General features: G+C 33.9%; 5 protein-coding genes and 1 long non-coding RNA gene across 10 annotated transcripts; 2 read left to right on the plus strand and 4 right to left on the minus strand.

Moving 5' to 3' along the window:
- Window positions 1-2,389: 2,389 nt before the first annotated feature.
- Window positions 2,390-13,211, minus strand: LOC132943931 (uncharacterized). Of its 2 annotated transcripts, none has more exons than XR_009664392.1 (3): window positions 12,319-13,211; window positions 11,126-11,583; window positions 2,390-3,758 (listed from the first exon to the last, which is right to left on the minus strand). It is a non-coding gene; the product is annotated as an uncharacterized LOC132943931 (long non-coding RNA). The 2 variants fall into 2 exon arrangements; XR_009664391.1 differs by having other exon boundaries at window positions 11,763-13,211.
- Window positions 13,212-14,357: 1,146 nt separating this feature from the next.
- Window positions 14,358-69,686, plus strand: LOC132943929 (ski oncogene-like). Its single transcript, XM_061013098.1, has 6 exons — window positions 14,358-16,181; window positions 64,273-64,526; window positions 64,626-64,917; window positions 65,053-65,140; window positions 65,252-65,430; window positions 66,118-69,686. The coding sequence occupies exons 1-6, from the start codon at window positions 15,249-15,251 to the stop codon at window positions 66,388-66,390; spliced, it is 2,019 nt and encodes a 672-aa protein (XP_060869081.1). The 5' UTR covers window positions 14,358-15,248; the 3' UTR covers window positions 66,391-69,686.
- On the minus strand, window positions 35,063-36,490 carry LOC132943930 (52 kDa repressor of the inhibitor of the protein kinase-like). The gene is made up of 2 exons (XM_061013099.1): window positions 35,354-36,490; window positions 35,063-35,271 (listed from the first exon to the last, which is right to left on the minus strand). The coding sequence occupies exons 1-2, from the start codon at window positions 36,464-36,466 to the stop codon at window positions 35,158-35,160; spliced, it is 1,227 nt and encodes a 408-aa protein (XP_060869082.1). The 5' UTR covers window positions 36,467-36,490; the 3' UTR covers window positions 35,063-35,157.
- An 11,624-nt stretch (window positions 69,687-81,310) lies between the features above and the next one.
- On the minus strand, window positions 81,311-91,627 carry LOC132942437 (uncharacterized). Its single transcript, XM_061010809.1, has 2 exons — window positions 89,653-91,627; window positions 81,311-82,128 (listed from the first exon to the last, which is right to left on the minus strand). The coding sequence occupies exons 1-2, from the start codon at window positions 89,716-89,718 to the stop codon at window positions 81,514-81,516; spliced, it is 681 nt and encodes a 226-aa protein (XP_060866792.1). The 5' UTR covers window positions 89,719-91,627; the 3' UTR covers window positions 81,311-81,513.
- Window positions 91,628-91,782: 155 nt separating this feature from the next.
- On the minus strand, window positions 91,783-102,645 carry LOC132942438 (uncharacterized). Of its 2 annotated transcripts, none has more exons than XM_061010810.1 (2): window positions 102,281-102,478; window positions 91,783-92,680 (listed from the first exon to the last, which is right to left on the minus strand). In XM_061010810.1, exons 1-2 carry the CDS (start codon window positions 102,338-102,340, stop codon window positions 92,279-92,281), a joined length of 462 nt encoding a protein of 153 aa, XP_060866793.1. In that variant the 5' UTR covers window positions 102,341-102,478; the 3' UTR covers window positions 91,783-92,278. The 2 variants fall into 2 exon arrangements, with proteins under 2 accessions (XP_060866793.1, XP_060866794.1); XM_061010811.1 differs by lacking the exon at window positions 91,783-92,680 and adding an exon at window positions 96,112-96,770 and having other exon boundaries at window positions 102,281-102,645.
- A 1,686-nt stretch (window positions 102,646-104,331) lies between these two features.
- LOC132943830 (growth/differentiation factor 8-like) lies at window positions 104,332-121,333 on the plus strand. Of its 3 annotated transcripts, none has more exons than XM_061012951.1 (5): window positions 104,332-104,444; window positions 115,534-116,056; window positions 117,584-117,786; window positions 118,469-118,660; window positions 120,550-121,333. In XM_061012951.1, exons 2-5 carry the CDS (start codon window positions 115,615-115,617, stop codon window positions 120,946-120,948), a joined length of 1,236 nt encoding a protein of 411 aa, XP_060868934.1. In that variant the 5' UTR covers window positions 104,332-104,444; window positions 115,534-115,614; the 3' UTR covers window positions 120,949-121,333. The 3 variants fall into 3 exon arrangements, with proteins under 3 accessions (XP_060868934.1, XP_060868933.1, XP_060868932.1); XM_061012950.1 differs by lacking the exon at window positions 104,332-104,444 and adding an exon at window positions 111,319-111,428; XM_061012949.1 differs by lacking the exon at window positions 104,332-104,444 and adding an exon at window positions 111,329-111,513.
- The last annotated feature ends 563 nt before the right edge of the window (window positions 121,334-121,896 follow it).

A 121,896-nucleotide genomic window follows, 5' to 3' on the forward strand; every position in this document is an offset into this window, starting at 1 on the left:
AAAGCATTAATAAAATTAGATCTACACAAGTATTGTACGTGTATTGACGTACTTACCTACATTATAATATTGTTTTACATTTCATCTCAAAAAGTTTTATCAGTTCGTTGCGTTCAACTATCTCAGCAGCAACAATATTGAGTCAAGTAACGCATTGTCCGACATAAATTACTAACCAGGTTTTTTATCTACTCACACTGCTATAATAATAATAATACGACGTGGACGTGATAACAAAAGTAGCGTAGGTACTGTTGTTATTTTTCGGAGAATTAAACACGTTCGACGGTGTTTTTTCCGTACTTAATAGACGTTTAATTTATTTAGGTTTTTTTTCATTGTTATGATATTTTGATAACGCATGTCTTGTACACAATAATAATATATAATATGATATAGTAGTGTTGTACTTGTACCAATGAGCACACGCGAACCTATATAATATGCAGTGTCATAAACGTATCTGTAGTATATTATCGTAATGAATAAAAAAAAACGAAAATTCAAAGTGAAAAAGAAGAACACAATGCACTTATTTTTTTTTTATCAGACGATAAAACGTTTAAGCGGACGTTTGTGCCTCGTTGTCGTCTGCCGCTGTGGACGACTCCGTGCGCATCTCGTGAAATATTTTCGGGGTGCATAATTTATCGCGAATCGCCGAAACCAGCCGTACCCGAGGTAACTACTACCTAGGTATATATTTACGACTTCTACTTTTTTACCTGTTTGGTACATATTATACATACAATCTATGTATACACACACCGCCGCGACTATCCGTGCCGTGTAGTATAATACCTTCGCGCTTATACAAATAATAATAATAATTTAAACTATATAGGGGTTTCGCACGTACATTCGGCATGCATGACGATAAACATCGCAGGTCGTCAATCCTCCACGGTGTGCTGATTGCTATCTCCACCGGTCCATATTTTTAGACCGTTCAAAATAGCGTTATGAAAAAAATAAAATGATAAAATCGAGTCGGGTTACACATCATCACGAGTGCAACGTCGGCGTTTATTATTCGTTGGACATATTTTTTCAATGATATAGAATATTAAGTGTGTTGCATAAATTAATCTAAATTTTTAAATTAATTTAAATGTTATTTATACACCACATTAAAACTATTAAAAAGTATTATGAATACAGGTATAAATGCATTACGTACACGACTATGAGTGTGCGTGCATTAAAATGCATTGGCAATTAAAACGACCGTTCAAGGTTAAACTGCGTTACGACGAATTCATAGACGCTTTACTCGTATAAATTAGCGTACTCGTTGCACGTACCTACGTAAAATATATTATGTTATCATAATAATAATAATTTATAGCTTTGCGATTCGGCTATTCGTTCGTGCTGTCTCGGGACGAGATATTATATTCAAGCACAAACGCATTTTGTCTACTGCAACGGAAGGCCGCCGTAAGCGTCCGAGTGCATATTATTATTACTATGATTATTATTACTATCATTATTATCATACCTGTTGCCTGTTGGCTATGTCGTTCGAACGGCGCAATATCACGGACGCTCGTTAAACAGAAAAATTTTAAATAAAAAAAACGGACATTGCATTACAACGACAGAATCTTATGGGAGAGGCTCACATTTAGGTGGCCTTGGCTTCGCTGCACCGACGCTGTTGCATCATGCGGTGTTGCACCGGCCACCGGGCATAATATTATATACGTTTAATCGGAACAAACAAACCACGGTTAGAATCAAGGCCATAACGGAAAAAAAAATTCGGGGGGGGGGGGGGGGTTCAACATTTTTTTATTATGGATTATACTGTTCGCTTATCATTTTTACGTTCAAAATATAATTACTCTTGTTCTACTTAAAAAGTTCAAGGGGGGTCCGAATCCCTTGTGCCCCCTCACCCCTTAGATACGGCCTTATTACTATATATTTTGTCTTATAAATTTAATATTATTACATATTTTAGAATGATATTAATAAGGCTTGGATTTTATAGCATTAAAAAATAAAATGATTGAAAATTAATGCTATAAAAACATAACATTAGCAACGAAATAAAGTTTATTTATTATCTTACAAAAAAATCAAAAATTAATTAATGTTAAAAAATTTATAAATTAAAAAAAACTAAAATGGACTTGAATGACATCGATTGAATACTATTCAAAATTATCTAGAAAAAATAAATAAATAGATTTATGGTATTTTTCTTATCTATAGGTATTCACAATAACTATTGTTTCCTACGATGTATGAAAAACATAAAATAAATCAAATTTAATGCATTATTAGGCAAAAAATAACACCAACCTAGGAAAATAAAAATAAAAATCTAAAACACTTAAAAAATATGCAGAAATTGTGTAATATACAATTTTAAAATTGAAATCTTATTAATGCACAAAGCACAAGACACGTGTAAAGCATATAGGTATTCTGCTATTTTAGCCTGTATCATATTGAATAGTATTCGCCATTCGGAGTAATATTCTATGCGATATATCAATTACAATTATATCCTACTGTCTGAGCCCTGAATATTAATATAGTAGGTATAAGTATAATATTATTTTACACACGGTAATAATAATAATAAAAATAAGAAGAAGAAAAATAAAATGAATAATTTATAATAAACACTGCATATGTAAGTAGAAAAAACATCGATCACGGTTTGATTATGGCCGGCTTATCACTTAGAGTTTTTTTGTAATTAATTGCACTCATTGCAATAGCAGCTATGCAGACGCAAAGTCACGGTTTGTGGCACGCGTTATATGAGTTATAACTTATATGACTGATAAATCGTGTTAATTTAATAATATTATAAACATATTGATAAATGCTGTAGTTTTACGTCAGCTACCGATATAAGTTTTGGCTCAACCTACGGTCTATAGACATATAGCATAATAAATTTATCATAAAATTTGTATATTACCTACGCATAACAAATTAACATTGTGGGTATAACCTAAACTGTTGGCCGTTTATTATTATTACGTGTTGTTTGCAGTCATATATTATTATCTTTCGCAATAATGATGATATTATAGACGGTTAGGAGTCCGGAGAGTCGTCCCAACAGACATAAAATGCAATATAATAACGAGTGATAGAAAAAATAATAATATATAATATTATTATTATAGACAACGGTGCGATTGATATATTATTATATAATGTTGCGGTATTTTACGTACATTATAATATTATATTATATATAGGTAGGTCGTGGGTGTACACCTTTATGTACAAAATGTTTTCAAGGATTTTGCACGCGCAAACAGAATGGTATATAGGTATACATTATTATAATGATGGCGTATTGGCGTGTGCAGTGTAATAATAATAATATCATGCATAGGTATAGTGGTTAGTAATTTGCAACCTAGGTATATATAATAGAATAAACACTAGCTGCAAGTGCATCGTCTGTGCGGCGCGTCGTCTAGCGTCGACGGAACGCTCACACGCCCAGTTGAACTTGAACGATGGCGGTTTTATTTTTCCTCGTACACTGAAGCCATACCGCGATTTCCGGAAAGGTCATCATTGCATTATTATTACCATTCCGACACGCCGTCGCCCGTCGCACCCGATACACTGACCGTGGCCTGTATACTTACCCCACGTGTGTCTGTGTTCACGTCCGTTAATCCTCCATGATATACACACCCGCGGTCCGTCCGTCCGGCTCGGTCGTCACACGTCAGTTGAAATTATGGGCGTTTGTAAGTTGAGCCCACGGCGAACAACTGGAAAATAAAAAGTATATGGTTGATTTCATCGAGCAATTTTCAATTTCCAAAATGCGGGAGATAAATTTTAAACGCCTGCAGCAGTGATAATGTGGCATACATAAATTAGTATATGGTAGGTATACATATTGGTGTAAGAGCGGAACGTTTATATTCGAGTGAATCTAAGTTTAATATAAAATATTGCGTTAATGTTTTGATTTAGTTATTTTTATAATGTCTTAAATTTAACTTCATGAGAATTTTATAAAAATGTTAATATTTTAACTTCAAGTAATAGGTATATTGTTGGTAATATATCTTTTAAATATTTTTAATTGGTTGAATTTTTAATATTCAAATTTGAATTTGTTGCAAAGATTTTGAAAATATTCAATTAAAAATGATGTTATTCCATGGTATATTCTGAACGTGATCCCGACTGATTATACGAATCGATTTCAAGTACAAACGGCACACCGCACACGCGCTGCTTTTAAACGATAACTAAATTAGTAATTATAGGTACTACGGGATTCGGACACAAACTGTATATAAAAACACAAAACGTATCGAAAAAAACATCCGACGGTCGGCCAGTCAGCGCCATTATTTCTAAACGCGTTTGTGACCGACCGCTACGAACCGATTTCGAGTACAAACCACATACTTATGGCTTTTAAACTTCATTAGCTACGCGAATATATACCAAACGGGGCTTTAAAGTAATACAATTACAATGAGGCCAAGAAAGACTCAAAAATCCCAAAAGTAAAAACTACAACACCTAGTAATCATAAGAACTAATTGATAACCTGCGAGTGATAACGGGACTAAAGCATCTATGAGTAGCAAACCTGAAGTCTCAAGATGTTTAATACTTTCAACAATAATCGAAAAATTTGTTTTAATATAAGTTAAATCAGTAATGAGTTTTTACTATTTTATGAATATTCAAAATATTTTATTATTGATTCAAAATCAACAATAATAAACATTAATCAACATCAATAATTATTTAACAAAATATAAAATATATTTTCATTATATTTTTAATTTTATAACCAAACATGTAAAAATACATTTTTGGAAGATAATTATAGTCACAATTAGGTAATCACAAAAATATTATTACTTAAAAATAACTTATGGGTGCGCAATTTACTACATAGATATGGGTTAAGTACCTCAAAATATATTGCGTGCCATTTACCACTAGAAATGTATACCTAAAATGTATTGTCGCAATTTACGTTTGTCAAAAACTCATAAATTATTTATTTTCTAATCTCGCCACCCCACCCATGGGAAATCGGAACGTAAAACTTATATATGCGCTTCAATCAACCAGCATTTATATGTAAAGCACACTATTACACTCAATACTCTAAACGATTATATAGTTACTTATTAGCTAATAATGTAAATTTCGCGAATTTTTCGTATTTGAAGGTGTATAATAAATAATAATACTTATCTAGGTAGTTACTATCTGCATTGTGTATCACCGACACGAAGATTTTACGGTTAAGTTAGACGATAAGATAGTCGTTATAATAATAAACGTCTTTACTCTTATATATCACGGGTTAGTCGGGCGTATAATGCCCAGTCCAGATTTTAGAATTTTTTTAAATAATTCGATCCTGGCACAATTTATTTGTATAGATTATATACACCTGCAACTTTGTGGGTGTGTTTGATATATTACATACCTATATATATACATATATATGTAATTATTCAGGAAATTTGCAATACTATTCGCCAACTATTTAATTAAATTAAACCTAACCCTATAGTTTATAATAATATTTTATATACATAGGTACTGAACCGGAGAACGCTGCAGAATACATTCAACGCGATATTCAAGTGTACTTTACACATTATATTATACTAGGTATAATATTATGGATAGGTTGGGAGTCTGCAGTCATATTAAACGTGTAACACGATATAGATATATACGAGTTTTCGAGATTTGTACACCACGAGGACACGCATCTCTTATTGCTCATAATATTATATTTTATTGTTGTTATTAAATGCGAGTAAGCCTGTCTGTTTGTATGGAGATAGAGAGAGAGGACGCAGTCAGTCATCCGTAACAATATATACCTACATAGCAATATATAATATTATTTTTTTTTTATTAGATTTAAGGCTTTGACGACTGAGGTTACAGGTCATTACCCCGTAGGGTTGGTACGGTCGGTTAGGAACACATGTTTGTGTGGCAAGGTTTTTGCGCACTACGATTCCGGGTGGTCACCCATCCGAGAACTAGTGGTAGCGGCTGTTGCTCACTCTCAATCACGTAGTGTGATTACTTTTAGCCACTGCATCGCACCGAGCCACATATATTATAATATTATGTACGTACATTATATATTATTGTATAGATATGTGATATTGATGTGGACCGAAACGGCTCCATATCATCCGGCGGATCCACAACAACGTGCAAGTATCTAGGTACTGAATATTAAAATAAATCCAGTGTATGATAGTTATATTATAATATACAATATATTAAATTGTTTGATAATTTGATTTATATTTTATCGTTTTGAATCATAATAGGGTTGTCACAGGGGCGCATTAATGGGGGGGGGGGGAAGGGGCATTTGCCCAGGGCGGAAGTTTTTTGGGGGCGTTAAATTTTTTGTAATTTTTTTTTTTTGTACCTCAGAGTCAAAGAGAAAACATACAAATTGTATGATATAATGGAAAATTCTGAATTAAGAAACAACTAATAATAATTAGTATTATTATACAAATGTACTATTACACGTTATATTTTATGTATATAAAATTATGTCATAGTATAATAATATGGACATTTATGTATAACAATATATTATACATGTATGTCATACAGATAATTATATTTATACATTTTGTGGTAGCGTGGACGTGTGGTTTTAGTAATAATCGAATAGTATTTCAGTTAGGTTAGGTATTTGCTATTATAGTTGTCACAGTCATTATACTTATTGATAATGATAAATTATACGTTTGGTTTTTTGTTTGACTTGAATCGTTTGGATACTTTAAGTGTACGTCAAAGTGCATTGAACATTGTAAGTATATATACTGAAGATTTTAACACATCATTTGTTGAAGAAGTTATTGAATTTAAAAAAAAATACTGAATCATTTGATAATAATGATTTATCAATGAATGGGCTGTTCAAAAAAATTTCCATTAAAAGCTACCTTCCCTAATATTCTTATAATTTTAAGAATCTTTGCTTGTATGCCTTACACTAACTTAACCAATGTGAGTGGTGAACGATCATTTTCAGTGCTTCGACGTGTTAAAAATAATTTAAGATCCACCTTATCTCAAGATAAAACATCTTCCTTTTCATTGTTGTCAATAGAAAATGAGATGCTTAGAAGTATTGATTGGTCAAGTATTATAAAAGAGTTTGTAAACAAAAAAATATATTTTAATTACTATTGTTCAATATTTGTCATTTAAATAGTATTATAATATTTAATAATATTTTATTGTTAATAAAGATACATTTATTATTACAAGTCAATGCATAGGCACTCCATAAATAACTAAAAATTAAGTTACTTACTAGGTATTTATTAGTTAATGAAATATAAACATTTTACATAATAAATATTCCAATTTCCAGTACTATTAAAAAGAAAGGGTTATTGTTCCACGTTCCAAATAGATATTTACCAATTAGTTTAATAAGATTTCTATGTAGGTATAATAATTATATGAAATGTAAATTACTAACTTAAACTCCGAGCGTAGCGAACAAATTCTTTTTAAGTTTTTTATACTTTCATATATATTCATAAAATACACCAGGGGCGCAAAATAATTTTGACCCCCACTTATATATGAACCCTTAATGCGCCCCTGGGTTGTCATCGAATGTTGTCCGACGCGATTGTTCGTAGTAAATGTATTATAGGTAATATATTTTTATTTATTTACGCTCACGTGTTCCTAATACAAATAATATAGTTACAATTATATCCAGAGCAGGAACAGACTGGTTAGGGTGGCGGGTGGGTGTTCTCTACCTGAGCCAGGCAAAAATTTGGGCTGCTTGAACAAATTTGAGCCGATAACTAATAAATAGTTTATTATTAGCCCACAATTGGGCTGAATTTTCTGTTTCCCAGGGTCAACTATTATTCCCAGTCCACCCCTGATCAAGGGACGTATTAAGGGGGAAAGACGGTAGTAACTATAGTGAGGGCTGACTTGTATGAATTATTTTAACATTATTATTAAATCTCATTTCCAGTTTTGTTGTGATTTATGGTTTATAGCTGTAGATTATTCAGATTGTTGTATATTCATTGTTTCGGACTTTGGTTGATAGGTAGGTACAATCTGATAATTTTTTATATTATTAAAACAATAAGACTATTTAGTAATATTTTAAAAAGACTACAGTGGCAAAAAAAAATTCAATTATGTGGCGTCTCCTCTAGAAAATTAGCTATAAAAAAAAAACAAAATGGCAATGGTATTTTTAAAGTTTCTAAATCGGACAATTATTTTATAACAAAGAAACCTGAAGTTTTGACACATGTGTATCACATATTATAATACGTATACAAATGTTAAGTGTAATAGGGGTGGTATCGAAGCTCTGAATACGTCATATACGCGTAGGTCACGCGTACAATATAGGCGTCCGCGTCCTTGATATGTACTTAATATAATAATAATATACAATTTTATACAATATTCATTATAAATTATAATATTAAACTTGATTTTGCGTATCTGTGTTCCTAACGATTATAAATGTATACAGATACATCATATTATTTCTAATAGGTTTTCGTTATACATACTAAATGTTCTATTGTCCAATGGGCACATAAGCCGTGCGCTCATGTATAAAATATTAGATTGTATGCATGTACGGATAAAAGAAACCGATTAGTAATAAATTAACTGGCGCGCGAATCGTGCGTTTTTGTGTGTGAGTATATTATGTATATTATATTATTTTTATTGCTTTTTTACCATGCACGTGGTTTCGCCAATATAAAATATCGAATAAGATTTTATTTATCGATATTTTATACGCTCACAATTTATTTTTTATGTTATTTCTTCGCTACGCAGAGCACACAGCGTGTGTACCAGTGATATCAGTATATTATAATCGTATATAATATATTATGTTATAATGGCGGCAATGTCGCATAAAATTACAATTCGAATTAACATTTAATAGTATTGAGTTTGTACAGATCCAAGCGCCGAACGTCGAGTTAATGTTTTTTTTCCGTTGGCCCGCTATGAAAAAATACACTAATAAATAACACTGATTTGGTGCAAGTTTTTTTGGTAAGTGCAAGTAGCTTGGTTACATTAGGTTACGATGCAGTTTATGCGTTGTGTAACGACATCACCACGTAACGGGATGTATATTCGTGTGATCAAAAACTGAAATAAAAAATGTCAACAAACCATCGAGTTACGAGTTAAAGGTACGTTGTCCCTGCAGCGTCATAAACAGGAGAACCGCACGGTGTAATGACGCCACGTCTAGCCGCTGACCGGACCGGACCAGTATAGTCGACGCTGAAGGAAAAACGTACCTTTGTTACACTTTATTTTAAATTTTTACTAGACCATCGACTTTTATTTTGGCACCACTAATGTACTAATGTAATATTAAGCCTGTACCTAAGTACCTATTTGTTGAAGGTTTCCTGTGAACAATTCTAGAGGTTATCGATAGATAGTAAAAATGGGAAAAAAGTATATGGCACGTAAGGATATGTTTAATCATTAATAAGTGTTGAAAAAGTAAGAAAATAACCATATATCCTAAAACTTAAAAAAATAAAATGATTTACCAAATCTTAACTAGGCACATTTTCCGATAAACATCACATGTATGATACATTACATATTATATTCATAAATGTATGAATCATATGAGTACCTAAATAATATAATCAGCAGTACAGGTCAAATCGAAATAATCCGCTTGGGGCTTCGGGTGCCCAAGACCCAAGTTCACTAAAACCTTGTCAATAGAGGAGTGTGCAAAATTAATCTCACCACTTCTATTTTACACCCTAGTCACTCACTCCCAACCGTCTTATTATTAATAATTATATATAATTATTATATTGGCGTATTATAGGTGTCAACAAATGTAAACTATGGTTTTTTTAAGCCTAAATCGACCCAACAGTCTCTCATTACGCTGTTATTGGAGTTTATAACTATAAAAGTATATTATCACGGATAAGAATAAAGAAAACATCATTTAGATATTTGACGGATAGAGTATTATAATATATATTATACAACGGGAACATTGAATATTATTAATCATTATATTAAGATGACGCTATAAATGTTAGCTATTTAAACCACCGAATAAACAGCGCATTAAGTTGCTTTATTTCACCATGATATAATATTATATGTTATACATTACATTAGGGGAAGGACGCTCTCTGTCTCTATCTTACATACGCGTAACATAATATAACAAATCTAATTAGCGGATTCTCCCTATAGTTTATTTATAGAGTATAGTTAATATTAGAGCAAATTTACATGTTATCGAATTTGGGAATGAGAAATGTGGTTTTTTCATATTTTAGCTACACCGTTGGTAATCCATAACAAGGTTATCACTGGTAATCCATCCTCACCATTTAATATTCAATAATAATTTATCTATTCAAATTCTAATTTTTAAATACTTAGGTTTCTTATAAAATTTAAGGAGCATCCTGAGCTGCTCAATTTCTACAATTTCTTTTTTCCAAATGAGAACTACCCCACAATGATTTGATTTAAAATATTGATGCACTTAAATTGTTTTTTGATTAAGTGGTTTTATAGATATGACATTTTTAATCTTTATGTAAGTACTATAGATAAAAATCCTTAACAATATGGTTTTACAAACACATACAATACAGACCATAACATAGACTAGTATTTTTGAAAATTTTGAAAATTTTGAAAAAATTATAAAATGTTTAATAACTCACAAACTGTTTTTTCAAATTTAAATTTATTTACTTACATCAAAATTTAAAAAAAAAATATCGGCTTAAAGATGTACAGTAAAAAAGGGCGTCCTTCATTTGAGAAAAAGAAATTGAAGTGTTTGAAAATATGGTCATTCAAAGTAGGTATAATATTAATTATTATAAGCTTAAACAATTTGAAAAAATAAGAATTCCAATAAATGTAAAAATGGGGGTGAGTACTGTACATGCTCGGTGAATCACTCCGTACATCGTCCGAGTAAGTATTATGCGGGCATTAATGTAACGACGTTACAAAATGTACGGAGATAAATGGACGAGTGGAACGTCGCATTCTATTATTGTTGTTAATGTTGTTGTTATACCATTATATCGTTTTGCCGGCGGCGGAGCGTTAAGACATTTGGCCGCAGTGCTCCACGTCTCGGCCACTCTCTCCGCGGTGGCGACAGCGGCGATGCGCCCGTCGTCGGCGGCCGCTGCCGACGTTTTTCGCGGTGCAGCTCGCCGCAATCGGTGCCGCTGATGGATGCAGTCGTCGTCCCGCAATACCGCGGCCACAGCAGTTGGCGGAGCGCACGCGGCACGGCGATACGGCGGGCGGCGAAACGACCGCGTTGGCAACCTTCTTGGCACAATCCACCTCGACCGACGATGTGGACTGCGGAGAGTCCCTCAGCCGCAGTCTTGTATTTTCGTTCGCATTCCATTCCGACGATCTATCTTCGCGTGCGCGCGCCCGAGACCAGTGTGACCAGTTTCCGCGCGTTCTTCCCGGAACGCCGCCGCTAATTGCGTACTAATTCAAGTATTCGACTGCGGCCTGCAATAAATATGAAAACAATAAGACAATGATAATTGGACGACGGGCGAGAGAGAGATATAAACAAAAACAAAACCAAAAAAAATAAAAATAAACGCATAAGAAATTATTTTTACACACGCACATGCGCCGTCGCGTATACGAAATAATAATAGTAATGAGGTAGGTTGAATACCTACCGTATAGGTATTTCGCAATTGTCACTGCGCGCGGTGCACTTGGCGCGTCGTGTCCTCGGCCCGATGACGACGAGGAGGAGGATGTGTATTATTATTATTATTATTATTACTGGTTTGTCAGGCCGAGCCGCAGGTAGATGCACGTGTAATACACCTTTATGTGTCGGTCGTGCGCGCGTGTGTACGTATATTACACAGTATAAGGCTGTGTAAGGCTGCACTCATATACGAGTAGGATATTATGCATTATGCATTATGCATGTATGCGCGCGCGCGCGAAAAGTAAAATAAAAAATTAATAATCGTCGCGTCGTCCGTCCGGAGACCGTCCGACGGTAACGGCGGTAATGTTATTGTAATGCATTCGAAACGAGTTGAACCGGCGCACATGTTATTAGTTATTAGTTATTACTATCGTTATCGGAAAATATAATATAGCTACAGATACAATAACTTGCTCGCGGGCGTTTTTATATTTTACATATTTCTTACATTCCAGTTAATTAAAAATTACGCGCTTCTATAGAGATGACATTCAGCACAATAATAATATTACCATGGACATCGTCGTCGCATAATCGTTACATATTGCTGTTTGTTGTGTAACTGCGGCCGCGGCGATTGGCGGCTGCGGATGGTGAGCTAGTTAAAATCGCTTCGCGCGCGTAATATTTTATAAAAATAATAATAATCTCGCGTGGACGCGTGGTTGGTGTACCTCCGTGACACGGCCGCGCGCCGCGGGTAACAGTACATTTCGGTCGGAAGAACAATATCGCTTTCGGCGATTCTAAAAATAAGAGAAAAAATATAACAAACCGTCGGCAACGGTTGGAGAAATATAAAGATAAACATTACACAGTTTGGCATAATATAATAATATGTGCATAGTAAAAATATATACACCGTGCACGCGCTTGCATTACTGTAACAAAATATAATAATAATAGCGATAGTTGTTGTACTCGACACACGTTACCGTATCAAAGTTGAGTGTATACAGCGTGCCCGCGGTCGCAGTAAAATAATAACATTATGTTCGTTATAGTATTATTATTTATTAATATTGTAGATGAGTGTGTGTGTGTGTGCATTTGGTATATTCGTATATTATTATTATCGTCATTATAACACATCATAATAATAATAATATTATTATAGTAAGTTGTTATGCATGTGCCTTCGGCCGTCGCCACCGCCGGACAAGATGACGAGAGGTCAACGTTCGGTAATATTTTTTCGCCGACGTCTGCGTCTGGCGGTTCGGTAGTAGTAGTCGCGCACGCACACACACACAGGCACCATTTCACATGCACACACGAGCGCGCGCTACGGCCACACAACGGTGTGTGTGCGCGTGTGAGAACCGCTCACGACACACCCAAAACACGTCTGTGTCTCACTTTCGGTCCACCGACCGCGTGCGATCTTCTGCGTACCGACGATACCGGTCGAGTTGTCCGATAAGTCTCCTCCACGGGGAGAAGTGCCGACAAAAGAAAAACGACGCACAGAGATTTTGGACATCAATATAATATCATACTACTGTTGTTGATAATATGAAAACTGAAAAGTACCCAATGGCTATAAAATGGCAATTGCCATAAAAAAATTCATTACGTATAGTAAGCTTTTGGTTTCGTAGATGGGCTATTATATTGGGGCGGTGGAGGCCCGATAAACCTATCCGTAAGTCGACAAACCCACCCCTAGCCACGTCCAATTACAAATTATTATTGCCCGATTATACACGATTACATAGCTTTTACATATTGAAAAAAGGTAATAAGAACCATAAAATTAAGAATTTATCCTAATGAAAGATGACTTCTAGTCTTTAGGTCCTGGGACCCTCCCAACCGTAAACACGCAGTAGATCGTATTGCCGTCGAAAACAAGTCGTAGTTACATTGAGTACGACACATGCCGACTAATATTATACGTGTTTAGAAAACGCACTTTTCCAGAACAACAAAACAAAAAACATAATATTATGACGTCGGTGTGCGTCACGTTCGTGTGCGTGAAAACGTGAGAGCTCGTATGTGTCGGTGCTTGGTCTATAAAATAATAATAATAATAATAATAATAATGTGACGCGGTGAATAATTTCGGGTTTTGGCGACTAGACGGTTGCGCGCGCACAAGCACACATACAACAAGGATCCGCCGCCGCCGCCCCTTGTCTGGTCTCGACGTCTGCCAACGTCGACGTCTGCCAACGTCGCCGCCGCCACCGCTACCGTTCCGCCCGGCCCATCGTCGCACACACTGGTAACCGCGGTATGAGTGTGTGTGCGTCTGTGTGCTCGCACCGCTCCACTCCTCCCACCACGCCACACGTTCTATCGCAACACTCTGTGTGTTCTTCCCACTCTATTTTCCGATGCGTGTGCGTCGCCGCCGCCGTCTGCGTGTCCGACCACCGCCGCCGCCGATCGGGGGCCAGCAGCGCTATTACGTTCGACTCGGTCACGGCACCTCCACCTCCACCGCTGCCGCCGACGCCAACACCGCCGCCGTCACCACTACCACCGCCACCACCACCATCACCGCCGCCACGCACCGCCGCCTCTACTACTACTACTACGCTACTACTGCCGCCGCAGTCGCACACAGTCATTCGTGTAGTGTACGCGCGCCCGTTAGCGAGTCTGTTCGTTTTGTTGTTCTCGTCCGCGACGTGTTTTTTGTTTTTGTTTTATCGTAACCATCCATAAATACATATGGTTAATATATATAAATACTATATAAATGTATGATATTAATTTATAATATATTGAAATAAAATCGTTAAATTTTTTTTGTTTGTCCGACTGTTTTACGTGCGTGTACCGTGTGTTCCGAGTGTGCGTATTCCGTGTGATATCGTTTTGTGTGCGCGCACGTTCTTCTCATACCAAAGTTATTACAATAATAATCGTATAGTATGCTTTTTGCGCGCGCCATGGTACGCGTTTAAACGCAATTTTATATTTTGTAAATAATATTCGAATTTTTTTTTTACATTGAATACGTTTAATCGTTTTGGACTCGAGCCGGTGTTTGATCCGTTTCCGCGAGTGTTTCCGTAGCATGCGCGATTTCCACAGAGCTTCTAACGACCCATACCGGTGTATACCGGTTGATGCTGTTGTCGTCGACGTGGTCCCGCCGCGACACATGCCGTCGCCGACACGGCCACTGCGGCCACCGGTGATTGTTGTCGCGCAATTGTCCGCGGACTGCGGGCATGACGTGTCCGCATTCGCCGTGGCGATATGAGTGCCGTCGTCGCAGTCGAGCAGTGACAGGAGCATCACCGAAATCGGTAGCACCAGTAGTAGTAGTAGCAGTAGTAGTAGAAGTAGCAGCAACAACAAAAGAAGTAGTGCGGGGGACAAACATCCGTGCGTAAAACACGAGCACTTGATTGTGTGGGCACGAAGAAGACGACGACGACGACGAAAACGACTACTGACGGACGACTCGACCCGAACGGTCGAGATGGAAGACGACCACCACAACGATCAGCAGGTGAACAACCCGCACATAAACAAAGTGCTCAAAACATACCAGATGAGTGCGCCCAGGAGCCTGCAGGGACCGAACTTGGTTCTGGACGAACCGTCCGGCGCTGCTGTGGCTGTGTGCTCGCCCAAGGCGCCCATGCCCACCGCGACCAGCGGCGACTCTGAGTCCGGTGGCGGTAGGAAGACACCGGCCCCGGCGCCCCCACCGCCGCCACCCCTGCACCCGGTGCTGTACGTGCCTGACCAGTCTGGATGCGAACTGTTTGAGACGGAGCTGGAATGGGAGAAGATCGCGTGCTTCATGGTGGGCGGCGAGATGCGGTTGTGCCTGCCGCAGATCCTCAATACGGTGCTCCGGGATTTTACGCTCACCCAGATTAACCAGGTGTGCGACGAGCTGCGCATCTACTGTTCTCGGTGTACGCCCGAACAGCTGGATATGCTCAAGCACTGCCAGATACTGCCGGTGACGGCGCCGTCATGCGGACTTATGACCAAGACGAATGCCGAGCGGCTGTGCTTCGCACTGCTCCACCGGATCCCGCCACCCGCGGCCCCGGTGCCCGACGACGTCGTCACGTTCTCATTCGAGGTGTTCCACGATGTGTTCGGCAAGACCCGGGGTGTGTGTATGCCCGAACTGTACACCGAGAAGTTCTCGGCGTGCATACAGTGCGTCGAGTGCAAGGCGCTGTTCGCGCCTCAGCGGTTCGTTAACCACATACATCGGTTCACGGGCACCAATTCGTGCCACTGGGGCTACAAGCGCGAGAACTGGAAAGCGTACGTCAAGGTGTCGCATGGGCACCCGGACTACGCGCAAGTGGTCAACCTGTTTGAGACGTTTAAGGAGCAGATCGACGAGTCGGCGGCCACTGCGCACTTTTCCTCTCGGAAACGAAAACAGGTAAGGCAATAATAATAATAACAAAATTTAATCTATGATAAAGCTCGCAGTCGTTATTATTAATTGTATCATTACTATCGCGATCGTAGTAAACGTTTTCGAAAATAAACGCCAAGTATGGTCGGACTAATAATATACCGATATGGCTATATATAGATAGATTCCAAGTACTAATCCATTTCCGCCAAGATAACGTTATGTAATGATTATGATAACTGTGTAAACCTTATTCGCCGATTAGTTGTAAAGACCCTATTGCGAATTATCATCATTTTTGGGAACAACATTGCGTATAATATGGTCGAATGACAAGGGAATCTTAAAATACGACAGGATTGCATTATAAATTATTTCCAACGTTGTCAAATTTTTAATGAGGTATACTATTTTCCAAATACATGTTTAAAAATATAAAATCAAATGATTTTTTTGTCTTCTCAAATAAATCTAAATAACGGTTTATGGTTAAAAATTGATTTATGGTAATTTTAAATAATAATCAGTCATAAGTCATAATATTATAGTAATCATCATAAAAATGAATGTTAAAAGAAATTCAGTTGAATAAAAAAAAAATTACGTCATGAAATATTTAAAAATAAACATGTCAACAAATTGTTATTAATTTTCAAACTATTATTATTTTAATTACGGTTTGATTTCAATTTAAGTCGGACGGAACCATTGATCATAGCCCTCTTTTGAGATAAGACATTTTTTTGTCATTGTTTCGACTTTGATCTTCTTTAATTTGGAAATTTACGATGTTAGTATACTTTTACCATAGACCTATTTGTTTATACTTTTTAACCTATGACTATAATTGACTACTACGCGTAGGCGTACACTGAACACCACTTATCAGTTATCGCATAACGTGGTCGGGCCAAACGCGGTCTATAATCCCACTGCACCGGCCGTATGTTAGCGGGCCAGTCAGTGCAACAGCAGGCACGTTGTTGACGACCGTTGTGATCTCAGACTCTGTTATTAGCCATTGGCCAGTGCCCATTGGTGCCGTTGAGTGTTTCGCACGCTACTCTAGATAATAATATTATAGTTTCCATTTTCTCAGTCGTCTGCGTACTGCAATATCGTGTCATATACAAAACGGTTTGTTGACGCAACAATAACTCATTCTGCGGTGGGTCACCTGCGCCCGTCGTCTTGTCAAAAACGAGTATTTGCAAGTACAACTTATCGTCTATACGTAATCGTCGTGACCGTGTGAAATCCGCGTACGGAAACGTATGTCGGACAACTTGTCGGAAAGGCGGAACGGGACACGGCCGCTGCAGCAGCGTTGGGCTCGTCTGATTTTTTCCGTCTCAAAATGTTATATTTTAGAGTTATCCGTTTATATTTTCGCGGACGGCGTCGGTGGAGACTGGTTTTTATCGGATAATACGCGCAACAGTTCTCATCGGGAGTGTATAAAAAACCGAATGAAAATATCAACTTGTACGGTACGACAACAACATTTTGACAATAATATTGTAGACGACGTGCTATATCGTCGTCAGAGGAATAGGATCAGACCCGTATTCCCGTCGGTCGGCGTTTTCACACGACTTCGCGTGTATAATTCATATTTCATAGCGTATACCTCTGCTGGTTGTCTGTTGGTTACGACCTACGAGTCGTTGAGCCGATTAAATCGCGATTTAAAATCCTACAGCAGCCACGTACGTCAAACGGACCGTGCGCCGCAAAACGAGCGCGCGCGCCCGACAGATTTGCAGAAACCGACGCAAATTTAATATTATTGCGCGCATGGAGGTACACGATAATAATAATAATATATTAATATAATCATGATAATGGCAATAACGTTGTGCACGCGCGCTATTCGAATCGTCCAGAAGTATAATGTGTGTGTTTTTATAATATCATGCGGAGTGAGTGAGACAGAGTGACGGACACGACGAGGTCACATATTATTATTATTGTGGCGCTCGCGCATGTGTGTGCGTTGACGTTAGGCTTGTTCGTCGTTAGGTGGATGCGGCGGCGGCGGGAATGGTGTGCGGCAGCGGCACACACATACACGGTCGTCGTCAGGACAGCGGCGCGCAATAACAAACCGTACGAACGAAAAACAAAATCAAATCGTGCCCTCGTGCGTATGTGTGTCGCGAACAAGACGATGTTCGTATGCATTTGTGTGCGCGTGTGTGTGTGCGTGTTCGGCGAGTGCTGTCTATGTATATAATATTGTTATATTATATTTTTTAGCCAAGGACACGGCGACGACGACGCTGCTCGTTCTCGAAGCTCTAAACCACACTCACGTCCGACTCGCCCACCCACCCACCCATCCATAAAATATACGCGAACGGTCGACGGAACGAACGTAATATTATTACATATTATTATTATCATTATAAAATGCATCTCCTACATTCGCTGCGTGCAATAATAATGCGCGCGCGCCATCCGTCTCCGACTGCGACTTTCGTTATCGTCGAAAAACATCGGTTCGTGTGTCGTGTGTGTGTGTGTGCAACGTGTCCCCCGCCCACCCGTGCGTCTTTTATCTTTCCGGCTCGCGTACTACGACGACGACTAGACTATTTGATATTTTATTGTTGTCGCGTTATTGACCGCCGCCGCCGATGTACACAGGTGGTTCGTCGGGTTCGATTTTTCGAATTATTATTGCAAATTTGTGTATTTTATTTCATATACTATTATTTATTATTGATTATGTACACGACGCGGACCGAATGCGACTTGTGAACGTGAATTCGCCGCCGATTAGGGACTGGGGAGTAGGGACGACAACCGATATTATTATTGTGTTTTTGATCGGCCGCCAGGGGAACTGGTCGGTTATTTCATCGCGGCCGCGGTCGGTGTCAGTTGACGGCGATGAGAAAACGTTTTCTATAATGATACCTACGCACAATAATATTATAATGACCGCCGGCCGAACGCGTTATCCGTTTCTCTCGAGTATTTTTTTTTCCAACGGAATTCCGCAGTAAATGTTTTTATTTTTTTTTAAATTTAATTTATAGTTTTAGCATACCAAATGTTTTTACGAAGTTATAAATTTACAATAAATACAATTAATATAAATTCATGGGTAAACAAAGAAATCTTCGTGCCACTGCCTTGTTGGTCTTCTAGGAAGGTGGTAGGCGTGGTTTTAGTTTAGGTTGGATGTTTTTTCACCGATTTTGTAATGAAGAGATCTTTCAATAATTAATTTTATTTAGATTATTATTGGAGGTTTTGTATGTTAATTATCCATTTTTACAGGTAGGGGTATCCCTTGCTGATGTTGAGTTATATTCTTAGAAATTTGTTTTGTAGAGTTGGCAATTTTTTAATTTTCGTTGGCGTAGCGGCGCTTATACTGGGCATGTATAAGTTAGTAGTGGGCATACTTATGTACTTATTATGGACGTATTGTTGAGGGACAGGTTGAGGTGAGTTTAGTAGAGGGTATAGGATTTTGTCATTCTTGCTGTTGACTGGATTTTTTGGTTGTTGATTTGTACTAAGGCTGGGTTCACGTATTTTTTCAAGGTAAATACTTTGGCTTTACTTTTGGTGGGATTAAATTGGGTTTAGCAGTAAACGTTTTGACTTACCGAAAGTACTTCTCACGTCGACTCGGGCGTACGAGAAACTATAATTATGGTTTTTCCTAGAAATCAAAACGAAATCAATAAAAACACATAATAATCATTAAATGTATAGGCATTCATATATTATTATAAAATATTATGTACTGTAGTATATTATTATCGGTGTTTGGCGTCAAGGGCCTGAGTTGTAGTAAGTAATAATTGTGCCTTTATTATACCGCTGCCGCCGTAACTAGTTTTTACTGTAAATCGGAAACTATAAAAACGTTAATCGTCCCATTCATATAAATCCGACAATATTACCGCGGTTGGTAGGTATATTATAATATTACGTAGTACGTACACGATTATACGCACGCTTTTATGTTAATTATACAATAATGACGATATTTTGTATAACAGTGGTGCGCACAACAGGTTGGATCGGATGAACATTTTTAAATGCTTAGACCGCACCGTCGTCGTGTTTGGCCGCATGGCGTGCGTGTTTTCTTTTGAACAGAAACGTGGTTTTTGCGAAAACGAAAAGAGATTATAACAAGACGACGATCGCGTGTACGGATCGTCGTCGACGCGGATAAACAGAAGATAATTATTATACCGGTGGCGGGGACTATAGGTGTAAAATATCGGTTTTCGCAGCCCGTCAGGAGTATACGTGAGTGAACGCATATGTGCGGTGTCGCTACCGCTGACATTTAAGTAGCATTAGTGGTCACTGGTCAGTCATTGTGGCGGCAGTGATTTTATAACGTTATTATATTATATTATAATAACGTTATAAAATAAAATAAATTGCGTTTGGTGGCTAGACCTGTAGCATCCCACGCGCGTGCTAGACGGATCTTGTATTATATTATTTAGGGATAAAAACAGTTTTTAAAAACATTGAAAACTAAAAACGTAGATTAAAAATGTTTAAAAACAATATCAGAATATTAGAAAACTATATCTTTCATTTGCATGGGAAATTGGGCTGCTTAGTCAATGTTTTAATTCATTGTTTTGTTATTTGCATTTAACATGAATAATGAATATAATATGTATTACATTAAATAGGTTTCTGATAAGTTAAATTTTTTCAAAACACTTTATTTTCTAAGTATAAACCATAGTTAAATCTTCAAATAAATATTTTTTTTGTCGTTGGAAATTCGTTATCCCGTTGACTGAAGAAATTTGGCGACGGCGCAATGTTACGGTACGAAGCGTTCACTCGCGAGTCGAATAGGTAGGGAGGAACTGCGTATAGCTTAAAAACGTCCGGTAGAGCCTCGCGCACAAAATATCTTCTTGTGACGGAAAACGATGGTCGGTGAAGAACTGAAGAAATCATATCCGTCCCGGGCGAGGGTGTCTAAGACCATAGGATATATTATTTCCATCATCTTTTTTATTTATTTCTTGAATTGTTTTTTTTCTGTTGTTTACGGTTTCTATATTATTTGGTATTATTGTTATTATTTCCGTCGCCGGGCACGGTTATGACAGGTTGATTGTATGGGCCATTGTTATTGCGTGCGACGGCTACGGGTCGTCCTCGTGTGTTGTGTTTTCGTTTTGTTGCTGTCGTAGTTGTTGTTGTTGTTGTTGTTGTTGTTGTTGCTGTTGTTGCTACGTTTTTGCGACGAATCGAATGAAAAACGCGTTGAAAACAAAGAAAACCGGCCTCGCTTAACCCTGCGCCGCGCCGTCGTCGATGACTTCGAGTGTCTTCGCCCGGGCCGCGTTGATCCGGCGGCGGTGGACAATGGAAACAGGAATCGCAGTAAAAATAGTAATATAATAGGGAGTGAGTGAGTCGGGATGACGATGACGGCGCGAGATGAAACAGCGAGTGAGAGAGACGTGGACACGTGGAGAGTAGTATGCGTGTGTGGTTATGGCAGGGGGTGAAGAACAGGTCTAACGAGCTCAGGTGAATGGCCAGTGGGAAAAATTACGGAAAAATATCCTTTTTAGGAACGTACAACGATCGTATTACTTTAATATCCATATAAAATATACGTACTATATGTGTATTTACCTCTTACATAGAGGTGTTTAACATATAAACATTTTATAAATCTTTTGGTGCAGCGCATATTGTATTATGTAAATGCGTTGTCGTTTGTGTGCGATTTTGGAGGTCTCTTCTGTAAACGCTGTCGGTCTCCCGCAGCAGATCTGAGTCCGCCAATAACCGACCGCGATCGGGGATATGATTGAAGAATATACCCACGTGTATCGGGTTACCACGCGTATTTTCTTGGTACACCCCGTCGTTGTACCACTTGTATCAGCATTTATACAATAAATTTCGGTAGACGGTGGCCAGGTTAGACGTTTTTGGTTTTTCTATATTATTATTATTTTTTTTTATTGTTCTTTATTATAACATCGGCGACATTGGCCTTTAGTTACAATTTTTTTTTTTGTTAAATTATATTATATTATATTTATGAACATTAAAATTGGTGTAGTGGTGTCCGCGTCGGGTCCGAGTGCTGCGTCTAGGGTTGGGTATGTTGAGGTTGTTGAGTTCATCTGCGTGTTGGAGGCATTCTGTGATTATGTGGCTGATTGAGTGTTCGGTTCTCAAGAATACCACATTGGTTTTTCCACGAGGTATCCATGTGTAAGACGGATGTGCCGATGCGGAGTCTCTTGATAATTACCTTATCCCTTCTAATATATATATATATTATTATTGATATTATAATAAATGACACGCGTAAGTACAATATTATTATCACGACGATTATTCCCTTTTTTTCAACATATATTTATATATTATCAATATATATTTACATACCTATCATCTGCAATCGATATTTTTTTCTCGACTGGATCCGGTGACCTGTTATCGTCTGTCTCGAAGGGTTTGTCAGCGACAGGCTCTCTCGTATACCTAATATATTGTGGGTTATGTATAGTACCTACCTATGTGTAGGAATTTTCGGAACGTGAATTGTCTAACGCGCTACCCCGAGTTGGGGTCGCGCATATCCGCATAATATGATAAACCGATCCGGACGTCTAATGTGTATGTAATATGGATATTATATTATATAACCACGCTCGCCGGTTACTTCCGTCCGTTCACCATTTTTGTGGTCGGCATAACATCGGGTATAACATGTATACGCCGAACGTGCCGCGACGACCCGCGCGCATTTATATGTGTCGCCCCGGAAATCCTCGAGCTTATATCGATTAGGTAGGCACATTTCGTTTTATTTTTCCGGTGTTTTCGAATGTCCGGTGACTCGTATACGTATGTTCTCAAAATACAAGTCGCAGTTATATATTATGTAACAGCCGTACGTTTTCCCAAGTTTGTGTACATAGTAGTATGTATGTAAGTTTTCCCACGCACGAACACGATACCGAATTTCCCTCGCGAATACCCCCTAAACGAGTCTGTTATGGACATACGTTTATAATATACATGCGTATACACACTCGCATAGTGTCTGCTCGTTGATGCAGGTCCGTCGTCACCACAACGATTCAGAGGCAACCCAGCCCAGAATAAGCGGACAGCTAGCCCACTGATGAAAGGTTGTCGGCATAATATTATATCAAATGGTCACCCATTATACCACAATGTTCTTGTTCAAGTGTCACTATAATCATTTTTGTACTGTTATTATTTTAAAATTTTTTTATTATATATATATGGTGCGTTACAACATACTGCATGGGTGATTGGTATGTATTTATATTTTGATATTCTGTAACGTTTTACAAACACAATGGCCGTAATAGTAATTAAAAAAATGATGTGTAAGTACTCCATTACTACAATGCATAAATATGACTGAATATATTGCTTGAGACCCACCAGTTACAACCAAGTATCGGATCTTGTGGTCTTAATCCAAGCTTGGTGGCAGCAATGCCGATTTCCATCGGAAACCGCCGGTGTTCAAATATTATATAAAATACACTGTTATTGTATTTTTATAATAATATAAATTATACAATGATAATTGGATGTATTATATATGTTTTTGATTTTCACAATCGGAATCCTGCTCGCATAATGGCGAACAACCGGTTATCGCCTGTGCAGTAATAATAATAATAATAATAATAATAATATACACGCGGTGTACGTTTTCATAATCTTCCCTTGTCGTGTGCCGTGTTGTTTGAATAAAAAAAGTAGAAAAAAAAACCTAACCGTAAGTCATAACAATAAATTCGTAGACGCGTTCATGTATAGGTTTTACATAAATTCTATGGATTTCTGGTAATAGTGTAAAATGCGACGGTAGAAGAAACGGCTGTGCAAAACAAAAATTTAAAATAATAATATATTCTTCGCTGGCTTACACGACGACGACGAGTGCGGTGTACAATATAATATAATCTGTTCTCGCGTTCTGGTTCTTGCGCGCCAATACGAGGACGGAGGTGAGCGCGCGCGGCCAAGGAGCAGCGGCCAGCGCGATCCGCACCGGCAGAAATAGCCGCGATCCAAAATTAGACGCGCTCGGACGTAGCCCGTGTTGCCCGCCGCCGTGTCCCGCACCTGCCAGAAAATTAAATGGATAAACGCGAGGAAAAATAAAACAGTTTCTCTTGTGTGCAGCAGTATATTTCACTATTATACACACGTACGATGAATATTTGTGTGCCTTCTTCGTTTTAGCAGACTTTCGCTTTTCCGAGGACCCGCGACCGCGGCGTGTCGTTGGCGCGCACTAAAGCACTCGCTCCGCGAAGACCTGTGACTATGCAACGCCACCGGTGTATGATAGAATATTTCACATGTTATTCTGATAACGATAATATTATTATATTAATATGATTAACCTAACCTCCTCCCGACCACTAATTCGTCACCAATTAACGCGCGCGCACGCATCAATTATTGTTGTGTAATACGAGACGCGGCGGCGACGGCGGAGTGTTTTTACACGTTTTTTTCAACACACAGTACATCTACGATAACCTACCGCGTGGTGGCTAATGATGTGATATTTTCGTCCCACGCACACCTCTGCCACCGCCGCCGCTCCGGGATCCGCGGGAGACTGTTTGAAATATTATTTTTACGCGCACACGAGTCGTCGCCGTCTCGTCGCGCGCGTGTCTACGTGGACGGATCCGACGTCATAAGATAATGATAATCGCAATAATAACGAGTACGTTAACATGTTATTATTTTTATTATATTATTATTTCGTTGGCACTAATTATTTTTTATTACAAATTATTGTATCAGGCGGAGATTGCAAACGTATAATGGAGCGTACGATTTGATTTGTTATGTTTTGTTTTTATATAATAATAGGTATAACTAGGGCTGGGAATTTAATGTTCTAAACATTAAGAAAATAACTTTAAAATTGAAAATTGCCAAAAAATGCAAAACAATGCGAAATAAAATCTTCTATAAAACCTTTATGTTATACAACGAGCTAGTTTTAGAAATCAGTGCAACTTCAGTTGAATGTTGAACGTTGTAAATTAACCAAGTTCCCGGACAAAACAAACACTCATAATCATAACGTTATTGATTCATATTACATTCTGGAACTTAATACACTGTCGCCGCCCACCAACATTATTTTGAACATATATTATGTTTGATTCGGTAACGTAAAAGCAGATCCAATAATGGATGTTAATTGTTAAACATTATTATGTAGTTTGTTGTCATTAGGAACGCGAAATTATTTTATACATTACGCGACCCCTGGTGGTCTCTGACAATCGCGCTACAGCACTATTGCTGTACAAAGTATGCGGAGAGAGGGGAAGGCGCGCGAGAGAGCTGAAAAAAAGTTGATAAACAATTGTCGGCACTGTCGGCGGCCGAGGATAGTCCTATAGAGGTATTGTGCAACCATCGTCTCTCGGTGTAAACGCCGAATGGAATAACACCGACGATAGAGAGAACCGGTTGTTGACCCTTAGCGCGCCAACGCCAGCTGACCTTCTCCGCACGCACGCACGCATGCACGCACGCACATGCGTACGCCAGACCGAACTCAAGCCGCCGCCAGTCGTCCGCGCGCGCTGCCGCTCGCCCTGCTGCTGTCGCGTCGCGGATCGTTCGCGGCTTCGCGCCAATGCCGCTGCCATTGCAACACGTTCACGAGCTTCCCGCCTGCCCGCCCATCCTACCACCACAGGTCTACTATTGCTGCAGCCAGCCGACGCCGTTATCAACAAAAAAAACACAACAACGCCAATACTAATATTATTATTGCCTCTACCTCTCACTCAATGTCTGTCTGTCTCTGTCTCTGTCCCAAACGTGCTTTTTTCAAACGATGATGGATCGATAAAGTATAATATTATTATTAAAATTTATAATAATACTATAGCCATAATGGGTTAGGCTAGTATTATTATTGTCTTATATTGTATGTCATTATATATTTTATGTTTTATGTAAACTTCGTACGATGCTCTTTCGGCGATTTCATATTTCATGTTGCATGCCTCACACGATCGTTGTCGTTTACTCGGTAAGATAACAATACGTGTGCTGTATGGTTTGCGTTGATTTGCGACGAGTTCGGACGTTGTTTTAGATGTTTTTTTTATTTCGTTGATGCGGTGGCAGGGCGAGAAAATCGAATGGGTGATCAACAATGTCTCGCGATTTCCTAAATTTTTTTAACATGGACGTGTATCCGACGGCGACCGTCCTAAACACTTGTTGTGACCATTGGCGCAACTAGAGTTAAAATTCTGGGGGGGGCTAAAGTCCACCTAACAAAACTATTTATTTAAAATATCCCAAGAGGTTTATATCTAAATCAATAAGGGATATTTTTTTTTTGTGAGAGGGGCTAAATCGTAGTCAGGGGAGGGGGTTAGCCCCCCCCCCCCTCACAGTTGGGCCGACGGTTGTGACGTGCATTATACTGTGGTGCATTTCATTATTTTACTACTGCGTGTAATGAGCGCCCAACGCTAAGATTCGATATCAGTTACAGTGACTATACAATTATTATAAGGAAAAATTACGTTATTGGCCAGGGGATAACCGTCAAACATACGGCACTCGGCGATACTACTATAATATAGTGGTTCACAAAAAAATTATCCGAGGTCGTTCCATCAGTTCGGTAGACGATGCATAGAGTATTAATGCACGACGATATACGTCACTGCAGTTCGGTCATTACTTATTTTTGATTTAAGCCCGATTTTCTCATTTAGTTTACTCTCTTGCTCAGCGCTCTATGTAGTACTTACAGAACAACTTGTGCCTTATACGACGGGCGACATAACGTCCCGATTGTCCCATTAAACTTGTATAATAATTTGTCTCGTAGACCAAATGTGTTCTGTATACTTAAACCGTTATTATTATTGTTATTACTGTTCTTATTATTGCTATGTGTATTATGTATGGTCTACACTCAACAGTCTGCAGAATGCGGTTTTCGGTTTACTATCGTTTTATGTTGTCGGATTTGATCCATTTTATAGTTTCTCGTCTGTAGCACACACACTAGGCCCTTGATTACGTTATTATTTTGTTGTTTCTCAGGACGTACGATCGGTATTTATTTTTCTATACATATATGATCGTCTGTCGTGATATATTTTCATTGTATTTAATGTATAAATTACATTTCGTTCTAGTTGCACAAATTTGTCTGTCACGAGGATTTGGAACAAGACGTTTCCGTTCTCTATAGCTATATATATTATATACATACATATAAATAAATATTAATACTATCGTCGTCCCGGATAATATGTCACCCAATCCCTTCACGTCCTATCTTAGTGTAATCCACTTTTATGCTTCTTCTCGTCGTGTATAACGCTGCCGAAAAAGACTGTTGGATATCGTCGCATTTGAACTTTATTTTATCTTGATGTATATATGATTAGAATAAACGATTACAACGTTATACCTATATCTCCGTTCTGATTAGAATTCTATTGATTTAGTATAAGAATATATTTACACTCCATTTGGCCTAGGATTTGTTTTCTTCATTTTAAGTACAAAGATTCTCGCAATGTGTATAATATCCGTCTGAGCGATTCCTCAGACGCTTAGAGGATATACTATTCGAAAACGAAAAAAAAAAATTATAACACCAGACCGACGATAAACGTTTTCTTCCATAATACATAATATTATATTATACCCGTCGTCCAGGCGTCCTCCACGCCGACCTCGTAGTATTTTGATGAATTTTTTCACATTCAACTGTGTTTGTTGATCAAAGTCGATCGTATATTATATTATTATAGTTCCAACTAAGTGTGACCCTCGGAAGGTCTCGTCCAGTGGGTTACTATACATTGTTACAGCCGCTAACGACGAACCCACGCTAACTATAATATTATACCAACGTATACACTAGTGTACACGTGCCAGACAATAACGGCAGCAACCGCAGCTTTGATGGCGTCGTTGTGTTATTTGACCTTGTACGAGAGTATATAATATTATGTACGTAGTGTATATGGCATGTGTGTATGTGAAACGTTAATGCAGTTGTTACTGCACTCGGTGCAAGCGAAACCTTTCAAGGATGACTGCAGTTTTTTTCTCTTCTTCGTGTAGCAACCGTAAAATTAAGAAACAATAAGTAATGCTTTTATAATAATGACGCCACCACTGACGCAGCCGCCGCCATCGTCGTTCGGTGTATTAAATTGAGATCCAACGAGTAAAATTGATTTTTCGGTTATTATCCCAAACTATAAAACAAAGTTATGAACTCTGGCGTTGCAAAAAAAAAAAAAAATCAAATACATAAATCCATTTAATAAATGGCGGGGTTTCTGTCTACTGTAATAAGGATGACAATTTTTCATTTATTTTCGCGTTTTACGATAGGGAGTGAAGTGCGCGCTCACTAACCTAATGCATTTTTTATTTTCTTCCGCTTCGCTTTATCATGAGATTATAACCACTATACACTGTGGCTGGTGTACCGTCATAGTTCGTCTGTGAAAATAGAATTGGTTTAAAATGGATTTTTTTTTAATATAAACTTTATTAAACTTAGTTTAACATTTTGAAGAAAATAATATAGTTTTGTTATATATTATACATATGCATAATACTCTGGATTATTACTTATTAGTTATTTGAATGAGAAATTATATTAAAGGAGAGCGGCGCTCTCTACGAATAACTGTCTTAAGGTGATTATTTTTTGAGAATAAAATTCAGAGAGTCAAAAATACTTCAAGGACTCTATGTCTCTATATGGCAGCTGCAGTATAGTAATTTTCGGTTCCGTGCCAGAACTTTTTTTTAAAATTATATACTGTTCGGGGAGACCATAGGGTTATAGAAAAGCTACAACTATTTTCTCGTGTAATATACGAAATGAATAAAAAAATTGTTCACGAGTTTTTGTGCAAGAATGTAGCAAAACGTGATTAAAAATTGATAATGTACTAGTGTTTACATTATTACAGTGTGACTAGTGCAACATATTATCTACTGTTCTGATTTTTAATTAACGTACATATTAATTGCTTTAATTTTAATTAATACGGAAAAACGGTTGAAAAAACATAATATTAAATAAATACTGATTAAACTCTCGTAATTAATAATATTGTATGTGCTTACATTATCACTCACCACGTGCAAGAAGATTAGTAAAATCAATAATAATATTATTACAACCCGGCGGGCTATAGTCGCATTGGAAGAGAGCGGCGGGCCATCCGATAACAGACCAGATGTAAGATTGCATATAGGTACACCTAGTACCTGTAGGCTGTAACTCAGTGGTGGTATGCCATAATAAATTATAGGTTATAACTAATAAATATAGTTTTACTGCGGCTACCGTGTAATACGTTAATTATTTACTTAATAATTATTATGTCGAGCAGATAAACCAAGCCAGTTATATTTTGTTCTAGGCAAATAATAATCGGTATACACTCGGCGAGGAGTTAGATCATGCCCTGTGGCGTCGTAAACAATCAATCTTTTCGATTAAGAAAATAACTCACAGTTTCTAAACGTGGTTAGGAATTTAGAATGAGTAAATTGGTGATTGTTTATTATTATAATATTTTGTTACAATACCGAACAGAATTAACACATTTTACAAGTACACACACTATATAATACTTTTGTCGGAATTCATGCGAGCTACAGTCCTAGTTTATTTTATTTGTTTAGACTCTTTGTGGTTTCTTCGAAGGAATTATTGTTGATTATTGACAAATAACATGTCCACTGTTGTTAAAAATCCAGATAATAAAGACAAGCATTTTTTTTTTTATCAATGGTTTATTTATTTATTTTTTGTGGCCTTTATTATTATTTACATAGAAACATTACCGCCGTTGGCCCAACAACTAGCTCGATATATTATAATTTATGTGCAAGTAAAATGTATACCTTCGTTTGTTGTTTAAATTATGAATTGACGACGTCGTTGTTCCTCGTTTCTTATCCGTTGACCGAAAGTGCTTTAAGTGTTAATAATGTTTTAAAATTTCGGTAGTAGGTATTAGAGATCCTATATAATCTATATATATATAGGCTCTCTCTAGCATAGGTAGGTACTAATTACGTTTGCTTTGCGTAACGATTTGTTTTTTACTGTCCGTTAAAAGTATACTACCCACTTTAAATTAATAATTTATTATATTAGTTATAATATGTTACCACGAGTCCGCTGGACGTGTCACAGAGACGACCCGATGAGTGTTAATTATTGACTCGTCTCTCAAGAACGTTTTCCTACGACTTTTTTTGATAGTTATACGAATGATTGCAGAATTACTTGCACGCATGTTCGAAAGTCGTACTAAATTCGTACGCTGAAATCGTTTTCGTTTCCCCGCGTATAATATAATGTCACGCGATTCGGCACGGGATAGATTCGTTTGGTCACCGGCGTATCCCAGAAAATGTATATCGATAAATTATATCGCAGTCACTCGCTAATAATATAAATTTAATGTCACATATAATAATACTATGAATTATAGAACAAGATTCGGTTGGTTACCTACCCCATCCAGGTGTCAACTCAAATAAATATATTATAATATTATGATTAAGATAATGATAACTGAGAAGCGACTAATACAAATCTATAATCGAATTGTGTTCGAGCTTTGAGGACCTTATATTGATTAGTAGTGGCTGTTGATATAGGTGTATAATACACTGTAAAGCCCCGCATCCAATAATCGTTTCGGACTCCGAAGGTATCGCTGGCGCTCGCTATACAATATTGAATATTATTATATGCGAGAGTTGCTGCCACTGATTATTAAATGTATGTTATTATAATATTATAAATCGTGTATATTCGTGTTATTGAATAATTAATGGATAGTCGCGCACGGGCGCATTCACACTTTATAATATAGGACCCGCCGCTGATCGGAGCCGATGAAAACCGGTGCGAAATAATGATTTATGGCGTGTGTATGTGCACTACCTCCAGGAGGGGGGTTAAACAGCGGTATAGCGACTGTGACATCTGTATTTGTTTCTTTATTTTTTTTTTCGTCTGAGGGACGCCTGATCTTTCCCCTCTTAGTCTTACCCCTCGCTTTGTTCTGATGTTCTAGTCATTACCCCGGAGCCAAAATATGTAAACTGTGCGCTGGGCGCTGAAGGTGGCCCATTGAATTGAACCTAGAGGTGTGCGTGTATATAAATAATTATTATAATATTACATATACTATACTCCTATATACATATATAATATATTATATTAGACGCGCATACAAGGTGTGGAAAACACGGGCGAAAGGAATCGAAAGAAAGGACGACCGCGACGATGAAATAGGGTTATCGGCGAGAAAGAAAAATTATTATAGAAATTTATGATTATTTATTTATATAATATACGGGAGCAATAACAAAAAAAACGTGTTTTGGGGTTATTGTTGGGTAAACATTTCTTTATTGTTAACAAGTTTCCACACGGGGCAGCACCCGTGATATTATTATTATTATTATTATTCTCCACCGCCGTCGCGGCATTTAATAGCAATTGATTTGCGTGGTGGAGAAAAACGGGGGCTTTTTATTTCGCCAACCGACCAACCCCGTGTGACGGCGCCTCATGAATACGTAACGATGTTCCAGACAAAAAACAAAAAAAGCACCGAAATATTGCTTCTTGTGTGCCGCTGTATGTGTGTGTGCAGTATTTCTAAAAATTGCCCTCTGACTCGGCACCGTAGGAATGCAATTGGGAATTTATACAAAATGTGTGCGAGAGCGTGCAGCAGCGTGCTACAGCCGGGGCCACGCTAATAAAAAGAGGAATTCTCGATTTTATATTTATAGCCGTATTATGTGTGCGCGTGTGTTGTGCCCGTAGTGTGTATATTATAATATATATACTATTATGCTTTGCGCCAGCGTGAGCATTTCGTTTTTCGTCATGTTATTATATATTTTTTACGCTTTAAATTCTGTCCGTACACCGACCACCGTCCATCGTCCATTGGAACTTTTGTAGCCTTAATTTAATAGATCACGGTCGTCGTCGTATGCGCGTGCGTCTATATATTATATACGCGATCGTATGAGATTGCACATGTCTGTAGGAAACGCCGGGCGAACACGACGACGACGACGACGCGGGGTGAGATCTAAGGCTTTTTTTTATAACAATGACAGACATTTTAAGTACGGAAGCTTAATATCTTTGAAAAAAGTCAACGGATAAGAGTAAAATACTGGAGTAATGGTTTTATCCTTAATGCAACTTGAATTATAAAATATATGGGATACGTGGAGTATTATATAGTGCAGGGTTCAGCAATTAATATTTTTGGAGAGTACTTAAGGAATTCAGGAAATTTTTGGTATACCTACAACCTACATCAAAATGTAATGTTCATGTTTATCCAAAGATATCAAAGGCCAAATCAAAAAATAAAATACAAAAATAATGAATAACCTCATTTAATTCACTATAAAAAAGTGTATCATTTAAAAAATACATTTCTTGACCTTGGGCCAGATAAAATTTGTCGATGGGCTGCCATAAAATCGGTGACTTCTGATATATATATAGTGCAACATGATTTCGAGGTGTCACTAAGTGATTTTTCGTATCGTTGTGCGACGACGCTCCCGAAATTAAAACTGTTGTGGTATATAATATGTATCGTTTTTATGGATGTGTCGGTCTTTATATATATATATATATACGCATCGCGGCATCGGATTTCACGCACTGCAAAGCTCGCGGCGTGTGATTTTCTCACGGAAAACCGTCGAAATCTCGCTCTCGGTATTATTGGACTTATCCGGAAAGCAAACAACCGCGGCGCCGATGGTCACCGGTTTTTTTTCCATATCCCCCTGTCTATCTCTCTCTCTCTCACTCTGTCAGATTTCGGGAGGGTCGGTAATGCAGCAGAAAAGCGGTTGACAGCTGATGACGGACAGACGGCCAGTGCAGTCGGCGGTTACAAAGGTGGGGGGTAGGGGGGCACGTCGTGCGGGCCCAGCAGGAGCGTATTCACGCACAGAAGCGCGAACACGAATCTACGTGTGTGTACACATTCACTGGCTGTAATGTTATATAATATACATATTACTATAATTATGTATATGTATATTAACGTGTTCACCGTGTGCACACTGTACACGGGTAACAAACACATTATATGATACGTAAAAAAAAAAAAAAAACGAAACGATCAATAACGTGTTTTTTCACAGTTCTCACATGGCGATGATGACTTTTTTCTTGCCGAAAAGGCGAAAACCTCTCATCATCTTCGTCGTGGACTCGGACCAAGCTTTATCTAATAGTATATATTATATTAAATTGTTATCTACCTATACCAACCTATATATTGCACTGGCGCACTGCACCCACCAACGTGTGAAAATGCCACTAGGATTTTTTACCCCTATATAGGTATAATACCAGGCCCGTTCAGAGCTATTCTGTTAGGTTTTATTTTCCCGGGGAAAAATCGTGCATATCTTTTCTCAAAAACGTGCTGAGTATAGCTACAGTCGTTATCCATTTAGGTATGCTGGTGGATTTCCATTAAGAATGATACATTTTACATGTTGTCCGACATTATATTGTATAGTAACATTAGTATGCATATATTTTGAATACAACATCATTATAAAGGTAAAACATTAATGTGTATAGTATATTTTTTTAGGAACAAGTTTAATTTATTAGTTAGGTGTTTGGTAATTATTATTAATTATATAATAATAATTATGTAATACAAAATAATTATAATTGGTATTTTTCTTGATGTTGTCGTCGTCAATATTATTTACGCTCATATTTTCACATGTGTTTTGCCACAACGAATTTGGAGTGCATTTTCCGTCAATGTTTGTCCGAACGACCGTCTTGTACTCAACGGAACGAGTCGTGTAGTGTGTGTCATCTCGAGCGAGTTTCTAAAACATGTCTTTTCCTTGCCCGACTGCAGTCAGCCCCCGCGAGCGTAGTCGTTGCGCTTCCACTTCTGAGCCGGCAGTTGGTTGGCGGCGAGTGGTGACGCTATTACATTTTTCCGTCACTTTTTCTTATATTCCCTTCTGTCGTTTTATTCTTTCTTTATTTTTTCCTCTTTTTTTTTTTAATGACATACGACTTGACGTCATGGTCGGACGCAAATATTTGACGGCGACAGTTGGCGAAATAAGGACTTACTTCTTTCCCCTCGTCGTCCGATACTCCGATGCAAATCCTTCTGTCAGGTACGGTGCTCGTTCTACTTTTTATACTTTTTTTTATTTTAAGTAAATATACAATGGCAAATATTTGACGAGTTACTGGGAAAAAAGGCATTAATATTCCCTTGTCAGTTTTATTTTTTTTTCAACGATACATCTCTCTGACATGTTGAAAACAATATTTACAATTCTTCTAATTATTTGTCCTGTATTTCTTTTCTGTTTCATTGATGTGTCAAGTAAAAAAAAAAGTGTTATATTATATAATTATGATATATTTTTGATATAGAACTTCAACGCAATAATACAAATATGATTACGAACTGCAGCATTCTATCGTCGTTTGTTGTACTATATACATTATTATAATATGTAGGTATATTTTTCTCTGGAACCATTCAAATCCTATGAAAAAACAATTCCCAGATTCAACCATTTTGATTTTCAAACATATATTTTGTAAATTTTCTTCGGAAACCAAAACGATTAAAAGTGGGAATCGTATTTTCATTATAGGTATCCAAAGATATTCTTAGTTGGTTAATCAACACTTGGCAAGTAAATTGTAAATCCCCAATTCGCAGTGGCGTAGATACGATTTTTTTCTGGGGGGGGTTTTAAAATATATTTATGATACAAATTACAAGTTATTAGTTTTTTACGTACGTTATTTTTATTTTGTTTCAAATTTGTATTAATTATAAATAGTTTTTATAGTTTTATATTAGTTTATTATAATAATTCATAAAATAAAATCCACTCGACGTTTGTTAATAGATAATTCGTCCAACACTTCCTTTGCATCTACTGATATTGAACGATGAATGGAGAGCATTGCCAAACCATTTAATCTTTTCTAAAAATGTAAAATATCATTCATATTTATTATTTTTATTTAATTAGTTCTTATATATTATATTATACAATTTTATAAATACCTCTGACATTGTATTCCTTAGGTACGTCTTAATTCTCTTTAATGATGAAAAAGATCTTTCGGATGAAGCTGTTGAAACAGGTAGTGTTGCTAAAATTTGTAGTAATTTGTATATATTTGGATACATGTTATTGCAGATAACTAAAGCATCCATAGCATTTGTAGGTTGTTTATCTAGTGCAAGTATTTTACGTCGCCAAAGTTTTAACTCAGATACCAAAATATCTTTATTGTTATCTGCCAAATCATCATTATAAAAATCTATCAAACTAATAAATTCATCTTTTTCAAGTGTTGTCATTTCTGACGTTTTTGGAAATAAGTTTTGAAATCCTTTTAATGTTTTCTGATGTTCAATAAATCTCGATTCAATTTCGTTAATAAACAATTCTAAATAAGGTATGAATATTGTTATTTTAAAATATTCTTCAGGCGTGTTCACTGAATAGTTATCTCTGTTTTTTTGTTTACGTGCAATTCGAGGTAATGATATTGAAAAACACAACTCCTGAGCTAGAACAGATGCTTTTGTATAGATTTCATGAAAATATTCATCAATGTTACTTCGAATTGTTTTTAATTCAGACAGTGTCGCATTAGCTAATATCATAGCTTCTCTTAAATCAATGGCAACGCTTTGGAATTGTTTAGATAGTGGCAATCCAACTGCAAATATTTTCGATAAAACCAAAAGTGATATGATAAACTCTCCTTGTAAGATTGAATTTTTTAAATTATTTGCTTGACTTGAGGTATCACCATCGGCCCAACTACTAATAGTGTCTAAGGAATCAACGACACATTCCAAAAGTTCGATAAAATCGTGAACTGAATGAAAACGTTCGATCCATCTTGTAGCACAGTTGCGTTTTAATGTTTTTGCATTAATTGTTCCATTAAAGTCTTCGATTGCTTGTGAAAGTATATTTTTTCGTTTGGGGTATACAAAGAAATCTCGTGATTTTCCAATCGTACCCAAGCAGTTTCTAATTGGTTGTATTGTACAAGATTTAGATACTGCCAAGTTAAGGGTGTGTGCTGTACAGTGAACATAAGTTGCCATCGGATACAATTGAGAAATATGTGACCTAACACCATTAAATTGTCCAGACATAGCTGCAGCCCCATCGTACCCCTGTCCACGTAAATACTTAAGTTCTATCCCGAACGCCTTTAAATTTTCAACAATGCTCGTGTTGTTACGTGTTGGACGTCGGAGGTCGTTATCGCTGTTTTCGTCGATTTTATAATTGATTTTCTTAAAATAAAACTCAGAAGTGTAAACACTCGAATAATTTCTATAACTATATTAATATAATATATAGTAATAATAATATTACACATGTTAATTTGTACTAGTATTATTTACCTATCTATTATTTAAAATTCTAACCAATATAAAAAAGATTTGTTTTTTTTTTTGGTGTAGGGGGGGGGGGTGGAAACCCCTTACACCCCCCCCGTAACTACGCCACTGCCAATTCGAACCTTAAACAACTATCTTATTGTTACCATAAAATCTGGGTTAAATGCTGTATACATTTATTACTGTTTTTATCCATTCGCCAGGCCCTTATCATACCATATAATTTACTTAATATGTATATTGTTTCTATTTTAACAAATATTAAATGTACGATAAATATAATATAATATCATACGAGTATATAATACGGTTTTAAAATATATTTAATAATTCGATTATTTATTTATGTTTTTATATTTTGTACTATCAGTCATTAGATAAAATACTTTTCTCTTATCACGAATCAACAATTTAAATTTTAATGTAATCTTAGTAATTCATAATTTATTTAGTTGTAAATTATAATTATATCTATTCAATATAAGTCTGTATAAATTCGTGTATATACATATACTTATTTATTTTCATGTTGTTTAAATGTTAATTTCACACGTTATAATATTAATCTCCCATTAACCATCGTCCAACTTTCGTAGGCTGGGAAGGAACGAGGGTTATTAATAGTTGTATATATCCATGTACTCATAGTTTGTATTCCTATTTCCTACGAGTTTAGTTGTCAGCCGGGCACATTATTTTTCAGATAGCTTTTAACCCTGATTTACTGTATTACAAGACGTAGTGTTATCATATATTTCATCGTGTAGTTAAAAAGCCCATTAGAAATTATTCCATAAATAAACAAAAGGAGGTAACCGAGTTCACCGATAAGTATATCAACAAATTCGATTACTTTTTGTAAAAAAATGAAAATAGGACCTACATCTAAAATGTTATTCTGTCACATTCTTATGGATAGATTTTTTTTCCGATTTCAGGTTATCTGTATAGCAATACTGTGCGAAGTTTTAATTTTTATTCCATACATTTTCATATTAGGTATATTAGGCCTATTGACTATTTTTCAGTTCAGATCGCATCGCTCTAACGAATATTACAAGGGCTTTACTGGTTATATTTTGAAAATAATGTTTGTACTGTTGTAGGACCCTATATCTATAGAAATACAAAATAATATACATATAAGGACTATATAATATGTGCGTGTGTATTTGTCTGGGAAAACGGAACACGAATAATACAATTTGCAAGCTCGACCGCTATTAACCCTGTATAAATTATTGCATTAGTTATTATAATCGAGCGATAAGAAAACGTTTTTGGTATTTTACATTGTACCATTCAAAATGTTTATTTATTTTGATATTAATTAGTGGAGAATATTAGCTCTGCCGTTTAGGATTTTAAACAATGCAGAAAATTCCAAAAATCTCGTTTCCGTTGAATGTTTTTTAGAAAATAATCTTTATTGTTAGGTATAGATACTACTCGTATTGGCATAATATTTTCACATATTTTCTTCATGTTATCAACGTTTTTTAACAATGCTAATAGTATAATAATCAATATTCGCAAAGCCGCAAAGGTCATATTTTTCTATGTACAAGTATGTATTTATTATTTAAGTTTTTTTTTTGATCGTGCACATTCGACAGTGTTGTCGAACTGTGTACCTGAAGTCGTTGCACTTTGAACTTGATTATAAAATATCGGTCATAATTATTACTGTGCGCTTATAACCTATATAATATAATAACTTTTTACCCATGGTACATACATGACAAACATTGTTGTTCATATTATGTAAACTGCATAATTTTTAGCTGCCAAAGTTCATCAAACATTTTGTTCATATCAGGGAACATTCTCCGATTGTATAGCATCTCGGCTTACGGTTAATTGATCCTTTTAATACCTATTAATATATGAATTATGATATTATATAATAATATTGTATGTATGTGTTTGCGTGTTGTCTAATAATCGTTGACCGTCTAACTCTATAGAAATTATTATATACGGCGGTATACTGTACACCGTATGGTATTTACTATTTTGTGTACGGGCCTGTATATTATTTGTATATGCATGTATATTGTCTCCAATCAGAGATCCATTTGATTGTTATTGCGGACACGGAGAGACTATAAACAGCCATGTAATTGCCGGACACAATATATGTAATTTTTTTTTTCTTCTTTCGACCCGTCAATGCCACGCATGTATATTATATATTATAATATACATAATAATAAAATATATGCAACATTATTTTTACAAAAAAAAACTGGTTATACGTGTACACTATAAAGCTGATCGTCGCCGCGACATTGTAACAATTTTCTGTCTACTTTAGCTGACCGGTTTTTTAACATAAGTTTTTTTTTTGGAATATACCATCAATTGTACCGTGTGTATATGTTCTTGGGGGAATTCGCGCCTCGTTCGGTCCTTTTGTTCGCGAACGATTATTATTATTTTCCGAGATGTGTGTGCGCACGACCCTTGGCCACGTCAAAATCTAACCGGACGTATTCGTGTATTTACATACACATAGACCTAACTAACCAAAATTGGCCGGTATGTTCGCGCGAGAAGAAGCCACAAACAATAAATATATATAAAAATCATGAAAGGAACCCGTGGAGAGAAAGAACGAGAATGAGTAAGAGAGAGAAAAAATGATGCGAAAACGTTTAAAAAACATATAATATACGGGAGAGTTCTTTTGTGCGTCGTATTGTTGGAATAAAAAAGCGGAGGGATTCTGAATAATAACAACAACGAAAGGGGTAAAACGGTGGCGCGTCTTGTTGGTCAGTCACCGGCGGCGACGACGACAACGTCGTCTACGACACAGAAAATGGACCTCCTGCGGTGTCCGAGCTCAGCGCATTGTTCGTCGTCGAGCTTCTGCAGCCGTTTCAACACACAGAACGAATCGTGGTTTGCCACTGTTTTTCCGGTCGGTAGGTAGGTAGATATACTTACATCATGACGTGCTCTATCGCGGCAACCTCGAAAACCACTCTCCCTATCTCTGTCTTTCCGTGCGGTAAATGTGCATAATATATATAATAAGATATTATATATGTATATACTAGGTACATGGTATATACCACGCTAATATTATACAATAATATTTATTTAATATTTATTTATTATAGTAAGACAATTCCAACCCGAGTATCTCGTTGTGGACATTGGAAATAATAGTATATGGTGATGGGACGATATACGTAGTTGCTTCCTTGTCGCTTTTTGGTTTTTCAGCTTTAAGTACGCTCGTATACTTTTATTGCAGACGAGAGTATACGGCCGTCGTCTCCCCAATACACGATATTATAATCGGCTTTTTTTGTAACATAAAACTGTCATGATCCGCCTTCAAAACGAATATCGTAAAACGAGATTTATAATCTGTTTGTGAACGTGTTTGTGTGAGCACAGTTACTTGTATTACAGTAAAATGTGTATGGTGTGTCTGCCTAGCCCTCTGAAGCGTAAACGAATTTTATAACTCAATGAAAACGATTTCGGTTTTTAAATTTTTTTGTATAATTTATATGGTTTGTTATTGCTATTTATAAAATTATTATTATGTATTACATTGATGTTATTTGGTAATTGGTTTTATGTAAAAAAAAAAATACCACCAGCCAGACGCAATACAGTTAATATTATATACTTTTTATACACAACAATGACGACTGATGAATGATAATTATATCATGCTCTATATGACTATATATGGAAAAATCACTTTTTTTTTGAGGGGTAGTGAAAAATTAAATAAATTCAGTAGCATAGTATGTATAGTATACAATTATTGTATACACTCTGATTATTCAGATTTTTATTCGATTACGGTACATTTCAATATGCACAAGCATACACGCGCGTTCACGGTTTTCATGAAGTGTTCTTCCTCAGCCACCCTTTTTACGTACATATGTGTGTGCGTGTATAATATGTACTGTTTAATGCGGACCGCTCATGAAAAAAGAAACAGACCCTTTAACCTTTGCAACGGTCAAGATGTGTTCACACAATGGAACCACTTAATAGAAATAATGCACGGCAGCGAATAATAATAATGAAATATAATAATATATATATATTTATTTAAAAAAATAATCCATTGTTATTCGCAAAACACTCGTTATTTAACAACAAATCACGGGCGTGTATTTTTAAGTATAGAAATAAAATTATTGCTTTTGTGCCGTTGTTGCTATGAGCTCGCAGACGTGTGTACGTGTGTCGTTAATGTGTGGTGGCAGCGGCTGTGGCGTCGTATGGGTATATTATACGGGTTTCAACGAAAATAAATAGGTCAATTCCATGTCTAGGAGACGGGCTATAAATCTCGAGGCGCCGAATTTCGGTAGGTGAAACTACTATATCTTAACCGAATATAGCTGTATATATAATACACGATATATTATACACTATGCGTCAATACACATATACATTATAATATATATAGGTATACACATAACCGACTATATATATTATTGTCACCGCGTGTCGCCTATAGCTGCCAGACGTCGTCGCACCAGAAAGTGAAAACGAATCGCAGGCGCGTCACTTTGAAGGGTCCTCTTCCGTATAAATTTACGGGCACGCACGCACGCATATGTATATTCATTATTGTGTATGCGTTAAGCTCCCGAGGATTTGTAATCCTGTCAAATGTATAATATATATACCGTTCTTGGTTATAAGTTTTCAAAATATTTACCCGAATTTTCATTCTACTGCAGTATTATATAAAACGCGTAATTGTTATTATGTTATTACTTATTACTATATAAAATATAATACATGTGGCTTGGTTTGGCGCGATCCGTACACTCAACTGCGGAAACGCTTTGAGTGTATGTATCAGCCGGTGTTGCTAGCTCCCGGATGGGTGACCACCCGGGATTTTTAGCAACAAATCCTTGGTACACATACAAACGTGTTTCAACCAACCGTTCCCCCTACAAACAACCTACAAACAAAAAACAGCTAATGGCCATAGTCGCCAGACTTAAGCTCAAAAAAAAATATACAATATGTATACCACGCACGTATGGAAGGACACGACGAGATGATTCGAGAGGAATGCGCTTCATCTGCAATAAATTAAGCCCAACGTTTTTATTCGTTTCTTTAACTCGATTTCTCGTGAGATGTCAAAGTATTCCTTCGCTCCTAGTAGGTACGTACTAGTACGTCTGCTTGGGATACAATCCTGTCAAATGCCAAACTCAATGTGTTCGAAAATCGGCTGCGCATATCACAAATATTTGTCGTTATAAATTGATCCGTACATAATCTGATGATGACGATGTTTTTAAATTGTATTTGGTGTTGGAATTGCAGTATCAAGGCTTTTTTATAGATTGTACAGCGATAGCCGATCGCAATGCAAGTGATTTTGATTATTCTGTGGCATAATATGTACCAATAGAGATATTAAAACTATGTCATGCTGAGTTCATATCGTTATAGTCTTAAAAAAATAATAATCCCTATGGAAAAAACGAACGCAGCCCGCGAATTTTGGCAAAACTATCGTCGGCTACTGGCGGACCACCAACGGACATCATCACGTGCTCGGGGTCGTTGCACTTGATTTTTTTTTAATTTTGCACAGACGAAAAAAATAAAACTTTGAGAAAACAAAGCTATAAGTAGCCCATCTCGGACGAGCCCCGTGGACCACGTCGTGTCAGTCAACGCGTTTTGGCAATGCTGATCAAAAGCTTCACGCGCGTATATATTATAATATATAATACACAAATTGTCTGTTTGCGTTGTAGCTCGTCCGTGACAAACCACAGTAACCCAGTATGTACCAATATAGTTGTATTGTATTAGGTATATATTATACATAATACCAATAACGTTTTCTGAGCGAAAATGTAAATATATTGTTAAATGAGGAGGGTGCGCGCTGCTGCAGACACAGACGCCGATGAAAACAGGTTGAAGTGCGTAAGACTTTTCTCATTATTTTTTTCTTCGATGGAAACCGAATAGGGACCAGAGGGGTTATCCTCCTCATCCCACCATGCTATTATAAAGCATACACGCATTGCATGTACATTGTACATAACTATACATTTATTTCTGCAGCACCGCGATACCATACCGTCGTAGCGTCTGTGTATAGTGTATACACATTATCATACATATATAATATATATATAGTTCATTGTGTTCGCCCCCGCTTTCACAAAATCCCGTTTATCGGCTCGAGAAAAACCTATTACACGGTCGTTTATTTGGCGTGGTACGTATTTATTTTTTTCTTCGTGCGCTACTCGTTGCGAAAAACCACCCTTGCGCCCACCATCACCGCCCTTCCGGTACGTCTTCTTCCGTTGACCCCCTCCAAAAATATATAGGTATTATATTATAAATGTGGTCGTGTGTGCGCAGGCGGTGGCACATCACAGCTGCGTTTCATTACACATGCAAAAATGATTGTGTGCAAAGAATATACACGCGCATATGTATATTATTATATATATTAAATTATATACATATAGTATTTTTCCGAGTATAACCGCCTTTTGCACACCCGATATCACACACATACCGTACCGGTAAAAAGAGTGCGGAGAGTTTGGCGCTAACATGTGCTGCTCACACGGCCGTGAAAACGACCACGACCTTTCTCACGTGGATGTCGAACACCGCCTCGTCTATATTATACGTGTTGTTTTTAGATCCGACCGGATAGATACGCGTATAGTATAGGTCGAGAAAAATAAAATCCCCATTTAAGACCTTTGAAGTCGTCGTCGCCATCGTCGTAGTTACATACGCAAGGAGTTAATCCTCTTGATTCTAACAATGACGTCGACGTCGCGGCAGCAGCAGATTTCCGACGTACAGCAGAGACCCCTTCACTCGGCCGTCGGCCACCCAGCGTTATCCACACACACGAGCGCGCGAGAGCTCTCGCTAGCATATTCCCAAACGCGACGGCGAATGAGCGCCAACAATGACTCGGCCCGTTCACAAAGACGGACTTACGACGAGGAGTGGTCCCTTTTTTCCTTTCATTTCTTTATTGCTCCTGACAGTCATTTGATTCCAACTGTATATACATACATAATAATATATACACCATCATAACTCGATTAACCGTTACGCCAACAGTAGGTATTAACTGTTTATAGCATATGTACACACGACCGGGTCTGCTCAATAATAAGTTATAGACTTATATTTAATATGATGTGTACCTACTTAATGAAGCCGTTGTTACACACACACACACACACACACACGTGTCTTGCTCGACAGCACAAATGTCGTTTTATTCACTGGGTTTAAACGTTTCTTTTTCTTTCAAACATTATACACAATCGTCAGTCTGTGTTTAAAAGTAAAACCCACAAAAATCGTGATGACAAAATAAAACCGGATGAGGTATAAATAACACTAATGAAATATTAAAATATTTTATGCATTATTTTATAAGCCGAGTACTTTTACTACCTAGTGATATATAGTATACTGGGCACTGATATACTATATAGTCAACGTTATCAACCAACCAAGTTATATATTATATATAAATACGGCTTCTAATGCCGTTTTTTGTCCGGCCTGGGGGCTTATATTTAGGTGCTTTCTAGTTTTTAATTTGACATTTGTATCTAGCGTGTTACCGAGTAATTTCATGGTTTTGGTCCCGCGAACTGTGCACACCAGGCATAATGTTTTGACAACGACAACAATATAATAACTGTAGGTATACCTGCTCCGAAGCAAAAAAAAATTAGCTTAACGATAAGGAAAAAATATGCGATATTTGATACAAACACGCCATGTGCCGCGTGGAAGTTTCAATAAAACTGTATATATAGTATATTATTTTGATATAGGTACATATGACATATTATGCCGTGTACTACCACCAAACAATACCACCACAATACAATTTTGTATTTTACCAACGGTTTTTATATGTTTATATTTATAAGTTGCGCCTTCTGAAAACGTTTTAAATAAATATATATAAATTACGCGATGAAAACACGTCTCTATGCACGTGCACTGTTGATTTGATAAACCTGCGACGTGTGTACGAAGCCAAAACAACGAGATGAACAAACAAAATTGATAGGTCGAGATTGTGATGGAGAGAGATAAAGAGGGGACGACACGACACGGCCGAGAAACAGAAGAGACGAGAGCATAAAAGAGCAATGACACGGACCTACTGCGCGATTCACTCAGAAGTTAGAATTTTTGTCATGAGAAATGTACAATGAAATAATTGGTAAACCAGAACAGTGATTATCCCCAGTGTACTTGCACCAAAACAAGAATGCTATAGGCATCTGCAACGAAGTGTTTATTATTACGCTTTATTTTTTTAACATTGGCGTACAAGATAATATACTTTATATACCGTTGGGCTGTGTTATCATATAATTACTATTTCTACAGCTATAGGTCCCAGGACTACAAAATATACTCCCATCAGAGATGTTCACTTTTAATCAAATGTTTAATTTGTAATGTATAATTTCGACAATGGAAATGAGTAAAATATTTTTCCTACAGACAATATATGTTACAAAAAAATTTCGATACAGTAGTAATCCGAAGAACTGTATCATTATAACATGTCATGTATAGTCATGTGTAATTTTTAAAACAATACGGCTGTCTATACGTCTGCACTGTTTTATAATATCATATTTTTTACGAACAGCAGTCGCAGTGATACAAATAAAAAATTGTTCTTTTCTATTTATCGGCATCGCAGTTGTTTCACACGGTAGTTCAGTATAAAAAATACTTCTTAGTTGATATTTATAGAACTTAGTGTGAATGTTATGAGAAAATAATTTCGATATTATATAAAACTATCGGATTTGTTATGTAGGTGGACGAGACGAGAGATATTTACAGAATCTTTATTGCGATACATCGACAGAAAACGACTTTGATACATAACATAATAATATTATGGCCAACAGTCAGCACCCACTCGGGCCCAATGAGCATATTTTTAATAATAATAATATAAACACGTCTAGGTTGCAGTCATGGGCTTTCGCGCGCAGATGTATTTTATGCGGACGACAAGTCACTATAGTTAGCCGTGTTTTGCGCGCATATTACGTTCTTCCGTTTCTTCTATTTCTTCTTCTTCTTCTTCTTCTTCGTCGTTTTCTACTCGTTATTTTCCTGAAACTATTTCTACCGTTTCGTCCACGCCAGAGAGACCGCCTAGTGCGTATGTCTTGAGCGCTGGAAACGTAAAAAATGACTCGACAAGGACATAATAATATGATAATAATAAGGATACGCGCTGGACCTATTCGTGATATGTACATGAGTTCATTGTACATAACATATTATATTGCATTATAATATTATTATATTTATATCTTGTGCGTGCGTAACAATAAAACATATTATACGACCTACGCGACTGTAACTGCAGTAGAACAGTATAGCCCATCGCCCATGCTTAAACCTACTACATAGTATTATATTCAGTGATATATTGTAGCCTGCAGTAGGTATATATTAATTAACGTATACATATATATTATTTTTATTCGCTCAGCCAGTGGTATCTCGTGAAAACCGTGTTTTTCCGTGACTGCAACGATCCTGGCTGTATTGCCATGGTCAGATTTTATGTCCGATTAAACACGATGTAACGGATTTTCGATTTTTTTCACCGTTCCCACCTAAAGGTTATTTGCCACACATCTACATAATCCGTATGGATGATCGCCGCGTTGTATAAAATAATTTAGTACTGCAGTGTGCATTACTGCATTATATATAGCTCGTCTATAATATATACGTGACAGTGGGCGAAAAGACAAAACGGAAAAAAAAACTGTGAATACAATATTATAATACTTACCTAATATAAGGGGTGCACAACCGAAATGAAAGAATATACGATAAGAAAACTCTCGGACCGGAAGGAATCATCGGCAGCGGGGGTGTACGTGCGTTAATAGACGTGTCAATCACGTGGCTAATATCATAATGTATAGGTGTACAAACCCTCTTTGCGTAACCAGGTGACTGCCCTAGGGGTGGGGGATTGGTGGGCGTCGGGCGCGGGCGTGTGGGAAAAATACGAGCGTATAATATAGGTACGCATAATACGAAGAGGATTGCGATTACGACGACGTTGATTATAATATTATAGTATGGTATATAATATGCATAATATAATATGTGCGCGTATGTGTGCAAGGAATTTTACACGGACAAAAATATGCCCGTTCATTGTTTAAATCGGAAACCGGACCTGTCGTTTTGTGTTCGGGTAATGGCCCGTGAACCCTTTCCGTTGTGAAGGGTATTTAAACGACTCCCTCGTCACCGCTGCCGCCGCGTCTCGTTGCCCCTTGTTGACGGTTGTTAATAATAATCCTTTACCCGCGCGCGCACTCGAACGTACAGCAGACAGCTTATATATTTGGATTTTTATTCCAATCTTCATATTATAAGTTGTTTCGCGTCGATAAGACGGACGCCGCCATCGTGACTTGCACAACAACAATATCGTATTATATTTCCGAAAGATGAAAAATAACCCGGCCAAATCTCGTCATTCTCCGGTCGTAATATTATGTAATACTCGCCGCCGTTCACGCGAAACGTCTGTTGCCATTTTATATGTACAATAACCGTACCGCTGGTGAATATATTTATTTTAACTTCCATGGCGCCGCCGTCCGTCCTGCAGTGCGGTCGTGGTGGCAGCAGGCACGGTCTGACGGGTCGGCGGAAACGGTTTATTGATTTAAGGGGCGCATTTGTAGAATATATAGGTACGTATAGCTATTTTGGTCCTGCGTCCCTTGACAGAGGTTTCACCGTTCGCCGTTGTTACAGCAGGTCATAAACGCTCGTTAGACGGAATGTTCACTCTTTTAACTGTTACTGTTATAACCCCGCAGTCACAGTATTCTCGATCCTTGTGCAACAGTGGTGATATGGTATATCTATATGGTATATCTATATTGAATGTCACAGTATAACTATACTATACATATAGTATATACCTCTACCTATACTCTATATATCCTTTCCGGGAGCGATACTACGGTGTCCACACGGGAGCTTTCGTATTCACTTGGTGGATGATTTGGTCAAGTACACGATTCTGATGAGGGATGGACCACATAATAGAAGACTTGCAAGTCTTCAGATCACATGTGATCTGTATTTCGGAAGTATAGTGGAATAAAAAATGAGTATTAAATTTTGCTTCGTTATATACTTATTTATAATAGTTTGCGCTACTCGAATGTATTATATTGATCATAATTCATAATAATTTATAGGTATTATTATTTATTTATTACGCATGTACATTTTGTAGAGTGGGTATGAGCGCCTGCTGAACTACAACTGCATTGAAATAGTTGAGTATAAAATGCAAAGTTATTAAAGTATTTGTATAATATCTAAAATATGTAGTAAACGTCTGTCACGCCAACGCACTTGCATATTATAAGATGCTGTGGCATATATATATATGCGTAACGAATTACGTCACGTTTACGGTATTATTAAAGTTCGCTCTACGTAAAAACTTTTAAATAAAAATATACTCTGTATAGATAGAGGCGGAAAAACACGCTAGACTTGAGGCGTCTACAGTACTGCAGCCGCCACCCTCTGCAGCTCACGTCGTAACGACAAGCCCTTCCGGGGTGACTCTTTGTCCTGTCACAACTGCAAAAGCATTATTCGTTTTATTATTATCGTAGTCGCCGCTAACAGAAAGTGTGAAATCAACAAATAAGAGCCGAAACGAACACAAAGCGTCGAGAGAATATACATATATTACTATAATATGTAGTATACATCTATAATATAGTAAATGTCTGCTGTACCTTTATAGTGGAGTATAATATTTCTATGTGATTGTATACATACACACACTAGTGTGAACGCCTATCACGTATTTAATTATTTTTCTACCAACATGTTGGTAACGTGCACAGCGTTTGATGTACAGAGTGATCCGTTTAACGAGCAACACTCATTTTCATTATTGACTTTTTGATAAAATAACTTGTACATAGTTCGAAGGCACTTATTAATATAGAAGATACTTTAAACTTTTGAAGAAAAACGTTATTTGATCCCTATAAAATTAATTTTTTCTTAAACCATTTTTATCATATTATTTACTTTCTGAAACTTTTTTAGACTAACATTTTTATTTCTTCATCCTTAGATGCGTGTTTTTTGCTGAATATTTTGATGCATAAATATTAAATAGTTATCGTATAGGTATAGTGAACATGCAATTGTTTATTGTTTCTAAGCGATTACATTCTAATACTACCCCTGCTACTATCAGTACATCTAACTATAGAAACAAAATATTTATATTTTTGTCTGAGAAAATTAATTTCACATAATAAATATTATATCACCATAATATATATTATATTATATATTGAAACACATCACATATCACATATTATATTATATTTACAGTATCACAAAAAGGTTTTTTTCTTAATATCTTTCATATTTTATTTATTAAATTTACGCACCGTTGCACTTTATTGGTCGTTTATGTGTAATGTGATTTAATGTCTCTAGTATTTTATGGAGTATATAATATAATAATATATAAGCACGTGTATTATTCATAGCTCATGCAGTATTCACTATCGTCGAACGCATCTTAATGAAATATGTTCGACACGACAACACGAGATGCAATTACTTATATTATTGTCATAACATATTCGACGGAAGCCTTAAATTTTTTTTTATTAAGTGGCTCGGCTCGTACACATTCACACATCATATATTACACGCATATATTATTATGTTTATGTTTGTATTTATATTGCTTTATAAATAATAATTGCCTGGCTGTCGTTCATTAGACGCGTCTTTAAGACTTTTTATTTTTTTAATTATGTGTAATGTTCACTTAACGTATGTTAATTATACTGCGGTATTATCACTCACAATAACCATTAACCGAAAAAAAGTTTTTAATATTAAATCCCTTTCGATACAGTTCCTATGTTGTGTAGGGTTACCTCTAATATAGTAATCGTATACCTAATAATTAATACCTATGGATTTGCTTAGTTGTTGTGCATTATCGTACAATTATGCACCTTCCGTCCATCTACATTCTTCCCCTACCTATCCAACATGGCAACGTATCATTAGGCTGCTCTAATATAGTGCAGTGGATAATTTATTATTATTATTGAGTATTAACTTCGTAATATAATCATTCAACAAACTACGTTTGACGATACCAATATAATATACGAGTAGATATAAATATATACATATATATATTAATAGACACAATGTCTGCAGTTGTAGTTTTAACCCTGTGAAAAAAGTACACAATATAGTATTATATTGCCTTATTTTTAATGTTCAAAAACGACCGCATAAGTAGATATTATGTCTAAATGATATAGATCTGGTGTGTGTATGATTAACTGTGTCATTACATAAATTATACATTTCCAGTTGTTGACACAGGTGCGTCACGACGACGACACACACTCACATACACACGTCAAACATCTGTGTTATATTTCGCAAAATCATTCACGTGGATATTTTTCCTCCCGGAAATATTTTATATAGGTATATTAATAATTACGGTTGACATAAAATTGTCCATAAAAAGTTCTGTCGTTGTCGTATGTAATAATACGTATATTGTATAATTTTATATAAACCTTACAATGCAATTATTTCGCGTACCTATAGGTACCAATTATATAAAATATTAAAATGTTAAAATACAATTTTATAATATCGTGTTATTGTGATGGATCGCGCGCGCATTCGTTGCTTGAGTGGAATTTCCCTAAAACTCCAATTAACTTTATCGATCGTACATGGCGCATGTACGTACGAACGGTTACACGCTTATACCTATACATATATAATACACATATGAACAATATTCCTACCGACCTGGCAAACTCGGCGTCGCAGCAATGTTAATCGCCGTGCATCATGTACATCATCGCCAGCACGTTTCGTTCAAAAATCATATCGACGGCGGTGTTCGGTCTCGTATAATCATTATCATTCAGCGCGTTCCTCAGAGTCGTCTTTTTTTCACCGTAGGTACAATAATAGAGCCAGATTTCGATAGTTATTTTTTACGATTTCCCCATCCGATCCGCCGTCGACCCTATAATACGCCACCGGCGCAGTAAAAAAAAGATTTTCGGAAATCTAAGCACACGCGGGTAATAAAACGGCGACCAGAATTTATATGACATAATATGATATTATGTAAAAGCTATGTGTGAAGAGCCGCATATTCTAATATTGTGCCACGTTGGAGTAAAATCGATGGTGGTGGGTGGTTATGGTTGGAAGTGTTTACCGTCAAAAAACGTGATAATTTAATAAATAATAGATGTAACCTGTACTTGGTGAAAAAAAAAAATACCAAAAAACAATGATCGATGGCCGTACCAAATTATTGTTACCGATCCGCGTCGACGACGACGGCCAACGTCCCAAATTCTCGACGTGAAAAATCTGTTCAAATGATCGAATTACACACAGACACACGCACGGAATATTTTTTAATTCTATGTACCTATATATATAAACCATTTTTATATTATTTTTCCTTACGAGTCTCGTGATAATGATTGTTGGAATTTTTGTTACTGATTTTAGCCGGTTATTACTTATTGTGACCGACGACGGGCGTCGGGCGTGCTATATATTATGTCGATGTCGTGCGTATACGCGTGTATGTACAGCGGGACGTGTAAGTTCAAGGTTGGTGGAAATCGATCGCGCAACCACAATGTTTTGAACATTTCGTCGTGGCCCGGTGGGGGGGAGGAGGGGTGAGGCGGCGGTGATGCAGTCGTGGCACTCCACCGCGTCGGCTGCCTACGAGGGGTGTACAATGTACATTCATATATATTATATAATATATAGTAGGTGTATAGTACATTCGACCCAGTTAATAGCGACGGCAGCGGAAAATTCGTGGTCTCTTTATATATATTTTTTTATTTTCACGCGTACCGGCACGTAGCCAAACCTTCCCTCTCTCCCTAGACCCGCCAAATCAAGTCGCCACCCCCGTTAGAAATTGTTGTGCACGTACTTATACTTTCTTGCCCTTCTCCCGTATCAGCAGAACAGTGGCAGTAATATACAGAATATCACAGTACAGTATATAGTACGTTCGCCATCCCCTCCTTGCACTCTGACGTTCACCCTTTTGAGCCACGCGAGCAAAAATTCGCAGTTCTGTTTTCTCTCTGCGAGCAAATTTATATAGTCATTGGACTCCGTCTTCGGTCGCGCCGGTGTCATTGGTTTTTTCATTTTGTATACGCGTATAATTATACTGCATTCTGTTTCATCTTACGATTTGTATTACTTCCATTTAACAGTTGCAGCCTACAGGAAACGACGACGTGATCGTACTCTGCAATACACAACAACCATAATTAACAAAAAAACGTCGATGTATGGCACATATGATTATTGTCAAACTGTATTATAATACGAGAACATGCCCGCGGTTTTTGCACATGTTAATTACACATATAATTGCCAATCGATATTACACGACATACGCCCGCATCTGGTTTATAACGCAGAGGTGTTTTCCTATACTTTGGTCTTGGTGTTTTATATTTCCATCATCAAAATTCGATATAACCGATCGGGGAAAAAATTAAATGTCTACATCAGCTACAAGCGTGTGTGTTACGGGTGGGGCCGGAAAATTCAAATGAAAACACTGCAATGTGTATGTATATTGTGTGTGTGTATCAAATATTATAACGATCGCGACTATTCTTCGTTGTCTTTCGTATAACACTATAATATACGGCCGACTCGAGCACAATAATCTGATGCACTCGCCCGTGTGCGGGCGCTAGTGCGTATAAACCGGCAATAAAATATCAGGTTTAAACCAAGGGCGATTATTCGAACGAGAGGAATTGGCCTCTGGAATAACTGGGGCTGCGTATGCTAGTCGAAGCGCGCATATTCGGTATGTGGTGCGTATAGCCCGTATGGGGGGTAGTTTATCGCTGTGGAAAATCGGGCAGCCCTTGTCGCGTATTCAAGGGTGTTTTTATTTTCCCCGAGATATCGGCTGCAGTTGTTATATTATTACTATTATTTTTACGGATATGCGCGATCGTATATTTCTGATTTTTCTTTAGGTACCACCAATATCGCGACGCGACGTCATCGCGTTACACTTTTGGCATACCTATCCCTAAATTCTCATCACAATTGACGATTGGCGAAGAACATTCGGACATTATGAAGTTATCACAACATGTACATACCTAATACAGTTACACTTTTACTCAATACAAATTACAACTTTCTGCTGGTTTGACGGAACTGCACTTGCGTCTGTGTTGAGCAGGGAGAGAAAGAGAGCAGCACCGTCGATCGTGCCAGTCTCTCGCTCCTTCCGACTATGTGTCGGATCGCTTGCACACGCACAGCCTTGTCCGTCAGACGTCGACTGAAACAGCGCACGCGGAACGATATTATAATATTATTATAGGTTAGATTACAATAACATTAATGATATGATCCATCAAAAATATTGCCACTGCATCCAGTATCCACAATGAAAATTATACGACACCGCCACTAACACTTTCCGGCTGGTTGGTTTTTCAATTTTTATTTTTTCATCCCCATTATAATATAATTGTGTAATACTTTTGTACACTAGCTTCTGCTGTATTAATTTATATTTTATAGTAATCATAAACTCTTGGAACATTTTATATAGAATAATACTGCGTTGTGGTTTCTATGTTATCTTTGACGACTTCGTCTGTCTATGCGTTGTCGACATCAGAAAAAAAAATGCTTTAAATACTGAAAATATAAACTAGATAATTGGAACACGTGGACAAGTTTTTTTAAACTCCAGACCTTTAAAAAACAACATCATCTACCAATCATCGCTTTCTAAAAATAATGTCCTGTGCAACCGTTATATTTATTAATTATACTGATTGACAAATCTCGTTAGTGTTAAGACTTTAAACATAAACACTAAAAACTAATTCTAAAAATAATGCTTAATTGTAGAAACAATAACATTTTCCGATGGTGGTTCCTTTTAGAAACTCCGGAGTTCGGAGAACAAATTATTTTGATCTATTTTTGCGAGTAAAATGGCGAAAAATCAATTTCTACGTCTTAGTCGTTGTACGCGAAATTATCATTCATAATTCTGTTATGAATTTAATTTCAAAATTTTTATTTTCCTTGAACAATGTCAACATTTACGACGTATCTATATTATTTTTCCATTCAACAGAAATCGTGATACGTTCGTTGAAAATTATTACTTAGGATTCAGGAACTATACATTTTTGACTGTCTACCTATCACAATATAATAATATAATTCATAATTAACTGTTTTAAGTAACGGTTGATGACGACTTATTTACGTCGTAACTTATTTTCCTTTGAATATAAGCTATTATATAGCATATTATAGTAATCAAATCATCAGTCGGACACGACTGGTTTTTGTTGAGCGCAGTATAGATAGATGCGGCATAGGCTTGGAACGGTTTATCGTATACCGTATTTTTAAGACATAATATGCATGTGTTCATCTAATATGTAAAACTGCATCCAATACTAAACATAAATAATATGAATATTATAAATTATATAATATACAGTTAACATTATATAAAATAGTATATGATATATTTTTTTTTGATACGATATAAACGAAACAATATGGCGTATTATGGTATTATATTATGTAAAAGTTCTTGAATGTTGCAATTTCGGTTCCATATTTTCAATCGTTTCCATAATTTTTCAATTTTTTTATCGATAAAAATAAATTCCTAATAATTTCGTATATTGACGTTTGAAAAATACATAACAGAAGAAATATATATATATATATATTAGAATGTTATTATACCGTCTAATTTGTGTGTACGCGTTCGATCTTAATATCGTTTCGGTCGACTTTGCCGTTCATTTATACCTTAGGTACTATATTATACCAGATGCCTTAATAGAACAAATAATATTGAATAATGCCCGGAATATTATCATGTACCTATATGAGGGATAAGAAAACCTCTGCACAGCGTCATCTTTAATTGTGAAAAAAACGAACTGATACGTGTTTTGTTTATTGTTCAATGTTTTGGTGTGACTGCGGTTACAGGATAAAGGGTAGAGCTGGTCATTGGTGGTTGGGCGGGGATGTTAGCGGGGTATTATTACAGCATAGTACCTAGTTATAAATTTCTTTAAAACGACAACGGCGACGAAGATTATATACAAAGAGTAATCAAGTAGCTATTGAGTGTGCCGCGCTCACCCGGCGTAATTGAATTCGTTTCTGTTGGCCGATGGCGGCGGTGGCGGGCACGAAGCGGGACGGGACTAAACGAGAATCCAATTTCGGGTGGGCGTTATATTCCGCGGCCGTCACCGCCGCCGTAATATATTGCGACATCTCTCCCCGTTTAAGGGTCCTTGTCGTGTCGCCTCCGCCACAACCCTTTGATGAGCAGCGCGCGTGCGCACAAACTATAATCCGCGGGTTTTATACCTAACCTATATACCAAACAGTTCGATCTCCTTCACGAGCTTAATTATCACCACGTCGTTCCTTGCAGTCGGTGCTTGTTCCGCCCTGCTCGACTGAAGCAGGGTTACGTTATCTCACGGGGCGCCTATACACGTAGTTATATTATTATCATTAGCGTTTGACTTTTGTGCGCCGGTGTAAGGGGTGCCGGGTGGGATGACATTTGTGTGGAATCCACCGGAAACAATCGAAACCTCTGTATATAGGACGCCCTATATATTCGCCTAAAACATTGTACAAAGAAACGTTATTAGAGCCACACATGACGTAGGTAAATGTATATACCTACTGCGCGTGCACTCGACCTTTTTTTCCGTAAAAAAAAGAAACGAGAGAAAGAAAACAAGTATAGGGTCTTGCGCACGCGCCACTGCTGCAGTAGGTATACCGTATCGCCGGCCGCCGCCGTTCGCTGTTACCCCCGCGGTCGCTATGACACAGAATAAAAATAAGGGTCCTCCTCAATGTTATTTTATTCAGACGGTTTTCGCGCGCGCGCTTGAAGACGTTTTGTTTCTTACTCGATGCACCTATAATATGTTATATTGTATATCTTACAAGAGTGTATTTACCATATTATATTATCAATGATTATTATTCATTGCATGTATTATATGTTATACTATAACGGCTAACCTTGAAAACTGCATATTAACATTATTGTTTTACCGTCGGTAACGAAACTTGTACACTTACCGATTTTGAATTCGACTCTGATAATTACTTTCGATTCGGTAATCGTGTTTAGTATCTTTGCACTAGGCGGTATACCGGTCGTTTTGCCGCCATACCGTCGGCTGGAGTTGATTGGCACTTAACAAAAAAAATTTGCTAGGTATATAATATAATATTATATAATACCTATATACTGCAACTCGAGATTATCGAAAATTAAAACCCGGTTCAACCGCAACCGCCTCCTACTCGTTTGCTGCTGTCGAATTAATGGTTTTCGGACACATAGCTGCGATTTTTTTTTGCGAATCGATTGCTCCGCGTTCGGATTAATTGCGTATAACCACCCGTGTCGTTGCCGACCATCGGCGGCGTTTCTTTTTGTATCTCTGATTTTTTTTTTTTAATTTTTTCTCGTTTCTGCGGGTTATAGGTATACCCTACCCTACGCACCTATATAAAGCGCGTTCTATTTGATTTTATTGCGTTGTTTTGTGTATCCATAAATTATATATATATATAATAATACCTATGTATAAAGATATTCATTATTAAACGTATGAGAAAGACTAGATTTTGTTTTGTATTCAATAGCTTACATTTTTGTAAATATTAAAATAAAGTTGCTTCTATTTGTCGTAGGACATATATAAAAAAAATTACCTTTGAATACATAATTATAATATTATACATACCTATCATAATTTAGACCCCTATTTCCACCGTTGTATATCTTTTACGAGTTATTTATAAATGATAATTAGTATTTTATTACTAGTATTCTCCTAAATTCCCCTTGTTCGTTTAGTCATTTCAACCCATGTATATAGACGACGAGAAAACGAATGAGCTAGGTATTTTATAATGTCAATAATATTATTATTTCGTTCAATGTTAAACAAAAGATTTAGACTAACGGTTTTCTGAAATTTATTGTTAGTTTCTCGAAATCACAATAGGTACTATGAAAAAATATAAATGAGGGATAATAAACAAGCAAATCGGTCGCCACAGTTTCCTCACGTGTTACATCATCTCTGTCTTTCCCACGTTGATCACGGTATGATATCTGCAGATGTACTCGAAGTTCTGCGTACATTTAACGATTTAACAGTCACATTATGAGACTTACAGCAACTGTAATAAATCGTATACAACCGTTTACGAAGGATCTCCGTCTGATAACTGATAATTGCTATAGGGATTTTATTCAAAAAATTACAAACTATTTGGTGTGACGTCCTCTTAAAATCTTAAATAGGTACACTAGGTATTGTTTTCTATTGCCAGATTCGAACGATTAGTTTTTAAACCGTATACAATAATTATCATCCACTAATTTTTTTTTCTTGGGCCTTTGGGCTGTTCTGTATACGCGTATTACGTGGCTATAGGTATCATATCTGCAAGGTGTTGTCATTACTATATACGCTTCGTGTTGTAATCGAATCGTATAACTGTAATAATAATAATAATAATAAATAAATGCCAACGGTTCGGCGGCCTTGATAATGGGACGTATAGTCCGTAGTATACGATTAACGTACATGCGGACACACACGGAAAACATGGCAAACTACGTTGCAGCAGTGGCGTTCGGGGCTGAGACGGCTGCAGCAGCAGCGGTGGCAGACAATGGTCTTAGCGCGCGCGGATATCATAATATAATATTATATAAAAGTGTGTGCCAGTATAACAAAAATGCTCTCGTCGGGGCCGAACAACAGCTGTCGAACAGATGCGGGACGTGATGCTGTGGCCGCCGGTACAATAATATATAATCGCGCCGCCGCCGTCACTGCAACCGTCCGAGACTCGAGTGCATGGCTGCGGCCCGTCATGTTTGCAGGCGTCGGCCAAAGGTACGCGTCTCTGGGGTACCCGCGATATATATTATTGCGCGCCGCGAAGGAGGAGACCAGACCATCCGGTGCGCAGGTATCGGGACCTTACACGATAAGCGAGCGTGTGTGTGTGTGTGTGTAGTGTGCAAAGAGAGAATATCACGATTCACGAGTATAGTATACATAATAATATATACAGGAAGATTCTCAAGGCAGGCGCTCACCCCATTTTTTCATTTTTTCCATTTAATACCCATTGGATTTATTTAAATTCTGATTTTTTGAACCATAAATTATAGGCACCTCCTTAAGACTATTTTTTCGGTATGCCTAATTCAAAATTTAAACCAGTAGTTTCTCAGTTGTTAAAATGTTAATATTAAAGATAATAGTCCATAAAAATGGTTTTACAAAAATATAAAATAGATGTTACATATTTGAATATATATATTATAGTACTTGGACCATTTTTACAAATTATAAGTGTTGGTCGATTAAAAATAATAATTACAACTTTCAAATCACCATATTCTCCATGATATTATTATCTTCTAAACCCATTTTCATGGACCTATAGTTATCCATAGTAAACTGCAAATGTAAATAATTCAAATATTATACTTGATCGAATTTTTATCTTAATATTCTTCGAAAAATGATCTGCTAAATAACATATAATAGAAATGGGGTGTTCTTATTTGAAAATCTGAAGTTTGTATCTCCACAGGATACTCCTCAAGTAATAAAAAGAAATCTCATTAATTTTAAAATGTCTTTAAGTATAGGTATTTAAAAATTCCAAAAATCAGATTTTGAATAAGTCCATTATTAAAGGAAAAAAAGGGGGTGCATGCTTAGTGAATCATCCTGTATATGGTACAAAGTATAGAAGGCGGTGGAATGAGAGGAAAACGAAAAATAAACCGGTTTGTAACCTGTGTTATTGCGCATCCCGCAATCTGCAGGCAGCAGCAGGATGACAGGGAAATATATTATGGGTGTGTGTGTGTGTGTGTGCGAGCGCTGTTCGTCGTGGTAAGGATTTTTAAGGGAATAAATAAATTACAATTCTTTTGGATGGAATGAAAACGGGATTGGCCTTGTGAATTATAATATTATATTATATTATGCTTAGCTATTATAATATTATTGAATACGCGAGAAATATATAAAATAATAAATAACATAGAACAATATTGTCGTTGTCCACGTCTTGTCGGCAAAAACCGACCGACTACAAAAGAGGTCCACCGAATCCTCCGTGAAATAGATACGCCGATGATATTACTATATATATATATATAATATTATTTTAAGTATGTATTATATGACTATTCCGCGTGTCCCTCTATTCTATTGTTTCGCCGAATGGTATAAGTTATTCGGTCAATGTATAAATACGTGTAAAAAAAACGACTTGAAAAAACACGACTGTGTTGTAATAATTGCCCTTGGATATATGATTTTTTTCTCTTTTATCCCGATATGTATACCTAACAGTGATTATTTAAATCATATTACCCGTGGAAAGGGAATGTAATAATCGTATATCTATAAGTTTACGCTAAAATACGATATACAAGGTGATCCGTTTAAATGTTCACTCATTATTATCCATAATTCGATGTCATTCCTAAAAAACCTTTATTACGATTTTTATCATTATATAATTTTTTTACTTTTTAAAAACAAAATACAGTTATAACTTCATATTCATAAACAAAATATTTATTGGAGTACTTTGGCGCCTAAAAATGAAATTTCAAACGTGTATAGTTAATATATAGTCATAAGTATTAAAAAAAAAACTTGTGAAAATATAAGTTTTTCAAAACAATTAAACATTATCGAAATAATGGGTGTAGACATTTAAATGGATCACCTTGTATACCGTGATTTAATATAGGTAATATTGTGTTACATCCGGCGCCAAAAAAAACTCGTTTGCGACGACAATGAGATAAGTAGGTATATACTTTTTTTTCTATACGCTTGAATTATGTGTAACTGTGTAAGTATTTAGAGAGATTTCAATAATTCGTCGTGAATGGTTTACTAACAACAATATTGACGGATTATATAAATAATCCTTTGTTCTGCGTTTGGAAAAAAATACGGTGGTGTTATCGCGCAGTAAAATCTCGACGTGGCCGCCACACGCACACACGCATTCGTTATTATAAAAATAAATGTGGTGGCTGCCGAGGTGCGTAGGCCGAATAACTATATAGGTAAATCGTAAATGTATGTGCGATATTGTATTATATATTGTTGGGTGACTTGGGCGGCACGCACCCGAAAAGCAAGTCGCATTTCCACTGGTGCTAATAGGAGGGAGGCTTGAAGGGACTTGGTCGCCATTCCGAATTCAAAATATAGCATGTTATATAATTTTTAGAAAATATTATTAGGGGGGGGGAATTTTGTTATTTGCTCATTTAGCCTTATATAGGTATAGTCATAAACACAATATCATAACATATATTATATATTTATATTACCTATCTTCTTTCCAACCTAAATACCGCGTAAAAACCTGACGTGTCCGTATACCACCTATATAAATATTTTATTATTATTATTATTACCAACCACCCATTCCACCACGTCATAGTACCGGACCCGATCCTCGTCGCGCTTTACTGGCACCAGACCACTGTCCAGCGATTGGCGGTGGTGAATGCGGTGAAATTTACGAGTATATACGACCGCCCGGTAACATGATAAAATAAAATATTATTTTGTATTATCATCGCAGGCGTACGTTGTATATGTTTATCATCGTCGTCGTAACGACCTACTGCATCGGGCCATCATACGCCGTATGTGCATTCCGGAACCCTGTTTAACAGGGATTCATATTTTTTTTCGCCCCGTCTAAAGATCCATACGCGTTTAGTTCGACTCGGTTTTTATACATAATTTATAATATATTATATTATGTTCTGTTCGTATTATGCGTATAATACACACGTATCGTATATAACAATATAATATATTAGTGATATAACCCATTGACGTTTTACGGTTTACACGTTTCGTGCACTGTCCGAACTGGGATCGGTCGACGCTCGGTCGGTGGTAGTATAATATGAGATTTTTGTTCTTCTTGATCTTTGTTCTGAAAACGTATACCTATGCTTATATGATAATATCAAATATAATACAATATATTATATTGTATTATATTATCTTGCGCGTCCCGCGGCGAATCCGCCCCGTCATCTACGCGCCACACACTGCAGTATACATATATATATTATATCCAGCATACTCACACACACTCGGATTATTATATTTTTCGCGCTCGTATCTCTCCGTGCACGCTCTGTATGTATAGTATAATGATAATAATAATAATATTTTATTACAATATCATATATATATATACTCATTGCTCACCATATAAACGTATACTTTGCGGGGCGCCGTCGCCAGACGCGATGCGCTCGGGTTCGATCCGCCGCCGGCTCCGCGTGTCCCGACGCCCCCGCGCTCCCGACGATTTTATACTGCCCTTTGTCTCACACACACATACACATACACCCCCGTGAGCCGTTGCAACCGCGCACCCTCGTCCGGCGCGCGGCAGCTTCACGTCGCCGCCGCCGCCGCCGCCGTCTGCAAGGGACGTCTGGACGTGACGTCACCGCCAGACGGATCAATACGCCACCCCCGGGGTTCGATTTCGATCATCATCGTATTATTATTCGCTCGCGTGATTGTATTTAGGTAAATAAGTATAATAATTTTATATTATACAATAGGCTGGGCGACAAACATACGTGCACAGTGTACCTGATTAACGTGTCGTAGTAGTTTTCTCGATCAAAATGGTTTTCATCCGACCTAACTATGTAAGTGTGGTGCTTGCTGTCACGGTTAGCTCGGAGCCGCGTGTTTACGAAAATACCTCCCTACCCCTCCTACCACCCCAACACGTCAACCTATACACGTTCTGTACGTTTGCACCCGCGGAAATGGGGTAGCCCGGACGACGTCGGGCATTTGAAGCATATCGAACCCCATCGCCGCCGCCGCTTCCGTCTATGTTATCGGTCTTCCCGGTTGACTTTTCGTCCCGCGTAATATCGTTTACTTCGGTATAATAAATTAATTTTATCTAATTTTGGATTTTGGATTTCGCATTCGCATTTCGCAAATTATACGTCTTTGTGTGTGAACTGTGTGCAGTGTACTTGTGCACAGTTTTATTAATATGCGACATGTAGTGTAATGCGTGCCGCCCTCCAAACCACGCCCCTTATCGATTATATTCCTCAACGTGCCGCCAAGCCAATTTTTCTCTCTTTAGTCGAGTTTGTGGTGATGCCGCCGCCGCAACCACGCTATATACGACACGACGGTGTATTTCACCGAAATCGATTTTCTCGCTCAGACCGCCGCTGCCGCAGTGTTTGACCTGTTTTCGATGAGATGTTGATGATACGCATATATACATGTATATGGTATATCATACTATACCTATCTATAATAATATTCGATCGGAAAACAAACGGAATTTACGAAAATATACCATTGTTTATTATCCGCTGTACATATTCTGTACCTGTAATATTATACAGGGACTTACGGCCCTTTTGTTGTTGTTTTAGTCCGTAGCGCTAAGTACGTTGTCGCATTTATAAAAACTGCAAATTATTGTAAAAAGAATTACTCGGTTATTCTATTACAAATACTTGAAATACTTGTATTTTTATTCTGTGTTACATGTATAATTATTAATTATTAATTTTGAATTAATAATTATATAATGATAGGCAGTAGGGTCTAAAAACAAAATACGATTCAATATTTAAAATGCACCCACCTAAATGGTTTCGATTTGTTATCCCAGAGTATATTATAATATATTCTATGTATAGAGTTTGAAATGTTTAAAATAATTTTGATAACTGTGATGTACCCACGACATAAATCCCAGACCTTTACCGTATTCGTAACCATTACACTTTTATTTGATATCCATTTATTTTGTAAAAACTTGCTCGTACAATTCTTTTTTCAACATTATTATTATATTCTGCGTCGCATATATTCTATGAAAGGAGAAGGGTGCTTTGTGCTTACAACAATCGATTTAAACGTTCGCGTTGAAATAAATATACATACCTCAGACCCGGGTAATACGTGCGTTTATATATTATATTTCTGTATATTATACTACAAAATGTTTTTTATATTTTTGAACTTTCACATGAAAATTTTTAGGAATAAAAAAATGTATATAAACACCGACATCTATAAATATAGAGTTTTTTTTAATGTTGATTTTAATATTATAAATTATAATATATGAATATTATATATAAATGTAATTCCGACGAAGGCTGTTATGCTTTCTGTTGCCGCGAATTTCTGTGTAAGTAAGTTTTACGATTTTGAAAACGTTGAGAATCGGTAAGTTCAAAACACCTACCATCATCTTCGTTTTTATTATATTATGATAGTACTATAATAATGGGCCATTAACACAATTCGATTCCGGTCCTAATTGCGCACGCGACGACGTGTTTCGTGGTCACAGTCACACGGCAGAAGAAATATTACGACGAGCAATGAACGCGTATATTTCGCTTCTAAAAAAGAAAATAACATGTATATAATATATAAATAATTGATCATAAAAAATAGGCATCGCGTCTAATTAACCATTACCGTCGACTCCATCTCCTCCTCTCACGATCTAGGCAAGGCAACAACAACGGGTTTTGCGGGTACAGAGTTTCCCCATCTCTCACGAGAGAAATCTGCCGAACTCGTATTATTATGTTATTATTATCAACGAAGCCGACGCGTAGGCCGTGGTTTGCGGTCGTCAAAAGTTAAATTGTTTAATATATTATATATAGGTGCTCTTTCGCAACCGCGACTTTTGCAGCTCGTGCGTTGCTCCGCGCACGTACTTGCCGAATCGATATTATCCGAAATTGTGGTTCATCTGCCTATGTGCGCGTAACAAATTGCTCAGCTATGTGGTTAAATCCATAGTTCCGAGTATAAATCGATAATGGATGGGGGTGCAGCAACAAATATAATTTAATAAACGATTCAAAGAGATATTGAAAATTCCTTTCAATTTTCATTTGAAATTCTTTGTATAATTTAGTCGTTGATATATCAGCGGACAGGGAGACATTTTGTAACGACATTACTGAAGTAGCGCCTATATATAGACAGTATACACAAAGAGGTTTCTATGTCGCTGACTAGTAAAGACCACCGAAATGACAACCGCCAAAAATCCGTTTCTATACTCGCACTTTACCGCTACTCTACACGCGCATACCTATTACGCCATCATATTAAAATTTTAATCGGTCGACGGTTATATAAAACAAAAAATCACCAATAAACAACATTTGCGTTTGATGGCTAATCGGTATATTTTGTCTGTTTCAGTTGATGGAACTGGTGCCCGTCTCGTGCACGGTCCGCCCGTCCAGGGCTGAGACGCCGCCACCGTCGCTGAAGAGGACCAAGCTCGAGGACGCACCGCCAGCTGTGCCCACGGCGGCTTACTACTCGGCGCTGGGCATGGCGCCCACGCTGCCTAACTATATGGTGGACCCATTCCACTATTTTTACGGTGCATGGGTGCCGCCACCCGCGGCCATGTACATGAATAATACGCATCACCTGTACAGAAACGACAGGTTAGACACATCGCCGCATTTTTGTTGTTTGTTTACTGCAGATATGCATTTTATTCAACGTTTCACTAATTTCAAATTGTTTTTTGTGTCGTACCGCAGTATGATCAAGAGGGAAAGACCGCCGAGGCTAGTGGACCCGCAAAAAGTCATATCGCACACGCAGTCTGAACAGTTCAGCCGGAGTTTTCAACCGAACGTCGCGCTGGCACCGCCTACCAAACATAACGGCAACGCTAACGCATCCAATCTCTTGGGCCTTCACCACAACCATCACCACCAAAACGCTAACAGTGCCAATATCATCATCAACAACAACAACAACAACAATAATAATAATAATAATAACAGCAGCAATAATAACAACAACAACAACAACACTGCCAAACCGACGGTAAGTAAACGTTGTCACGCCTTGTGCGTATGCAGCACATTGAACACCAATGTGTTCTTATAGTCTGCTATTGATTCTCGTGTTATTATATTATTAATATTACCTATATTATAATATTCGGATGATCTTTTTCAGGTGAAATTCAAATACAAAGACGACGGAGAACAGGAAAACAAGGACATTGTCCCAACTCAAGAGTCCGATAGGAGATATAACAGTGTCGGTGAGTAGACCTACCATCAATCTATCGAGTAGATTTGTTGTCTGTTCAGATTTTCATGCATGAAGAATTTTATTAGTTGTTTATTATAATTGTCAATCGTCATTTTTACAGCTGCCAGTGTCATGGAGCAAGTTGCCGCTGTTTTAGACGCCTTGAGCGACGCTAAGGAGACGACGCGACAGCAAGTGATTGGATTGGTTGAGCGGATCGCTCTGCGGCTTGAAAAAGTCGAGTCAAAAAATCAGCAACTCGTCCGGGAGAACGAATTACTTAAAAACCAATTGAACATGGTGCGTGCATGTTATTACTCAGAATTGATAAACATTAATTGGTCAACTTAAACATTTATACTGCAGCTGCTCATTTGGGGAGGGGGGGTGGGGGGGTAGCGGCGAATGGAATAAAATGCCCCAAACGTCAAATTTTTCGGGGCTGCAAAAAATTATAGCTTTTGCTTTTAAGAAGTGTTCATGATTTTTTAATTTTTTACCCTTTTCGGTGTTATTATTTATACAAAAATGAAAATTCGTTCAATTCGCCGCGGCAGTATATCACAACATTATGCGCATGCGTAAAAACAGAAAATGGCAATCTTCGGAAGGATATCACTTCCAGAATAATGATTTCTGCAAATTTTGTTTTGCACCTTAGTTCTTAACTAGCTAAGATATATGTTAAAAAAATAAAAAAAATAAAAAAAATCAGAAAACGAGTGGAAACTAAACTTCTTTTATTTAAAATACAAGTGATGTGTTATAATTTTTTGTAGGTATTTATTATTTTCATTTTTAACACTGGACATCCTACCTACTGCCTGCCCAAAAGAGTGGTGAAATTTTATAAGTGCTCTATATAAGCGCATCATTTCTAAATATGGCCCTGTTTATGCTATTACATTAGTGCCTAACCTAACCTAACCTAACCCTTTAAACTTTTGAAAATTATTTTATGTATGATTATTTTTTCGTTTCCTACAGAAGAGGCATACGAACAAAGAAGATCCATTGTTAGTAGACGACTGTACGATGATCAAATGGGAAGACGGCGGTGGTATCGATCAAGAACATTGCAAATCAAACAGTTTGCCATTGATGAACAAGAGGTTTAGTCCAGTGTCCGTGATAACCTCACCACCGTGTCAGCCCAAAACACCTCCACCTCATAATCTACAGTCCACTACAATGGCTGCCACCACCACTGCTACCATCACAGCCACCTCAGTGTTGATCAAATCGGAATCCATCGACTGATTATTATAATTGCAGCCTGCTGTTTACTTATTATTATTAATTATTATTATTTAATTTAATATTGCTACCACCGACAATTGATCTCTCCTTTAAAAAAAAATAAAAGTAAAATAATAATATGTATAAATTATACAAGCTTTTTATAATATTTATTCAGTACTACAAGTATAATATATGTGTATAAATATTAAATATACATAAAGTAATAATAATAATTATTATTATTGTTATTATTTTATGTCTATCAATATTAAGCTGTTGATTTCTCTTGTCTTCTGTAAATAATCTAATTTAAAATATTGTTAATTTGATTTTCTTAATTTTCTGACAATTTCTTTAAATATATATATTATATATATATATTTCTTTTTCTTTTTTGTTATGAATTTTTAGTTTAGGATTATTTATATTTATTTATTTGAATTTTTTTGTTATTCGTTTTAAATTATTTATGTTAAAAGTTGCTGTGCCAATTTTTCGTTTGTTTTTCTTTCAATAATTATTAGAGATTAAAATAGAAATGGTGTACTCTTAAAAAAAAAATAGAGCATGGTTATGAAGGAGCTCAATTTAAATACTTGATTTTCCAATATTTGTAGAGTGTTATTAGTTAACTTGTGAAATTTTCAAACATATTCTCTATTTCTCTGTTGAATATGAGAAGAAACTTTGGCGACTAGTTAACATGGTATTCTGTCTCAACAACTGTGTGGGACTGTTCTTGATAAATGCTGAGGTTTTTTTTTCATACTAAACAAAGTGTTAATGGATATTTTGACAATGTGTGCTTTTTCAATACATTTAGCTAAATAGTAAATGGACAAAATTGTGTTTAAAATATTTACACCATTTCAATGTTGACATATGTAAAAGAAAACATTATTATTTTGTGAAACATCAATATTCCTAATTTTTCTCACAGTGTTTAATTAATAGTTATTATTTATTTGCATACATATTACATATAATATCGCACCAAATATTAATAATAATAATGATAAAAAAGCAATCACGTATAAGGTAATATTTATACATTTCCTAGTACTAAAGTACTTTAATATAGGTACACAAAAAAAAAATAGATAAACCTTAATGATGATAAGACAACAAATATAGAATAAGTATTATGTTTTCAAATATATTATGTATTAAAAAAAAACTAAAAATTAAAATTATGAATAAAGTTTTGACGAACAATATATCCTTATTCCCTTTAGCTAGAAAATAATTCAGTACAAATTAGTAAGTGCCTTAATTCTGCAATACTATACACTAACCTTACTTAAAAAAATTAACAATGATAAACATTTTTAATATAATATAGTATGATATGTATGTTTGCATGCACTATAATAATTATATGGTTTTAATATGCTTATAAAAAAAGAGAAAAAGAATGTTATTTTAGAAATCTTGGTAGATTGATTTATTATTAGGTAAATAAACTGTTATTGTTAATGTTGGCGTGCGTTGTTGTGTCATCCAACACATTTTTTTCATTATGTCTAATGTATTTAAAGTATGCAAATTAATAATAAGAATATTAGTAATAGCAATATGTATCAAATATAACATACAGGTTGAAAATATGTAAAACTTACATTTAACTATACCTATTATTGTTTAGTTATAAATAATAATATAGTTTGTTACCACACAGTTGTAATATGTACCTGATGTGAAAGCCAGTAGGTAATTTATATATGAAGTACCTATATACTATTATAATATATATTATATAAATATACTTAAAGATGTTTTATACCATTTTTGCAAACGATGGAATAATAATAAGCTCCCTATTTTTTTTATTTATTTAAGTAAACGTTGAGTCTTCCTTAAAAATGAAAAGATGAAAAAATAAGCAAATAACTCGAATTCTGTAATTAATTAAACATTTTCATGCTGTATTAGTTTGTTTTTTTTCTATCTTGTACAATTCAACTAAAGGATGTTGCAACACAATGATAATATATAATATTATATATATTTATTAGTTGTAATAGTTTGATGAATATGTAAATTTAATATCTATTGAAGGAGTAGAATAATATAATATATTATAATAGTATAAAAATTTTAATTCAACTTGACTGGAAATCAAAAACAACCATTGTGTTCACATAAATTTTTCTCATTATTATTTAATGTTAATTGACAAAACTGTGTAATAATATTGACTTTGCAATTTTAATGTTCTTATGTATATTTTGTTGTTGATGTACAGACTTTTTTTTTGTAATTTTTAGAGTTTTTCTAACTCTGATATAAAATGAAATATTTAGATATTTCATTTTACTATCATAATTATTATTATTATTATTATTATTATGATTATTATTATTTTTTGTAATGATGTTAAGTTTTTTTAAGTAACTTATATTAGGTAGTTTTTTAACTGTGCCAAGCTTTGTAGCACTTTTTAAGCAAAACCGAGTCATTATGTTTTTTTTTTTTGTATATATTATACTGCCTGTACCAAATACATTGTATCATAATATACATGATTATATGGTGTATTGAAACGGGTTTTCTTTACATGTATTTTTTGTGTAATGTTATTAATTTAAAACAAAAAACAACCATTTTGTTTATGGACATTTTTTTGGAAAAAAAAGAAAACCAGAAAAAAAAAGAATCAAAATAAAAGAATACTATATTGATAAATAATAATTAGGATTGTGTTTTGTTTTTGTATGAGCATTTATTACATATTATTATATAGTTTAAATGTTATTATGCACAATGTGCAATCGTCTGATGAGTAGGTACATAATAAATAATTATATATCATCAATAATGTTTATGGCGAGAAAAATATACCACACGTATAGTATCCATTATAAATAATTACTATGATATTATGATTATATTATTATAATGAATTAAAATGATTCATAATTTGATGAAAGTGATGCACCATGCACTTTGAGACATAAGAAAAACAATCAGTTATTAGAAAAGATAAATACAGTGAACAGAATATGTGATACAGCATTGGACACTTAACACTTGCAAATGTATGTTCTAACCTCTAAAAAAGAAAGACAGTAAAACCCAAATTAAAAACGAAAATTGATTTATTGATATTCCAAAATAGCAAATTAAGAGTTCCTTTTATTGAGGAGAAATACAGTAAAAACTAAAAACAATTATAAATGTCCTTAGACCTTAAAAGTGATATAACATTGTAGCTTTTACCAATTGATTTAAAAATATTATCTATAAAAAAACTAAGAAAAATGCAGTACCTATTCCAGTATGTTACATATCCTAGGGACCTACTACCTAGAAAATAAAGCAGTTTATGCTGGTGATTTCCCTTCTCACATACTTTGTATAACGTATTTACTTATAGTATCATTGATAAAATGACTGGTTGGTAGTATCATTAATTTATTATATATAAATACTATTTATAATCAATAGTTGTAGTATGTACATAAGTACATTAAAATGTTTCTAACGTCTTTGTGTATTGTGTCTAGGTATTACAATTTTTTTTTACCTATATTATAATAATTGTAGGTATACAAATGAATTACCTACCTATGTAATTTTTGTTTAAACACGAAACATCTAAAATAAATAGGTAGATACAAATGGAGGTACTGCAGTAAATTGTAAAATTTAACTTTTTAATTGCATGTTGTCATATTTTAGTAAAATTCAGTATCTTCTAAAAAATTTAAAAAAAGATAAAAATAATCAAAAGTTTGGAAACAACAAATAATAATGCATTACTATGTGTTGATTTCTCATAAAAATTAAAGGGTGAAAGAAAGTGATGAAACATGATAATTTTAAGGTAAAAAATTAAGAAATCAAAAAACTTATTTTTCCGACATTTTGGTTTTTAGATATACCTTTGTCTTTTGGAGCGCAGTATTCATCTGTTTGCAGGATAACTACACAGACCACCACAGTGTCTTTTGATATTGAATTTAAAAGCAATAAATCATTAAATTTGAAAAATAGTTATGAGATCGATTATATTCGAGTTTGCCTATTGAAGTAAATTGATTTATTATTTTTATTGAAAACAAATTTACATTATCATTCTTTCTGGATTTCAAATTAAATCCTAATTTCAAATCAATGACATATTTTGTAAAGCTTAAACGTTAATTTAATCAGACTGACGGAATATAAAATATTATAACTAATTTATTATCAATACGAATTTTCTTCTACCTAAAATGGGTGAACATTACTGGACACTGATGGTACACGTTTTTAAACAAATATATGTAAAGTATGATTGTACATCATAGGTACCTAGTAGAAAGACGTCAACTTACGTATTGCTTATACCTACATTTGAGCGGGTGGTCTAGGGGGTAAAGTGGTAGCTGATAATATATGCGATAGTCAAAGAAAAACGATTTTCCTAAAAGAAAAGAAGTATATTGATGTCGATGTGACATAATATATACCTGCGGAAGAGAGTGGGAACGAGTGAGTGAGAGTGAAGGAGTATTTATGCGTGTGTATATTGCAAACATATATAATACAAATATAAATTATGGTAAATCTCGATGATGGTTTGTTGCGGGTGAGAGGGTTGGTGGGTATGGTGGGTGGACCGCGGTAGTGAGTGTGTGTTTATCTTGTCGATCGGTAGCGGCGGTGGTCAAGGTGACCTTGCGTCAATGTCATCTCTTCGTGCTCGTGCACACACACACACACACACTTACACGCACACACAAATCCACAAACACGAGCACGATACGGTTTGTCGTTATAATATGATGTGTGTGTGTGTGTCTGCAGGCTCGTCGCGATATTATTATAATATATAATCGTGAGACGGACGGACGGGCGCTAACTGGGGGGTCCCGCCGCCCGCGTAACGTCACCCAGTTCCGTGCGAGCCGACCGCCAGAGTTTGGCGGCGGAAACGTCGTCGTTGACGCGCCGCGTTGTATTCAAATGGGGTGGCATAATATTTAAATAATTATATCAAAACTGAAAATAATAATAATAATACCTATTACAATAACGTAATACCAATATGATATTGTATAATGCAATGTATAGAAATGTTCAAATGCACATAAATAGGTGTGTGGTGTAAGGCATCTACCTGCCTATATTGTTCACAGGTGTAGGCGTGTGTTGTAAAGCGCTGTTGTCGACAAGAGCGTGTTATATCTAATGTCTCTCGCATATCGACGTTTTTACAATGATGACCTAATGTTACCTGTTGTTTTACACTGTAAAATGTTTATGTGTGTGTGTTGTAATATCATAATGCACCTACCTAGTGATAATATTAACTTTCAAACCGAATTTAATTTACTTAATTTATTCATAGAAGTATTTTTTTTTAAATAAAAAGGTAGGTTTTAAAATATATACCTAATGAAATAAAGTTGTGAGAAAGAAATGAAAACAATAAAATAAATAACGTAAATTAACATCGTTTTATTTTTTTTTTTTAAAGTTCGGTTTGGTTCGGTATTATATCTCCTGTTGAAGCCACCTCCGAAAAAAATCCGTGGGTTGATGTGAGCAGGTGAAAGTCCGGAGACCATACCTATTGGGACTTGGATACCGATTGATTCCTTAACTCGTAAATCGTCGCAGTAATATAATATACTGTAACAGTGTAACTGAAGCTGCCGTGAGTGTGTTGGTTCGGCGTTCGTTGTCAAAGCCGGAGATGGCGTCCGACAGTTGTGGATATTAAGGCGGCAAATAGGGAATACCCACCTACCGACGGCTAAGCCTTACGATGATCTCTCCTGTCATCAGGGTCCGCCCGCGTCTTGGTCGGACCGTGCGTCAATCAAGTGTGTGGATTTTGAATTCTGTTTGCGGGACATGGAACTATATTATTGGACCATAAATCTTCCAGAATAATTCTAAAATATGTATAAAGTACCAAATAATGTAGGAAACTGAGCTATAGAGTGTACCCAGTTTTGGCGGACACATAGTATGATATGGCGAATACGTATGAGTTATAGTTGTAGAAAAATCGATAAGACGGAAATCCCATGAAACGTTTATAGAACAATTAGTTAAAAATGTGTATATAGTCATAGGCATAGTAGAAGGTGTAGAACTGAAAAAAAAAACAGTATGTAATATGTATAACGATTTACCAAGCTGCATAGGCAAATTATATAATAATATGTAGGAAAGGATAAAGTCAGAGGCCATCGAGGATGTGCGTTTATTGATAGGTACACATTAAATATGTAAAATAAACCTACGAGTTATTGAAAACGTAACCTATATAATATATTATTTAGATTATACGGTATGCATAACGTTTACTTTTTACGTGCATATTATAATATATAATATATGTTTTATGTTTGTATATATATAGCGGTGGAGGCATATATTTAAGTGTGTTACGATATCGAATATTTTATAACATAGTGGCCTATTGGCTATTATATACACACGCGAGCTGATTCTATCCGTTAAAATATGATAGAACACAGACAAGAAAATACAGGGAAAATCGTTTAGATTAAAAATAATCGTGTAGTCGCGCTCACAGAAAAGGAATATGATTCGTATTTATGCAGTATGCGTAGATCCGATATCGACGAACGAATAAAATTGACGATCCACCGTGGCAGGTGTTAATCAATAGGTATATCGTTTTGCTGGAATTACGTGTGATCGTGCGAATTACATGTTACATAATAATATAAATATATAATATAATAAACCAAAAACATAATATATAACATCGTTGCCGGCTATACTCAACTATCATTGCTAAGTGCCGAGACTGGTGTCACGTGTCCGATGTAATATGCAAATACGATGCCAATGCAGGTTCGAGCTGTGATGATTATATTCGCGTTGGTTTTAGGTACCTGCAAATTTGAAGTGTCATCGACGTCCATTCGGTTGTCTCGAGGTACCACAGGCGCAGATTTTCGATGGTTTTTGTGTTTAAATAATTTTTTCAAACAAAACATTTTCAAAATGTATTGAAAATTATAATATCATGTCTAGAAAGTGCGAATATAAAATAAATACTTGGTGAACAGTTCAAGTTTCTACGGTTAATCATTTATGTTTTACAATAAAAAACCAAAAACTGGTTTTGTATAAATATTCCGGTTTTTCGTATAAGATTCTTAGCGGAGCGATGTCGGCACATGGTTTTACGACGATGTGTTTTTTTTAATAATGTGCAAATATTATGCAATCTAGTTTTCGGTTCGGAAAATTAAGTAGATGACAGCTGAATCTAAAAATGTATAAAGCGCGTTTCAAGTGCATAATGTGTGAAAATTAACAGTGCAATTTAACACAAACTCGTGAAAGCGGAGGGTACCTAAAGCCCCACGCACCCCACAGGCATCACTACATGTTTTTAAATAGTATTAGTATACACTGCTTTTACTGTATATTAATAAATATACTATATAGGTACCTATATTAGGTATTCATTTAATTCAGTTCATACATTTAGTAAAAAAAGTAAAAGTTCAATAACAACGATCAATAATACCTAAAACAGTAAAACGTATAACATAAGTAATATAGGAATGAAAGAATTATTATTGTGATCAGAGAGAGAGAAGAATCGTTGGATATGGATGTAGTGGGTCACCGCAACCTGCAATCTGCATGACTATTATATTATATGAATGGTTAATGCCGTACAGATGTGTTACTATAAATAAACACACTTGTATGAAATAAAATCGAAAATATTAAATATTGTAAAATTTATTACATTTGTCCAATACATTTGTTTAAAATAACAATGCAGTAACATTGGCAAAAAAATAAGTCCACATTAATTGAAGAAAAATAAATTGGGCAAATTGGACATTAGCTTTTGTGTCGTCCCCATTGCCCAGTAAAAAAAATTGTTAGGGCACGAAAAAAAAATAAAAAGAGCTCCAATCCTCTATGCACCCCTCTCTATTCTCTAATTAGACTTTTTGAAATAAGGGTCCAATATTATCTGAGTAAATTTTAAAGTCTTCATTTTTCAAATAAGGAATATTTTATTGAAATCTGACCATTTCACAAGGCGTGAGAGTTTTTCCTGTAAGACAAGTTTTTATACTAAAACAGTAAAAACTGAGCTGACATAGCTCTGGACACGTAATCAAATTATAAAATGTTATTAGTAATTTATTAAAGGAACTATTAATATGGCTTAGAACCAATCCAGATATTCTGTACCTATATTTACTACGTATCCGAAAGGCTCTCCGGTGTATCGTTTTGTCATATCTTTTTTCCATGCCCTTCTTATTCCATGCATGTTTCCCCTTACCCATGAATCATACACGTTTATATAAAACGTCCTAAAAGCGTTATGTGTGTAGCTACTGGTGTGCACACTAGTGTGTCTTATCAATATATCTGCGTTTTACGTTATTAACCCATTGGCCATTTGATCCAAGATAAAGAAATATACAACTAAACAATAAGAAATATTGTAATATGAAACATATGAGTACGGATTATACATTTATAATTAAATTATTTATAAAATATTAAAAGTAATTCTAGTAATACACGTCATATACGTCAAATAACGTTTTAATTCTTTTTTTTGTCAAAAACGAATTAAAAATATTGCTTTTATAAAGTGATACTGTGATAGTGACATAATATTAACAGTACTGGCATTTTAATTAATTTCAATAAAGTAATAATAGATTGTAAATACAACAATAGGTAATAAAATACATTTTAAGTTGATTGGCAATTTACATTTACACTTATAAATAGGTATCCAACTAATATTTGGTTTTTTCGATGAAATAGTTAGCACGGTAAGAAGTAATGAGATTTTTTTGGGCAAATTAATTTTTTCGGTTAATCATTGTACATTTTTTGTATATATAGATCTTTTAGTTCTTTAACCTTTCATAAATCATAATAATATAATATCCAATCCACCACGCATTCGTTACGGTTGGTCCCGTAGACCGTATGGACAATAATTGAGTGTCTATAAGGTGCTGTGTTACCTAACCTATATATATATATATATATAATGTACATTACGGTCCATAAGACAAACCTATCGGCAATAATAAAAGGGCCAACATTTTTTACCCGCATCGGGGCCATAGAGATTATTATTTACTATTATATACAGAAATCCACATTCTTATCGATGTCGGTCTGGTCGTGCCATTAGTCATTACATTAATTTTTTCTTTCGTCTTGGCGGTTCCTTCTTGTTTTTTAGCCGTATGTTCTTGCGCAGGTGCATACGCCTTATGTGGTGTACCCTACTTGAACATCCTGCAGGATACACGTATTAGTGTATTGTAAAGAATTGTATACGGTCTGTAAGCAACTGTAGAAATTTGAGATATAATAATTATTATTATTAATTTAAGACAGTGTAATAATTTATCATCAAAATAGTCACAGGCGGCACATATTCGCGTACCCCGATCCGTACACACAGGTCAGTGGTCACTATAACGAATATGATGACTGATGAGTATAGTCAATTTAATTAGGTTCCGTTCCGGGGGAAATTTTATTTCAGGAACTCACTGTCAATGCAATTTTAAAAAAAAAATCCATATGGTATTGTCGTTTGCTATAAAATTATATATTTTCAAGAAGACATATCTTTTTCATAACCATTTTTTAAGGGGTTTAATATAGGCAATTTTGTTTTAACAAATATTGGATATTCTGAAAAAAATTGTTTTTATTACTTTTTAAACTGTAAATAACTGATATACTGATATATTGTGTATTTTTTGATATTTTTTTATTTTAGGGCATTTTATACTATAATTTAGTATACAATGCCCTAACATATTATGATAGTGAATTCAACTTCATAATTATTAATTTGTGCATTTAAGTTCTGAACATAATTATAATGTTAATTATGATTTATGACAGTATTCGTTGGAAATGTTCATACTTCCACTTGTTTAAAATTTTAAACAACATTTAAAAAATACCAAAAAGAAATCATCACATTTCATTTTCAAGCATTTAAAGTTTAAATTTGTACGAAATTCTCCAAAATTACGAACATTTGATTTTGATATACTTACTGTATGGCAGAGGACCATCTACTTACCAGCTTTTTAAAATTGTTTCATTGTTATAAAACGTTATATAGCTATTGGCTATTGGCTATTAGGTATTAGAGAAGCTACCTATTATTTTATAAGGTTAGGAATACCTACCTGAATTTACACCTTTTAGCTTTTTCGTACTTAATCAAATGGAACTATTATAGTATATTGTGTGGCAAGGGCGGGAAGTGAGCTATTTCAGTCGCGGGTGCCGCATTTCGCCCAAGACTGAAATTGCCTTCCCGCTCGAATCACACATACTATTTTTTGTCACGCCTCTGCATTCATCGATCACGGCAAAGGTAATGCAGGGATCTATGCAACAACTAGACTATAATTCTACGACAACAATATTTCATGAAAGAAAAGATTTGGTTTTATTTATTTTAAGCGTCACGCATGGAGGTTATAATATGATTATGAGATGTAACCAAAAGTTTATAATTTGTAAGGAACAGACGACCGTGGTATAGATTTCAGTGACTGTGCAGGGTATACGCGCGTCACGCGTGAAATGCGCGCGCAGCACTTTTGGGGATTTCCACTTTATCACCCGGCACTTTTTGGGATTTCCACTTTACCACCCTGCACTATTAGGGATTCCCACTTTACCGCCCGCTGGACGGAACAATGACGCTTTCCAATGCTTCAACCGCATAGGCGCAACTAGGGTTAAAATTCTGGGGGGGGGGGGCTAACAAAACTATTTATTTAAAATAACCCATAGGGAGCTTATATCTAAATCAATAAGGGATATTTGTGGGGGGGACTAAATCTTAGTCAGGGGGGCTAAGCCCTCCCCTCCCTAGTTGCGCCAATGTTCAACCGCTATCGAAAACCAAACTTTCGGTGCAGGCGTGACAAAAGTATATTACTATACAGTATGATCATGACGTAACTCATAATAAATTAGATAATTTATTGACATATTATACAATTTTCATAGTAAGTTCATAATATATTTTAACTTACTTTATCGATTGAAAAAAATAATAGTATGATTAAATTGTTGATGATTCCATTAACAAATTCATAGATAGCGCTATGTGATATATCCTTTATTGTTAAATATTAAATAATAATGTAATATGCATTAATGATTAATATTCTATATTTTATACTAAATTATACCTACTATATTTTGTGATCTTGAAATAGTGTACAACTAATTATTTATTATTATTATTAGGTACCTAAATTATGTTTGTTACGTTGGATAGATTCAGTCTTGTTAAGTATTCGAATACTTGTATTTAAATACTTTTTGACCAATGTATTTTAAATACTTAAAAAATACTTTTTATTTGTATTTTTATTCTAGAATACTAAATACTTTTTTTAACTCACGTGGTCTAATCCAAATTCCAATTACTAATATTTTGGAATGTACTATTTAAAATTTTGTTTCTACAATATTATTTTAAAATTTTTCTAACTTCTGATAATTTATAAATAAGGTTTCGCCAAAATACAAGCAGATAACTGAATGACTAAGCACTGAAACCCTCGTCGGCTCCTCACTCCCATATTGTAGCATGGCATACAAGAGTACAAGACACTGACCACCACTGGTTGGATTGGCATTTATCTTGATCTTTTAAATATCTTTCTTCTTATTTAATGGGTGGTACTGTGGTAGTGTGGTAGTAGTTTATAATTTAAATACAAGTTTTGGTATTAATGTTATTGAAATTTTTTAGTCATATTTATTTTAATTTGTACAATCTGTATAAAATATTTTTACAATAAGCACAATAGATGGAGGGATACATAAGAGGGTTTGGTTGGCTTGATTAAAGAAACTATTCAATAACAGTATTTCATGGCGTGGGTAGTATTGGTTAATCGGCTTGTTATTGAGTTGATTTAAATATTGATTATTAATTATTCATTTATTGAACTTAAAAAAATGTATTTGTATTTATATTTAAATACTTTTAAAAGAAAGTATTTGAATACATTTGAAAAGTATTCTTAACAAGGCTGGATAAATTCCAGAAAGTGTTCACAAAGGGTACTTAAAATTAAATTGTTGGACAATTAATAAATATTGAAGTATTTATTCTAAATAATATAACGCAACAAAACGTTTTTTTCATATATTATTATTTACCATAACTTTTTCAAAATAATAATAATAATGTATATTATATTTTACTAAAAAAAAAAAGTAAAACATGAATTTATTCAATGCAATAGTCAAACCATTCACGTTACTTTTTTGGTTTTCTTGTCATCTTCGATGTCTGATTTAACACTATTAGTGGACTTTTGAATAGCTTCATCAGTCAACCGAAACGAGTCCATTAATACATTTGTACCATGTTGGATAGCCTCAGTGGCTTCCTTATTCCAATCATTGATCGGACTTTGGATCTTGGTCTTAAAGTTTGAATGATCGTCAAGCATGACGTTTGTTTTACCTGCCATTAGATCCTCTAAATGTTGTTTCATAACTCGAAATGTTTCCAATTTTTGGCAAACAGCACACTGAAATATAAACGATTAATGCTTACACGTTAGAAACAACAACTTATAATATAATGCGTAGTAAAATATTTTATTTTACAAATGTATAACAATATCTATTTATCACTGACACCCGAATATAAGTTATTATTATCTATTTATTGTTGATGATAGTCTTATATAACATACAAGTAAGACTCATTTTAGTTATTTATAAAAAATGATCTACTTATTAAATACCAAAAAATGTACTATAATTATTTGATTATTTAGCGATTTTATATTTGTATCTGTGTGGAAATTCACAAATTCTTCCTCTCCCCCTACTTCGAGAAAGTAATTTATAAAGCTATAACCAAATACTTGTATAGTGAACGGAATTGAAATCTCCGTAGGAATAAGAATAAATATTGAAGGTTCTTGTCTCAGTCTCATTTTGGTCGTCGGAAAAATGTATTTAAATTAATATTATACACTCAATACATCATAATACTGCAGAGACTCATGATTGAAGTCGAATGGTTTTAAGTTTTTTAATTTGTCGTATATCAAAACAGATTTTAATATTTTATTACACTTGCCACGGTGCACTATCTAGTATCTAGTCATCATGTATATAATTAGAATACAGTTAAATAATGGTATTTACAACGTATATGTATTATTTATATCATACTAACGGACAACGAGTATGAATTTCTTTAGAAGATGTCTCACTCACATGTGTTGTCACCATCTTATAAGACACTAGACAGTAACTAATAGTGCCGCGAAAATTGGGCACCTATACAAGGTGTGAAATGTATACAAGCTTCCAATCTAGGGGCCTCCAAAAACCAAAAGTTAAAATTACAAATTCACTGTTTCAAATGTTAAAATTAATAAAATTTTGATTTTTATATCTAATATTTGAAAATTTAAAATAAGATTTCAGATACCTACCTTAGTACCTTTTTTCTTTAATAATAAAAAAAAGTATACCGCCGAAATGTCAAATTAATTTTTATGAGCGTTTAAAGTTCGATTTTTTTGACATTTTTTCGACATGATTTTCTTATTTTGTTGTAATTCAAAACCGAATGACAAAAGTAAATACTTGAAATTTTTATAAAAAATGTATATTAGTTTTTCTATATGTGTCATTAGATAGTATAAATTTAAAAATATATTTTTACTTTTGTTCAGCTATTTATACACATTTTTTTATAAGAATCAATTATGATGTTTTACCGTGTCAAACATTTCAAAAATGTAATAAAAGCTACTTGATAAGTTATTTAAATAGTATTTTAAATTTATTAAGTATACCTGTGTATACCTACGCAAACATGACGTTTAAAGTTTAATTTTGACAACAATTTTTCAAAATCACGAATATTATAAAATTATTTTATAGTTAAAAATGTATTAAATAGTCACTTTTTTTAACTAAGGATTGAAAAAATTAGAACAATGTTTCTCGTAACTCAGAAAACGTTACTCACGGGGGTATGAGGGTACCAATGTGTCATATTCCTCTCCCTTTGAATTATTTTTGTTTTATAAAAAAATTATATGATAAAGAAATAAAACTGTATGTACTGCTATATAACGTGGCCTGAGAATAGTCAAAAATTCATATCACCCCTTTCAAAAAGATGAGAATGCCAGTGTTGCCCAGTACCCAACACGCTGGTAAATAATATCAATATGTATATGTGTAATTGAGTAACAAACATTCACGTGTCAATTTTCTGACTGAACAATCAATCCTCACGTTCCCTTAATATCTTGGTATAATTGAAGAGCATAATGCCCGTATACGTAGTCAAATAAGATCATACATTATGCTACATTATATTGTATTATATAATATTATTACATAGGTAAAGGTAAATTATAAAATGTGCATTTGATCAATATAGTTGTACAATTCATTAACTGTGGTGGATAAACCATCGCGTTGCTTTGAACTGAACCGCATAATATAATATTATACAGTAAAACCTCGATAACTCGAATCGGTTGGAGGCGAAAAAAAAATTCGAATTATAGAAAAAATTGTGTCTACTTATTGAAATGCAGGGGCGAAGATATTCCTTCGAGTTATCGAAAATTCGTCTTATAGACGTTCGAGTTATCGAGGTTTCACTGTATATACCTAGGTAATATTATCATGTATTGATATGCACGTGCGATTGGTGAATTTTTTAACAGCCCCTGTATCATAGGTGGATACGATTTGGTAAGTACTTTTTTAAATTTAATTCCATTCATATATTATTATGAGACGAATTGTTATTATTGTCACAAGCCGTGTCTGAATAATATAATATTATTACCTAAAAAATATTGTAAGATTATTACATGTACGGCCATGTTATAGGAATGCAAAACTAAGTCACAAATATTCATAGAAATAATATTATTATACAAATATATTGTAAAACAGTAAAATATTATTAATAATTATTAATTACTAAATGTACAATTATTATTAAACGGACAATTGTTTTTATTGGTATAAAATATTTTTTATAGTATTATGACGTATACTCGCAAACAGTGTCATGTAACGCGAAATAATTATATTATAATAGTATTTAATTATTATGAATTATAATCATTGTTGGTTCGGCTGTCGCACCGGCTTTTGTTGTTGCTGGGCCTTGTCGACAGCCGCCTTGGCACGGTCGGCCGTCTCATTGATGACGTCGGACGCGTACTCGAACACCGCCTTGCCCTCCGTGCCGACGGCCCGGAGCAGGCTGTCCAGCGCGTTGCTGATTCTCCGGTCACCGCCGACGTCGTCCCGGTCATCGCCGCTGACCGTCCGCCGTATGTCACTCACGGTCGACTGCAGCTTGTGTATGGTCTCGTCCATCACCTTCTTGGCCGCGGCCACGGTGCGCCCCTTGGTCTCCTGCAGCCGCCCCAGCGCGTTGTCGCCTGACGGCAGTTTCTTCTCAGTAATACGAATTCCGCCGCCGCCGCCGATTTCCGATATCGGCTTGGTCACGCTCGGTTGGAGGCGACTGAGCACGGACGCCGCGTTCCCGGCCGCGGCTCCCGCCCCGTCAAGCGTCTCGGACGCCTGCATCTTGACGCTGTCCATTACGCCCGACACTCGGTCCATCAGCGACGGTGACGGCGTTACGCCTTCACCACCATCAACGACACTGCCACCACCTGCACCGCCGCCGCCATCGTTTCCGCTTGCGGATGCGACCGTCGCGTTCTAAGGAAAAAACCATAACAGTAGTGCCACAACTACGCTTTGTGGGCCCCGGTGCGAAAAATAATTAGGAGGCCCCATAAAATGGCGCATTATCATTATTCATTAGACATTTTTATTTTTATCAGCTCGATAATATGTTTATAATATTTTACGACGTTAATGGAACATTCAAATCTTAACATCGAAATTTTTATTTCAGATATAACCGAAGCGATGAATCTATTGGTATTCGGTTTTACAATGTGTGTGTGTGCGTGTGGTTTTTGTGTCTGTCTTAACCTTTTGGAGTTGTATAGCAATAATGCTTCAATATTCAACTCTGAGTGTTGTTAATAAATAGGAAATAAATTGTAAATAGGACCTAGTCGATACTTTTGAGTTCTATGCCATGATGGACATGTAGACAGAATCCATACACCAAAGGCCACTCCGCAAATTTTTGGTTGGCTGTGCAAACCTTTCCGTGCAAACGATAAATCACAATTTTAGGGTTTTGGGATAGAATATTTGTTGGTATTGTTTTTAAAGTGACCTTAAAAATGCAGCGTTCTTGGACACGTAACAATTGGATCAGATCAAATAGTGTTCAACACGTCACAATTATTAGTATAGAGTTCGTGGTATTCGTGCAAATTGCTTAACAGGAAAATGACCTACATTGTTGGACTCTGAGCGGAGCAATGGATGTATTGATTTTACAATGATGTGTGTTTTTTTCCGTCTGTCATCACCATTTGTGACTGTTAGATTTTAAGTCAACTTAAGGGTTGGTTTCTGGTAGAAAACTGGATCTAATTGTAGTCCAAAAACTCGAAAATTTAATACGAAATTTCTGGTAAATTTGTACTATAGTTATTTAAAAATATTAAAGATAGATAGGCACGATTTTTTTAATAAAAATGTATAGTCAAAATCACGAATATTTACAAATAATTTTGTGATTAAAAATTTACAAAATATTCAAAATTATAGCTTAAAAATTTAATAAGTACAAGGTTCCAATTAAATTTTTTATTGCTGGAATCAAAAAATTTAAAATATTTATTGAAACCATTTTTTTATAGGCATTTTAAGTTAAAATTTGGAAGAAATAAGATATTTAAACAAAGAATAACAATTTCAGTATTTATTTTTTTTGTAATTTAAAAATATTATTCGCAGGTAGGTACTTGAATATTTTATTATACTATACACACACAATGATATTTTAAAATACAATGTTTTCGTCAAAAATTAATTCAACTGACTAATAGTAAAATTAATTACTTCAGTACAGCAATACAATTATATACTTAGTAATGATTTACCCAATGACGAAGTACACTCGAGTACTGCAGTGCAGCAGAGCGGTTACCTATTTTTCCTCTTTTTAAAATCTAATTTATCTAAATATGCATATTTTATAAACGAGGTTATAGTTACGATTTATTCAATATATCTGCGTATTATATCTATATTTCAGGCAATATAAATATGATAAACCACTAATTTTCATCGCCAGTCCAGTGCCCCTCCACCGGCCACCACCAGAAAAAAAATTAGTCCACGGAGCCAATAACTTATTATTATAATAACTAGTGATAATCAATAAATAATAACTGGTATTATTGTACGTAATATACATTTCATTAAAATTGATAGACGTTCAAATACAATATCACAGAATAGATAAATATTATGTTCACGCCGATTCACGCACAATTCTGTTAGGTACACTTCTCGCGACAGACGCTTTAAACATCTAAAGAAGATAAATAAATTCTATCGATGATTGATTTTGTCGAGGCGCTGTTCTCAGATACTTTTTACATATTTACAACCTTGATAGAAATTAATAGCCAATAAATGGTGGTTAACGTTAGTGGTATTTTTATATTTCAATTTGTAACATTTCGTTTAAGCAATAGCTATAAAAAAAGCCTTGACCAACTAGTAATATTTGTGGTTAAAAAAATTTTCACGAATCCATCAGAAACATTAAAATACCAATTAATAGTACCTATCCGCCATTTAAAAAGAGGCCGATGGGGTCCTATTGCACTTATTTAATGTTAATAATAAATAAATTTAGAAAAATGATAATTTTTAAATACAAATTATTTTATGTTATATCTTATAATATTTATAAACATGAGTGACAACGAACATTGGCCTCAATTAAAACGGCGGCCAATAGCTTCAATCAATATTACACAGACGCTGTATCACAGTCAGCAATCAAGTTTATTACTTTATTCTATACATCTGTGGTATTGCATAATATATTAACAATTAACATGCGCTAAATCGTATCGAGTTGGTAACTTATAAATCAATACTATAATAATTTTGTTTCATATCAATTAATTACATCATAATCATAACAAATACGTCGTAACTAATTCGATACTATAGACATATGGCTATAGTAATATTCTTATTTTTTAGTCAATAATATTTTCAAACGTAATTCTCAAATGATACAAACGTTTTTGACTTTTGTTATTTAATTTCAACAATGTATTGTATTTTATCTCCGCACGACGCGATAAGTGATGATGGCCAACAATTATATTGATTAGTTCAATTGTCGAACTGAGAGTTAAATGCATTTAAGTGACCGTAAAAGGACTTGAATTCTGTCCGTACCTAAACTGATTTGTTTGTCATCGTTATTTCGAACATGATTGTCCTTAATTGAATGTAAACTACTTATTCAGTTGCTATGCGCTTGTATATGATATTTTAAACTCGCAAAATATGATAAGTGACAACCTTCTTGCCGTCACGATGTTTTCACTTTGCGATTTTCACGGTTGTATTATACCTACTTATTATCATCGTTGACAATATTCCGAAAATGGTATTGTCCGAGTTGCGGTCGCAATAGACGAATTGCGGTCTTAATAATATTGAAGGTAAAATTAACGTCTTAATTGCGGTCAGTATCCGGTTATCGATTATCCGATGAGCTCTTATCCAATTTTCGATGAAATGTGTAGGTATCATACAAATATGAACTGGTTTAATATTATAAATGTATTAATTTTATTCGTTGAATGTGTGTTTTGTATTTTAAAATGTGACTATATTATAATTTAATGTGTAAGTGTAACTATAAACTAACTATAAATTTGTATTTTGACGTAACGTATTTTGACCGTTTCATTTTTGTATTTAGCATAATAATATGTAACTATGTCAATATTAAAAACATAATAATTATTAATCATATTTTTTTACCGCAACTAGGATTTTTACCTATTTTGATATTTATTTTGATATTTTGATATTTTGATATGTTTTGATCCCGACCGCAACTCGGATTTTTTTTTTTACCTGATATAATCTCGACCGCAACTCGGTATCAACCCCGAAAATGCCAATATACCAGCTGGGTGTGGCAACACCTAAACATCGATTTTAATCAATGCCGCCCCTGCGGCGCCGGGGTCTCCGATAGCACGCACGGTTAGAAGCAACCGCTAAATAAAGGCGTATACAGTCCATGTTTAAACCAGAAGTATTTAAAAAGCGTAGGTACATTGTATTGTAATTTTTGATAAGTATAACGCACAATAAGAATCGAATAAAAAATATACATAAAAAAAAAAATAGTAAAATATTGTTTCATCCGGAATATTATAAGCGACTGCACACTTGGCACAAACTATAGCTATATTATGCACGGTGATTCTACTTGTATAAATAAGGAATATAACATGAATAATAAAGTAATTTGAAGTTATGATATTATTATTTTTCTTCTTGCATGTTCTAGCTTAACAATACGGCAATACAATTTCGTGATAATTTAACATTTTGGTTTCAAACAATCGTATATTAAATCGAAAATAATACAGTCCTTTACGTGTTCGTGTTTGACGAAAAAATATTGTTCTCGTGAAACATAAGTTTCAATAATATCGTCGAGTGTTTGTCGTGCAGATTATATATTTTATTGTACATTTGCAGTTAATTCAAAAATCAAAATTTATAGGTATTACATAAAACAAAATTTTTAAAAATAATATTTAGATATTTCATGCTTCCGTGTAATGGTATTTTTAAAAACAAACAATAATTTAAATTTTAAATACATATATCTACTATAAACATAAACATTTGTGCGTAATACAATAAACGATATACACTACAAAATATTGATTATTAGATCAAGGTCCATCACATACAAAGGAACATTGTGAATTGTATTGCAAACATTAATTCAACCCGAACAAATGATATGGTTCCGTTTATACATTTAAAACAATACATCACGAGAGTCATTAGTCATCACAATATGATATATAATACTATATTATTGGTAATACTGTTGAATGAATATTGAGTATAATCGGCCAGACGTCAGTGCAGTGTTGTGGGCCTCCTTCCCAAGGCGTTCATTCGTTTCCTCATCAAACGCTTTCTAGCTAGGTTTCTCCTCCTGGAGCCGTTCAACATTGTGTTGAATCTAATCTTCCTCGTGCTCGTCAAAAGGTTTTTCGGTATCATCATCCCCGGTTTGAAAAACAAATCTACCGTCCTTTTTCCGATGGCCAATGCTTGCTGCAGTACATTCTGTACCAGCGAAGGTCGTTGCAGAACCGCCTGCGTACTTTCCACTTGCTGCGAACAATATAATATTATAACGTCGTCATAAAGTCGTGTGAATCGCACGCCACAACAACTCCGGAGCGGAAGCTCCCTTTAAAACCTCCCTCGTCGACTGGACTAAACCTCGGTCCTAAACTATACGCGTCTCTACCACTAAACAACCGCTGTAACCACATCTCTGCCATAAAATAATATGTTGAATACAACTACGTACAAGTATAATATTATGTTGAATATAAGTACAATATAAATATGTATATCTTATACATTGACCAGCGCCATCAGACTAACTTGACGATCAGATGGGGGGTATGAGGGAAGTTTGAAAATAACATTTCTATAGGAACACGACATTTTCAAAAAATCCGAATGCCGAAAGTTATTTAATAGTATGGTATCAAACCTTCGGAAATGTATAGATTGAAATGGTTTTGCTCGATTACTATCGCTGTATAGTTCTATAATTATAGAGGCGCACACGGTGTAGTTAACGACGAATTCGAGCTTTGAGAATACTGCACGACGCAGTTGTTCGTAGTTTGTACTTGGTTATTACGTAATATTATTACCTAGTTTATTACGAATTATCGTTGTTCGTTTTATTGTGAAGTTATCACTGTTGACCTACTGATATGTGTTAAAACTTAAATTCTACTATGGAAATTCGTAGATAAGTAAAATTAGCTTCGACTAAAAAGTAATTTTAGAAATCATGAATCATGAAAACTTCTGTCTAAGGAATTATTAAATTTTTGAAGATCGCTTATTAGATGTGTGAACAAGCATATTATACAGTTTATTTTAATTACCTTCATTTTAAAACTAATTTAAGTTAAATCTTGAGGAAATACTTAGCTAACGATTTCGAAAGTTTAAAATTTGTGGAATATTATTATATAGTAGGTCTAAACATTTACAACTAATATTTTTCAAAAATGTACCCAAATAAATAATTTAATGGAAAAAATTTATGATATTGTGTTATACCTATGGATATACCTTTGTTAAAAGTAAATAATAATGCACCTAGATTTGTACGATATGTATTATGATAATAGTATATTATTTTAGAGTAATTAACTAATATAAAACTGAGTTAGCATAGTAAGTTATTAGGACTTTCTTGAATAATATAATTTACATGTTTTATTGTGAGTTGTGCGTTTATAATAATTATACTTTCCACATAAGACAATGAATGATTTTACATTTAAATACAATACAATTAAATAGGTATAGTAAATGTATAAGTATATGCTAGAAGTTTAACTTTAAGTTAAAAAATAAAAATTAATAGGCACAGACGTGTTTATTTGTTTGCTTTTGTAACTTTATTGTTTGGGTTTCTAGTAAAGTCTTGATACATAAATATGAATATTAACAGGTTAAGTATATATTTATTTAAACGTTGTTTATATAATATATAAGTAGCGTACTTATCAATGGCGTAGTTCTCGTTACAGTTAACGTAAAGCGCACTAGGAATTTTGTTTTTGTGTAAAGTGCAATACAAATTTCTGCGTTATCTCACGATATAATAATATTACAATATCACACAATATTATAAGATAAATTATATTTTCATGCACATAGGTAATTATAGTTACAAGTGTACAATTAAACTATGAAATATTATAGGTACGTTCATAAAAAGCAAATATGTTAGTCGTGTATGTACATTGTACCTATATTATGTCTCTACGTTTCACTGTTTAACATACGACGACGGTCATATTTCGTATGCATGACTATAGTCATCAGTGTGTTGTCTGTAGGCGTCTATAGGTTATAGTTGACAAAAAGTGGATTTATGACATATATCTAATATGTTTTAATGGTATACATTTTGATATTATATTACACAACATATATATTGTTACAATTTATTATATGTTGAACATTTTTCTTATTAGGTATAAGAATATTTGCAAGAAAATCATAAATATTGATATACTATGTTCGAGTTGTTGTACCGCAAGCTCCGATTAATATTAACCCAGAAGTCGAGTTCTGTCATTACTCATTAAATGATAAACTTTTATAATCATAATATACTTTTAATGTTTATTAATGGCCAAACAGGAGATGCTCCAGGAATGCGAATAAAATGGGCGACTTTAAATTTGAAAGTTTAAGCTAAACAATTGTATACAGAACTAATGGTCTATTCAGCCAAAGTTAATTTTAGATCAACATAAATAATAATTTAGAGCATTCAAAAATGGATTTCTGATGCCTAGCTTACCTAAATATGTTTTGTTGATGTTTATTTCAATCGTTCAAAATTATTTTGATGTTTATCTCGATTTTTACGAATACCTGGGTGAGAAAAAATCTTTATATAGATTTCATAAGATTTTATTAGCGGGCTCTTCGAGATAGATTTACTTTATCTGGTCTTATATGACGGATGCAAAACCGTTAAAAACGAAATGTATAAATATATAATTTGACTGTTTTTGTGATACATCGCCAAAATATTATGGGACCAATATTAACATATTATACAGTCTCGTTATAGTTCGTAGGTATATAGTTAAGATGAAACTCACAAACGTGAAATTTCGTATACAGCATAAATCGACGGTCATAATCTCATATAAGACATTGCTGTAAATGAACACAAATATAATGCCATAAATTATGCAATATTGTTATTCATATCGGAATTCTGAGAAATAAATTTAATGGTTGTATTATGTAGAATTTCGTGTAGGTATACATCATACATATGATTTTAATTCGTTTGCATCTTTTCTCCATAAAATATTTAATGAGTTCGTAATAAATAATAATAATATTCCATGGCAGATAAAGACCGACGAAAGAGAAAAGTCAGAAAAATGATAATATGTATAATATAAATAGTGAGTATAACACAATAGGTGTTATAATATATTGTATTGTAATTTTTATAGTTGCGCTTACGTGTAGGACGGACATGGTTAAGGCGATCATCAGGAAACCACTCAGCAAACGACGGGAAACGATCATAGTTTTTTTTTCTTCTTCTGAGCTAGGACGGGTGTAAAAAAATTGAACCAAATATTATTTCATTTACGTTACCTATCAACCGGCGTGCGTGTCGACTGAATACTAAATAGATCGTTTGCTGACCGTGTACGGTATTTGATGGATTTCGTTATGATATTATGTATATATTGCTTTACGTATATTGCCTATCGTCATTCGACTATCAAACGGGATTAGATAAAAGACAAAAAAAAAACCGATTTATCACTATATTATATTATGTATATCACGTTGTTTGTTAAACAATATCCAATTGTTTTGTTGTTTGTACGGCGATTTCAACAGTGGCTGGTACCATATTATTAATTGTATGAACTATAATCAATGCTGGTATGATAATATCTATACGTATTGCGATTTGTGGAAAATATGTAGAAATAGGTAATTATGATTATTGCACTCTGATCAAGACTTTTTTTTTATATTGGTACGCAACTATATATCATTGAAAATTTACATGAAAAACAATAGTATAAAATCATCTTATTAAGGATTTAAATATAACTGCACACACGAAGTATAATATACTATGCGCAGGACGTACCTATAGGTATTATAATGTAATAAAATATTTTTTTTACACGTACCTCGGGTACACTAAATGGCAATAATTGCATTATTGTTTCTAACCTGCTTATAGTAATAATTATAGTTTATGTATAATTAGGTATGTACCTATTATGTTATTTAACAACAAATTCGTAAAGTGGTACCGAACTTGACAGGTGTGATTATAGAGTTTGAACTTTAAACATTAAAATAATTATCTACACGCCGAGTGAATGTGATGGGTACTTCTAAGTTCTGTTAAGAAATTTCATATTTGCAATAATTTGTATTATTGGAGCAAATTCATATTTGAATGAAATAATTGCAGTTTTAAAATTATTTTATTGTTTTATTTATGTGTAATATTATTATAGGTACTATAATATTGTTCGAATGCACTGTGCACGTTGTATTCTTGGAATATGTTCGTTGACCTCATTCGTAAATATTGTATTATGTATACAGCATTATTCTCCACGGTTAAAAGTGAAATTTTTAGTGTGTGTTGACAGTGTAGGTTGACATAGGACGTATTAAATTATAATTAATGATGGATTTTGCTAAATACTAAAAATTTTGGACAAATATAAAATATTATATATATTTATTGATAAAGTGTTTATTTAATATACATTTATAGGAAATAGAGAATTTATATTATGTTTCATATTAATATTATTTTAAAATTAATCCATTAATTTAATTTTACAGCAGAGTTACAATAATGCGACACCTATAGTGTAGAATCGGAGTGTGACGTGTATAATCGAAATATTGGAATTCATAAATAAAAGCTTAGATTTCATACATGCGTAGATAATGTTTTTAATTTCATAATAGTAGGTAATATTGTATTATCTCACAATTTAAAAAAAATACCGATTTATAGCGTTTTGTTCTACCAATTTAAGGAAATATAGATCGGCACCAATAAATGTACTTTATTATAATTATTACCGAAAACGAATTTGCAGGCAAGACTGATTGTGGGAATATTGTGTTTCGATTAACGAGACTCTTCTTGATTCAATAATTATTATTTATTTTATTTTACGTGTTATATAAACAAAATTATTAAAATCAATACATTTGGCGTTTAAATTGTGTGAACGAAATCGAAGTGTAATGGTTACATAATAATATATAAACCAAATTATTGAAATAAAACGTATGGATATAATGAAATATACTTCCAATTTGTGGATATTGAAAGTCTAACTAGTTGTAGGGTATCTCACAGGACTTTAGACTTTCTTGTTTCTTGTATGGCTTTAAATATTATGACTACGTAATACTTACGAAATGAGTGATAAATTAGGTACATTTAGTTGCTTGTACACATTTGTAGGACATAATATCTATTTCGTACATATTTATATTATATTATTATTAAACGTTTAATGTATCTACTGACTACCGTAAACGGTTCATTTAAAAAAAAAAAGGTGTGAGTCGAAATATAAAACCACTTTTGAATTTTAAATAGAAATAAATATGTAAATATATTTTGTTGAAAAAATAATGCAATATTGTATTAAATTTAACGAATATGCATATAATAGTAATAGTTCAAGTCTATAAATAGAGAGTAATATAAGTATTAATATTAATGATATTGACAATATTGACAGTATTAATATTGTCGGCTTACACTTATCGTGCTTACAGATAATACTTTTAAATGTATTGGAGACGTATTATAATGTAAGTAAAAATGGAAAACGGCCCACCGCAGAACGCGTGTTACACGTTTACATCCGTCTGAGACGTGTCTTAACTGTCTACAAATGTCTAAATGTAAATTGTGACACGCGTTCATGGCGGCGTCGACGGACAAAAGATTGTCTCTGATGCTTATAAGGAAGCTCATTGTTTAATGCGTGAAAATTGAAATATGATTATTGTACGATTAAATATAAATATAATTAAAAAGTATGAATAGTGTGATCGGAAAGATGTCGTAAACGGATCATCAATTGAGCTTTTCGGATTTCATGAAGTTCTGGGTCTTGTCGACTACAGCGTCCTTGGCCTTGTTGGCGGCGTCCTTGACGTGCTCTTCCGACGATGACGATGCCGGAGCCCTGGGCTCGTCCTCCTCGGAGCTCCCTTTGTTGAACGATTTGACTTTGTCGATGACGCCGTTCACAATCTTCTTGGTGCCGGCATACGCCTCCTTGCGTTTCTCGTTCAGGGTGTCCAGTGTTTCCGACGCTCCCTCCTTGACGCTGGCCACGAAACCCTTGAACTTGTCCTTGAACGAGCTGGACGATGTAGCCGTCTCCGGTGCGTCCTTGTCGGCCGTCGCGTGCCCGACCGTGTGCTGGAGCACGTCCTGTCCGTGTTGCTGAAGATTCTCATCGGACGCGGCCAACTGCACACAAAACAACAAATCAACCTCATAGATACACTGGTCATAATATTATATGGATAACACTGATGTGACGGACGTGGTGCTCGTCGTACACATAAATCAGTATTGTTATTGTTATTCTTAAACAGGTATAACACGCCCACGGTCCTGCAGCACATGTCTGCAGTAGTGCACAGGGTCACGCGCATATTAATATTGTTACATATTATCATTTCACCGGGTTTTTTTTTCGCTAGGAGTACGTGTACCCGGAGGTGGCTAAGTACTTTTTACAAAAATTATGGTCCGAGAATAATACGATATAATATGTGTATATATATATATTATTATTTTATTTTTTTTTAATGTTTGTGATTCTTCATATGATTGTAAACAGGTTTTAATTTATTTATTTAAAATGTTAGAATAACATATTATTATTTATTGCGAGTTGAAAAAATATGCGATTTAGAAAATTATAAATGGCTACCGCTTTAATTATGGTCCATGGATGAATTAATTAATGAAAGACTGACATGTATTTTTAAGTGAGGCATACATTGTACGTCTGGGATCGAAAAAATTCTGAGTATATTACAGTCCAAAGTGCATAAACGCGTATTACTATATTAATTATAATTTATAACTCACACACACAGTGGCGTATTTATGCGGGGGGATCAAAGGGATCAACCCCTCCCCCCCATAGGCTATATATAATATGTAAAAGTTTTCGGAATCCTAGCTTAAGGCAATACGGTTTCTAACTTTAAAGGCGGGGCTACTGGATAAAATCATACCCCCCCCCCCCCCCAGCATGATAAAAACCTAAATACTACACACACATATAGACACCTGCAGTTGTATTAAGCCGTGTTTTAATATAGGTAATTATAGGTACGTAGAAGAGAAAATAAACTAAATTATAAGACCATAATATTACTGTGATGAAGTCAGATTAACTAATCGATGTGGTTACTGCAAGACGCAAGTGCATGATATTAGACGTGTATGACGTGCGATAATTGCAGTGAAGGTTTTCTAGTGTTATTATAATATTATATTTTTGAGCTCCATTTACGTGTTGAATCTCTACGGCTATAAGAACCCGTACGTGTGTGAAAACTGAAAATCGCCAATGTTTCATCATCCGCTGCAGCTGTAGTTGTGGCATTCACGGCCGATACACATATTATATATTGTTCTAGACTTTTTCTCCAGTTCAATCTATATAGTACTATATAGTATGAACTTAGAACACTATACGACGTTATCAACTTAAATTGAAAACTCGTTAACCTAACCTACTACCTACCTATATACTTAATTTTATATCGTATAATATAATTTAGAAATGTTGTTTACTCGCATTCGCGTTATTATAGATCGTACTATATAATATTATGTGTAATTCACATATGTATAACAAGGTAAAAATGTAAAATATTATAATATTATTGTAATATTGTTTACGTATTAATTATATTCAAACTGCAGAAAAAATACGATCTATAGCGATACACATGATTTACGCACTATTGAGTTGCTCGTATATAGTGTTTTTAGTGGACTATTAAAAGTAATGATTATTATTTATTACCTACCTACGATTATCGTTGATACATCAAGATTCAAGACACATACGCAATACTATAAACATTTTTATGCAATATCACATTTTTTTTTCTTCAGCATCAAAGCATGTCAAACAGTTTTCCGGTATTCGTTTTAAGTATTATGATACACTTATAAGTTGAGTTAGGTAGGAAATAGTGCAATTCACTAATACACGATTATACAGTGGCACATGTATAATGTATAATTTTTATTTTTTGGTTATATAATTATTGATTAAAAGAAACAAATTAGCACAATCTATTACAATATTAAAATGCACTAAATTATTCACTATAATTCTAAAACGAACAAGTCAACGTGCAACTCTTTTTTTTTATTGTAGATAATTTCATTTTATGAAATTATTTTTTTTTTTTTGTATAAATATTTATAATAAGAGGTGTTACCACTGGGTTTCTTCCTCAACACGATATTCATGTTATTTTATTCTGTTTTTTTTTATCTAATTTGCTTATTGTAATTTTTTGTATACAGATTGTAAATTGTCTTTCTTAATAAAAAAAAAAAAAAATTTATAAGCGTAAATTAGACTATCTGGGGATAAAGATTTTATTGTTCTTCGGGTGACTTTTATTTAATTATGTATTTAAATTATAATTTTTTCATGGAAATCCGAAAGTATATTGTTTTTTTATGGTAGTGTACACTTTTTTACATGACTAGTGTGCTAAACTTTTGATTGGAGCTTTATTATTTTTAATATCATAAACAAATATTTAAATAATATAAATACAAATTTGTATAATTAGGCTAAGATTAATATACGGTTATACGTCTTATATTCAGGTTATTGATAATATCGTATTAATATTTTATCGGATATATTAAGTGTATCTGACGAGTTTTTACTTTTTAATACAAAAACTTGCCTCGCAGGTCACAGGAAAAGCTCTCATGCCCCGTAAAAATGTGAAATAGACAGATTTCGATAATATTTTTTTTATTTGACAGATAAAGACATTATTATTAGATCAATGTGGATTCCGATTTTAAGAAATCTATTTTTATAACTTAAAATAAACGTCTAAATAATGTCGAGAATTATGAAATGTATTTTTGTGGCGTTATTTTGTGAAGTTAATACAAAAAAAATTCAACATTAGCTGAATAAAAAGTTCGTTTTAAATAGTTAATAAAATTATCAAAATCCGACTATCCTACAAAGTACGAGGCGTGATCGTTTTCCCAGTGAAGCCGTTATTAAACGTTGAAGTGGTTCAATTGTATTTTTTCTGTACGGCCTGTAGAGTGTGGCATGGCCGCTGCTCAACGTAACTAGAAATTTCCTGCATTTTTGCTTCGTAATAAATTGCCGACATCCTTAATATTATGAAAACTATATTTTTTATTTCTAAGCCTTTTCCTAACAAAATTGAATATAATTTCCTCTTACCTATTATGGCATTTTTAAAAGAAAAAAAATTACTCGCAAATGAGTACATTTTGAAATTTGTGTCTGCAGTCTGATTATTTGTGGATATTATCAACTTAACTTAAAATATTTAGTTACAAAACATATTCATACGCTATATATGCGTAAAAAATTGTCTTCGTAGTATACATATCTGAGTTGTAACCGTTACCATTGTAGGTTAGGTTAGGTATGTCTTGCCAGACATTATTTTTTTGATCAGTGGGTAGGTATATTATTAATTAAGTAATTAATATATAGTATTAATATAACAGTATATACATTCGTTAGATATAATTAATTATATATTGTTGTCGGTAATGTATATACGAAAGCAAAATCAACAACCACAACAACAAGAACGACAAACACAGCGACAACAACAATAGAACAACAAAAAAAATTAGACTGCAGGATACCGATTTTATTGACAATATTTTAGATTTACAGTGAAATATACTTATATATTTAGCGATCATTGTACAACCATGTACCGTAAGTTGGTGCACACGGGAAATTGAAAAGTATTCAATCTCTAACCTAAATCGCAGGTATATAATGTATATTATACAATATTATATTAAAAGCAGTGTTAATGAAAATCGGTCATATCATATTCCGTTGGTCTATAATATAATATTATAACTGGCCGTCGTCTGGTCGGGCTCATTTCGGATGTTTCACCGCGTAATCGTCAAACGCTTTGATAGCTTCCTGTTTAGTCAGATCGTCCGGGTTGGTCTTGGTCGAGCTGAACGTGTTCTTGAGTTTATTGAACGCGCTGCTGAAGAAACTGTTCACCTGCGACTCGACCTTTTTGGTGTTTTCCGGCTCTTTGACCGCTGCTTGCATTTTGTTGTACGTTTCCGACGCGGTTTGCTTGAACGAATTCATGAACTCGCTCACCTTGCCCTTAGCCGCCTCCTGCAGATTACCCAGCCCAGGTTGTGTTTCCGACGCGGATTGCTTGAACGAATTCATGAAATCATTCAACTTGCCCTTAGCCACCTCCTGCAGATTATCCAGCATCGGTTGTTGCTGTGTTTCCGCCCCGCGGCTACACTAAATTAATCAAAACAAACCACACGGATTTTTTTTGTTTTTGTTTTTTAATTCGGAAATAAAACCCCAACCCTCGTTTAAATTCCGTACACGGATATAATATTTTGGCTATGGATCGTGTAAAATATAACTTTCACAGTATAATATAATTGTATATTGTGTGTACTTACATACGTGAGTTAAGTCACAGACACTACAGCACGATATAATATAATAACCGCAAAGTTGAATGCATAAAACAATATTATTACGGTCGCGTTTATTACTATGAATATTGTTACATGATTACGCGGCGCACGACAAAATTGTTGGTTTTGCGAACATCGCGAGCCGCCGGGCGTGGGATTTCGGTCGTCTCGTTTTTTCGGCGTACCTACATATTATATGCGATATATCTCGCAATGTCTCGAATTTGTCGTTCGAACGAATTTTAATAATCCTACCAGAGCATATATTATATTCATATTGAATTATATTATTTAAATGTGCGTATAAAATATTATATTGAATTGTAATATCATGGTGAATATGTTAAACGATAACGCTCTCCTCGCCATGCACACCTAAATATGCTATATTACATTTCGACACGTCTTATTAAATTCGAGTGTGCCGAATAATCGAAAAAAGGAACCAATACCGAAGAAACATTTTTTTTTTTTTTTAATAATGTTATACAACGCGTTAGCATCCATTGTTTTTATGGTAGGTACAACAAAAGTCACACAAAACCCAGCCGCATTTTATTATACTATAATATTATTATTTCATTATTTGATCGCATGATATTAATATTGTGATTTTATTAGTATAATGTTAGTGCGTTGTTATCAATTATTATTTTACTTGGGTCCAAGCATACAATAATAGCTAGCTATATCTATTCGTTATTGTTTTACCAACATTACATGATACATAAATGTGTATTACATAACCGTTGGGCTCTTGCCTCTTGAATAGTTTAGTTGCATTCGATTTACGGAATGTGATTATGATAATAATTTCTTGTTTGATACCTATAGGTACCTAATTGTGTTTGAACGGTTTGAGTAAATGTTTTGCCACCAAACAATGTCTCAGTATTAATTACCCTATTTCTATTATCTCTCACGATATAATATTGTAAAATATTTTTTCTGCTAAGCCACTAGACCTATACCACTAGGACGACAGCAGATAATAGTTGAATTTAAAAACGAAAGTTATTGAGTATTGCCGGTGTGGGGTGCCGGTGATTTAATGTACCCAAAATGTACCCCCAAATTAGGCTCTAATCACTGATTAATAATTTTATTTACAAAAAATCAATATGTAATATGAGAAATAAGAATGATTATATTGGGTGGCGGGTGCCTGTCAAAACCACGAAATATAATAGCGAAAGTCAAATCGTGAAAATACAAATGGTGAAATGTTTTAGCAGCGAAAACAATAATAGCGAAAAGAGAAAATAACGTGTGTATAGGTACTGTTAATTAAACCTTAATAGAATAATCATAGTTTTATGTTATTTTGTTTTTTTGGGTTTCGAATCGTTTAATATAAAGATAAGTGAATGAGCCATTACCGAATTCGAAGTTGCCCATGGTCTGAATCGTATAATCAGTGTTGCAACTGTATAATATCCAAATCATTATACTAGGCGATGTTTTAAGATTTTGTAATTATTATGGAATTCATTTAAAGTCAAAAGAACAAAAATGTTCATTAAACATAGTGTTGATTTTTTTTTGTATTGTAAATTATACAACATACATAATTATCATATGTTGTACGTGTATTATTTATATTATTAATTACGTAAATAAGCACAAACTAGAAAAAATAAGGGATATTCTCCATATTTTATTGTCCCTATATGTGTAGTGTGTACCTATTATTTATTTGTAGTATTATTATTATCTTTAATGTTAGGGTCTACAAACCTGAAGTTCAAACATAAGAAAAAAAAATTGTATTATGAAAAAAGGATTCGCTTTTGTTGTTTTTGCTGTTAAAACATTTCGCGGTTTTAACTTTTAGGAATTTCTCATGAATTTTATATCATTATACATATATAGCTATATAAGGTAATATTGTTATATTATAGGTAAACAAATTGTCTGTATAGAGATCGATCGACATGTGTATAATGTGCTCCTATTGGATCTGTAATCTGTTATTTTGCACCGTTAATCTGATTAATAAAAAATTAATTGCATTTTGAGTTTTGAGTCAGAAGTATGTATACGCGCACAACGCTTCTACGTTGTACTTATATGATCGCAAGATCGAAGCAATTTCGATTTGAAATTTTGAAATTCAGCATAGGTACATATTTTTGTTTTTTTACATTATCATTATATTGTGTTTATACGAAAAAAAAACATCCGGACAATTTCATCGATTACGCGTTGTCGTTGATTTTTCGGTTTGTTTTACATGCAGAAAATGAATTAATTCCAACCTATTTACTATGCGCCGTTCCGATCGGCCATGTATTATTATTATAATACCGGCTCATCGAAATATTTTGCAAATCTCGCCGCATCTGTACATCGTTTATTTCGATGTATAATTCATGAATGACAAATTTTGACTTTTTTTCGCAGATGATAAAATTATGAATTGAGATAAATCGCAGCCACCGTCGTCGCCCGTCGACTGACATAATATTTCAACGTTTCGCTTCGTTGTTGAAATCGTTATTGGACATCGTTGCTGGTCGAAACGCCGTATCGAATACAAATTATGTGGAGACGTATTATTATTTTCGTTTTACTTGGTTATTATTATACATTTGACTGATTTGGGAAATAGACGTTGAGAATTAACATTATTCTTATATGGATGGCCAATCTTCCACTCACTCTCGAGTCATACATATAATATCATAGGTATATACATAATATCACGATTATATATGTATACCTATAGATAGATTTTTTTATTATTTTTTTGTTAGCATTTCCGTAACCGTTAACCACCCAATCCGATTTCTATATTACACGAGTATTATTATCTATTTATATGATTTATGCACGTAATTGCAAGACAGTGTAAAATTCAACACACGAGGGAGATAGTAGGTATACCTAAGTATACATGCATATTATGGAAGAATTATTTAGGTTGAAAAAAAATCTCGATTTGTTTACAAATCATGTAACAGTTAATTACTATTTGATTTATTAAGGAATGCAGTGATTGAATATGTTACATTTATAATATTATATAAGTATGTATTTTTGTGCCTACATATTTAGTGTTATATTTGTATAAATTACAGTGTACAGAAATACTGAGAAACACAGATATACACACTAAAGTTAATAATAATAAATTGTAGGTGTGTAACATATGCCTATATGGCTATATATTATGAGTGACGGTATTATTATTTAAGCATTATTAAATATTTAAATGTGTCATAATATGATAATTTTTTTTATGGACGATGATAAATTTACTTTTGATATACCATCACATAAGTAATCTTAATAAAATAGTCCATTCTGCTGCCATGCAAACGTTTTTTTAAATTAAATAATATATAAAAACATGCATTGTACATTTGTACCTACCTATACAATGGCCAGATTATTGTTATAAATTGACCACTTCAATAGGTGGCGACGTGCGTGTTATATTAGATCTTTAATTTACGAATATTGTAATAATTAATAAACAGTATGCTATTATAAAAAAAAACATCTACAGTGGAACTGTTTTTTTGTAGATGTTTCTTATGATTTCTTAAGAATTTAAAGTTCTAACTATATAGCAATGTTAATTTATCAATTAGTTAGGTAATTGTATGTTATATATGAAGTATTCAAGTATGGCGTTAGTATGAGGCTATGAATTAATATTATATATCTCTAACAATTAATTTTGATAAAAAATATTACCACTATAATTTATTATTATAGCTATTATTTAGCTGTTTTGTTACATCTGCAGTAAAAATATCAAAATATCGCATATTTATATACATACTGTATAATAGTCAACAAAACCGTACGTGAAATTTGATTTCTTTCCATAAACGGTTGTGTTTGAGGTAGATACCTACTTTTGTTTAGTATAATTTTTGAATAATAAAAAAGTAAAATTAGCCGTCATAAATATGTATTATAAAATCATCTCGTTGAAACATTGTTCTATTGTGAAAAATCGAATGGCAAGGTCGAAAAATTTAAATAAATTATTGTTGGATATATTATAAATTATTTCATGATTGGTTAAAAGTAATGATTTATTTAATGGATGTATATTTATACTGTAAACTGTTAATAAAACCCGTACCATAATATTATAATATACATTTTAGTAATAAAATGTAAACCATAAATTAATATATTTTGGATCAATACTGTTCTATTTAGTGCTTATAAATTCGTTTAACGAATAAAAATAATAATTGAATGATTACGATTGTTAATTTTGTTCTCAAACACATACGATAAATCTAGTAAAATAGGAACGTGTGATTATAGTCATATTTAAAATATTGATAATTATCATGGTCATGTCAATCTAATAAATACGATTAAGTTTATTTGTCTTAATTCATATAGTATAATATAAAATTTATCACGAATTGATAAAATTATGTGCGTGTAACATCAATTAGGTTAATAACACAGTTAATTATAATAATACTTAAATTAGTATTTCTGTAAGAATAGATTATTATTTTTTTCAATAAGAATATTTTGGTGAGTACCTATAATGTGAGTTGGTGAGTTGATGATTTTATAATTTTTGAGTACTTATTTGAAAGTAATGTAGGTACACCTCGTTTTATATTATTAACACGCGCATGCGAGTAGAAATCGAAGAATGGGCTTTTTGTATGGTTTGAAGCCGAAACGTACAAATGTATAATAGAATCGATAAAAATAAAACTTAAAATTAAATCAGTCCGATCGATAAAAAAAAAAAAAAAACAATAATATTAATAATGAGATCGTCTTCGTGCAATAATGTTTGCACATAAACAGACGAGGTGGTGTGTCCACGTGATGATGGTAGCTCGACGTTCGTCTAACATTGTTTCATGTATGTTAAACAATCACAAATAGAATGCCATAAATTGTAGAATATTATTATTCAATGTAATTCGAAAAAAGATTGAATATTATGGTCAAATTATGTAGAATTCAATATTATTGTATACAGCATTTTAAGTTTATTCGCGTATTTGCACAACGCACCTACCTATATATATTTCTGATATACCTACCAATGTAGTGCATAGCAATAAAGATCGTCTTCAACCGTACAAAAAGACCATTGGAAAAATAGCAAACAGATATAATTCAATATTATCTAAGTTTGTGGACGTACTGTTACAAAACATTATTGTATAGGCGCATTATACTGTTATTCGTTCGTCGATTAACCGAGACATTAATATTATCGTGCACTCCAATAATAATGATAATTATACGGCGTTAAAATGGTATAATATTTAAATATTGTACATGGGACGCATATTATTATACATTTTCGTTTTCAATACTCACGTCAAAAACGAGGCACACCAGCGCCGTGACGATGATGGCTTTGATCGCGAACCTTGCCATTATATTTTGATTGTTGAAAATGAAAGACGAAAAATGAGAAAATCAAAACTGACGTTGTGCAGTCGAATGTTAATAACACACACACGTATGTTCGTCTCGGAAGCAGCAGAATATACTACTACGATTAATTGCGAGCCGAGGACGGTTATTATGTGGGTTAGTGAGAGAGCATGCGCGCGTGCTTGGTGCGTGCGTGTGTCAGAATTGTGGGAATGCGTGTTTAAGAGTTAGTATATGTGTGTGTGTGTGTGAGAGTGTTTTAAAGTTAGTGTGTGATAGAGTTAGTGTCCGTGTTTTAGAGTTTGTGTGCGAGTGTTTTTCTGAACCCTAACACCAGGATCACTGCGGTCACGCGATTAGATATCGACGCTGAAGACTATTATACTAATATTATTAACGCGTAAAACGCCCGCTAGCGCGTTCGGTTAAGTATCGCTCATTATAGACCGTTGGCGTCAAAAATAAAAAATCACACCACTACAATAAAAAATGTATAACAATAATAACAATAATAATGGTGAACCCAGCTATTGTGTGCGCGCGGCGGAAGAGAATGTGGTTTTTTACAATTTTTGTTTGTATAACAACATAATCTCTACGACTCTACCTATATATCCTATATTATTATATTTATATTATAATATATATTCTGCGTGTTTGTGTGTGTGTTGTTTGATTTGATTGGTTAAACCTTGAACGGCGGCGGCCGGTATAAGAATAATATTTGTGTGTAAAAAATAGTCTCTGAGCGATATTATCTGTACGTACTATACACTATACACGTCCGTTTGCTATTCGTTTATTATACAAATATAATATTATTAATGACTCATCGTATAATTTATTAATTTGACATTACCGTCGGGGAAGGTCTCTCGTTAGTGCTATACGGCTGTATAATATACAATTAATACACCGCTATTCCAGTTCCCATTATTCTCTCACCTTTTGTGTTCGTCTTCGTCGACGTTCCGATCCGCGAAACAATGATCGTTTATCATAATATGAAAACAGGCCAACGTATGTAGTAAAGGTAGGTCCCTATGCTTGCATACAACGTGTCGACGATGAGAAGAGTCGAAGGTCTCCGTCGGAATCTCGATATAATACGAGTTTTATAATCACAGAGACATGGTGTACCTATAGGCGCCCAGCACGTATATATTACAAGAGTACAAGACTAGGATTCATAATGTATGCAATATAAAATAGGAAAATGTGCATTTTCTTTTGTTGAAACATGCTAAAATATGCAATAAGAAAATAAGAATATTATGTACCTACCCATTTTAAAATAACCAGTCATATTACCAATCATTTTCAAACTATCATGAACCATCATGAACTATCGTTTAATTTTAAAATGTAGATGGAGTGAGTAAATCAAAGTTAGGTACTTCTTATGTAAGCTAATATCATTTTCGATATTCTTACTATGGAATATAATATGAATCTATAGCAATTTTAAATTATTGTTTTTGTTTAAAGACAAAACCACTGGTTTTATGAAATTAAATATTACGTTGATAAACGCAAGCAGCATCTGTCTAATTATTCATTTTCATAATTTTTCATCATCGTAATATTATCATATTTTATTTGTATTTGTGTACATCATTACGTCACGAGTTTAAGATTTATGATACATCGACAGATTTAATTTTTTTTTTATCGATTTATTTATATTTTATGGTTTTTATATAATATACACATTGGCGATGCGTAATTCAAGTTCAAACAGTGTACCCTATTAACGTTGCCATGCATTTTGGAGTGAAAGATTATGCATTTATATGGATATTGAGTATTAATATATAAGCTAGAAACGCGGTGCGGGTGCTTATCGATGACCAATACAGATGTATATTGTATTTGTTTTATATTGTGCAAGACTAAAGAGTCGTAGAAGAAAGCAAATAATGTTTGAAAATTATCATAAATTATAATTCAAATAAAAGTTTCTATTAAAAAAAAATTCAAGCGAAAATAGTATTAAAGTGATGAGTGACTGTGTACTCTATACTAATGTATTCTAGCTAAGAGCAACTGTATTCATCTCAGAATTCCTTGTTTATGAAACTAAAGCTCAAAAACCGCATTTCAGGTAATCATTAATTATAGTAAAATATGCATAAAGAAAAGATTAAAAATAAGTTAATAAACATCATTATTCACTGTTAAATAAAATAATATTAAATAAAATTGCTTCAAACTTCAACTTTGGAGGTGATATATAATATTATAAAGGTAATTATTTTTCATTTTTTTCATTTATTTTGGTTATTTTGACAAAACTGCATTTTTGAACGAAAAATAGCGACTTTTCATTAATAATTTTAGGTATTTTCATTTGGAAACCATGTATTTTGGTATTTAACAGTATGAATTTGAGTAATTTAAAATCGGATAATTTAAAATTCAACATTTATTTCAAACTTATTATTAATATATATATATATTTGTACCTATATGAGTATATAACTGTGTATCATAGTATACCTAAATACATTTTGATATGGTATGGTTGCGTAAGCAGAAATATTGTTATACAAACAGCCGATGGACATTACACGTGGATATGACTAATGGCTTATCGGCTAATATAAGTAATAAATAATAACTGATAACGAATTGGTAAAATTAAAAATGATGAGAATTCATCACCCAAATTACACAGAAACGGTGATATTATATTATATTTTAGAATATTATCGATTTGATTAAATAATATTTTATTGACTTATTCGATTTTAAATATTTTGTTACCGAGCAATTATTTATTATAGAGTTTGACATAGTTTTCATTTTACCAATCGATTTTCCTTGGTAGGTATGCGTTGTTATATTGTATGGTATTTTAATTTATTCATTGCTTCGTGCGTTAATGTCTCTCGATAACATTATAATAGTATACTATTATAGTGATAAGTACTCGTAGTATTACTATAAATATATTATGTCTTTATAGTTTATAATGTCATTTAATAATCTATAAAATTATTTTTTATGGTTTATTCACATAATTGTTTTTTGTATTTAAACTGTTTATCGATAGTTTGTTGGTTCAGTTTTAATACCTTTCCATGTCTAAACGTCAATATGATCTACAGAAATAAGACAAAACATTTTTTTCATAGATAATGGAAGGTGACGTTTCATATTATACGTTTCTTATTATAATAACACGACCGCATTGGCTTAAGTTGAACAATTTTTTTTTCGTATTCAACTTTATGACCGACATAATTATTAATGTGAATTTTCACACTTTTTAAATAACCATTTTGTTTTGATCACAATGACACATATAAATTGATATTATCTTGTAACATTTTAGCATTATTATAATGACTATATTATCTTTTTCGTGTTTTTCCGATTAAAAATTTGGTTTTCTATAATGGTTATACAACACATATTAACAAGTTGACTGCCCTGCAACAAGTTGACCACTTTGTGTACCTATTATATACGTGATACATGCCATAACACGTTAATTAAATCTTCCTTCATACTTTACATAGAACTTCCGATTTTGTCTCGAGTATCATCATTTATGATACTAAATATATTTCGATATTATTTATTTATTGAGATCTAAGGAATTTCCTGTGCCAGAAACCCTAATAAAAAGCTCAGCATCATATATTATATACTATAAACTATGATACATTGTTACTTAGCCCAAGTTCATCAAACTATTAATTGCATATTATATGAAACTCATAGAGTTCGTATCAAGATCAGTGAAATTGGTAGGGCAGTCATCTTGTTTATATTATTATTTATTATATTAAGTATTATCTATATTAATTGTAATAGGAGCCATGCTAAACTGTCGTTAATATCAAGAGGGTGCATAACGATGGTGATTTGTGTGGCATTGTGGCTTAAAAACACAGAAATCTAGACTATTGGTTCATTAAATAAAAAGTAATATATTTAAAACTGCGAATAGGTGCATTTTATATTAAAAATACTTGTATAGGTTATATGTTATCGACTCCTGCAACGATGAGTACGTTTTTGACTATATGTTATAATATATTATTTACTAATTAGCGTAATATTAGGTTTTGAAATTTGCTCTAGTCTTCAAGGACCTCGATTCATCTTTTTGGTCATTCATCACAATCATTTATTAATGCCAACTTACACTAAAATATCATAATTAACTATCTTTCTGAGCAACGTTAAACTTACCTCCTATAATGGCTCTAAAATTGTAAATTGTAAACGAGATAGGAATTATGGAACTCATAACCCGTAACCCGTTTGAGTGACTATTAATATGACTATAAATGCAATGTTATTAACTAACTCATAATTGTTCTTACACGGTCATTATAGTAAAAGAAACAAGTCAGTTAATGATTAGGATAGTGACTTAGAGTTAGATATTTGGTTGTCATCGTCTAACTAATTATTAGTTACTAATAGTGCTTTTGTTTTTGAATAATATTACAAAAGCTAAACGTAGGTAAAATAATCATAGAAAGAAAAGTTTACCATTTTTAGTCATAGTAACCTATATACATAGTAAACAGCATCATAACTGTAAGTTTAATTATCTGATTAGTATTTATAATTTATATATTAGGTAGACGCGTGGGTATGTGTGTTATGTACCTATGTAACTTATAGCCTATAAGTAAATATGAATATTTTTCAATTAGAAGTAATATTGTTCGTCGGACAAGCATATAAATTATATATTAGACAAAATTATTTAATTTAATTTAATTTAATTTTTCTAAGCTTATAAAATAATTATTTTTATTTTTAAGTTGAGATCATTACATAATTATAGTCACTTCAATAATGGATCGACAAAATGGTTCAAAGACTTTTGTGGTTGAAAACTTTAGTGGTCAAGTATAACAATACAAGAATCCAATAGGAATAAAACTACAGATTGATCGATTAATATTATTGAAAAAATGTTGTGGAAAAAAAGAAATAATGATTTAGATATACCAAGTATAAAATAATTTAATGATACAAGTTGTACTAATCAAACAAAAATAACACAATATAATATATTTTATTGGTCCATTGCCAGCTTTGGGTGTTTACTGATCCGTTGATAATTTACAGAATATAACATGATGAAACACGACCGTTTGTGAATAATTGTGGTTACAATTATTGACTGTAGACTTTTTAATTACCTACAGTTGTGTGGTGTAGGATCGCGTTAGTTTTGTGTGACCTTTTTGATTGCTACAATTATATTATATTTGAAAAAATATTTAAACAAAAGAAATTAGTTTACCAGTGAATGTTTCAAGGTCATTAAGACACATTAAAAACGTTTTTATTCATGTACCAGATAAAAACCCTAAAGTTTGAATAGACATTTTTTCATTATCACACATCTGAAGTACTGTGTATAATGTTTAAAATGCTTTATTTTGGAAATACATCAATGTATCATTCAGGCACCCATATAATTCAATTTTACAGTTTTTCAAGATTTATTATTGTTACATAAAATTTCAATAAAACATGACATTATTGTGGCTTTAGCCGAACCTTACATAAATCAAATGTAACAATATATATTAGATGCATATAATATTATGTATTCTATAGGTAAGATGTTCTCAAGAAACAATGAATATATTAGGAAAATTTGATATGAAACATATAGGTACATTAATGAAAATCGTATTACAACACAATTTATTTAATAAACGCATTTTGATTTATTATTATATAGTTAGTATGTAAATATTGTATATTATATTATTATACTATATATTTAGGCAATTTAGTGTTGACTGATAGCCTTGTAAAATGAATCATACTAAACGCATCATATTTTCAGTATCAAAAATGTATACGAGATTTATGTAAATAGTGTTTTAATTTTATACTATACATATGAAATAAAAAAATTCAAAACATTATTTATTTTGTATGTACAAAATATTTAAAAATAATATAATGCCATGGATATAATAACATGGGGAACTCAGTTATATCTGTACTATTTTTTTTGGAGGAACCCTGCTTATTTTTAATTGGGTAAGATGTAACAATTTTAGAGTTTTTAGTGATGCACGTCTGCACGTAATAAACTAGTTAGTATAAGTAAATTTTAGTCAAATACTCAAAGTAAATTTGGTCGCTCACGCACTATCTTGTTATTTAATTATAGGTACCCATTTACCTATAATATGTAGATACATTCATAATATCAATTAATTTGTTACTATCAGTATTATTCATATTATTTGTTATTATATTATCAGCTTACATTTCGCATATTATAACTAAGTTCTAATATTATTATTATTTTATATTATATACAATTATTATGTTTTGTATTCTACCAGCTTAGAAAACCGTACAATTGTTTATTATAATATATAATATTGTATAGTATTAATGTAGAAATATATTTTAGCGAAAAAGTAAATAATTAATCAGTCCAATGAAGTTAAAAAGTGCTGAGACAACACTATACTATTTCTGGAATAACACCGATACTTCGCAGGTACGAGGCAGTCCTGCTGTCGTAGCGGAACTTAACGAGAGCGTAGGTGCGACGGTTGTACGCAGGTAAGCGACACCTATAGCACGGTCTAAGTGTAGCACAGTGTTTTATTTTACGATTATTTTATACTTGCATCAATAAAAGTGTTTCTGACCGAAAATTGTGTTCAAGTTTAATTTCAGGCTTTTGCGGTTAGCAAGACACTGTAGTACTTACTTTCTTTTACAGTACTCGTTATCGTGGTCAGTCAAAAAAGAATAAAACTTTGGCTAGGTTAAAGAGATCTTACCCTCGAACATCAAGTACTCGTTATCGTGGTCAGTTGTTCGATAGTAAAGCAACCTTAGAGTAATAGAGTTAAAATCCTGTGGGACCTTGTTAAATTATCCTTTTGTGCAATACTCGTTATCGTGGTCACCAAAAAGAAAATTTAAATAAGCTTTTACCACAGGTGTTGATATTTACTCGTTTGATGGTTTGGAAATCGGAAACCGAAATATATCTGTTATATATGCTAAGACTTTGCGTGGCAGAATGACATATGCTTTACTAGACTATTATAATTTTAATAAATAACTTTCAACCATCGTGACAACTGTATTATTACGTACATATTTGATATTATATCATATATTATTATATAAAAAAGACGAAATTAAAGAAAACTTTAAATCTACACGTCGTATTGATTGCATAAACTATAGATATTTTGTATTATAAATAATAATTTTAAAAAATAAACAGAATAAGTTTTCGAAATATATTATTATTATTATTAAAAATATTTCGATGAAATTGTCAAATAATTAATCATCGCTATCTCAGTAACCGTTGCCTAGTAGGTCTAGTAGGTCCAACATGATATTTCAATAGGTCACGCCATCAAATTTAAGATTTTAAGAATTACTACTATTTGAATTAGGTAAAACTTTAGGTTAAAAATAAGAAATAGTTGCAATTCCTATTTAATAATTTATCTAATTCTATATAACATTTTTTAAAAGAATGCAGTTATGAATTGTTAAGTTAGAAATCTTGATGCATATTATATTATATTTGTAGGTATAGTTATTTTTGATTTACATCGAGTAAAAGTCACGTACACATTCGACCGACTCTAAAGCTGATTATACAAATAATAAAGGTAAAACAAATAATTACTAGATAATTGTATGTGGTTTTTACGTTGGGTACTAAATACTCGTAGATAATATAAATACTGATTTTAAATTATTATATCACTATTTATTATATTAATTATAATAATTTGATGTGGTTTTTACGTTGGGTAATAAATACTCATATATAATATAAATACTGATTTTAAATTATTATATCACTATTTATTATATTAATTATAATAATTTGATGTGGTTTTTACGTTAGATACTAAATACTCTTAGATAATATAAATACTGGTTTTAAATTAATAATCTAGATATTTATTGTTATAATAATTGAAATATTGAATTATTTAAAATTTAAAACTAACTTTTATACATAATATGCATTATACCATCAATAGTCAAATAATAAAGTATAAACATAAAAACATTAAACCCTTACTGTCTCTTGCCAGTAAGATAAGAACGTATAACATTATATCCGGTGGGTATGTGACGTATGTGATTAATGCAATAGCGTACGCAGGATTTTAGTTCGGTTAGGGGTTTACCTGAGTAAACGTTTAGCAATTTTCTGAATTAGCCAAAAAAAAACTGAAACTATGATTATATCGACTTCTTTGTTATATTTAACAATTTATTTTATATCTATTAAAAATGACCAACAATTGATCGACTCTGTGTATTGAAATTTGATATATTTTGATATTTATAAGAATGTTATAACTTCGAAATACAAAATTAGAACCTTTAATCAAAACATATCTGTTACAACTGATACTACCTATATTAAAATATATTATTTTTACTAAAACTGTATTTAATTATAATCCTATGTGCCAATATAGTCTAAAAAAATTTGAAAAAGTTATATATTTTTTCGTGTTGCCAATACCTGAAGCTGGCCATTTCCATACATATTTTTCTTGTTTTGAATTTTAAGGCGTCATGGTTTCCGATCAAATTTTACAATTACACAATTACAGGTACTTTCGACCAAATTTAAACTTAAAAGGTATATAAAAAATAGCTGAGTTTATATTATACTTTTTAGATTTGTAGGTTACAGTATAATCTAATTATGAGAATAACCTTGATTTTAACTTCAATTCTTAGCTGAGTCACGAGTGGGTTGCGACGCGTTATTTAAAATATTTATCTTATGTTAAAATATAGCATTTAATGCTTATCAATACTGCATTTAGTAATAATTTTTTTTTATCATCTCATATTAATGATAATACTAGTAACCAAAATTTAAAAAAATTAACGTTTCAAGCAAATCAATGCAAAATGCAAATCTATTATTCTAATACAAGACAAAATAAGATAATTAGTTTTAGTTCATATGTTTAGCTTATCTGTAACGGTCGTGCAAATTTCAAGTCCATCGCTCATTATTAGAATCACTTCATTCAGTTTCATTCAATAACTAAACAAAATAACATGTAAATTTAGAAAGGTACGTAGGTCTAAAATTATATAGATTTATTATTACGGGCCCAGAAACATGATTGTCACTATATAGAATCATCCCTAAGCACCAAGTAAGTCGCTTTGATGTATAATATTGATATTGAGTATACGGTGTATACCTCATGTTCATTGAGTAGGTAAAAGATACATTAGTAAAGGATATGTTAGATATTTAGTATTTAATGATAAATCATTGCATACGAAAAACGATTCTAAGCGGAAATCAGCCTCTATTCCTAAGGATATTTTATAATTTGTCTACAAGTGATATCTTTAGAAATACAGTAGTATGAACTCAATTTTTATATAAAAATCGATTATATTGTATACCTAACAAATTAATATTAATAGGTAGGTAATTTTAATATTTTATCTTATATTATTAATTAGTAAGTCAATACCTACGTACCTACTGTTTAACGGTGTGAATAGGTTCGTGATATAAATAACATAAAATTAGGCTAAACATGTAGAAAGTTGCATTATGTACAGAAAAAATTAACTTACCGAATGGTGATAGTCTTAACTCTTAAGACCATACGAATTACAATTCATTTTATTTAAATTACCTACAACAAAATAATTACAATCATTTGATTAAACATGTTAATTTATTTATTATATAAAACTCTTCCAAATTTGAATTATATGTCTATAAAAAATGTGTTAATATTTAGTAATATACTTTTGATATTTTTTTATTTCTGCAAAAATAATTTCCAAATAACCAGGAACTATAAATTACATTTTAAAGTTTTTGGACGAAGACGCTATATCGTGTTAAATAATATGAATTCAATGATAAGTAATTGTATATGATGAAAAAACGCTTCTGAATGAAGACAGTGTAACTTTTTGCTTACCAATGTAACTATACAACTATTTTAGTAATAATATAAAATGTTAGCAAATTTTCGTATTTTTAAAAAAAAATTTCTGAATATATTAGTAAATACTGAGAATTTTAAATTTGAACTCCAAAAAGTACCTAATAAGTCCAATATTCTACAAGAAACTTCCATCGAAATTGATGATCAGATCATTATTTCTACTTGTAAAAGTGTCTCCAGACACGAAAACACATAATTATAAAATCAATACATTCTTAGCTCAGAATCTAAAATAAGACAATATTATTATGTTATAGACAACATTATCAATAAACAATAATATGCACATTATATATTTAAGTTTAATCGAGGGTTTATTCGATAGTTTGAATCGAATATTGAATTAATAATTACGGAGATTTGTTATGTGTTTTTATATTAAAAAGCATAAAAATGCATGACACAGCACTGATAGGTATTTTTAATTTTTAATTACTAGCACAGTAACACGTCATATACTCGGGCATAATACAATATATTATCATATCATAATATTCATAACAGACAAATCAATATTACGTAAATATTGTAGATTCTGTTTGGATTGCAGTGAGATAACAGGTAAAAGAAAGTCATAAACTCATGACTTTTACGCATCACATGTGCGTAAAACTATACAACTACTGTACGATAAGCTAACATCAGGTTAATCAATTGCGTCATGAAAAAAATGTAGGTAGGTAATATAAAGAATTATAAATTAATAATATTTGTCTAATTTACATTTTATATAATATGAACATTGATGGAATGATATAGGTACAGTATAAAAGCTAAAAAAGTGGATGTCGCTCTGCTGTATAGTAGGTAACAAGTGGATCACTGTGTAATGGATGGTATTAAATTTGAATTCAATGATATAATATCATTGCATACAAAAAACGATTCTGAGCGGTGACGGTTTGTCAATGTGGGTATTTTATATTATATTTGTATTGTTATTACTTATTATTAATACGGTAGCCGATAAGTAAAAATAAAAGAAAGATAAGGTAATAACGATATTACTTTTGATACGACCAAAAAAACCTAAGAGACCTAATCATACATAATTATACTAATATTCCAAGTTTCACCTACGTATAAGGTCACGAAATATTCCTATAAATCTACTTAAACCTACTTATCTTACTATACTTTGCAAATATGAACATGTTATATGAATGTATATAAGTTTGTACTTTGATATTTATTGATGCATGCTTTGTTGACTATTTAGGTATGCATAATCATATTAACAACTATATACATTAATGTATGTTTTATTAAATTTAAACCTAAAATTAAAAATTAACCTATAGTAGTTCTTGCTCAGTGGCGTCTTGAAAATTACAATAATGGGTAACTTATTTAAATTTGGCTGGATGACCGGTTGGCATATATAATATACTAGAATACTGAACTTCATATAGTGCCTGCGTTCACTAGGCACTAAGAAGTATAGGAGTGTAACTTTGAAAAATCTGTTTTTTATTTGGTAAACAGGTGTGTGTGTGTACGTGTGGTGGTCATATGGTGCTTGTTAGTAAATTTTTTTGTCTCTCAAATAAAGAATGTACCTACCTATACTGATTATCGGACACCGTCGCTCGCAAGTATAACTTATGTAATGCAATAATCACAATATGTTACCTATGTCATAAATTCATAATATAATACATTTAATATATACTCGTGAGTCGTGAATGATTGATTCCCGGATCATTTTTTCCAACGCAATAATAATAGCCAATAGGCATTATGGTAATGTTGACTTTGAATTCATAGTTTACAATACCAATACACGTTTTCAACAATAATCGTTGAAATTAAATCACTATAGGTTATATTATACTCACGCGTGTAGCGTTATAAATCTACAATTTTATCTTAATGATACCAAAACACATCCCACAGGATATATCACTATATTATACTTTCATTTGGTGTCGTTATGATGGTTCATAAATTATATTCTCACACTTATACTCTAGAAGCATAATAATATATAATAAATAATAATACTATTATAAACGTGCGTCCTAAACGAGAGTCATCACCATATAAAATAACGAATTCGAATGTCATACATCTGCCTTCGAGTTTCACGACTAATGGTATTCAACAGTTCACACACAATGAAAAATTGATATAACGTTTCAATATAGTTTTTTTTATGACTTCCTTTTTTTTTATTGAAACGACCGATAAATGGTCTCTGTAAAAACGATTTACAATTTGTGTACATCCAAATAAAATAATCAATATAAACATAGGTACATCGTACATGCTACACACGTGTGACGTTACATTTCCATTAAATAATTAAAACCCAAGCTACAATAGTTTGCAAGCGATTTGCGAAATAAATTACTAGGAGAAACTAGGAGTGCGAATCTTTGAGTGCTTAACCGTTTCACTGCTTATTACAAAAATCTAAACTCTAAAGCACCTGCTGTTTGCTGATGAACCTTGCTGAAACCGGTGCTGATTGGTTGAATTTCCTTGGTATGGGAATTATCGCACCGTTGCTTGTATATTATGACTTGCTAGGTGCGTTTTTTACTCGCCATACTGTTGAAGTATACTTGTTGAAAACCACTTCCTATTGTTATGTTTTCCCTGCCCTATGTGCATCAGTCACTTGTCATTTCTTTTTATTTGTGGTCTTGATAAAAGCCGTTTTCGAAGTAACTATATTTGTTCCGTAGTACTATGTTTTATAAATTATTTAAATGGTTTTGCTACCCTATAAGGATAGAATCTATGCTAAATGAAACTGAAGTAAAGAAAAAAAAACATTTTGGGCCAAAACTTGTTAAGTTATAGATAATTGTTATTATTCAGACAGTGGTTCGCAAAATTCACTCAATTGAATAAATAAATAAAGTACAAAATCATTCAGGCATTAGGTTTTCACCGTAATTAAAAAAGTTATTTCTACTTTTGACCAGAAAAATAACAATAAAGAATCAACCGTAATATACGCCTGGTAACAAACAAAGGATAAAAAATATTGCCATTTTGGGAAACACTGATTTTCGCTAAACACGGTAATGTTTGTAACACGGAATAAGATATAATGGACTGGAAACGACAGGGTCAGTCGGGGTCGGGGGGTGACCTCCAAAAGGTATCACCATAGATAAGAATGCTGCAGGGTACCCCTGGAGTGAGTTTGGTTTACAGTTACGCATGATTTATACATGTCTTGTGTTGTAGGACGAACGACTGCATTTCGGACAAAAACAGTGGATGGAACAATAATCCTCTGCCCTTTGAACGATAATCACAGGACCTTTGATGGGTTGGGAAATGCCGAATGTAGTGGTCACAGCCGTTCTGTTGCTGGTCACCGTGGAAACGGTGCTTGCGGCGATCGCCGCCGCCGACAGTCAGCAAGACGTTGACAGCGGCGCCGATGGCGGAATGAAGTCACTGAACATCGAGCTGATCAAATCGTCGATACTGAATAAGCTAGGCATGCAGCGGCCACCGGAGTTCAGCGATCGGCTGCCGCTGCAAGTTCTCGCGAGCAAGTACAACAACGACCACGCAAGTTCTACGGTGGTGCCCTCAAAAATCCGGCACAAGTCCAACCGCATAGACGCGACCGGGGATGGTGGCACCGACATTCAGGGCCGCAAAACAGCCACCACGTCCACAGACAACACTATTAACAGCGACAATGACGATGACGATTATCACGTCAAGACGCAAAAGCTCATAGCATTCGCTCAGCCACGTGAGTACAACTTTGTAACGGTCTTTAGTCTTTACCAGTCATTCTTAACCTTTTTAAGGTATTTTTAAGCCTCTCTCCCCGAATTATAAATTTCATTATTTCACAATACATACATTTTTTTTTTCATTTGTGTTGATGTGCTGGTCAGCCAGTGTCCCTAAATAATTAGTTCATAACCTCTAATAGGGGGTCACGAACCCCTAGGTCCAGGATCGCAGGTCGCTTATAATATTCCTCCGGTTTTGTATCGATGACTCCGCCAGCTATTGATACCATTGCGCGTAACGGTTTCGAACGAGCTACCACCAATCGACTCCACCGAATTTAATAAAATATAAAAGTTTTTAATATTTGTCGGTAACGTAGGTACTGTGGAAGATGATTATATGAACTATATAAAATTAATTTTAATTTTAAATAAAATATGCTATAAAATAATATTAATAATGTTATACGTAAATAAAATTAACAATTAACATTATGATTTTAAATGTGTGCTATATTTATATATTTTAATAAACAAGTGTTTTTGCAATCCAGCTAAAACTTAAAGTTGGTTGCTATAAATTTTTTTTATAAATTTAAGATTCTGCGAAGTCGATAATAATAGCTATAAATGTCTATTATTATAGTCTGAATATTTTGATAATTTCATTGCAAATAGAAAGTAATATTTAAAGTTCGAATTTTGAGAACATTTATCACATTTAAAATTTAATAATTATTTTGTAGTTAAAAATGTGTAAAATGTTCAACTTTTATAGCTAAGGATTGAAAAAGTAAAGCAAGGTTCCACGTAAATAGGTTATATATAAATTACTTTTTTCACAATAATATCATCAAATATACTTAGTAATATCATATTAAGCTGACTGAACATATTCGCTCAGAATCGTATTTTGTATACAATGATATTATATCATTGAATTAAAATTTAACACAATCCATTACAGTGACCTACTTGTAACCTACTGTACAGTTGAGCGACATTCACTTGCCCACCTTTTTCCTTTTGTCCCACAAACTATCATCTAGTTTTCTACTGTAAAAAGTGGATTTGGACACACAAATAAAAAAATAAAAATACTATAATAACACTAACACATGTTTCACTTCTCTTAAAATCCAAAAGTATGAAAATAGTACTTAGGTACATATTCTAAATATTTTAATGTTGAATAGTAATGAACTACTAAACTTAATATTTTCTATGAAAAAAATAGTTTTGTACCTTGGTGGGATCAAAATTAGTGAGTCAAATTTTGAAGAAATATTTTAGGCCCGCAGTGTATAATATAAACTTTCAATGCACGTGATGGTGACGCGAGAGGGAATTTGGCACTGGGACCGGGATTGATGATAAACTCGTCCCCTGAAGACTGCTGCCGGGTAGTCATAATTAACAATAACAACAGCAACAACAAAATTACACTCTCATAATAATAAATAATAATGGAATAAACGCAACATAAATATGGTGTAACGGTGAAATGAAAATAATAATGATCATAAAATATACCGACACAGATCCCACGGTGCAGATTCTACAGGATCAGTATCCACTCTACTTTACGTTTTCCGAGCAAACTCAACATTATCGGATCACTAAAGCGATCCTGTGGGTGTACAAGAGACGGTTGGACGTGGTCATCGACAAATCGGTGGTTATCATCGACGTGTACAGAATCAACCCAATCAACTTGCAACATTCATTAGTTTCCAGCATAAAGGTGAGCAACCCCGACGTAATTGCTGAACTTAACTGAGTTTAGGGTTGGCCGCAATTGATTCCTGCTGACAGACTATCGGCACGTCATAATACAATCGATAATTTCGGTTATACTCGGCACAACTGCGATAATATTAACACGAATTGTGTTTTGCGACTTATCGTTCTAGTTGCGCGAGTATACCTATGCTATTTTATATATTATAATAAATAAAAATGAATTTACGTTTGTACGGAGCTTCAATAGTACGTGGGTTTGCCATTGGTTACAGAAATAAAAGAGACTTTTATAATAAAATCTATATTATATAATTATATAAAACAAATGTATGTATGTTTGTAGCTTATATATAAGTACTACAAACTACTCGACTGATTTTTACGAAAATTTCAAATATTGTTTTCATAGATATCAGAAAAGTAAAGGTGGATTATTTTTCAAAGCGATTTGACACCGATTTTACCGTGAACTGAGGCTTTCATTTAAACCGAGATACACCTATAATATAGCATAGGTAGTATTTTATATTTGTTATTTTTTTCCCGGAAAGAATCGGGTTGTTCAACTATAGTAAATAATAAATTAGTATATAATATATTTGTGTTTTAATATAATATTTATAATGATTTATATACAGTGTACCTTTGTTTTGTCTGGTGTATCCTTATTCACCTTTTTTCAGCGAGTTTTGAACACCACCGAACCGGGTTGGGTGCCCATTGAACTACAGAAAAATATGTCTGATTGGTTTAAAACCATTAACGAGACCAAGAACTTGACGCTAATGATACAAACGTACAACCCTAACAGGAACGCCACGCACGACAAGATGCCGTACATAACCGACGCCAGAAAAAGAGATGATATTAGCGAGGTACGTTATTATAATGTAACCTAATAGGTAACTTATAAGTACATACTATTATAATAAACTTACCACTACCTATACATTATATTTTTATCGTTGTTATAGAATATTATTATATGATTTAAACGTATACATATAATATGATTATAACCCAGATAGCATTTTGTAATAATAATATTATAATAGTATTGTAATAACGTGATACTAATATTATTCGTGATTATAATGTTATAATAATATTATTAAACGAAAAATTACTATCTGGGAATGTATAATTAATTATTGTTGTATATAGGAACACAGCAGGACACATCTTATAGTTAGATCTTAGATGGAAAGAATAATAAAATAAATACCTATACACCTATGTTATAACGAAGTTGTAACTTCGATATATAGTATATAGAATGTATAAGAACTGCGCAGTTCAAACAGAAATTCAGAAGACGGAGGAGTGATGTTATGTTATATTAATATTGGTTAGAGAGAGAGAGAATTTCCCGAGAAAGAAAAATACACTTTTTTTATAATTAAATCATAATACCGCAAACTTGGATGTTATTGTAACATCGTCGTGTTTTATTGATCACATAGTGCAGGGGTGGCCAAACGGTTGAACTTGAAGGATTTCTAAGAAGTCGATCCCCCTTGTTAGAATATATTAATTATTGTAATACATTTGTCATTTGTAGATACAATTATTAAATACATATTTCGGATTGATCTGGTCATGTGACATGGCATTTTCTCACATGAAAGTTATAAAAGCTGAATATGTACCGAGCTATACTTTCCGATGATCATTTAGAACTGCAGCGTCTTTGTTTAGCAGTTAGCGAACTATTACCGAAATTGCAATTGATATTATGCAATGACACGCTTCTACATAAACAGTATATAATGTTAATACATTTTAAAATTATTTTTAAATTTAATGTGAAACACTAATTTTAGATAAGCTTACACTTTATTTTATTATTTATGTAGGTATGTTTATTATTAATATAAAATAATTTTTTTACATTAGTCGATCCTAAAAGAAAAAATGTATCCTTAGTAAATCTTAATCAAAAAAAGTTTGGCCACCCCTGAATAATAGTGCGTTGAAAAACTGTTTACCGAGCATAATTCCATACACTTTACATAACATGTTACTACATGACATTAATATACCTTAGCACGCGTATTAACATCGGTCGTATAATGTCGATTTTTATATACATATGAAATATATGAATTGCGAAAATAATAATGTAACATAACATGCTTTTTGTAGGCTTCTCGAGAAGTTTCTAACTCTTTATATTTTGTTTATATAATGTAATACTATGTTATACAAAGATAGTCAATTTAGTTGATTAGTATTTAGTTTACTAGTTAAAACTTACAAATTACAAATAATGTAATGTCTTTTAGCAAATAATTGTAACTATCATCAAAACATTTTTAGCCAAACAGTTTCCATGAATACACAATTTTCATTTCAGGGACCAACTTAATCCCCCCCCCCTTTCCCAATTGTTCCTATCACAACTTTACCTAACCAAACCCTAAAGTTGCAATTTGTACTTTAGACAATTCGTAAATTATACGGTGAAAATATTGTGTTAGGATAGGTGAGTAACATATTGTTCTGTGGTAGCATCGGACGTATAATAGGTTTTTGTTAAGAAGCTAATTAACGAATATGAAAGATGGGATTAGTATTGATAAGACACAATTTTATGTCATCGCCACCACCTGCGCACAATTGCCACCTTTGCATGATCTGGGTAACAATATACTTCCGCTTCTACCTTCCTGCAGGCTGCGACACTACACCCCCGATTGCCCCTCTCTATATATAATAATAGTCTAATAATTCGATCGATCTATCGCGGTCACGCGTTATGCAGATCCCGTACTTGGAGGTGCACACCCACCACGGTTACCGGAACAGGCGCGGAGCTTCAGGGCCCGATAGACGGTGTCGCAGGCAACCGGTGACGATCGACGTCGATGAACTCGGCTGGGACCATATTATCGTTTGGCCCAAAACGTTCGTGTTCTACTACTGCTCGGGCGAGTGCAGTTCAACGATGCGGGTGCATTCCCCGCGACCCACTAGCGGGCGAGAAGCACGACCCGCCGCCGAACGTCAGTGCTGTGTGCCACGCAAGACGTCTATGCTGTCCATATCGTACTTGAACAGTACTGGTTTTGTCGACTACAGAAATTTGTCCGACATAATAGTAGACGAGTGTGAATGCAAAGGCACCGATTCCATCGTACGCTCACTGCAACGGTTCTTATAAACACGAATACACAATATTATATAATAATAATATGTAGACTATAGGTAGAGTATAATACAATATATTATTATAATAATTGATCGCGTTTGGTTTGGCACGTATAGGTAGATCGTCATTGGTTTTACGTTTTAATAATTGTATTTGTACCATAAATACTGTCATCTCGTATACAGGTACACGAGTGTACAACATCATATAATTTATATTTGTTTTGGTATGCAAAACAATATACTATATTATATGTGATGTGCACAATATAATTGCATAATAAACAATATATTAACACATTTGATATTTTACATAATATTACTTATTAATTTAAAGTATGTACCATACCTAAACAGTATAGTACAGATTTAATAAAAATAATATTCATGAATTATAATGTATTATAAATATTATAATGTACTTCCACATTCCAGTACCTGTAACAAAAAATTAAATGACAAACGTACCACGCTACTCAACATTTTCCACTTCGAAGAAATTGTATCATGTATGAATCATAAATATATATTAATAAGTAACCATTAACTTTATGTATACTTAGTGGGAATTATGTTATTTTCCCATTTTATTCGTTTCTATGGTGACACAATGGTAGATATATGGGAGGGGGACAACGTGGCGTTCACCCCCCCCCCCCCCTTGGCCTTTTTTTTAACGATATAATTATGGTCAAGTCTTTGTTATACTTTATATATCTCTTATGAATATTCCTAATCGACCCCTAGATTATGAACAAAGCGTTACATAAAATCGGTTAAAAAATAAAAATATCTGTACCCAACCCAAAAAAATATTGATGTTAAAAAGAGTGGAAAAAAACCTAAAACAATATATCACTTCTATTGTAGGTATCAAAAGTTGGGTGTCTGCATAAAAACCCCTAATTATGTCGAGTCCGTATATAATTTTTTACTACTTGAACGATTAAGTATGCAGAAA

The sequence above is a fragment of the Metopolophium dirhodum genome, chromosome 4 (genome assembly GCF_019925205.1).
Source record: "Metopolophium dirhodum isolate CAU chromosome 4, ASM1992520v1, whole genome shotgun sequence".
NCBI lineage: Eukaryota > Metazoa > Arthropoda > Insecta > Hemiptera > Aphididae > Metopolophium > Metopolophium dirhodum.

Bases quoted from the DNA above. Each gene is read 5' to 3' on its own strand.
- LOC132942437 (XM_061010809.1), bottom strand. From the start codon at position 89,718: ATGATCGTTTCCCGTCGTTTGCTGAGTGGTTTCCTGATGATCGCCTTA. The intron at 82,129-89,652 runs GTAAGCGCAACT...TTTTTTCCTTAG, and splicing joins TAACCATGTCCGTCCTACAC to AACGCGACGGTCGCATCCGC.
- LOC132943830 (XM_061012951.1), top strand. From the start codon at position 115,615: ATGGGTTGGGAAATGCCGAATGTAGTGGTCACAGCCGTTCTGTTGCTG. The intron at 117,787-118,468 runs GTGAGCAACCCC...ACCTTTTTTCAG, and splicing joins CATTAGTTTCCAGCATAAAG to CGAGTTTTGAACACCACCGA. The intron at 118,661-120,549 runs GTACGTTATTAT...CGCGTTATGCAG, and splicing joins AAAGAGATGATATTAGCGAG to ATCCCGTACTTGGAGGTGCA.
- LOC132943929 (XM_061013098.1), top strand. From the start codon at position 15,249: ATGGAAGACGACCACCACAACGATCAGCAGGTGAACAACCCGCACATA. The intron at 64,527-64,625 runs GTTAGACACATC...GTCGTACCGCAG, and splicing joins CACCTGTACAGAAACGACAG to TATGATCAAGAGGGAAAGAC. The intron at 64,918-65,052 runs GTAAGTAAACGT...GATCTTTTTCAG, and splicing joins ACAACACTGCCAAACCGACG to GTGAAATTCAAATACAAAGA.
- LOC132942438 (XM_061010810.1), bottom strand. From the start codon at position 102,340: ATGGCAAGGTTCGCGATCAAAGCCATCATCGTCACGGCGCTGGTGTGC. The intron at 92,681-102,280 runs GTGAGTATTGAA...TTTTGTGTGCAG, and splicing joins TGGTGTGCCTCGTTTTTGAC to TTGGCCGCGTCCGATGAGAA.
- LOC132943930 (XM_061013099.1), bottom strand. From the start codon at position 36,466: ATGTCTGGACAATTTAATGGTGTTAGGTCACATATTTCTCAATTGTAT. The intron at 35,272-35,353 runs GTATTTATAAAA...TTACATTTTTAG, and splicing joins TAAGGAATACAATGTCAGAG to AAAAGATTAAATGGTTTGGC.